At 46.0% G+C, this 141,068-nt stretch overlaps 5 protein-coding genes, 1 long non-coding RNA gene and 1 pseudogene across 10 annotated transcripts in view; 5 read left to right on the top strand and 2 right to left on the bottom strand.

The window, feature by feature from the left end:
* Positions 1–42,116: 42,116 nt before the first annotated feature.
* On the top strand, positions 42,117–47,759 carry LOC144391160 (uncharacterized). Its single transcript, XM_078097746.1, has one exon. The coding sequence runs from the start codon at positions 42,117–42,119 to the stop codon at positions 44,448–44,450; it is 2,334 nt and encodes a 777-aa protein (XP_077953872.1). The 3' UTR covers positions 44,451–47,759.
* Positions 47,760–47,819: 60 nt separating this feature from the next.
* Positions 47,820–59,165, top strand: LOC144391161 (uncharacterized). The gene has a single exon (XM_078097747.1). The coding sequence runs from the start codon at positions 47,820–47,822 to the stop codon at positions 50,151–50,153; it is 2,334 nt and encodes a 777-aa protein (XP_077953873.1). The 3' UTR covers positions 50,154–59,165.
* LOC144391162 (uncharacterized) lies at positions 53,523–59,165 on the top strand. Its single transcript, XM_078097748.1, has one exon. The coding sequence runs from the start codon at positions 53,523–53,525 to the stop codon at positions 55,854–55,856; it is 2,334 nt and encodes a 777-aa protein (XP_077953874.1). The 3' UTR covers positions 55,857–59,165.
* Positions 59,166–82,623: 23,458 nt separating this feature from the next.
* LOC120812496 (general transcription factor II-I repeat domain-containing protein 2 pseudogene) lies at positions 82,624–84,699 on the top strand (annotated as a pseudogene). The gene has a single exon (XR_013455217.1). The product of XR_013455217.1 is annotated as a general transcription factor II-I repeat domain-containing protein 2 pseudogene (transcript).
* Positions 84,700–85,208: 509 nt separating this feature from the next.
* On the top strand, positions 85,209–90,991 carry LOC120812757 (apoptosis inhibitor 5-like). The gene is made up of 14 exons (XM_040168945.2): positions 85,209–85,529; positions 86,301–86,462; positions 86,597–86,690; positions 86,947–87,012; positions 87,201–87,352; positions 87,610–87,816; positions 87,940–88,044; positions 88,556–88,645; positions 88,772–88,953; positions 89,064–89,157; positions 89,265–89,321; positions 89,534–89,613; positions 89,992–90,134; positions 90,418–90,991. The coding sequence occupies exons 1-14, from the start codon at positions 85,458–85,460 to the stop codon at positions 90,495–90,497; spliced, it is 1,584 nt and encodes a 527-aa protein (XP_040024879.2). The 5' UTR covers positions 85,209–85,457; the 3' UTR covers positions 90,498–90,991.
* A 36,355-nt stretch (positions 90,992–127,346) lies between these two features.
* Positions 127,347–132,341, bottom strand: LOC120812402 (uncharacterized). 4 transcript variants are annotated; one of them, XR_013455214.1, is made up of 8 exons: positions 132,125–132,341; positions 130,290–130,341; positions 130,182–130,215; positions 130,038–130,093; positions 129,871–129,950; positions 129,459–129,696; positions 129,306–129,368; positions 127,347–128,642 (listed from the first exon to the last, which is right to left on the bottom strand). It is a non-coding gene; the product is annotated as an uncharacterized LOC120812402 (long non-coding RNA). The 4 variants fall into 4 exon arrangements; XR_013455216.1 differs by lacking the exon at positions 132,125–132,341 and adding an exon at positions 131,783–131,921; XR_013455215.1 differs by lacking the exon at positions 127,347–128,642 and having other exon boundaries at positions 128,644–129,368; positions 132,210–132,337.
* A 1,236-nt stretch (positions 132,342–133,577) lies between these two features.
* LOC120812687 (zinc finger protein 592-like) overlaps positions 133,578–141,068 on the bottom strand; it is an 8,086-nt gene continuing 595 nt past the window's right edge. Inside the window, exons 2-9 of the mRNA XM_040168851.2 lie at positions 138,517–140,720; positions 138,075–138,253; positions 137,886–137,975; positions 137,640–137,799; positions 136,992–137,252; positions 136,096–136,208; positions 135,872–136,013; positions 133,578–135,752 (exon numbers count right to left, since the gene is read on the bottom strand). Of these exons, the coding sequence (XP_040024785.2) occupies positions 135,357–135,752; positions 135,872–136,013; positions 136,096–136,208; positions 136,992–137,252; positions 137,640–137,799; positions 137,886–137,975; positions 138,075–138,253; positions 138,517–140,700 (3,525 nt within the window). The 5' untranslated portion in view covers positions 140,701–140,720 and the 3' untranslated portion in view covers positions 133,578–135,356. The remainder of the gene's footprint in view (positions 135,753–135,871; positions 136,014–136,095; positions 136,209–136,991; positions 137,253–137,639; positions 137,800–137,885; positions 137,976–138,074; positions 138,254–138,516; positions 140,721–141,068) is intronic.

Genomic DNA, 141,068 nt, shown 5'->3' with positions numbered 1-141,068 from the left:
GGATTTGCACCCTCCCTGCCCATGTGGAGGAGGCAACCGTCACCCTTTTTAAAGCATTGAGGTCCAGGGGCTACTCGAGGCGCTTCCTTAGAACGATCAAGGCGGAGGTTGCCGAATCCTTCAGGAGCGGCGACAGCAACCAACAACCACCAACCCAGTCCCTCGTCCCTCTGGTTCTAACTTATAATAGCTGCACGCACAAGTTCTTGAAGACCGTGAAGCAGAACTTCCAGGGGACGAGGGAACGCTGTGCCGCACTGGAGGACACTCGTGTGATCTCCGCCTTTCGCCGGAACAAGAACCTTAGGGATTTCCTGGTTCACACTAATTTAAATAAAAAAGAAAATAAAAAGGAAGCGTCTCGAGAATCGGAGATCTGTTTTATTCGTCTTCCCCACATTTTTAACCCCCAGTCTAGAATTGGCTACAACATCGGGCAGGTCCTACGACCTATTGACTGTAACGTCATCTATGCCATCAGGTGCGGGACCTGCCACAAGCTGTATGTGGGGGAGACCAAGAATGAACTGCACCTCCGCATAAAGCAGCATTTTAACTTGATCAAGAGTGGCAAAGGCACCAGCGTCCTTTATAATCATTTTAAACTCCATGGCTCGCTTGGCCTCCACAGTTTGGGCCTCGAGGGCAGCAGGCAGTGGAGCACAACACAACGGCAAGCGGCAGAGAGGAGATGGATCCACAGACTGGGAACTATAGACCCCTTTGGCCTCAATGAGAAGTACTAACCCAGTCTGTCTTTTAACTTCCCACCCCCCTACACTCCTAATTAACTTGCCCCCCTCCTTTTTCCAAACCACTCACCTTTTAACCTTCCTTCTGGAGTCTCCCTTGCAGGACGAATTGAAAGCCGACCTATACATTTGGAAGGAACCCTTGGATAAACTTTAACACCCTTACGGCACTTATCCTCCCCCAGTGTTCCCGTTTTTTGCATGTTTTCTTACCTTCCCCATCCCTTGAGCACTTTTGTCTCAATATGAATTCTTTCTACTTCCATTTTTTTATATATATTTTATATTTATTTATTCTTTTTATATATTCATTTATTTATATATTTATCCTTATCTATATTTATTTATCTTTTATAAATCTTTTTTTCCTAGATGTGGTGTATTTAACTTATTTTCCTGACATGTGAATATTTAGCTATTTATTTATTTATTTATTTTTTTAAATCTAGATGTGGTGTATTTGTACTATGCATATGAATTTTAAATGGCCTTCTTTTCTCAGGGAACACCGGTGTTTCAGTTTATCTTTCTTTTTCCCATTCCACTCATATTCCTTCCCCCACCAAAACAGCCCCCCTCCCCTTTCTTTTTTCTTTCCCCCCCCCCCCCCCTCCCTTTTAGCTCACATTCTTATCTCTTTTTATCCCTTATTTTTGACGATTTATTTCCCTCCCTCTCCTCCTGCCCAGCCACCACTGCCTCTGCCAGCCTATTATACAGCCTTGTTTTATTCCTCATTTTTTCCCCCCTTCTTTTTAAACCTCTCCCCCTGCTTTTTATCTGTTTTATTCCAGTTTTAATTTTTCTAAAAAAAACCCTTTTTAACCATGGTCCCCCTTGTGCCAGTACCCCCGTGGCCCCCTTCGGAGGACCGCGTTCACCACACAACCTAACCCTGTCAGTGCCTAGGGGGACCTTACTTATGAATTTAAAGAGTCGCATGTATATCATACCTCTTTATCTTATCCGTTATTCTTTTGGTCTTATTCCCTCTCCCCTCCCCCCCCCCCCTTTTTTTTAAATGTCTTTTATTCCTTTATTTTTATCATCTTAAATTCCTTTTACCTTCCCTGAAACCCCCGCCTTTTTTTATTTCTTTTACCTTCGACGCTGGTGACCGACCCTTCTCCGACCCTGGACCCAATTGCCATTTTTCCAGTCCCTTGTGGTTTTTATCCTTCCCGGACTCAACAGCCATCTCTGTAGTCCCTTGTAGTTTTTATCAGGGGCCCCACCCGCCATCTTTGTAGTCCCTTGTAGTTTCTTACCATTAACCTGGGTTTATCCTTCAAGTAACCCACTCCCTTATTTCTTATCCTAAACTTAACCACTCGGACCCTTGGCCCTAACCCTAACCACCCAACACTTCCATTTTAGATCATTGGGAAGTCGGAACCCTAATTTCTTTACTTTATCGCTTTTTGTTTGTGGATATTTAATTTCTTTTCAATAAAATGTTGTTTTACTTTTATTTATTTTTTTTCATATTATTCTTCATCTTATATTCCTTTCTTTTGATCATTTCTCTTATTTTACAATACACAATTAACCCTTTTGAAGGTTTTACACAAACAAGTACAATCTCATCCCTATTTGTGTTCCTCGCCCCCTTGGGCCCCCTTCATCCCATGCCACCTGATGGAAGAATGAGCTGGACCAATCCTACTCACGCTGAGGGATGTCCAGCCCCCAAACTTTTCTTTTTAAACCACTGCTGATCAGGTGGCCCCCTCACATTCTCCTGAAGAAGCCTACACGGCGAAACGTCGGGATTTTATCCTCTTAGTGTTTTATCTTTTTACCTTTCCTTTACCAAAAACTGTTACTTGGTTTTTAAACCACTTTTTATTTTTTCCAAGGAATGGATTTTACCTCACTTTTTTAACAATGGAACCTCCTGGGTATTGACGCTGAACGGTGAGTCCCACAAACAATCTTTTTTCAAGGTGTGCACACCAGAGACTCACTTTTTAACCTTACTTTAAAGCCTCTTTTACCCCAACCCTGAACAGTAATACGGTCTTTTTATGAAGTTTTGAACCTGAGGGGGATAAGCCTATTTCTCCTGCACGGCCTCCCCCTCCCACTTTTTAACACCCTGGTTTTTTAAAGGTTTACTTCAAACAGCAACGAAAAAATCATTTTAAGACCTGTAAGTTCCACCTTCCTTTTTTTCACGCCTGATTATTTTTTCTTGCTTCCTTAATTGTGTATGGTATTTTATTCCTTTATTGATTTCTGGTTTTTTATCTCCTCCATTTTTTATTGTTAATAAAAGTATCTTTTTCTGGTTGTCTCCCCTGCTTTTCCTGTGGATCAAACCGGCTTCAACCTTGTCACTTTTCGGCCATCTTTCCCCTCACTCACCCCATTACCCTTTTTTCTTCCCCCTTTCCCCCTTTTCTTTCCTCCCCTTTCCGGCTCTTAACCATGTCCCTTCCCCTCCAAAACCGCTTTTCTCTGCTGGGTTCTCCTCCCGGGTTGAGAGGGGGTGGGGGCCTTTGCCATGGCCCTCGACCCCTTCTCCCCCTTTCAGGGAGAACCCTACATAAGGCACACACACATAATCACCCTACACGTATCACCCATAACCCTGGACCTCTTCTGCCTTTGATGAGTTTAACACCACTTACACATAGTCTTCCTACACACATTTCATCTCCTCTGGGGCCGAGAAGTGAAGAGGGTCCCAACCATGGCCCTCGTCCCCTCCTCCCCAACCTAAGGAGAAATCCGCGAACCACACATAGTTTACCTGCAGACACATTTTTATTAGCCAAACTCTACTTTAAACTATTACAGGCCATTCATCACACAGAAATTCTGGACACTACACTCAACACCCATACATTCCCACAGGGCATGATGAGACAGGTAATTCGCCTTTCCTCCTTCATCAAGCCCTCTTCACCCAATGACATCACCCGCACCAAGATCAAAGAAAACACAGACACCTGGATGACCAACAATATGCACATTCTCCGCCAACATTATCAGTCCGTCATCTCTGGAGGTTTGGAGAACCTCCCTCCCTTTAACCCAATCCCCTTCAATAAAGCGATCCAGTGGGGGAGATCGAGGTATGGGAGGAAGCTCACCTCCTCCTCGATTAACACACTGCGGGAGACCATCACCAACCCGGCTGCGGAGGAGGTGCCTTCCCCTCCCCGACTCTCCCCCCTGGAGTACCCTCCCCTTCCTGAAGCGTCCAACTCTCCTTGTTTACACCATTTAGGTCAACGACCCCCCACCCCTCTCACCCTCTGTAATACCAAACTGCCTTCCCCCATCATCACTCTACCCATCACTTCACTGATCCCTCCACCCCCTTCCACGCCCCCCTCCCTCTCCAACACCCCCTTACCTCGTCTTAACTCTCCAGTCCCTCCTATTTCCTCTTTATTCCCCCCTCTCCCCCTTTCACCTGATGGAGACCTCTGTACTTCCCCTAAAGGCGCGGACAACCCCACCAGGACTCCTCCACCCACTCTCAGGCGGAACCCAGAAAGAACAGTTAAAGTCATGGTGCATCCTCTCTCCCAGAGTAGTCCAACGCCTTACTCGGAGAGCTATTCGTCCTGGTGCCCCCCCCGCGCCTTCACCCACCACTCCCCCCGTACACATAGACACTTCACACCCCCTCACCCTCCCTTACAATAATGTTGCTCTCCCATGTAGTAACACCATCTCTTTTCTCTCTTCAGAAACACTTCAACAGCAGAGGGAGCCGGAGCAGGTTGTCATCGGTCCTGCTGATGACCAGATAACAACTGAGGCGGGCGTTGAAAATAACATGATGATGGCAGGGACAGTCGGTCCAACACTGACCTCAATCCCACCACCTGAAACGCCCGCCACCGATTCCAGCAGTGACCTCTTGACACCATCCGGCCCCCCACCACGTACAGAACCATATAAACACGGCAAAACCTTTCAGAAGGCCAAGTTCTGGTCGTTGGAGGTCTCTAAGAAGGTGGTCGTGATCGGGGACTCGAACCTGGCCCGCATCCCTTCTTTCTCAGACCCCGACATCCAAATAGATAGCTATCCTGGTGCAAGCTTTAAGAATATTTTCGACATCCTCTTCAAACTCACCCCTCACCCAGAGACCACTCAGGTCATCCTTTCTGTAGGAATAATCAACTGCCTCTCCCTCAACACCACCGTCACCATCTCCAAGAACCTGGCTCTATTATGGAGAACTGCTAAAGCCAAATTCCCCAACGCAACCATTCACATTCCCATCATTAATTTTTCACCACACTTACCACCCAATACACGTTCACTCCTCAATCACCTCAACACCATCCTTGCCAACAAGTATAACTTTATCCCGGAAATAAACCCCCTTCTCTTTCAGGTCACCCCGGATCACATACATTGGACACCCCAGACGGCGGAGATGATCTTCCAGTACTGGAAAACACATTTAAACTGCTGAAGGGGGAGGAATGTGACCACACATCTCCCCCTCTTACAAACATCACTAACCTTTGCTCTGCCCTCTCCCTCACACCCACACAGTTGGAGATTTTGGAAAAAGGACTCACCTTCATCCCCACTCCCAAACCTCCAACCCGGCCGGAGCTCAGGGGGGATCTCCACACTTTTCACAGGAGGCTTAAACTGCTAGATCACTTCTGGGGAGCCCCGAGGCGGGAGCCTGTACCCTTTACCGGACCGTCCTCCTGGGAACCGTCCCCAAACACCATCTCACCAGAAATCAACCAACTCATTCAGGACAACTTGCTAGCACTGACAAAATGGAGCCCCCATATGCACACACAGTCCAACATTAGCTTACAACACAAACACATTCTTAAAACATTGGGCAATAGCAAACACATAGTCATCAAACCAGCGGACAAAGGGGGCCAAATAGTTTTACAGGACAGACATAATTACATATTAGAAGCAGACAGACAATTAAAAAACCACACATATTATGCACCACTCACACATTCATTACAAATAGCTACACAACATTTAATTCGAGACATCACACATAGCCTTTTAAACAATCATTATATCAACTCAAAACAGAAACAGTATTTGGACGGTCCGGAGGAACCCAGGCCCCGCCTCTTCTACTTGCTCCCCAAGATTCATAAGCCTCCGGAAACCTGGACGGTCCCCTTTGTTGTTCCGGTCGGCCGCCCCATAGTCAGCGATTGCGGTTCCGAGTCCTACAATATCACAGAATACATTGATCATTATATCAACCCTCTCTCCAAATTACACCCCAGTTATCTTAAAGACACATATCAATTCGTCCAGATAATCAATAATGTTAAAGTACCCGGTCATAGTTTTCTTTTCTCCATAGACATAGACTCCCTCTACACAAATATTGAAACTTCATTAGGCCTCATTGCCATTCAGGACATTTTTAAACAGCACCCCGACCCGGCCAGACCAGATAAAGAACTGTTGCAACTACTACACATCACCCTGACTCGGAACGATTTCTCATTTAATAACAAATATTATCTCCAGTTGTGTGGGTGCGCTATGGGCCGGAAGTATTCCCCGGCCTATGCGGATATATACCTGGCCCATTGGGAGAGAGCAGCCTTCACCAAACTCCAATACAAGCCCCTCATCTACTTCCGGTACTTGGACGACATCTTCGGCGTCTGGGACCACACTGAGGAACAGTTTCACACATTTTTGGACACTTTAAATGCACATCACCCTAAAATCAAACTCAAACACAACCTTCAACATCTGGCAGTTGAGTTCCTTGATACGATTGCCTTCTTTCGGACCTCCGACGACCAGACCAAAACTCTGGCCACTAAGGTATACTTTAAAGACACGGACCGTCACGCCCTTTTACACAAATCGAGTTACCACCCCAAACACACGTACAGAGGTCTCATCAAATCCCAGTTGATCCGGTTCCACAGGATTTGCACCCTCCCTGCCCATGTGGAGGAGGCAACCGTCACCCTTTTTAAAGCATTGAGGTCCAGGGGCTACTCGAGGCGCTTCCTTAGAACGATCAAGGCGGAGGTTGCCGAATCCTTCAGGAGCGGCGACAGCAACCAACAACCACCAACCCAGTCCCTCGTCCCTCTGGTTCTAACTTATAATAGCTGCACGCACAAGTTCTTGAAGACCGTGAAGCAGAACTTCCAGGGGACGAGGGAACGCTGTGCCGCACTGGAGGACACTCGTGTGATCTCCGCCTTTCGCCGGAACAAGAACCTTAGGGATTTCCTGGTTCACACTAATTTAAATAAAAAAGAAAATAAAAAGGAAGCGTCTCGAGAATCGGAGATCTGTTTTATTCGTCTTCCCCACATTTTTAACCCCCAGTCTAGAATTGGCTACAACATCGGGCAGGTCCTACGACCTATTGACTGTAACGTCATCTATGCCATCAGGTGCGGGACCTGCCACAAGCTGTATGTGGGGGAGACCAAGAATGAACTGCACCTCCGCATAAAGCAGCATTTTAACTTGATCAAGAGTGGCAAAGGCACCAGCGTCCTTTATAATCATTTTAAACTCCATGGCTCGCTTGGCCTCCACAGTTTGGGCCTCGAGGGCAGCAGGCAGTGGAGCACAACACAACGGCAAGCGGCAGAGAGGAGATGGATCCACAGACTGGGAACTATAGACCCCTTTGGCCTCAATGAGAAGTACTAACCCAGTCTGTCTTTTAACTTCCCACCCCCCTACACTCCTAATTAACTTGCCCCCCTCCTTTTTCCAAACCACTCACCTTTTAACCTTCCTTCTGGAGTCTCCCTTGCAGGACGAATTGAAAGCCGACCTATACATTTGGAAGGAACCCTTGGATAAACTTTAACACCCTTACGGCACTTATCCTCCCCCAGTGTTCCCGTTTTTTGCATGTTTTCTTACCTTCCCCATCCCTTGAGCACTTTTGTCTCAATATGAATTCTTTCTACTTCCATTTTTTTATATATATTTTATATTTATTTATTCTTTTTATATATTCATTTATTTATATATTTATCCTTATCTATATTTATTTATCTTTTATAAATCTTTTTTTCCTAGATGTGGTGTATTTAACTTATTTTCCTGACATGTGAATATTTAGCTATTTATTTATTTATTTATTTTTTTAAATCTAGATGTGGTGTATTTGTACTATGCATATGAATTTTAAATGGCCTTCTTTTCTCAGGGAACACCGGTGTTTCAGTTTATCTTTCTTTTTCCCATTCCACTCATATTCCTTCCCCCACCAAAACAGCCCCCCTCCCCTTTCTTTTTTCTTTCCCCCCCCCCCCCCCTCCCTTTTAGCTCACATTCTTATCTCTTTTTATCCCTTATTTTTGACGATTTATTTCCCTCCCTCTCCTCCTGCCCAGCCACCACTGCCTCTGCCAGCCTATTATACAGCCTTGTTTTATTCCTCATTTTTTCCCCCCTTCTTTTTAAACCTCTCCCCCTGCTTTTTATCTGTTTTATTCCAGTTTTAATTTTTCTAAAAAAAACCCTTTTTAACCATGGTCCCCCTTGTGCCAGTACCCCCGTGGCCCCCTTCGGAGGACCGCGTTCACCACACAACCTAACCCTGTCAGTGCCTAGGGGGACCTTACTTATGAATTTAAAGAGTCGCATGTATATCATACCTCTTTATCTTATCCGTTATTCTTTTGGTCTTATTCCCTCTCCCCTCCCCCCCCCCCCTTTTTTTTAAATGTCTTTTATTCCTTTATTTTTATCATCTTAAATTCCTTTTACCTTCCCTGAAACCCCCGCCTTTTTTTATTTCTTTTACCTTCGACGCTGGTGACCGACCCTTCTCCGACCCTGGACCCAATTGCCATTTTTCCAGTCCCTTGTGGTTTTTATCCTTCCCGGACTCAACAGCCATCTCTGTAGTCCCTTGTAGTTTTTATCAGGGGCCCCACCCGCCATCTTTGTAGTCCCTTGTAGTTTCTTACCATTAACCTGGGTTTATCCTTCAAGTAACCCACTCCCTTATTTCTTATCCTAAACTTAACCACTCGGACCCTTGGCCCTAACCCTAACCACCCAACACTTCCATTTTAGATCATTGGGAAGTCGGAACCCTAATTTCTTTACTTTATCGCTTTTTGTTTGTGGATATTTAATTTCTTTTCAATAAAATGTTGTTTTACTTTTATTTATTTTTTTTCATATTATTCTTCATCTTATATTCCTTTCTTTTGATCATTTCTCTTATTTTACAATACACAATTAACCCTTTTGAAGGTTTTACACAAACAAGTACAATCTCATCCCTATTTGTGTTCCTCGCCCCCTTGGGCCCCCTTCATCCCATGCCACCTGATGGAAGAATGAGCTGGACCAATCCTACTCACGCTGAGGGATGTCCAGCCCCCAAACTTTTCTTTTTAAACCACTGCTGATCAGGTGGCCCCCTCACATTCTCCTGAAGAAGCCTACACGGCGAAACGTCGGGATTTTATCCTCTTAGTGTTTTATCTTTTTACCTTTCCTTTACCAAAAACTGTTACTTGGTTTTTAAACCACTTTTTATTTTTTCCAAGGAATGGATTTTACCTCACTTTTTTAACAATGGAACCTCCTGGGTATTGACGCTGAACGGTGAGTCCCACAAACAATCTTTTTTCAAGGTGTGCACACCAGAGACTCACTTTTTAACCTTACTTTAAAGCCTCTTTTACCCCAACCCTGAACAGTAATACGGTCTTTTTATGAAGTTTTGAACCTGAGGGGGATAAGCCTATTTCTCCTGCACGGCCTCCCCCTCCCACTTTTTAACACCCTGGTTTTTTAAAGGTTTACTTCAAACAGCAACGAAAAAATCATTTTAAGACCTGTAAGTTCCACCTTCCTTTTTTTCACGCCTGATTATTTTTTCTTGCTTCCTTAATTGTGTATGGTATTTTATTCCTTTATTGATTTCTGGTTTTTTATCTCCTCCATTTTTTATTGTTAATAAAAGTATCTTTTTCTGGTTGTCTCCCCTGCTTTTCCTGTGGATCAAACCGGCTTCAACCTTGTCACTTTTCGGCCATCTTTCCCCTCACTCACCCCATTACCCTTTTTTCTTCCCCCTTTCCCCCTTTTCTTTCCTCCCCTTTCCGGCTCTTAACCATGTCCCTTCCCCTCCAAAACCGCTTTTCTCTGCTGGGTTCTCCTCCCGGGTTGAGAGGGGGTGGGGGCCTTTGCCATGGCCCTCGACCCCTTCTCCCCCTTTCAGGGAGAACCCTACATAAGGCACACACACATAATCACCCTACACGTATCACCCATAACCCTGGACCTCTTCTGCCTTTGATGAGTTTAACACCACTTACACATAGTCTTCCTACACACATTTCATCTCCTCTGGGGCCGAGAAGTGAAGAGGGTCCCAACCATGGCCCTCGTCCCCTCCTCCCCAACCTAAGGAGAAATCCGCGAACCACACATAGTTTACCTGCAGACACATTTTTATTAGCCAAACTCTACTTTAAACTATTACAGGCCATTCATCACACAGAAATTCTGGACACTACACTCAACACCCATACATTCCCACAGGGCATGATGAGACAGGTAATTCGCCTTTCCTCCTTCATCAAGCCCTCTTCACCCAATGACATCACCCGCACCAAGATCAAAGAAAACACAGACACCTGGATGACCAACAATATGCACATTCTCCGCCAACATTATCAGTCCGTCATCTCTGGAGGTTTGGAGAACCTCCCTCCCTTTAACCCAATCCCCTTCAATAAAGCGATCCAGTGGGGGAGATCGAGGTATGGGAGGAAGCTCACCTCCTCCTCGATTAACACACTGCGGGAGACCATCACCAACCCGGCTGCGGAGGAGGTGCCTTCCCCTCCCCGACTCTCCCCCCTGGAGTACCCTCCCCTTCCTGAAGCGTCCAACTCTCCTTGTTTACACCATTTAGGTCAACGACCCCCCACCCCTCTCACCCTCTGTAATACCAAACTGCCTTCCCCCATCATCACTCTACCCATCACTTCACTGATCCCTCCACCCCCTTCCACGCCCCCCTCCCTCTCCAACACCCCCTTACCTCGTCTTAACTCTCCAGTCCCTCCTATTTCCTCTTTATTCCCCCCTCTCCCCCTTTCACCTGATGGAGACCTCTGTACTTCCCCTAAAGGCGCGGACAACCCCACCAGGACTCCTCCACCCACTCTCAGGCGGAACCCAGAAAGAACAGTTAAAGTCATGGTGCATCCTCTCTCCCAGAGAGTAGTCCAACGCCTTACTCGGAGAGCTATTCGTCCTGGTGCCCCCCCCGCGCCTTCACCCACCACTCCCCCCGTACACATAGACACTTCACACCCCCTCACCCTCCCTTACAATAATGTTGCTCTCCCATGTAGTAACACCATCTCTTTTCTCTCTTCAGAAACACTTCAACAGCAGAGGGAGCCGGAGCAGGTTGTCATCGGTCCTGCTGATGACCAGATAACAACTGAGGCGGGCGTTGAAAATAACATGATGATGGCAGGGACAGTCGGTCCAACACTGACCTCAATCCCACCACCTGAAACGCCCGCCACCGATTCCAGCAGTGACCTCTTGACACCATCCGGCCCCCCACCACGTACAGAACCATATAAACACGGCAAAACCTTTCAGAAGGCCAAGTTCTGGTCGTTGGAGGTCTCTAAGAAGGTGGTCGTGATCGGGGACTCGAACCTGGCCCGCATCCCTTCTTTCTCAGACCCCGACATCCAAATAGATAGCTATCCTGGTGCAAGCTTTAAGAATATTTTCGACATCCTCTTCAAACTCACCCCTCACCCAGAGACCACTCAGGTCATCCTTTCTGTAGGAATAATCAACTGCCTCTCCCTCAACACCACCGTCACCATCTCCAAGAACCTGGCTCTATTATGGAGAACTGCTAAAGCCAAATTCCCCAACGCAACCATTCACATTCCCATCATTAATTTTTCACCACACTTACCACCCAATACACGTTCACTCCTCAATCACCTCAACACCATCCTTGCCAACAAGTATAACTTTATCCCGGAAATAAACCCCCTTCTCTTTCAGGTCACCCCGGATCACATACATTGGACACCCCAGACGGCGGAGATGATCTTCCAGTACTGGAAAACACATTTAAACTGCTGAAGGGGGAGGAATGTGACCACACATCTCCCCCTCTTACAAACATCACTAACCTTTGCTCTGCCCTCTCCCTCACACCCACACAGTTGGAGATTTTGGAAAAAGGACTCACCTTCATCCCCACTCCCAAACCTCCAACCCGGCCGGAGCTCAGGGGGGATCTCCACACTTTTCACAGGAGGCTTAAACTGCTAGATCACTTCTGGGGAGCCCCGAGGCGGGAGCCTGTACCCTTTACCGGACCGTCCTCCTGGGAACCGTCCCCAAACACCATCTCACCAGAAATCAACCAACTCATTCAGGACAACTTGCTAGCACTGACAAAATGGAGCCCCCATATGCACACACAGTCCAACATTAGCTTACAACACAAACACATTCTTAAAACATTGGGCAATAGCAAACACATAGTCATCAAACCAGCGGACAAAGGGGGCCAAATAGTTTTACAGGACAGACATAATTACATATTAGAAGCAGACAGACAATTAAAAAACCACACATATTATGCACCACTCACACATTCATTACAAATAGCTACACAACATTTAATTCGAGACATCACACATAGCCTTTTAAACAATCATTATATCAACTCAAAACAGAAACAGTATTTGGACGGTCCGGAGGAACCCAGGCCCCGCCTCTTCTACTTGCTCCCCAAGATTCATAAGCCTCCGGAAACCTGGACGGTCCCCTTTGTTGTTCCGGTCGGCCGCCCCATAGTCAGCGATTGCGGTTCCGAGTCCTACAATATCACAGAATACATTGATCATTATATCAACCCTCTCTCCAAATTACACCCCAGTTATCTTAAAGACACATATCAATTCGTCCAGATAATCAATAATGTTAAAGTACCCGGTCATAGTTTTCTTTTCTCCATAGACATAGACTCCCTCTACACAAATATTGAAACTTCATTAGGCCTCATTGCCATTCAGGACATTTTTAAACAGCACCCCGACCCGGCCAGACCAGATAAAGAACTGTTGCAACTACTACACATCACCCTGACTCGGAACGATTTCTCATTTAATAACAAATATTATCTCCAGTTGTGTGGGTGCGCTATGGGCCGGAAGTATTCCCCGGCCTATGCGGATATATACCTGGCCCATTGGGAGAGAGCAGCCTTCACCAAACTCCAATACAAGTCCCTCATCTACTTCCGGTACTTGGACGACATCTTCGGCGTCTGGGACCACACTGAGGAACAGTTTCACACATTTTTGGACACTTTAAATGCACATCACCCTAAAATCAAACTCAAACACAACCTTCAACATCTGGCAGTTGAGTTCCTTGATACGATTGCCTTCTTTCGGACCTCCGACGACCAGACCAAAACTCTGGCCACTAAGGTATACTTTAAAGACACGGACCGTCACGCCCTTTTACACAAATCGAGTTACCACCCCAAACACACGTACAGAGGTCTCATCAAATCCCAGTTGATCCGGTTCCACAGGATTTGCACCCTCCCTGCCCATGTGGAGGAGGCAACCGTCACCCTTTTTAAAGCATTGAGGTCCAGGGGCTACTCGAGGCGCTTCCTTAGAACGATCAAGGCGGAGGTTGCCGAATCCTTCAGGAGCGGCGACAGCAACCAACAACCACCAACCCAGTCCCTCGTCCCTCTGGTTCTAACTTATAATAGCTGCACGCACAAGTTCTTGAAGACCGTGAAGCAGAACTTCCAGGGGACGAGGGAACGCTGTGCCGCACTGGAGGACACTCGTGTGATCTCCGCCTTTCGCCGGAACAAGAACCTTAGGGATTTCCTGGTTCACACTAATTTAAATAAAAAAGAAAATAAAAAGGAAGCGTCTCGAGAATCGGAGATCTGTTTTATTCGTCTTCCCCACATTTTTAACCCCCAGTCTAGAATTGGCTACAACATCGGGCAGGTCCTACGACCTATTGACTGTAACGTCATCTATGCCATCAGGTGCGGGACCTGCCACAAGCTGTATGTGGGGGAGACCAAGAATGAACTGCACCTCCGCATAAAGCAGCATTTTAACTTGATCAAGAGTGGCAAAGGCACCAGCGTCCTTTATAATCATTTTAAACTCCATGGCTCGCTTGGCCTCCACAGTTTGGGCCTCGAGGGCAGCAGGCAGTGGAGCACAACACAACGGCAAGCGGCAGAGAGGAGATGGATCCACAGACTGGGAACTATAGACCCCTTTGGCCTCAATGAGAAGTACTAACCCAGTCTGTCTTTTAACTTCCCACCCCCCTACACTCCTAATTAACTTGCCCCCCTCCTTTTTCCAAACCACTCACCTTTTAACCTTCCTTCTGGAGTCTCCCTTGCAGGACGAATTGAAAGCCGACCTATACATTTGGAAGGAACCCTTGGATAAACTTTAACACCCTTACGGCACTTATCCTCCCCCAGTGTTCCCGTTTTTTGCATGTTTTCTTACCTTCCCCATCCCTTGAGCACTTTTGTCTCAATATGAATTCTTTCTACTTCCATTTTTTTATATATATTTTATATTTATTTATTCTTTTTATATATTCATTTATTTATATATTTATCCTTATCTATATTTATTTATCTTTTATAAATCTTTTTTTCCTAGATGTGGTGTATTTAACTTATTTTCCTGACATGTGAATATTTAGCTATTTATTTATTTATTTATTTTTTTAAATCTAGATGTGGTGTATTTGTACTATGCATATGAATTTTAAATGGCCTTCTTTTCTCAGGGAACACCGGTGTTTCAGTTTATCTTTCTTTTTCCCATTCCACTCATATTCCTTCCCCCACCAAAACAGCCCCCCTCCCCTTTCTTTTTTCTTTCCCCCCCCCCCCCCCCTCCCTTTTAGCTCACATTCTTATCTCTTTTTATCCCTTATTTTTGACGATTTATTTCCCTCCCTCTCCTCCTGCCCAGCCACCACTGCCTCTGCCAGCCTATTATACAGCCTTGTTTTATTCCTCATTTTTTCCCCCCTTCTTTTTAAACCTCTCCCCCTGCTTTTTATCTGTTTTATTCCAGTTTTAATTTTTCTAAAAAAAACCCTTTTTAACCATGGTCCCCCTTGTGCCAGTACCCCCGTGGCCCCCTTCGGAGGACCGCGTTCACCACACAACCTAACCCTGTCAGTGCCTAGGGGGACCTTACTTATGAATTTAAAGAGTCGCATGTATATCATACCTCTTTATCTTATCCGTTATTCTTTTGGTCTTATTCCCTCTCCCCTCCCCCCCCCCCCTTTTTTTTAAATGTCTTTTATTCCTTTATTTTTATCATCTTAAATTCCTTTTACCTTCCCTGAAACCCCCGCCTTTTTTTATTTCTTTTACCTTCGACGCTGGTGACCGACCCTTCTCCGACCCTGGACCCAATTGCCATTTTTCCAGTCCCTTGTGGTTTTTATCCTTCCCGGACTCAACAGCCATCTCTGTAGTCCCTTGTAGTTTTTATCAGGGGCCCCACCCGCCATCTTTGTAGTCCCTTGTAGTTTCTTACCATTAACCTGGGTTTATCCTTCAAGTAACCCACTCCCTTATTTCTTATCCTAAACTTAACCACTCGGACCCTTGGCCCTAACCCTAACCACCCAACACTTCCATTTTAGATCATTGGGAAGTCGGAACCCTAATTTCTTTACTTTATCGCTTTTTGTTTGTGGATATTTAATTTCTTTTCAATAAAATGTTGTTTTACTTTTATTTATTTTTTTTCATATTATTCTTCATCTTATATTCCTTTCTTTTGATCATTTCTCTTATTTTACAATACACAATTAACCCTTTTGAAGGTTTTACACAAACAAGTACAATCTCATCCCTATTTGTGTTCCTCGCCCCCTTGGGCCCCCTTCATCCCATGCCACCTGATGGAAGAATGAGCTGGACCAATCCTACTCACGCTGAGGGATGTCCAGCCCCCAAACTTTTCTTTTTAAACCACTGCTGATCAGGTGGCCCCCTCACATTCTCCTGAAGAAGCCTACACGGCGAAACGTCGGGATTTTATCCTCTTAGTGTTTTATCTTTTTACCTTTCCTTTACCAAAAACTGTTACTTGGTTTTTAAACCACTTTTTATTTTTTCCAAGGAATGGATTTTACCTCACTTTTTTAACAATGGAACCTCCTGGGTATTGACGCTGAACGGTGAGTCCCACAAACAATCTTTTTTCAAGGTGTGCACACCAGAGACTCACTTTTTAACCTTACTTTAAAGCCTCTTTTACCCCAACCCTGAACAGTAATACGGTCTTTTTATGAAGTTTTGAACCTGAGGGGGATAAGCCTATTTCTCCTGCACGGCCTCCCCCTCCCACTTTTTAACACCCTGGTTTTTTAAAGGTTTACTTCAAACAGCAACGAAAAAATCATTTTAAGACCTGTAAGTTCCACCTTCCTTTTTTTCACGCCTGATTATTTTTTCTTGCTTCCTTAATTGTGTATGGTATTTTATTCCTTTATTGATTTCTGGTTTTTTATCTCCTCCATTTTTTATTGTTAATAAAAGTATCTTTTTCTGGTTGTCTCCCCTGCTTTTCCTGTGGATCAAACCGGCTTCAACCTTGTCACTTTTCGGCCATCTTTCCCCTCACTCACCCCATTACCCTTTTTTCTTCCCCCTTTCCCCCTTTTCTTTCCTCCCCTTTCCGGCTCTTAACCATGTCCCTTCCCCTCCAAAACCGCTTTTCTCTGCTGGGTTCTCCTCCCGGGTTGAGAGGGGGTGGGGGCCTTTGCCATGGCCCTCGACCCCTTCTCCCCCTTTCAGGGAGAACCCTACATAAGGCACACACACATAATCACCCTACACGTATCACCCATAACCCTGGACCTCTTCTGCCTTTGATGAGTTTAACACCACTTACACATAGTCTTCCTACACACATTTCATCTCCTCTGGGGCCGAGAAGTGAAGAGGGTCCCAACCATGGCCCTCGTCCCCTCCTCCCCAACCTAAGGAGAAATCCGCGAACCACACATAGTTTACCTGCAGACACATTTTTATTAGCCAAACTCTACTTTAAACTATTACAGGCCATTCATCACACAGAAATTCTGGACACTACACTCAACACCCATACATTCCCACAGGGCATGATGAGACAGGTAATTCGCCTTTCCTCCTTCATCAAGCCCTCTTCACCCAATGACATCACCCGCACCAAGATCAAAGAAAACACAGACACCTGGATGACCAACAATATGCACATTCTCCGCCAACATTATCAGTCCGTCATCTCTGGAGGTTTGGAGAACCTCCCTCCCTTTAACCCAATCCCCTTCAATAAAGCGATCCAGTGGGGGAGATCGAGGTATGGGAGGAAGCTCACCTCCTCCTCGATTAACACACTGCGGGAGACCATCACCAACCCGGCTGCGGAGGAGGTGCCTTCCCCTCCCCGACTCTCCCCCCTGGAGTACCCTCCCCTTCCTGAAGCGTCCAACTCTCCTTGTTTACACCATTTAGGTCAACGACCCCCCACCCCTCTCACCCTCTGTAATACCAAACTGCCTTCCCCCATCATCACTCTACCCATCACTTCACTGATCCCTCCACCCCCTTCCACGCCCCCCTCCCTCTCCAACACCCCCTTACCTCGTCTTAACTCTCCAGTCCCTCCTATTTCCTCTTTATTCCCCCCTCTCCCCCTTTCACCTGATGGAGACCTCTGTACTTCCCCTAAAGGCGCGGACAACCCCACCAGGACTCCTCCACCCACTCTCAGGCGGAACCCAGAAAGAACAGTTAAAGTCATGGTGCATCCTCTCTCCCAGAGAGTAGTCCAACGCCTTACTCGGAGAGCTATTCGTCCTGGTGCCCCCCCCGCGCCTTCACCCACCACTCCCCCCGTACACATAGACACTTCACACCCCCTCACCCTCCCTTACAATAATGTTGCTCTCCCATGTAGTAACACCATCTCTTTTCTCTCTTCAGAAACACTTCAACAGCAGAGGGAGCCGGAGCAGGTTGTCATCGGTCCTGCTGATGACCAGATAACAACTGAGGCGGGCGTTGAAAATAACATGATGATGGCAGGGACAGTCGGTCCAACACTGACCTCAATCCCACCACCTGAAACGCCCGCCACCGATTCCAGCAGTGACCTCTTGACACCATCCGGCCCCCCACCACGTACAGAACCATATAAACACGGCAAAACCTTTCAGAAGGCCAAGTTCTGGTCGTTGGAGGTCTCTAAGAAGGTGGTCGTGATCGGGGACTCGAACCTGGCCCGCATCCCTTCTTTCTCAGACCCCGACATCCAAATAGATAGCTATCCTGGTGCAAGCTTTAAGAATATTTTCGACATCCTCTTCAAACTCACCCCTCACCCAGAGACCACTCAGGTCATCCTTTCTGTAGGAATAATCAACTGCCTCTCCCTCAACACCACCGTCACCATCTCCAAGAACCTGGCTCTATTATGGAGAACTGCTAAAGCCAAATTCCCCAACGCAACCATTCACATTCCCATCATTAATTTTTCACCACACTTACCACCCAATACACGTTCACTCCTCAATCACCTCAACACCATCCTTGCCAACAAGTATAACTTTATCCCGGAAATAAACCCCCTTCTCTTTCAGGTCACCCCGGATCACATACATTGGACACCCCAGACGGCGGAGATGATCTTCCAGTACTGGAAAACACATTTAAACTGCTGAAGGGGGAGGAATGTGACCACACATCTCCCCCTCTTACAAACATCACTAACCTTTGCTCTGCCCTCTCCCTCACACCCACACAGTTGGAGATTTTGGAAAAAGGACTCACCTTCATCCCCACTCCCAAACCTCCAACCCGGCCGGAGCTCAGGGGGGATCTCCACACTTTTCACAGGAGGCTTAAACTGCTAGATCACTTCTGGGGAGCCCCGAGGCGGGAGCCTGTACCCTTTACCGGACCGTCCTCCTGGGAACCGTCCCCAAACACCATCTCACCAGAAATCAACCAACTCATTCAGGACAACTTGCTAGCACTGACAAAATGGAGCCCCCATATGCACACACAGTCCAACATTAGCTTACAACACAAACACATTCTTAAAACATTGGGCAATAGCAAACACATAGTCATCAAACCAGCGGACAAAGGGGGCCAAATAGTTTTACAGGACAGACATAATTACATATTAGAAGCAGACAGACAATTAAAAAACCACACATATTATGCACCACTCACACATTCATTACAAATAGCTACACAACATTTAATTCGAGACATCACACATAGCCTTTTAAACAATCATTATATCAACTCAAAACAGAAACAGTATTTGGACGGTCCGGAGGAACCCAGGCCCCGCCTCTTCTACTTGCTCCCCAAGATTCATAAGCCTCCGGAAACCTGGACGGTCCCCTTTGTTGTTCCGGTCGGCCGCCCCATAGTCAGCGATTGCGGTTCCGAGTCCTACAATATCACAGAATACATTGATCATTATATCAACCCTCTCTCCAAATTACACCCCAGTTATCTTAAAGACACATATCAATTCGTCCAGATAATCAATAATGTTAAAGTACCCGGTCATAGTTTTCTTTTCTCCATAGACATAGACTCCCTCTACACAAATATTGAAACTTCATTAGGCCTCATTGCCATTCAGGACATTTTTAAACAGCACCCCGACCCGGCCAGACCAGATAAAGAACTGTTGCAACTACTACACATCACCCTGACTCGGAACGATTTCTCATTTAATAACAAATATTATCTCCAGTTGTGTGGGTGCGCTATGGGCCGGAAGTATTCCCCGGCCTATGCGGATATATACCTGGCCCATTGGGAGAGAGCAGCCTTCACCAAACTCCAATACAAGCCCCTCATCTACTTCCGGTACTTGGACGACATCTTCGGCGTCTGGGACCACACTGAGGAACAGTTTCACACATTTTTGGACACTTTAAATGCACATCACCCTAAAATCAAACTCAAACACAACCTTCAACATCTGGCAGTTGAGTTCCTTGATACGATTGCCTTCTTTCGGACCTCCGACGACCAGACCAAAACTCTGGCCACTAAGGTATACTTTAAAGACACGGACCGTCACGCCCTTTTACACAAATCGAGTTACCACCCCAAACACACGTACAGAGGTCTCATCAAATCCCAGTTGATCCGGTTCCACAGGATTTGCACCCTCCCTGCCCATGTGGAGGAGGCAACCGTCACCCTTTTTAAAGCATTGAGGTCCAGGGGCTACTCGAGGCGCTTCCTTAGAACGATCAAGGCGGAGGTTGCCGAATCCTTCAGGAGCGGCGACAGCAACCAACAACCACCAACCCAGTCCCTCGTCCCTCTGGTTCTAACTTATAATAGCTGCACGCACAAGTTCTTGAAGACCGTGAAGCAGAACTTCCAGGGGACGAGGGAACGCTGTGCCGCACTGGAGGACACTCGTGTGATCTCCGCCTTTCGCCGGAACAAGAACCTTAGGGATTTCCTGGTTCACACTAATTTAAATAAAAAAGAAAATAAAAAGGAAGCGTCTCGAGAATCGGAGATCTGTTTTATTCGTCTTCCCCACATTTTTAACCCCCAGTCTAGAATTGGCTACAACATCGGGCAGGTCCTACGACCTATTGACTGTAACGTCATCTATGCCATCAGGTGCGGGACCTGCCACAAGCTGTATGTGGGGGAGACCAAGAATGAACTGCACCTCCGCATAAAGCAGCATTTTAACTTGATCAAGAGTGGCAAAGGCACCAGCGTCCTTTATAATCATTTTAAACTCCATGGCTCGCTTGGCCTCCACAGTTTGGGCCTCGAGGGCAGCAGGCAGTGGAGCACAACACAACGGCAAGCGGCAGAGAGGAGATGGATCCACAGACTGGGAACTATAGACCCCTTTGGCCTCAATGAGAAGTACTAACCCAGTCTGTCTTTTAACTTCCCACCCCCCTACACTCCTAATTAACTTGCCCCCCTCCTTTTTCCAAACCACTCACCTTTTAACCTTCCTTCTGGAGTCTCCCTTGCAGGACGAATTGAAAGCCGACCTATACATTTGGAAGGAACCCTTGGATAAACTTTAACACCCTTACGGCACTTATCCTCCCCCAGTGTTCCCGTTTTTTGCATGTTTTCTTACCTTCCCCATCCCTTGAGCACTTTTGTCTCAATATGAATTCTTTCTACTTCCATTTTTTTATATATATTTTATATTTATTTATTCTTTTTATATATTCATTTATTTATATATTTATCCTTATCTATATTTATTTATCTTTTATAAATCTTTTTTTCCTAGATGTGGTGTATTTAACTTATTTTCCTGACATGTGAATATTTAGCTATTTATTTATTTATTTATTTTTTTAAATCTAGATGTGGTGTATTTGTACTATGCATATGAATTTTAAATGGCCTTCTTTTCTCAGGGAACACCGGTGTTTCAGTTTATCTTTCTTTTTCCCATTCCACTCATATTCCTTCCCCCACCAAAACAGCCCCCCTCCCCTTTCTTTTTTCTTTCCCCCCCCCCCCCCCTCCCTTTTAGCTCACATTCTTATCTCTTTTTATCCCTTATTTTTGACGATTTATTTCCCTCCCTCTCCTCCTGCCCAGCCACCACTGCCTCTGCCAGCCTATTATACAGCCTTGTTTTATTCCTCATTTTTTCCCCCCTTCTTTTTAAACCTCTCCCCCTGCTTTTTATCTGTTTTATTCCAGTTTTAATTTTTCTAAAAAAAACCCTTTTTAACCATGGTCCCCCTTGTGCCAGTACCCCCGTGGCCCCCTTCGGAGGACCGCGTTCACCACACAACCTAACCCTGTCAGTGCCTAGGGGGACCTTACTTATGAATTTAAAGAGTCGCATGTATATCATACCTCTTTATCTTATCCGTTATTCTTTTGGTCTTATTCCCTCTCCCCTTCCCCCCCCCCCTTTTTTTTAAATGTCTTTTATTCCTTTATTTTTATCATCTTAAATTCCTTTTACCTTCCCTGAAACCCCCGCCTTTTTTTATTTCTTTTACCTTCGACGCTGGTGACCGACCCTTCTCCGACCCTGGACCCAATTGCCATTTTTCCAGTCCCTTGTGGTTTTTATCCTTCCCGGACTCAACAGCCATCTCTGTAGTCCCTTGTAGTTTTTATCAGGGGCCCCACCCGCCATCTTTGTAGTCCCTTGTAGTTTCTTACCATTAACCTGGGTTTATCCTTCAAGTAACCCACTCCCTTATTTCTTATCCTAAACTTAACCACTCGGACCCTTGGCCCTAACCCTAACCACCCAACACTTCCATTTTAGATCATTGGGAAGTCGGAACCCTAATTTCTTTACTTTATCGCTTTTTGTTTGTGGATATTTAATTTCTTTTCAATAAAATGTTGTTTTACTTTTATTTATTTTTTTTCATATTATTCTTCATCTTATATTCCTTTCTTTTGATCATTTCTCTTATTTTACAATACACAATTAACCCTTTTGAAGGTTTTACACAAACAAGTACAATCTCATCCCTATTTGTGTTCCTCGCCCCCTTGGGCCCCCTTCATCCCATGCCACCTGATGGAAGAATGAGCTGGACCAATCCTACTCACGCTGAGGGATGTCCAGCCCCCAAACTTTTCTTTTTAAACCACTGCTGATCAGGTGGCCCCCTCACATTCTCCTGAAGAAGCCTACACGGCGAAACGTCGGGATTTTATCCTCTTAGTGTTTTATCTTTTTACCTTTCCTTTACCAAAAACTGTTACTTGGTTTTTAAACCACTTTTTATTTTTTCCAAGGAATGGATTTTACCTCACTTTTTTAACAATGGAACCTCCTGGGTATTGACGCTGAACGGTGAGTCCCACAAACAATCTTTTTTCAAGGTGTGCACACCAGAGACTCACTTTTTAACCTTACTTTAAAGCCTCTTTTACCCCAACCCTGAACAGTAATACGGTCTTTTTATGAAGTTTTGAACCTGAGGGGGATAAGCCTATTTCTCCTGCACGGCCTCCCCCTCCCACTTTTTAACACCCTGGTTTTTTAAAGGTTTACTTCAAACAGCAACGAAAAAATCATTTTAAGACCTGTAAGTTCCACCTTCCTTTTTTTCACGCCTGATTATTTTTTCTTGCTTCCTTAATTGTGTATGGTATTTTATTCCTTTATTGATTTCTGGTTTTTTATCTCCTCCATTTTTTATTGTTAATAAAAGTATCTTTTTCTGGTTGTCTCCCCTGCTTTTCCTGTGGATCAAACCGGTTTCAACCTTGTCACTTTTCGGCCATCTTTCCCCTCACTCACCCCATTACCCTTTTTTCTTCCCCCTTTCCCCCTTTTCTTTCCTCCCCTTTCCGGCTCTTAACCATGTCCCTTCCCCTCCAAAACCGCTTTTCTCTGCTGGGTTCTCCTCCCGGGTTGAGAGGGGGTGGGGGCCTTTGCCATGGCCCTCGACCCCTTCTCCCCCTTTCAGGGAGAACCCTACATAAGGCACACACACATAATCGCCCTACACGTATCACCCATAACCCTGGACCTCTTCTGCCTTTGATGAGTTTAACACCACTTACACATAGTCTTCCTACACACATTTCATCTCCTCTGGGGCCGAGAAGTGAAGAGGGTCCCAACCATGGCCCTCGTCCCCTCCTCCCCAACCTAAGGAGAAATCCGCGAACCACACATAGTTTACCTGCAGACACATTTTTATTAGCCAAACTCTACTTTAAACTATTACAGGCCATTCATCACACAGAAATTCTGGACACTACACTCAACACCCATACATTCCCACAGGGCATGATGAGACAGGTAATTCGCCTTTCCTCCTTCATCAAGCCCTCTTCACCCAATGACATCACCCGCACCAAGATCAAAGAAAACACAGACACCTGGATGACCAACAATATGCACATTCTCCGCCAACATTATCAGTCCGTCATCTCTGGAGGTTTGGAGAACCTCCCTCCCTTTAACCCAATCCCCTTCAATAAAGCGATCCAGTGGGGGAGATCGAGGTATGGGAGGAAGCTCACCTCCTCCTCGATTAACACACTGCGGGAGACCATCACCAACCCGGCTGCGGAGGAGGTGCCTTCCCCTCCCCGACTCTCCCCCCTGGAGTACCCTCCCCTTCCTGAAGCGTCCAACTCTCCTTGTTTACACCATTTAGGTCAACGACCCCCCACCCCTCTCACCCTCTGTAATACCAAACTGCCTTCCCCCATCATCACTCTACCCATCACTTCACTGATCCCTCCACCCCCTTCCACGCCCCCCTCCCTCTCCAACACCCCCTTACCTCGTCTTAACTCTCCAGTCCCTCCTATTTCCTCTTTATTCCCCCCTCTCCCCCTTTCACCTGATGGAGACCTCTGTACTTCCCCTAAAGGCGCGGACAACCCCACCAGGACTCCTCCACCCACTCTCAGGCGGAACCCAGAAAGAACAGTTAAAGTCATGGTGCATCCTCTCTCCCAGAGAGTAGTCCAACGCCTTACTCGGAGAGCTATTCGTCCTGGTGCCCCCCCCGCGCCTTCACCCACCACTCCCCCCGTACACATAGACACTTCACACCCCCTCACCCTCCCTTACAATAATGTTGCTCTCCCATGTAGTAACACCATCTCTTTTCTCTCTTCAGAAACACTTCAACAGCAGAGGGAGCCGGAGCAGGTTGTCATCGGTCCTGCTGATGACCAGATAACAACTGAGGCGGGCGTTGAAAATAACATGATGATGGCAGGGACAGTCGGTCCAACACTGACCTCAATCCCACCACCTGAAACGCCCGCCACCGATTCCAGCAGTGACCTCTTGACACCATCCGGCCCCCCACCACGTACAGAACCATATAAACACGGCAAAACCTTTCAGAAGGCCAAGTTCTGGTCGTTGGAGGTCTCTAAGAAGGTGGTCGTGATCGGGGACTCGAACCTGGCCCGCATCCCTTCTTTCTCAGACCCCGACATCCAAATAGATAGCTATCCTGGTGCAAGCTTTAAGAATATTTTCGACATCCTCTTCAAACTCACCCCTCACCCAGAGACCACTCAGGTCATCCTTTCTGTAGGAATAATCAACTGCCTCTCCCTCAACACCACCGTCACCATCTCCAAGAACCTGGCTCTATTATGGAGAACTGCTAAAGCCAAATTCCCCAACGCAACCATTCACATTCCCATCATTAATTTTTCACCACACTTACCACCCAATACACGTTCACTCCTCAATCACCTCAACACCATCCTTGCCAACAAGTATAACTTTATCCCGGAAATAAACCCCCTTCTCTTTCAGGTCACCCCGGATCACATACATTGGACACCCCAGACGGCGGAGATGATCTTCCAGTACTGGAAAACACATTTAAACTGCTGAAGGGGGAGGAATGTGACCACACATCTCCCCCTCTTACAAACATCACTAACCTTTGCTCTGCCCTCTCCCTCACACCCACACAGTTGGAGATTTTGGAAAAAGGACTCACCTTCATCCCCACTCCCAAACCTCCAACCCGGCCGGAGCTCAGGGGGGATCTCCACACTTTTCACAGGAGGCTTAAACTGCTAGATCACTTCTGGGGAGCCCCGAGGCGGGAGCCTGTACCCTTTACCGGACCGTCCTCCTGGGAACCGTCCCCAAACACCATCTCACCAGAAATCAACCAACTCATTCAGGACAACTTGCTAGCACTGACAAAATGGAGCCCCCATATGCACACACAGTCCAACATTAGCTTACAACACAAACACATTCTTAAAACATTGGGCAATAGCAAACACATAGTCATCAAACCAGCGGACAAAGGGGGCCAAATAGTTTTACAGGACAGACATAATTACATATTAGAAGCAGACAGACAATTAAAAAACCACACATATTATGCACCACTCACACATTCATTACAAATAGCTACACAACATTTAATTCGAGACATCACACATAGCCTTTTAAACAATCATTATATCAACTCAAAACAGAAACAGTATTTGGACGGTCCGGAGGAACCCAGGCCCCGCCTCTTCTACTTGCTCCCCAAGATTCATAAGCCTCCGGAAACCTGGACGGTCCCCTTTGTTGTTCCGGTCGGCCGCCCCATAGTCAGCGATTGCGGTTCCGAGTCCTACAATATCACAGAATACATTGATCATTATATCAACCCTCTCTCCAAATTACACCCCAGTTATCTTAAAGACACATATCAATTCGTCCAGATAATCAATAATGTTAAAGTACCCGGTCATAGTTTTCTTTTCTCCATAGACATAGACTCCCTCTACACAAATATTGAAACTTCATTAGGCCTCATTGCCATTCAGGACATTTTTAAACAGCACCCCGACCCGGCCAGACCAGATAAAGAACTGTTGCAACTACTACACATCACCCTGACTCGGAACGATTTCTCATTTAATAACAAATATTATCTCCAGTTGTGTGGGTGCGCTATGGGCCGGAAGTATTCCCCGGCCTATGCGGATATATACCTGGCCCATTGGGAGAGAGCAGCCTTCACCAAACTCCAATACAAGCCCCTCATCTACTTCCGGTACTTGGACGACATCTTCGGCGTCTGGGACCACACTGAGGAACAGTTTCACACATTTTTGGACACTTTAAATGCACATCACCCTAAAATCAAACTCAAACACAACCTTCAACATCTGGCAGTTGAGTTCCTTGATACGATTGCCTTCTTTCGGACCTCCGACGACCAGACCAAAACTCTGGCCACTAAGGTATACTTTAAAGACACGGACCGTCACGCCCTTTTACACAAATCGAGTTACCACCCCAAACACACGTACAGAGGTCTCATCAAATCCCAGTTGATCCGGTTCCACAGGATTTGCACCCTCCCTGCCCATGTGGAGGAGGCAACCGTCACCCTTTTTAAAGCATTGAGGTCCAGGGGCTACTCGAGGCGCTTCCTTAGAACGATCAAGGCGGAGGTTGCCGAATCCTTCAGGAGCGGCGACAGCAACCAACAACCACCAACCCAGTCCCTCGTCCCTCTGGTTCTAACTTATAATAGCTGCACGCACAAGTTCTTGAAGACCGTGAAGCAGAACTTCCAGGGGACGAGGGAACGCTGTGCCGCACTGGAGGACACTCGTGTGATCTCCGCCTTTCGCCGGAACAAGAACCTTAAGGATTTCCTGGTTCACACTAATTTAAATAAAAAAGAAAATAAAAAGGAAGCGTCTCGAGAATCGGAGATCTGTTTTATTCGTCTTCCCCACATTTTTAACCCCCAGTCTAGAATTGGCTACAACATCGGGCAGGTCCTACGACCTATTGACTGTAACGTCATCTATGCCATCAGGTGCGGGACCTGCCACAAGCTGTATGTGGGGGAGACCAAGAATGAACTGCACCTCCGCATAAAGCAGCATTTTAACTTGATCAAGAGTGGCAAAGGCACCAGCGTCCTTTATAATCATTTTAAACTCCATGGCTCGCTTGGCCTCCACAGTTTGGGCCTCGAGGGCAGCAGGCAGTGGAGCACAACACAACGGCAAGCGGCAGAGAGGAGATGGATCCACAGACTGGGAACTATAGACCCCTTTGGCCTCAATGAGAAGTACTAACCCAGTCTGTCTTTTAACTTCCCACCCCCCTACACTCCTAATTAACTTGCCCCCCTCCTTTTTCCAAACCACTCACCTTTTAACCTTCCTTCTGGAGTCTCCCTTGCAGGACGAATTGAAAGCCGACCTATACATTTGGAAGGAACCCTTGGATAAACTTTAACACCCTTACGGCACTTATCCTCCCCCAGTGTTCCCGTTTTTTGCATGTTTTCTTACCTTCCCCATCCCTTGAGCACTTTTGTCTCAATATGAATTCTTTCTACTTCCATTTTTTTATATATATTTTATATTTATTTATTCTTTTTATATATTCATTTATTTATATATTTATCCTTATCTATATTTATTTATCTTTTATAAATCTTTTTTTCCTAGATGTGGTGTATTTAACTTATTTTCCTGACATGTGAATATTTAGCTATTTATTTATTTATATATATTTTTTTAAATCTAGATGTGGTGTATTTGTACTATGCATATGAATTTTAAATGGCCTTCTTTTCTCAGGGAACACCGGTGTTTCAGTTTATCTTTCTTTTTCCCATTCCACTCATATTCCTTCCCCCACCAAAACAGCCCCCCTCCCCTTTCTTTTTTCTTTCCCCCCCCCCCCCCTCCCTTTTAGCTCACATTCTTATCTCTTTTTATCCCTTATTTTTGACGATTTATTTCCCTCCCTCTCCTCCTGCCCAGCCACCACTGCCTCTGCCAGCCTATTATACAGCCTTGTTTTATTCCTCATTTTTTCCCCCCTTCTTTTTAAACCTCTCCCCCTGCTTTTTATCTGTTTTATTCCAGTTTTAATTTTTCTAAAAAAAAACCTTTTTAACCATGGTCCCCCTTGTGCCAGTACCCCCGTGGCCCCCTTCGGAGGACCGCGTTCACCACACAACCTAACCCTGTCAGTGCCTAGGGGGACCTTACTTATGAATTTAAAGAGTCGCATGTATATCATACCTCTTTATCTTATCCGTTATTCTTTTGGTCTTATTCCCTCTCCCCTTCCCCCCCCCCCTTTTTTTTAAATGTCTTTTATTCCTTTATTTTTATCATCTTAAATTCCTTTTACCTTCCCTGAAACCCCCGCCTTTTTTTATTTCTTTTACCTTCGACGCTGGTGACCGACCCTTCTCCGACCCTGGACCCAATTGCCATTTTTCCAGTCCCTTGTGGTTTTTATCCTTCCCGGACTCAACAGCCATCTCTGTAGTCCCTTGTAGTTTTTATCAGGGGCCCCACCCGCCATCTTTGTAGTCCCTTGTAGTTTCTTACCATTAACCTGGGTTTATCCTTCAAGTAACCCACTCCCTTATTTCTTATCCTAAACTTAACCACTCGGACCCTTGGCCCTAACCCTAACCACCCAACACTTCCATTTTAGATCATTGGGAAGTCGGAACCCTAATTTCTTTACTTTATCGCTTTTTGTTTGTGGATATTTAATTTCTTTTCAATAAAATGTTGTTTTACTTTTATTTATTTTTTTTCATATTATTCTTCATCTTATATTCCTTTCTTTTGATCATTTCTCTTATTTTACAATACACAATTAACCCTTTTGAAGGTTTTACACAAACAAGTACAATCTCATCCCTATTTGTGTTCCTCGCCCCCTTGGGCCCCCTTCATCCCATGCCACCTGATGGAAGAATGAGCTGGACCAATCCTACTCACGCTGAGGGATGTCCAGCCCCCAAACTTTTCTTTTTAAACCACTGCTGATCAGGTGGCCCCCTCACATTCTCCTGAAGAAGCCTACACGGCGAAACGTCGGGATTTTATCCTCTTAGTGTTTTATCTTTTTACCTTTCCTTTACCAAAAACTGTTACTTGGTTTTTAAACCACTTTTTATTTTTTCCAAGGAATGGATTTTACCTCACTTTTTTAACAATGGAACCTCCTGGGTATTGACGCTGAACGGTGAGTCCCACAAACAATCTTTTTTCAAGGTGTGCACACCAGAGACTCACTTTTTAACCTTACTTTAAAGCCTCTTTTACCCCAACCCTGAACAGTAATACGGTCTTTTTATGAAGTTTTGAACCTGAGGGGGATAAGCCTATTTCTCCTGCACGGCCTCCCCCTCCCACTTTTTAACACCCTGGTTTTTTAAAGGTTTACTTCAAACAGCAACGAAAAAATCATTTTAAGACCTGTAAGTTCCACCTTCCTTTTTTTCACGCCTGATTATTTTTTCTTGCTTCCTTAATTGTGTATGGTATTTTATTCCTTTATTGATTTCTGGTTTTTTATCTCCTCCATTTTTTATTGTTAATAAAAGTATCTTTTTCTGGTTGTCTCCCCTGCTTTTCCTGTGGATCAAACCGGTTTCAACCTTGTCACTTTTCGGCCATCTTTCCCCTCACTCACCCCATTACCCTTTTTTCTTCCCCCTTTCCCCCTTTTCTTTCCTCCCCTTTCCGGCTCTTAACCATGTCCCTTCCCCTCCAAAACCGCTTTTCTCTGCTGGGTTCTCCTCCCGGGTTGAGAGGGGGTGGGGGCCTTTGCCATGGCCCTCGACCCCTTCTCCCCCTTTCAGGGAGAACCCTACATAAGGCACACACACATAATCGCCCTACACGTATCACCCATAACCCTGGACCTCTTCTGCCTTTGATGAGTTTAACACCACTTACACATAGTCTTCCTACACACATTTCATCTCCTCTGGGGCCGAGAAGTGAAGAGGGTCCCAACCATGGCCCTCGTCCCCTCCTCCCCAACCTAAGGAGAAATCCGCGAACCACACATAGTTTACCTGCAGACACATTTTTATTAGCCAAACTCTACTTTAAACTATTACAGGCCATTCATCACACAGAAATTCTGGACACTACACTCAACACCCATACATTCCCACAGGGCATGATGAGACAGGTAATTCGCCTTTCCTCCTTCATCAAGCCCTCTTCACCCAATGACATCACCCGCACCAAGATCAAAGAAAACACAGACACCTGGATGACCAACAATATGCACATTCTCCGCCAACATTATCAGTCCGTCATCTCTGGAGGTTTGGAGAACCTCCCTCCCTTTAACCCAATCCCCTTCAATAAAGCGATCCAGTGGGGGAGATCGAGGTATGGGAGGAAGCTCACCTCCTCCTCGATTAACACACTGCGGGAGACCATCACCAACCCGGCTGCGGAGGAGGTGCCTTCCCCTCCCCGACTCTCCCCCCTGGAGTACCCTCCCCTTCCTGAAGCGTCCAACTCTCCTTGTTTACACCATTTAGGTCAACGACCCCCCACCCCTCTCACCCTCTGTAATACCAAACTGCCTTCCCCCATCATCACTCTACCCATCACTTCACTGATCCCTCCACCCCCTTCCACGCCCCCCTCCCTCTCCAACACCCCCTTACCTCGTCTTAACTCTCCAGTCCCTCCTATTTCCTCTTTATTCCCCCCTCTCCCCCTTTCACCTGATGGAGACCTCTGTACTTCCCCTAAAGGCGCGGACAACCCCACCAGGACTCCTCCACCCACTCTCAGGCGGAACCCAGAAAGAACAGTTAAAGTCATGGTGCATCCTCTCTCCCAGAGAGTAGTCCAACGCCTTACTCGGAGAGCTATTCGTCCTGGTGCCCCCCCCGCGCCTTCACCCACCACTCCCCCCGTACACATAGACACTTCACACCCCCTCACCCTCCCTTACAATAATGTTGCTCTCCCATGTAGTAACACCATCTCTTTTCTCTCTTCAGAAACACTTCAACAGCAGAGGGAGCCGGAGCAGGTTGTCATCGGTCCTGCTGATGACCAGATAACAACTGAGGCGGGCGTTGAAAATAACATGATGATGGCAGGGACAGTCGGTCCAACACTGACCTCAATCCCACCACCTGAAACGCCCGCCACCGATTCCAGCAGTGACCTCTTGACACCATCCGGCCCCCCACCACGTACAGAACCATATAAACACGGCAAAACCTTTCAGAAGGCCAAGTTCTGGTCGTTGGAGGTCTCTAAGAAGGTGGTCGTGATCGGGGACTCGAACCTGGCCCGCATCCCTTCTTTCTCAGACCCCGACATCCAAATAGATAGCTATCCTGGTGCAAGCTTTAAGAATATTTTCGACATCCTCTTCAAACTCACCCCTCACCCAGAGACCACTCAGGTCATCCTTTCTGTAGGAATAATCAACTGCCTCTCCCTCAACACCACCGTCACCATCTCCAAGAACCTGGCTCTATTATGGAGAACTGCTAAAGCCAAATTCCCCAACGCAACCATTCACATTCCCATCATTAATTTTTCACCACACTTACCACCCAATACACGTTCACTCCTCAATCACCTCAACACCATCCTTGCCAACAAGTATAACTTTATCCCGGAAATAAACCCCCTTCTCTTTCAGGTCACCCCGGATCACATACATTGGACACCCCAGACGGCGGAGATGATCTTCCAGTACTGGAAAACACATTTAAACTGCTGAAGGGGGAGGAATGTGACCACACATCTCCCCCTCTTACAAACATCACTAACCTTTGCTCTGCCCTCTCCCTCACACCCACACAGTTGGAGATTTTGGAAAAAGGACTCACCTTCATCCCCACTCCCAAACCTCCAACCCGGCCGGAGCTCAGGGGGGATCTCCACACTTTTCACAGGAGGCTTAAACTGCTAGATCACTTCTGGGGAGCCCCGAGGCGGGAGCCTGTACCCTTTACCGGACCGTCCTCCTGGGAACCGTCCCCAAACACCATCTCACCAGAAATCAACCAACTCATTCAGGACAACTTGCTAGCACTGACAAAATGGAGCCCCCATATGCACACACAGTCCAACATTAGCTTACAACACAAACACATTCTTAAAACATTGGGCAATAGCAAACACATAGTCATCAAACCAGCGGACAAAGGGGGCCAAATAGTTTTACAGGACAGACATAATTACATATTAGAAGCAGACAGACAATTAAAAAACCACACATATTATGCACCACTCACACATTCATTACAAATAGCTACACAACATTTAATTCGAGACATCACACATAGCCTTTTAAACAATCATTATATCAACTCAAAACAGAAACAGTATTTGGACGGTCCGGAGGAACCCAGGCCCCGCCTCTTCTACTTGCTCCCCAAGATTCATAAGCCTCCGGAAACCTGGACGGTCCCCTTTGTTGTTCCGGTCGGCCGCCCCATAGTCAGCGATTGCGGTTCCGAGCCCTACAATATCACAGAATACATTGATCATTATATCAACCCTCTCTCCAAATTACACCCCAGTTATCTTAAAGACACATATCAATTCGTCCAGATAATCAATAATGTTAAAGTACCCGGTCATAGTTTTCTTTTCTCCATAGACATAGACTCCCTCTACACAAATATTGAAACTTCATTAGGCCTCATTGCCATTCAGGACATTTTTAAACAGCACCCCGACCCGGCCAGACCAGATAAAGAACTGTTGCAACTACTACACATCACCCTGACTCGGAACGATTTCTCATTTAATAACAAATATTATCTCCAGTTGTGTGGGTGCGCTATGGGCCGGAAGTATTCCCCGGCCTATGCGGATATATACCTGGCCCATTGGGAGAGAGCAGCCTTCACCAAACTCCAATACAAGCCCCTCATCTACTTCCGGTACTTGGACGACATCTTCGGCGTCTGGGACCACACTGAGGAACAGTTTCACACATTTTTGGACACTTTAAATGCACATCACCCTAAAATCAAACTCAAACACAACCTTCAACATCTGGCAGTTGAGTTCCTTGATACGATTGCCTTCTTTCGGACCTCCGACGACCAGACCAAAACTCTGGCCACTAAGGTATACTTTAAAGACACGGACCGTCACGCCCTTTTACACAAATCGAGTTACCACCCCAAACACACGTACAGAGGTCTCATCAAATCCCAGTTGATCCGGTTCCACAGGATTTGCACCCTCCCTGCCCATGTGGAGGAGGCAACCGTCACCCTTTTTAAAGCATTGAGGTCCAGGGGCTACTCGAGGCGCTTCCTTAGAACGATCAAGGCGGAGGTTGCCGAATCCTTCAGGAGCGGCGACAGCAACCAACAACCACCAACCCAGTCCCTCGTCCCTCTGGTTCTAACTTATAATAGCTGCACGCACAAGTTCTTGAAGACCGTGAAGCAGAACTTCCAGGGGACGAGGGAACGCTGTGCCGCACTGGAGGACACTCGTGTGATCTCCGCCTTTCGCCGGAACAAGAACCTTAAGGATTTCCTGGTTCACACTAATTTAAATAAAAAAGAAAATAAAAAGGAAGCGTCTCGAGAATCGGAGATCTGTTTTATTCGTCTTCCCCACATTTTTAACCCCCAGTCTAGAATTGGCTACAACATCGGGCAGGTCCTACGACCTATTGACTGTAACGTCATCTATGCCATCAGGTGCGGGACCTGCCACAAGCTGTATGTGGGGGAGACCAAGAATGAACTGCACCTCCGCATAAAGCAGCATTTTAACTTGATCAAGAGTGGCAAAGGCACCAGCGTCCTTTATAATCATTTTAAACTCCATGGCTCGCTTGGCCTCCACAGTTTGGGCCTCGAGGGCAGCAGGCAGTGGAGCACAACACAACGGCAAGCGGCAGAGAGGAGATGGATCCACAGACTGGGAACTATAGACCCCTTTGGCCTCAATGAGAAGTACTAACCCAGTCTGTCTTTTAACTTCCCACCCCCCTACACTCCTAATTAACTTGCCCCCCTCCTTTTTCCAAACCACTCACCTTTTAACCTTCCTTCTGGAGTCTCCCTTGCAGGACGAATTGAAAGCCGACCTATACATTTGGAAGGAACCCTTGGATAAACTTTAACACCCTTACGGCACTTATCCTCCCCCAGTGTTCCCGTTTTTTGCATGTTTTCTTACCTTCCCCATCCCTTGAGCACTTTTGTCTCAATATGAATTCTTTCTACTTCCATTTTTTTATATATATTTTATATTTATTTATTCTTTTTATATATTCATTTATTTATATATTTATCCTTATCTATATTTATTTATCTTTTATAAATCTTTTTTTCCTAGATGTGGTGTATTTAACTTATTTTCCTGACATGTGAATATTTAGCTATTTATTTATTTATATATATTTTTTTAAATCTAGATGTGGTGTATTTGTACTATGCATATGAATTTTAAATGGCCTTCTTTTCTCAGGGAACACCGGTGTTTCAGTTTATCTTTCTTTTTCCCATTCCACTCATATTCCTTCCCCCACCAAAACAGCCCCCCTCCCCTTTCTTTTTTCTTTCCCCCCCCCCCCCTCCCTTTTAGCTCACATTCTTATCTCTTTTTATCCCTTATTTTTGACGATTTATTTCCCTCCCTCTCCTCCTGCCCAGCCACCACTGCCTCTGCCAGCCTATTATACAGCCTTATTTTATTCCTCATTTTTTCCCCCCTTCTTTTTAAACCTCTCCCCCTGCTTTTTATCTGTTTTATTCCAGTTTTAATTTTTCTAAAAAAAACCCTTTTTAACCATGGTCCCCCTTGTGCCAGTACCCCCGTGGCCCCCTTCGGAGGACCGCGTTCACCACACAACCTAACCCTAACCCTAACCCTAACCCTAACCCTAACCCTAACCCTAACCCTAACCCTAACCCTGACCCTAACCCTAACCCTAACCCTAACCCTGACCCTAACCCTAACCCTCTGCTGTATGGTCCTTCGCACCGCGCAATCCGTGTGTGGCCCCGAACACGGACGAGGTGGAGTTCTCCCAGAGGAACCTGGAGGAGCTGGTGCAGCAGGAGGCGAGAGAGCCGTGGTCCCAGATGCAGAGGGACGTGAGGCACGTTCCCTTAACGCCCATCAGCACCACCAGGTTGAGGACAGCGGTGCAGACCCAGCTGATCCGGCCGGTGGCCACTCCCACTTCCGGCCTGCAGACACCGCAGGGAGCTCAGCGACCATGCAGACACCAGTCCACCGCGCGGAAGGCACAGGATTGGAGTCTCCATGTGACCAGGAAGTGGCTCATCATTGGAGACTCCAATGTGTACAAACTGCCAGCCCACAACATCGAGGATCTGCAGGTGGATGCTTTTCCAGGGGGCACCTTCAGGAACGCAGATCTCCTGATGAACAAGACGACCTCTGAGGTCACGGTGCAGAAGGTCATTTTGGCCTTCGGCATCAACAACCGTGTCCAAAAAACGCAGGAGACGGCCATCAAACAGCTGCAGAGGGCCCTCCGAAGCGTTAGACTGACTTTTCCATCTGCTGACGTTTTTGTGCCACAGGTCAACTTCTCCGGAGATCTTCCCCCGAAGGAGAAACTGCGCCTCACACATCTGAACACTGCTATTGCGAGAATGTGTGAGTACATCCCAGCGCTGCCAGCAGGTCTCTTTCACACAGGTCCGGATCACATCCACTGGACCCGAGCCACAGCTGCCCGCATATTTGACAATTGGGTTCACTACTTAAACTAATTGTCCCCATAAACCTGCCTACTCAGGAGGGGGATAAGTTAGTCATCAACCTCACTAAGCACTTTAAACTCACTGAAGCACAGCGCACTCTCCTTGGCAGGGGGTTAAATTTCATTCCCACTAAGGGAACTAATAAACAGATTGTAGAGCAGAGCCGCTTTGATCTACAGCAGTATCACAGGAGGTTAAAGCTGGCGGCTTATTTTGAAAACTCGAGAGAGTGTGAACGACTCCCGTTCATTTATAAATCGTCCTGGGCTCCTGTACAGGCACAAATACCACACACCATAACTGCTCTAATACAATCAGACATTCGGTATTTTAACACACGCTTCAAAATTCACCACGTGCCGCCTAACCTCAGTAGGGAGGAAGTGCGGGCACTTGATGAACTAGTTAATAACAAACACATAGTTATTAAACCAGCAGATAAGGGCAGCTCTATAGTGATCTTGGACAGGGAGCAATATTTATGGGAAGGCTACAGACAGCTTAATGATCCCAAATACTACACCAAATTGACCCACCCCATTTATCCAAACACTGTCCCGATTGTAAATAAAATCATCCTAACTCTACATGAGAAGAAGTTTATTAATCTGAAACAAAAGCATTATTTAATGGGTGACGCTGTACCTAGAGCCAGATTATTCTATATGCTGCCCAAAATACACAAGGACCCTGCCAAGTGGAGTAAACCACATGAAATCCCTCCCGGCAGGCCCATCGTGTCTGACTGCAGCAGCGAGACTTATCACACTGCAGAGTACCTCGACCACTTTTTGAATCCTCTGTCGACCACACACCCGAGTTACATAAAGGACACGTACCACTTTGTAGAGATAATTAAAAGACTCCGCATTCCGGACAACTCAATTTTATTCACCATAGATATTGATAGTCTCTATACAAACATTGACATAAAAGAAGGCATGCAGGCCGTTAAGAATTCATTTCGGAAACACCCCGACAAAAAGCGACCAGAAAAAGAATTATTACAGTTACTGGAGATCAATCTGACCCAAAATGATTTTGAATTTAATGGGGAATTTTTCCTTCAAATCAAGGGTACAGCGATGGGGAAGAAGTTTGCTCCTGCATACGCTAACATTTTTATGGCTGAGTGGGAGGAATCAGTCCTGAAAATATGTCCTAAAAAGCCACTGCATTATTATAGATATTTGGACGACATCTGGGGTGTGTGGCCCCACTCGAGGGAGGATTTTGAAGTGTTTCTGTGCACCCTCAACAATCACAATCAGTCTATTAAAATTAAATCCACCGACAATTTGACTTCTGTTGACTTTCTGGACACCACAACGTTTAAAAGTAACACATTTAAGGAAACCCACACATTGGACATTAAGGTATTTTTTAAGGAGACAGACACACATGCTCTGCTCTTCAAGACCAGCTTCCACCCAAAGCACACATATGCTGGCTTAATCAAATCCCAACTGTTGAGGTTTCACAGAATATGCAGCAGAGAGGAGGATTTCCGTGTTGCAGTCGGGGTGCTCTTTCACGCTTTGTCCACCAGGGGGTACTCTAGGACCTTTCTTAGAAAATGCCAGAGGTCATTTCTAGAGAAGAAGCCTATTACTGTGGGCTCCAGTCTCCCCTTTGTCACCACATATTCACCTTCTACTATGGCATTGGTCAGAGGATGCAGAAGGAGATTCCTCTCCCACACCACAGGGTCTTCTGTCCTGCAGGACCACAGGATCATCCCGGCCTACAGGAGAAACAAGAATCTACTGGATTATCTGGTAAAGGCCAAATTAAAACCTCTGCACAGCACTAAGGGGAGAGGTCAGAGTGATGTCTTTTTTAAACACAGAAAATGGCTGCAAAGCCACAGCACGGGAGATGTTTTTCTGAACTCAGCCAGGGGAAACACCAAGTCTAAGAACTGTGTTTACCTCATCACGTGTGTACAATGTGGATTACAATATGTGGGGGAGACGGGGAACACCATCGCGACCCGCTTCACACAACACAAACACAACATCATTAAAAAGAAAAAAACACTGACGCCACTTGTGGCACATTTTATTTCGCACGGTTGGAAATCTGTGTCTGTGTGTGTGATCCAGATGAACCCCGGATGGAGCGCTCCCCAGAGGAGGAGAGCGGAGAGGGGCTGGATCAATAAATTGAACACCAGGTATCCTAAGGGCTTAAATGAGGACTAAGAGCTGCGGGCTGTGAGGCAGTGCTGGACAGTGCACAGATGGTCCTGCTTGCAGGTCCATCAAAAACTATTTATTCCCTAACCCTAACCCTAACCCTAACCCTAACCCTAACCCTAACCCTGACCCTAACCCTAACCCTAACCCTAACCCTAACCCTGACCCTAACCCTAACCCTCTGCTGTATGGTCCTTCGCACCGCGCAATCCGTGTGTGGCCCCGAACACGGACGAGGTGGAGTTCTCCCAGAGGAACCTGGAGGAGCTGGTGCAGCAGGAGGCGAGAGAGCCGTGGTCCCAGATGCAGAGGGACGTGAGGCACGTTCCCTTAACGCCCATCAGCACCACCAGGTTGAGGACAGCGGTGCAGACCCAGCTGATCCGGCCGGTGGCCACTCCCACTTCCGGCCTGCAGACACCGCAGGGAGCTCAGCGACCATGCAGACACCAGTCCACCGCGCGGAAGGCACAGGATTGGAGTCTCCATGTGACCAGGAAGTGGCTCATCATTGGAGACTCCAATGTGTACAAACTGCCAGCCCACAACATCGAGGATCTGCAGGTGGATGCTTTTCCAGGGGGCACCTTCAGGAACGCAGATCTCCTGATGAACAAGACGACCTCTGAGGTCACGGTGCAGAAGGTCATTTTGGCCTTCGGCATCAACAACCGTGTCCAAAAAACGCAGGAGACGGCCATCAAACAGCTGCAGAGGGCCCTCCGAAGCGTTAGACTGACTTTTCCATCTGCTGACGTTTTTGTGCCACAGGTCAACTTCTCCGGAGATCTTCCCCCGAAGGAGAAACTGCGCCTCACACATCTGAACACTGCTATTGCGAGAATGTGTGAGTACATCCCAGCGCTGCCAGCAGGTCTCTTTCACACAGGTCCGGATCACATCCACTGGACCCGAGCCACAGCTGCCCGCATATTTGACAATTGGGTTCACTACTTAAACTAATTGTCCCCATAAACCTGCCTACTCAGGAGGGGGATAAGTTAGTCATCAACCTCACTAAGCACTTTAAACTCACTGAAGCACAGCGCACTCTCCTTGGCAGGGGGTTAAATTTCATTCCCACTAAGGGAACTAATAAACAGATTGTAGAGCAGAGCCGCTTTGATCTACAGCAGTATCACAGGAGGTTAAAGCTGGCGGCTTATTTTGAAAACTCGAGAGAGTGTGAACGACTCCCGTTCATTTATAAATCGTCCTGGGCTCCTGTACAGGCACAAATACCACACACCATAACTGCTCTAATACAATCAGACATTCGGTATTTTAACACACGCTTCAAAATTCACCACGTGCCGCCTAACCTCAGTAGGGAGGAAGTGCGGGCACTTGATGAACTAGTTAATAACAAACACATAGTTATTAAACCAGCAGATAAGGGCAGCTCTATAGTGATCTTGGACAGGGAGCAATATTTATGGGAAGGCTACAGACAGCTTAATGATCCCAAATACTACACCAAATTGACCCACCCCATTTATCCAAACACTGTCCCGATTGTAAATAAAATCATCCTAACTCTACATGAGAAGAAGTTTATTAATCTGAAACAAAAGCATTATTTAATGGGTGACGCTGTACCTAGAGCCAGATTATTCTATATGCTGCCCAAAATACACAAGGACCCTGCCAAGTGGAGTAAACCACATGAAATCCCTCCCGGCAGGCCCATCGTGTCTGACTGCAGCAGCGAGACTTATCACACTGCAGAGTACCTCGACCACTTTTTGAATCCTCTGTCGACCACACACCCGAGTTACATAAAGGACACGTACCACTTTGTAGAGATAATTAAAAGACTCCGCATTCCGGACAACTCAATTTTATTCACCATAGATATTGATAGTCTCTATACAAACATTGACATAAAAGAAGGCATGCAGGCCGTTAAGAATTCATTTCGGAAACACCCCGACAAAAAGCGACCAGAAAAAGAATTATTACAGTTACTGGAGATCAATCTGACCCAAAATGATTTTGAATTTAATGGGGAATTTTTCCTTCAAATCAAGGGTACAGCGATGGGGAAGAAGTTTGCTCCTGCATACGCTAACATTTTTATGGCTGAGTGGGAGGAATCAGTCCTGAAAATATGTCCTAAAAAGCCACTGCATTATTATAGATATTTGGACGACATCTGGGGTGTGTGGCCCCACTCGAGGGAGGATTTTGAAGTGTTTCTGTGCACCCTCAACAATCACAATCAGTCTATTAAAATTAAATCCACCGACAATTTGACTTCTGTTGACTTTCTGGACACCACAACGTTTAAAAGTAACACATTTAAGGAAACCCACACATTGGACATTAAGGTATTTTTTAAGGAGACAGACACACATGCTCTGCTCTTCAAGACCAGCTTCCACCCAAAGCACACATATGCTGGCTTAATCAAATCCCAACTGTTGAGGTTTCACAGAATATGCAGCAGAGAGGAGGATTTCCGTGTTGCAGTCGGGGTGCTCTTTCACGCTTTGTCCACCAGGGGGTACTCTAGGACCTTTCTTAGAAAATGCCAGAGGTCATTTCTAGAGAAGAAGCCTATTACTGTGGGCTCCAGTCTCCCCTTTGTCACCACATATTCACCTTCTACTATGGCATTGGTCAGAGGATGCAGAAGGAGATTCCTCTCCCACACCACAGGGTCTTCTGTCCTGCAGGACCACAGGATCATCCCGGCCTACAGGAGAAACAAGAATCTACTGGATTATCTGGTAAAGGCCAAATTAAAACCTCTGCACAGCACTAAGGGGAGAGGTCAGAGTGATGTCTTTTTTAAACACAGAAAATGGCTGCAAAGCCACAGCACGGGAGATGTTTTTCTGAACTCAGCCAGGGGAAACACCAAGTCTAAGAACTGTGTTTACCTCATCACGTGTGTACAATGTGGATTACAATATGTGGGGGAGACGGGGAACACCATCGCGACCCGCTTCACACAACACAAACACAACATCATTAAAAAGAAAAAAACACTGACGCCACTTGTGGCACATTTTATTTCGCACGGTTGGAAATCTGTGTCTGTGTGTGTGATCCAGATGAACCCCGGATGGAGCGCTCCCCAGAGGAGGAGAGCGGAGAGGGGCTGGATCAATAAATTAAACACCAGGTATCCTAAGGGTTTAAATGAGGACTAAGAGCTGCGGGCTGTGAGGCAGTGCTGGACAGTGCACAGATGGTCCTGCTCGCAGGTCCATCCAAAACTATTTATTCCCTAACCCCTAACCCTAACCCTAACCCTAACGTCAACAACATGTGTAAATATGCTTTTTGCTCTATAATGGGTTATTATGCACTGTTTATTTGCATAACACATGTTCCTTGTATATTATGTGTTCCTCTCCGAATACATCTTTCATGTCTGTGGGCGTTCTTGATGTGACCACTCATCTTTATATTTACATATATATATGAATAATTATTCAGTTATTTAAGTGTGGTTTTGAGAATTCTTTGTATGTACAGTTTTTATTGAAGGGACTGAGGCCCTATTTTGTTACATACTATTCCATTCGAAATTCTAAGGGATATTTTATTTCTCAATGCTTTTATTCTGTTATGCAATGCCATTTGAGTTTATTCCTTGTTTACCACTGTGTATTTCTTAGTTCTGTTTTATGGGACGGTTCTATATTTTTATATATAATATATTATATTGTATCGGGACGAGTGCTTATTACTGCGTGATAAGCGGAGGGCACCCTGGTATCCCGCCGCCTGTTTTCGCGGAGTGATTGGTCGGTAGGACCATATAAGGCAAAGTTCACGGCCGCCATGTTGGCTAACGCTAAAGGGAGCCGGACTTTGTTTTTAGCGAGAGGTCCTTAGGAGTAACACTTGCTCCCGTCATTGCCTCTCTGAACAAGCACCTTATAACAAGCCTGAAGAAGAATACTTTCGTATTCGAAACGTCGCTATTTCTATAGTTCTATTTAGACTTGTTCCGTTTGTTGTTTTATTTTTGTTACCACTTTGTTCGAGAATAATAAAAGGTAAAAAGACACCTTTTCTCTTGCCGTTTTTTTCGTGCTAAGTTAGCCACCACGAGGCTGCTAGCTTAAACATGTACGAAGACGAGTATGATGACGAGGGGGATTGGACGGTGGTTCGCTACGGGAGACGTCGCGGAGGTAATAACCGCTTCCGTACGCAAGCACAGCGGGGACCTCCACCAGCCCAGCCACGACCGCGGGCTCAACAGCCTCCGCAGTACCGCCAGCCTCCGCATCCACAACATCGGCAGCAGAGGCCCCGTTTCCAGCGCGCTTCGTACGCAGATGCTACTCGGCCAGCGCAACAGTGGAGAGGAGGTCCTCAACGGCGCTACGACTACGGCCATAACACAAGGTACGCGGGTCGCCCCAACAACCCGGGACCCCGCCAGAGACCCCCCCAACCCCGTCTTTTTGCCTCCCGTTTCCAACGGCCCAGAGACAATGGTAACGATTTTAATTACAACGTTAGTAACTACCGTCCCGTTCAGAACCAGAACATTCAGGGCGCTCCGGAGCGACCCATGTCGGATGACCCGCTATTTACACACAAGTGTAGAATTCTGCACAAGATTATTAAAGTGGCCCATCATTTCACAAACACTGCCGGAAAAAACCCTCCGGCTAATATTGCTAAAATGACGCAACAATTAGCCGCTTTCATCAAGCCTGCAATCCCCAACGCAGCCACACAGGCCCTCTTAGGGGGCAACGCCCAAAACTGGGAGCACACCACAATGGTGATCCTCCAAGATCATTATGAGACTATTATGAAAAGTGAGATTCTCAATCTCTATCGGCTTAACAGTCCCGTGTGGGATGCCCCTTTTGAGGTGGCCTCAGCCTGGGCCAGAAAAGACTTTGGTCGCAGACTGAACCCGCAGACGCTGTCGGAGGCTAAGGAGGCTATTGCTGACTGGATGGCCGTGCTGTTGGTGGAGGAACCGCAACCGCCCCCCCCTGTGGTGGCAGCGCCAGCTGCCGTGGTGGTCCAGCCCGATCCGGTAACACACCCCCTGAGGCGCCTGAGACCCGGGGACACAACACGGCCGGCGGGGGCGTCGCCCACATCCGCCGCTGAGGTTCAGCGAGACCCACAACCAGGGCAACCCACCGCTGCAGCACCACAAACACCACGTGCCGCTGTCACCCAGTCCCAGAGGGAGCCGACGCAGCTCCGCGCAGCAGCCGAGGAGCCATTGGGGCCCCCTGCAGCTGCCACGAGACCTCCACAGCCGCGCAGAGCAGCGCCGACGACAACGGCGACCCAGACCGAGGTGGCCCAAATCCACTCGGCACCGGCGGAGGCAGACCTGATTTTGGTGACGCCCTCTTCCTCGTCTGCATCACTGCCTCCGCCCCCCAGCACTCCAGAGAGGGCCTCCAACATCATGGACTCCATCATCGATCCGTGTTTCAGCCTGGGCACCCTCTCCCCTCTCTCTCCGCTTCAAGGTGAGGGCTCACAACGGGGGTCCCCACACGCCCCTGACACACAATTGCCTGCACCACTGCCACAGAGGGATCAGAGACTACGTGGTAGCAGACGTGATCCTGTGTCGAGCTCGGCTTCAGTGGCCTCATCAGAGTCCTCTCCAGCGCTCGCAACGACCCCACACCCCACTGCTTGGTCCCTCAGGCGTCACAACCCAGCTGTGGCCCCTAACGATGATGTTGTGATGGAGCTCTCTCAACAGAACGTGACTCAACTATTGCAGCAGGAGAAGCCGCGATCACTGTCCCGGATGCAGGAGGAGCTGAGCCGTGTCCCCCTGACGCCCGTCCGCAGACTTCGTGCTGCGGTGCAGACCCACCTGCTGCACACGTCGTCCACTCCGGCTCCCGGTCCGGACACACCGACCCGGCGCCGACTACAACGGCCCACCAGGCACCAGACGACCCTGAGAAAGGCCCAGGAGTGGAGTCTCCATGTAACCAGGAAATGGTTAATCATTGGAGACTCCAATGTCTGCAAACTGCCTGCATATACAAACGAGCACCTGCAAATCGACGGCTTTCCTGGTGCTACGTTCCGGAACGTGGAGCTGCTGATGGACAAAACCACCGCTCAGGTAGACGTTGAAAAGGTTATTGTGGCTGTGGGCCTTAATAACCGGGTCCAAAAGACCCGTGAGACTGCTTTAAAACAGCTGCAAAGTGCAATGAACAATGTGAGGCGCACTTTTCCTTCTGCTGAGATTTTTGTGTCGCAGATAAACTTCTCCAGTGGTCTTCCTCAGAAGGAGAAACTGCGGCTCACACACTTGAACTCGGCCATATCCAGCAGGTATGAGTACATTCCGGCCCTGCCTACGAGTCTTTTCAGCACAGGTGGGGACAATATTCATTGGTCTCGGGGCACAGCCAGTCGCATTTTTGATCACTGGGTTCACTACCTAAACTAATAGTCCCCACAAGCCTGCCTACTCAGGAGGGGGATAAGACGGTTCTAAACCTCACCAAAGATTTCAAACTCACTGACACGCAGTTTGCTCTACTCAGCAGGGGTTTAAATTTTATTCCTACAAAAGGAATTAACAAAAATCTTTTACCACAGAGTCGTTTTGATCTACAACAATATCATCGAAAACTTAAGTTGGCGGCTTATTTCGAGCTCTCTAAGGAGTCGGAACCCCTGCCGTTTATCAATAAATCCACCTGGTCTCCTCCACTGACACATATCCCCATAATTATTCGTGACCTCATTCAAGCCGACATCACACATTTCGATAAACATTTCAGGGGTCGCCAGGTGCCTCCTAACCTCAGTAGGGAGGAAGTGAGTGCACTTGAGCACCTGTCTAATAACAAACACATAGTCATCAAGCCAGCAGACAAGGGCAGCGCCATAGTTATTCTGGACAGAGAACAATACTTATGGGAGGGTTATAGACAATTGAACGACACAAAATATTACACCAAATTGGCCGAACCCATCTATTTAAACACTATTCCAAAAGTGATCACGATAATAAACACCCTACATGAGAAAAAATTCGTCACCTTAAAACAAAAACATTATCTCATGGGGGACACGGTACCGAGGCCCAGACTCTTTTATATGTTGCCCAAGATCCACAAAGACCCTGCTAAGTGGAGCAAACCGTATGTGATCCCCCCCGGTCGTCCTATTGTCTCCGACTGTAGCAGCGAGACCTACCGTACGGCTGAGTACATCGACCACTTTCTTAATCCTCTCTCGACCACACATCCTAGTTACATTAAGGACACGTACCACTTCGTGGACATAATCAGAGGACTCCAAATTTCGGATAACTCCATTTTATTTACCATTGATATTGATAGTCTTTACACTAATATTGACATTAAAGAAGGCATACAGGCCGTTAAAAATGCATTTCGGAAACACCCCAACAAAAAGAGACCAGAGAAAGAGCTCCTACAGCTACTGGAAATTAATCTGACCCAAAATGATTTTGAATTTAATGGGGAATTTTTTCTGCAAATTAAGGGTACGGCGATGGGGAAGAAGTTTGCCCCCGCATACGCCAATATTTTTATGGCTGAGTGGGAGGACTCAGTCCTGAAAATGTGTCCCAAAAAACCGTCACAATACTACAGATATTTGGACGACATCTGGGGTGTGTGGCCTCACTCGCGAGAGGATTTTGACATCTTTCTTGGAATCCTCAACAGCTTTAATCCATCCATCACCATTAAATCCACTAGCAGCCCCACATCAGTTGATTTTTTGGACACTACAACATTTAAAGACACTACATTCAAGGAAACCCATAGACTGGACATTAAAGTTTTCTTTAAAGAAACAGACACCCATGCACTTCTTTTTAAAACCAGCTTTCATCCCGGACACACTTACGCTGGTTTAATCAAATCTCAGCTGTTGAGGTTCCATAGAATTTGCAGCAGAGAGGTGGACTTTTATTCTGCTGTCAAAGTGTTGTTTCGCGCTCTGTCCAGCAGAGGGTACTCTCGCTCTTTCCTTAGAAAGTGCCAGAGGAATTTCCTTGTTAAAAAGCCCATCATGGTTGGTTCAAGCCTCACCTTTGTGACCACATACTCACCGTCCACCAGAGACTTGGTTAGAGGCTGCAGGGAAAGATTCCTTCACCACACCAGAGACAAGGACGTCCTGCAGGATTTTAGAATTATTCCGGCTTTCCGGAGAAATAGAAATCTGCAGGATTTTTTGGTTAAAGCTAAAATAAGACCTCTATATATTCCACAAGTCAGGAACCCGGTGGACTATTTTAAGCAGCGGACATGGCTCCAGAGCCATAGCACAAAAGAGGTCTTCCACATTATGGTTCGGGGTCATGTCAAATGTAAAAATTGTGTTTATCTTGTTATGTGCCAGACTTGTGGCCTGCAGTATGTGGGGGAGACGGGCAACAGCATCGCCACCAGGATGGCACAACACAAATATAACATCACAAACAGAAAAAAAGTACAGACGCCATTAGTGGCTCATTTCACAGTACATGGATGGAAATCCTTATCCACTAGCATTCTCCAGTGCAACCCCAGGTGGAGTGCTCCCCTGAGGAGGAGAGCTGAGAGGCTGTGGATCAACAAGCTGGACACCTTGCATCCTAAAGGCCTCAATGAGGGTTGAGAGGTGCAGACAGTGGGGTGGTGCTGGACTGTGCATCGATGGTCCTGTTCGCAGGACTTTCACAATCTTTTAATCCCTAACCAGCCCGTGCCGCCTGCCTCGCAGTCTGTGTTCTCCTTTTCCTTCATGCAGCCTACCCTGTCACTTTACCCTAAACCCAACCACTCATCTCCCACGCCTAACCCTAACCACTTATCTCCCACGCCTAACCCTAACCAGGGAACCCATCCCCTATTGAAAGCTCTTCATTACGGGCGATCAGAGATTTTTCTTGTGGTTTCTTTGGTAATGGCGTGAGTTTGATTTACAGCTAGTTATAACAGGTCACATTATTCCTTTTTGATTTATGACTGCCAACGTCAACAACATGTGTAAATATGCTTTTTGCTCTATAATGGGTTATTATGCACTGTTTATTTGCATAACACATTTTCCTTGTATATTATGTGTTCCTCTCCGAATGCATCTTTCATGTCTGTGGGCGTTCTTGATGTGACCACTCATCTTTATATTTACATATATATGTGAATAATTATTCAGTTATTTAAGTGTGGTTTTGAGAATTCTTTGTATGTACAGTTTTTATTGAAGGGACTGAGGCCCTATTTTGTTACATACTATTCCATTCGAAATTCTAAGGGATATTTTATTTCTCAATGCTTTTATTCTGTTATGCAATGCCATTTGAGTTTATTCCTTGTTTACCACTGTGTATTTCTTAGTTCTGTTTTATGGGACGGTTCTATATTTTTATATATAATATATTATATTATATCGGGACGAGTGCTTATTACTGCGTGATAAGCGGAGGGCACCCTGGTATCCCGCCGCCTGTTTTCGCGGAGTGATTGGTCGGTAGGACCATATAAGGCAAAGTTCACGGCCGCCATGTTGGCTAACGCTAAAGGGAGCCGGACTTTGTTTTTAGCGAGAGGTCCTTAGGAGTAACACTTGCTCCCGTCATTGCCTCTCTGAACAAGCACCTTATAACAAGCCTGAAGAAGAATACTTTCGTATTCGAAACGTCGCTATTTCTATAGTTCTATTTAGACTTGTTCCGTTTGTTGTTTTATTTTTGTTACCACTTTGTTCGAGAATAATAAAAGGTAAAAAGACACCTTTTCTCTTGCCGTTTTTTTCGTGCTAAGTTAGCCACCACGAGGCTGCTAGCTTAAACATGTACGAAGACGAGTATGATGACGAGGGGGATTGGACGGTGGTTCGCTACGGGAGACGTCGCGGAGGTAATAACCGCTTCCGTACGCAAGCACAGCGGGGACCTCCACCAGCCCAGCCACGACCGCGGGCTCAACAGCCTCCGCAGTACCGCCAGCCTCCGCATCCACAACATCGGCAGCAGAGGCCCCGTTTCCAGCGCGCTTCGTACGCAGATGCTACTCGGCCAGCGCAACAGTGGAGAGGAGGTCCTCAACGGCGCTACGACTACGGCCATAACACAAGGTACGCGGGTCGCCCCAACAACCCGGGACCCCGCCAGAGACCCCCCCAACCCCGTCTTTTTGCCTCCCGTTTCCAACGGCCCAGAGACAATGGTAACGATTTTAATTACAACGTTAGTAACTACCGTCCCGTTCAGAACCAGAACATTCAGGGCGCTCCGGAGCGACCCATGTCGGATGACCCGCTATTTACACACAAGTGTAGAATTCTGCACAAGATTATTAAAGTGGCCCATCATTTCACAAACACTGCCGGAAAAAACCCTCCGGCTAATATTGCTAAAATGACGCAACAATTAGCCGCTTTCATCAAGCCTGCAATCCCCAACGCAGCCACACAGGCCCTCTTAGGGGGCAACGCCCAAAACTGGGAGCACACCACAATGGTGATCCTCCAAGATCATTATGAGACTATTATGAAAAGTGAGATTCTCAATCTCTATCGGCTTAACAGTCCCGTGTGGGATGCCCCTTTTGAGGTGGCCTCAGCCTGGGCCAGAAAAGACTTTGGTCGCAGACTGAACCCGCAGACGCTGTCGGAGGCTAAGGAGGCTATTGCTGACTGGATGGCCGTGCTGTTGGTGGAGGAACCGCAACCGCCCCCCCCTGTGGTGGCAGCGCCAGCTGCCGTGGTGGTCCAGCCCGATCCGGTAACACACCCCCTGAGGCGCCTGAGACCCGGGGACACAACACGGCCGGCGGGGGCGTCGCCCACATCCGCCGCTGAGGTTCAGCGAGACCCACAACCAGGGCAACCCACCGCTGCAGCACCACAAACACCACGTGCCGCTGTCACCCAGTCCCAGAGGGAGCCGACGCAGCTCCGCGCAGCAGCCGAGGAGCCATTGGGGCCCCCTGCAGCTGCCACGAGACCTCCACAGCCGCGCAGAGCAGCGCCGACGACAACGGCGACCCAGACCGAGGTGGCCCAAATCCACTCGGCACCGGCGGAGGCAGACCTGATTTTGGTGACGCCCTCTTCCTCGTCTGCATCACTGCCTCCGCCCCCCAGCACTCCAGAGAGGGCCTCCAACATCATGGACTCCATCATCGATCCGTGTTTCAGCCTGGGCACCCTCTCCCCTCTCTCTCCGCTTCAAGGTGAGGGCTCACAACGGGGGTCCCCACACGCCCCTGACACACAATTGCCTGCACCACTGCCACAGAGGGATCAGAGACTACGTGGTAGCAGACGTGATCCTGTGTCGAGCTCGGCTTCAGTGGCCTCATCAGAGTCCTCTCCAGCGCTCGCAACGACCCCACACCCCACTGCTTGGTCCCTCAGGCGTCACAACCCAGCTGTGGCCCCTAACGATGATGTTGTGATGGAGCTCTCTCAACAGAACGTGACTCAACTATTGCAGCAGGAGAAGCCGCGATCACTGTCCCGGATGCAGGAGGAGCTGAGCCGTGTCCCCCTGACGCCCGTCCGCAGACTTCGTGCTGCGGTGCAGACCCACCTGCTGCACACGTCGTCCACTCCGGCTCCCGGTCCGGACACACCGACCCGGCGCCGACTACAACGGCCCACCAGGCACCAGACGACCCTGAGAAAGGCCCAGGAGTGGAGTCTCCATGTAACCAGGAAATGGTTAATCATTGGAGACTCCAATGTCTGCAAACTGCCTGCATATACAAACGAGCACCTGCAAATCGACGGCTTTCCTGGTGCTACGTTCCGGAACGTGGAGCTGCTGATGGACAAAACCACCGCTCAGGTAGACGTTGAAAAGGTTATTGTGGCTGTGGGCCTTAATAACCGGGTCCAAAAGACCCGTGAGACTGCTTTAAAACAGCTGCAAAGTGCAATGAACAATGTGAGGCGCACTTTTCCTTCTGCTGAGATTTTTGTGTCGCAGATAAACTTCTCCAGTGGTCTTCCTCAGAAGGAGAAACTGCGGCTCACACACTTGAACTCGGCCATATCCAGCAGGTATGAGTACATTCCGGCCCTGCCTACGAGTCTTTTCAGCACAGGTGGGGACAATATTCATTGGTCTCGGGGCACAGCCAGTCGCATTTTTGATCACTGGGTTCACTACCTAAACTAATAGTCCCCACAAGCCTGCCTACTCAGGAGGGGGATAAGACGGTTCTAAACCTCACCAAAGATTTCAAACTCACTGACACGCAGTTTGCTCTACTCAGCAGGGGTTTAAATTTTATTCCTACAAAAGGAATTAACAAAAATCTTTTACCACAGAGTCGTTTTGATCTACAACAATATCATCGAAAACTTAAGTTGGCGGCTTATTTCGAGCTCTCTAAGGAGTCGGAACCCCTGCCGTTTATCAATAAATCCACCTGGTCTCCTCCACTGACACATATCCCCATAATTATTCGTGACCTCATTCAAGCCGACATCACACATTTCGATAAACATTTCAGGGGTCGCCAGGTGCCTCCTAACCTCAGTAGGGAGGAAGTGAGTGCACTTGAGCACCTGTCTAATAACAAACACATAGTCATCAAGCCAGCAGACAAGGGCAGCGCCATAGTTATTCTGGACAGAGAACAATACTTATGGGATGGTTATAGACAATTGAACGACACAAAATATTACACCAAATTGGCCGAACCCATCTATTTAAACACTATTCCAAAAGTGATCACGATAATAAACACCCTACATGAGAAAAAATTCGTCACCTTAAAACAAAAACATTATCTCATGGGGGACACGGTACCGAGGCCCAGACTCTTTTATATGTTGCCCAAGATCCACAAAGACCCTGCTAAGTGGAGCAAACCGTATGTGATCCCCCCCGGTCGTCCTATTGTCTCCGACTGTAGCAGCGAGACCTACCGTACGGCTGAGTACATCGACCACTTTCTTAATCCTCTCTCGACCACACATCCTAGTTACATTAAGGACACGTACCACTTCGTGGACATAATCAGAGGACTCCAAATTTCGGATAACTCCATTTTATTTACCATTGATATTGATAGTCTTTACACTAATATTGACATTAAAGAAGGCATACAGGCCGTTAAAAATGCATTTCGGAAACACCCCAACAAAAAGAGACCAGAGAAAGAGCTCCTACAGCTACTGGAAATTAATCTGACCCAAAATGATTTTGAATTTAATGGGGAATTTTTTCTGCAAATTAAGGGTACGGCGATGGGGAAGAAGTTTGCCCCCGCATACGCCAATATTTTTATGGCTGAGTGGGAGGACTCAGTCCTGAAAATGTGTCCCAAAAAACCGTCACAATACTACAGATATTTGGACGACATCTGGGGTGTGTGGCCTCACTCGCGAGAGGATTTTGACATCTTTCTTGGAATCCTCAACAGCTTTAATCCATCCATCACCATTAAATCCACTAGCAGCCCCACATCAGTTGATTTTTTGGACACTACAACATTTAAAGACACTACATTCAAGGAAACCCATAGACTGGACATTAAAGTTTTCTTTAAAGAAACAGACACCCATGCACTTCTTTTTAAAACCAGCTTTCATCCCGGACACACTTACGCTGGTTTAATCAAATCTCAGCTGTTGAGGTTCCATAGAATTTGCAGCAGAGAGGTGGACTTTTATTCTGCTGTCAAAGTGTTGTTTCGCGCTCTGTCCAGCAGAGGGTACTCTCGCTCTTTCCTTAGAAAGTGCCAGAGGAATTTCCTTGTTAAAAAGCCCATCATGGTTGGTTCAAGCCTCACCTTTGTGACCACATACTCACCGTCCACCAGAGACTTGGTTAGAGGCTGCAGGGAAAGATTCCTTCACCACACCAGAGACAAGGACGTCCTGCAGGATTTTAGAATTATTCCGGCTTTCCGGAGAAATAGAAATCTGCAGGATTTTTTGGTTAAAGCTAAAATAAGACCTCTATATATTCCACAAGTCAGGAACCCGGTGGACTATTTTAAGCAGCGGACATGGCTCCAGAGCCATAGCACAAAAGAGGTCTTCCACATTATGGTTCGGGGTCATGTCAAATGTAAAAATTGTGTTTATCTTGTTATGTGCCAGACTTGTGGCCTGCAGTATGTGGGGGAGACGGGCAACAGCATCGCCACCAGGATGGCACAACACAAATATAACATCACAAACAGAAAAAAAGTACAGACGCCATTAGTGGCTCATTTCACAGTACATGGATGGAAATCCTTATCCACTAGCATTCTCCAGTGCAACCCCAGGTGGAGTGCTCCCCTGAGGAGGAGAGCTGAGAGGCTGTGGATCAACAAGCTGGACACCTTGCATCCTAAAGGCCTCAATGAGGGTTGAGAGGTGCAGACAGTGGGGTGGTGCTGGACTGTGCATCGATGGTCCTGTTCGCAGGACTTTCACAATCTTTTAATCCCTAACCAGCCCGTGCCGCCTGCCTCGCAGTCTGTGTTCTCCTTTTCCTTCATGCAGCCTACCCTGTCACTTTACCCTAAACCCAACCACTCATCTCCCACGCCTAACCCTAACCACTTATCTCCCACGCCTAACCCTAACCAGGGAACCCATCCCCTATTGAAAGCTCTTCATTACGGGCGATCAGAGATTTTTCTTGTGGTTTCTTTGGTAATGGCGTGAGTTTGATTTACAGCTAGTTATAACAGGTCACATTATTCCTTTTTGATTTATGACTGCCAACGTCAACAACATGTGTAAATATGCTTTTTGCTCTATAATGGGTTATTATGCACTGTTTATTTGCATAACACATTTTCCTTGTATATTATGTGTTCCTCTCCGAATGCATCTTTCATGTCTGTGGGCGTTCTTGATGTGACCACTCATCTTTATATTTACATATATATGTGAATAATTATTCAGTTATTTAAGTGTGGTTTTGAGAATTCTTTGTATGTACAGTTTTTATTGAAGGGACTGAGGCCCTATTTTGTTACATACTATTCCATTCGAAATTCTAAGGGATATTTTATTTCTCAATGCTTTTATTCTGTTATGCAATGCCATTTGAGTTTATTCCTTGTTTACCACTGTGTATTTCTTAGTTCTGTTTTATGGGACGGTTCTATATTTTTATATATAATATATTATATTACATCGGGACGAGTGCTTATTACTGCGTGATAAGCGGAGGGCACCCTGGTATCCCGCCGCCTGTTTTCGCGGAGTGATTGGTCGGTAGGACCATATAAGGCAAAGTTCACGGCCGCCATGTTGGCTAACGCTAAAGGGAGCCGGACTTTGTTTTTAGCGAGAGGTCCTTAGGAGTAACACTTGCTCCCGTCATTGCCTCTCTGAACAAGCACCTTATAACAAGCCTGAAGAAGAATACTTTCGTATTCGAAACGTCGCTATTTCTATAGTTCTATTTAGACTTGTTCCGTTTGTTGTTTTATTTTTGTTACCACTTTGTTCGAGAATAATAAAAGGTAAAAAGACACCTTTTCTCTTGCCGTTTTTTTCGTGCTAAGTTAGCCACCACGAGGCTGCTAGCTTAAACATGTACGAAGACGAGTATGATGACGAGGGGGATTGGACGGTGGTTCGCTACGGGAGACGTCGCGGAGGTAATAACCGCTTCCGTACGCAAGCACAGCGGGGACCTCCACCAGCCCAGCCACGACCGCGGGCTCAACAGCCTCCGCAGTACCGCCAGCCTCCGCATCCACAACATCGGCAGCAGAGGCCCCGTTTCCAGCGCGCTTCGTACGCAGATGCTACTCGGCCAGCGCAACAGTGGAGAGGAGGTCCTCAACGGCGCTACGACTACGGCCATAACACAAGGTACGCGGGTCGCCCCAACAACCCGGGACCCCGCCAGAGACCCCCCCAACCCCGTCTTTTTGCCTCCCGTTTCCAACGGCCCAGAGACAATGGTAACGATTTTAATTACAACGTTAGTAACTACCGTCCCGTTCAGAACCAGAACATTCAGGGCGCTCCGGAGCGACCCATGTCGGATGACCCGCTATTTACACACAAGTGTAGAATTCTGCACAAGATTATTAAAGTGGCCCATCATTTCACAAACACTGCCGGAAAAAACCCTCCGGCTAATATTGCTAAAATGACGCAACAATTAGCCGCTTTCATCAAGCCTGCAATCCCCAACGCAGCCACACAGGCCCTCTTAGGGGGCAACGCCCAAAACTGGGAGCACACCACAATGGTGATCCTCCAAGATCATTATGAGACTATTATGAAAAGTGAGATTCTCAATCTCTATCGGCTTAACAGTCCCGTGTGGGATGCCCCTTTTGAGGTGGCCTCAGCCTGGGCCAGAAAAGACTTTGGTCGCAGACTGAACCCGCAGACGCTGTCGGAGGCTAAGGAGGCTATTGCTGACTGGATGGCCGTGCTGTTGGTGGAGGAACCGCAACCGCCCCCCCCTGTGGTGGCAGCGCCAGCTGCCGTGGTGGTCCAGCCCGATCCGGTAACACACCCCCTGAGGCGCCTGAGACCCGGGGACACAACACGGCCGGCGGGGGCGTCGCCCACATCCGCCGCTGAGGTTCAGCGAGACCCACAACCAGGGCAACCCACCGCTGCAGCACCACAAACACCACGTGCCGCTGTCACCCAGTCCCAGAGGGAGCCGACGCAGCTCCGCGCAGCAGCCGAGGAGCCATTGGGGCCCCCTGCAGCTGCCACGAGACCTCCACAGCCGCGCAGAGCAGCGCCGACGACAACGGCGACCCAGACCGAGGTGGCCCAAATCCACTCGGCACCGGCGGAGGCAGACCTGATTTTGGTGACGCCCTCTTCCTCGTCTGCATCACTGCCTCCGCCCCCCAGCACTCCAGAGAGGGCCTCCAACATCATGGACTCCATCATCGATCCGTGTTTCAGCCTGGGCACCCTCTCCCCTCTCTCTCCGCTTCAAGGTGAGGGCTCACAACGGGGGTCCCCACACGCCCCTGACACACAATTGCCTGCACCACTGCCACAGAGGGATCAGAGACTACGTGGTAGCAGACGTGATCCTGTGTCGAGCTCGGCTTCAGTGGCCTCATCAGAGTCCTCTCCAGCGCTCGCAACGACCCCACACCCCACTGCTTGGTCCCTCAGGCGTCACAACCCAGCTGTGGCCCCTAACGATGATGTTGTGATGGAGCTCTCTCAACAGAACGTGACTCAACTATTGCAGCAGGAGAAGCCGCGATCACTGTCCCGGATGCAGGAGGAGCTGAGCCGTGTCCCCCTGACGCCCGTCCGCAGACTTCGTGCTGCGGTGCAGACCCACCTGCTGCACACGTCGTCCACTCCGGCTCCCGGTCCGGACACACCGACCCGGCGCCGACTACAACGGCCCACCAGGCACCAGACGACCCTGAGAAAGGCCCAGGAGTGGAGTCTCCATGTAACCAGGAAATGGTTAATCATTGGAGACTCCAATGTCTGCAAACTGCCTGCATATACAAACGAGCACCTGCAAATCGACGGCTTTCCTGGTGCTACGTTCCGGAACGTGGAGCTGCTGATGGACAAAACCACCGCTCAGGTAGACGTTGAAAAGGTTATTGTGGCTGTGGGCCTTAATAACCGGGTCCAAAAGACCCGTGAGACTGCTTTAAAACAGCTGCAAAGTGCAATGAACAATGTGAGGCGCACTTTTCCTTCTGCTGAGATTTTTGTGTCGCAGATAAACTTCTCCAGTGGTCTTCCTCAGAAGGAGAAACTGCGGCTCACACACTTGAACTCGGCCATATCCAGCAGGTATGAGTACATTCCGGCCCTGCCTACGAGTCTTTTCAGCACAGGTGGGGACAATATTCATTGGTCTCGGGGCACAGCCAGTCGCATTTTTGATCACTGGGTTCACTACCTAAACTAATAGTCCCCACAAGCCTGCCTACTCAGGAGGGGGATAAGACGGTTCTAAACCTCACCAAAGATTTCAAACTCACTGACACGCAGTTTGCTCTACTCAGCAGGGGTTTAAATTTTATTCCTACAAAAGGAATTAACAAAAATCTTTTACCACAGAGTCGTTTTGATCTACAACAATATCATCGAAAACTTAAGTTGGCGGCTTATTTCGAGCTCTCTAAGGAGTCGGAACCCCTGCCGTTTATCAATAAATCCACCTGGTCTCCTCCACTGACACATATCCCCATAATTATTCGTGACCTCATTCAAGCCGACATCACACATTTCGATAAACATTTCAGGGGTCGCCAGGTGCCTCCTAACCTCAGTAGGGAGGAAGTGAGTGCACTTGAGCACCTGTCTAATAACAAACACATAGTCATCAAGCCAGCAGACAAGGGCAGCGCCATAGTTATTCTGGACAGAGAACAATACTTATGGGAGGGTTATAGACAATTGAACGACACAAAATATTACACCAAATTGGCCGAACCCATCTATTTAAACACTATTCCAAAAGTGATCACGATAATAAACACCCTACATGAGAAAAAATTCGTCACCTTAAAACAAAAACATTATCTCATGGGGGACACGGTACCGAGGCCCAGACTCTTTTATATGTTGCCCAAGATCCACAAAGACCCTGCTAAGTGGAGCAAACCGTATGTGATCCCCCCCGGTCGTCCTATTGTCTCCGACTGTAGCAGCGAGACCTACCGTACGGCTGAGTACATCGACCACTTTCTTAATCCTCTCTCGACCACACATCCTAGTTACATTAAGGACACGTACCACTTCGTGGACATAATCAGAGGACTCCAAATTTCGGATAACTCCATTTTATTTACCATTGATATTGATAGTCTTTACACTAATATTGACATTAAAGAAGGCATACAGGCCGTTAAAAATGCATTTCGGAAACACCCCAACAAAAAGAGACCAGAGAAAGAGCTCCTACAGCTACTGGAAATTAATCTGACCCAAAATGATTTTGAATTTAATGGGGAATTTTTTCTGCAAATTAAGGGTACGGCGATGGGGAAGAAGTTTGCCCCCGCATACGCCAATATTTTTATGGCTGAGTGGGAGGACTCAGTCCTGAAAATGTGTCCCAAAAAACCGTCACAATACTACAGATATTTGGACGACATCTGGGGTGTGTGGCCTCACTCGCGAGAGGATTTTGACATCTTTCTTGGAATCCTCAACAGCTTTAATCCATCCATCACCATTAAATCCACTAGCAGCCCCACATCAGTTGATTTTTTGGACACTACAACATTTAAAGACACTACATTCAAGGAAACCCATAGACTGGACATTAAAGTTTTCTTTAAAGAAACAGACACCCATGCACTTCTTTTTAAAACCAGCTTTCATCCCGGACACACTTACGCTGGTTTAATCAAATCTCAGCTGTTGAGGTTCCATAGAATTTGCAGCAGAGAGGTGGACTTTTATTCTGCTGTCAAAGTGTTGTTTCGCGCTCTGTCCAGCAGAGGGTACTCTCGCTCTTTCCTTAGAAAGTGCCAGAGGAATTTCCTTGTTAAAAAGCCCATCATGGTTGGTTCAAGCCTCACCTTTGTGACCACATACTCACCGTCCACCAGAGACTTGGTTAGAGGCTGCAGGGAAAGATTCCTTCACCACACCAGAGACAAGGACGTCCTGCAGGATTTTAGAATTATTCCGGCTTTCCGGAGAAATAGAAATCTGCAGGATTTTTTGGTTAAAGCTAAAATAAGACCTCTATATATTCCACAAGTCAGGAACCCGGTGGACTATTTTAAGCAGCGGACATGGCTCCAGAGCCATAGCACAAAAGAGGTCTTCCACATTATGGTTCGGGGTCATGTCAAATGTAAAAATTGTGTTTATCTTGTTATGTGCCAGACTTGTGGCCTGCAGTATGTGGGGGAGACGGGCAACAGCATCGCCACCAGGATGGCACAACACAAATATAACATCACAAACAGAAAAAAAGTACAGACGCCATTAGTGGCTCATTTCACAGTACATGGATGGAAATCCTTATCCACTAGCATTCTCCAGTGCAACCCCAGGTGGAGTGCTCCCCTGAGGAGGAGAGCTGAGAGGCTGTGGATCAACAAGCTGGACACCTTGCATCCTAAAGGCCTCAATGAGGGTTGAGAGGTGCAGACAGTGGGGTGGTGCTGGACTGTGCATCGATGGTCCTGTTCGCAGGACTTTCACAATCTTTTAATCCCTAACCAGCCCGTGCCGCCTGCCTCGCAGTCTGTGTTCTCCTTTTCCTTCATGCAGCCTACCCTGTCACTTTACCCTAAACCCAACCACTCATCTCCCACGCCTAACCCTAACCACTTATCTCCCACGCCTAACCCTAACCAGGGAACCCATCCCCTATTGAAAGCTCTTCATTACGGGCGATCAGAGATTTTTCTTGTGGTTTCTTTGGTAATGGCGTGAGTTTGATTTACAGCTAGTTATAACAGGTCACATTATTCCTTTTTGATTTATGACTGCCAACGTCAACAACATGTGTAAATATGCTTTTTGCTCTATAATGGGTTATTATGCACTGTTTATTTGCATAACACATTTTCCTTGTATATTATGTGTTCCTCTCCGAATGCATCTTTCATGTCTGTGGGCGTTCTTGATGTGACCACTCATCTTTATATTTACATATATATGTGAATAATTATTCAGTTATTTAAGTGTGGTTTTGAGAATTCTTTGTATGTACAGTTTTTATTGAAGGGACTGAGGCCCTATTTTGTTACATACTATTCCATTCGAAATTCTAAGGGATATTTTATTTCTCAATGCTTTTATTCTGTTATGCAATGCCATTTGAGTTTATTCCTTGTTTACCACTGTGTATTTCTTAGTTCTGTTTTATGGGACGGTTCTATATTTTTATATATAATATATTATATTATATCGGGACGAGTGCTTATTACTGCGTGATAAGCGGAGGGCACCCTGGTATCCCGCCGCCTGTTTTCGCGGAGTGATTGGTCGGTAGGACCATATAAGGCAAAGTTCACGGCCGCCATGTTGGCTAACGCTAAAGGGAGCCGGACTTTGTTTTTAGCGAGAGGTCCTTAGGAGTAACACTTGCTCCCGTCATTGCCTCTCTGAACAAGCACCTTATAACAAGCCTGAAGAAGAATACTTTCGTATTCGAAACGTCGCTATTTCTATAGTTCTATTTAGACTTGTTCCGTTTGTTGTTTTATTTTTGTTACCACTTTGTTCGAGAATAATAAAAGGTAAAAAGACACCTTTTCTCTTGCCGTTTTTTTCGTGCTAAGTTAGCCACCACGAGGCTGCTAGCTTAAACATGTACGAAGACGAGTATGATGACGAGGGGGATTGGACGGTGGTTCGCTACGGGAGACGTCGCGGAGGTAATAACCGCTTCCGTACGCAAGCACAGCGGGGACCTCCACCAGCCCAGCCACGACCGCGGGCTCAACAGCCTCCGCAGTACCGCCAGCCTCCGCATCCACAACATCGGCAGCAGAGGCCCCGTTTCCAGCGCGCTTCGTACGCAGATGCTACTCGGCCAGCGCAACAGTGGAGAGGAGGTCCTCAACGGCGCTACGACTACGGCCATAACACAAGGTACGCGGGTCGCCCCAACAACCCGGGACCCCGCCAGAGACCCCCCCAACCCCGTCTTTTTGCCTCCCGTTTCCAACGGCCCAGAGACAATGGTAACGATTTTAATTACAACGTTAGTAACTACCGTCCCGTTCAGAACCAGAACATTCAGGGCGCTCCGGAGCGACCCATGTCGGATGACCCGCTATTTACACACAAGTGTAGAATTCTGCACAAGATTATTAAAGTGGCCCATCATTTCACAAACACTGCCGGAAAAAACCCTCCGGCTAATATTGCTAAAATGACGCAACAATTAGCCGCTTTCATCAAGCCTGCAATCCCCAACGCAGCCACACAGGCCCTCTTAGGGGGCAACGCCCAAAACTGGGAGCACACCACAATGGTGATCCTCCAAGATCATTATGAGACTATTATGAAAAGTGAGATTCTCAATCTCTATCGGCTTAACAGTCCCGTGTGGGATGCCCCTTTTGAGGTGGCCTCAGCCTGGGCCAGAAAAGACTTTGGTCGCAGACTGAACCCGCAGACGCTGTCGGAGGCTAAGGAGGCTATTGCTGACTGGATGGCCGTGCTGTTGGTGGAGGAACCGCAACCGCCCCCCCCTGTGGTGGCAGCGCCAGCTGCCGTGGTGGTCCAGCCCGATCCGGTAACACACCCCCTGAGGCGCCTGAGACCCGGGGACACAACACGGCCGGCGGGGGCGTCGCCCACATCCGCCGCTGAGGTTCAGCGAGACCCACAACCAGGGCAACCCACCGCTGCAGCACCACAAACACCACGTGCCGCTGTCACCCAGTCCCAGAGGGAGCCGACGCAGCTCCGCGCAGCAGCCGAGGAGCCATTGGGGCCCCCTGCAGCTGCCACGAGACCTCCACAGCCGCGCAGAGCAGCGCCGACGACAACGGCGACCCAGACCGAGGTGGCCCAAATCCACTCGGCACCGGCGGAGGCAGACCTGATTTTGGTGACGCCCTCTTCCTCGTCTGCATCACTGCCTCCGCCCCCCAGCACTCCAGAGAGGGCCTCCAACATCATGGACTCCATCATCGATCCGTGTTTCAGCCTGGGCACCCTCTCCCCTCTCTCTCCGCTTCAAGGTGAGGGCTCACAACGGGGGTCCCCACACGCCCCTGACACACAATTGCCTGCACCACTGCCACAGAGGGATCAGAGACTACGTGGTAGCAGACGTGATCCTGTGTCGAGCTCGGCTTCAGTGGCCTCATCAGAGTCCTCTCCAGCGCTCGCAACGACCCCACACCCCACTGCTTGGTCCCTCAGGCGTCACAACCCAGCTGTGGCCCCTAACGATGATGTTGTGATGGAGCTCTCTCAACAGAACGTGACTCAACTATTGCAGCAGGAGAAGCCGCGATCACTGTCCCGGATGCAGGAGGAGCTGAGCCGTGTCCCCCTGACGCCCGTCCGCAGACTTCGTGCTGCGGTGCAGACCCACCTGCTGCACACGTCGTCCACTCCGGCTCCCGGTCCGGACGCACCGACCCGGCGCCGACTACAACGGCCCACCAGGCACCAGACGACCCTGAGAAAGGCCCAGGAGTGGAGTCTCCATGTAACCAGGAAATGGTTAATCATTGGAGACTCCAATGTCTGCAAACTGCCTGCATATACAAACGAGCACCTGCAAATCGACGGCTTTCCTGGTGCTACGTTCCGGAACGTGGAGCTGCTGATGGACAAAACCACCGCTCAGGTAGACGTTGAAAAGGTTATTGTGGCTGTGGGCCTTAATAACCGGGTCCAAAAGACCCGTGAGACTGCTTTAAAACAGCTGCAAAGTGCAATGAACAATGTGAGGCGCACTTTTCCTTCTGCTGAGATTTTTGTGTCGCAGATAAACTTCTCCAGTGGTCTTCCTCAGAAGGAGAAACTGCGGCTCACACACTTGAACTCGGCCATATCCAGCAGGTATGAGTACATTCCGGCCCTGCCTACGAGTCTTTTCAGCACAGGTGGGGACAATATTCATTGGTCTCGGGGCACAGCCAGTCGCATTTTTGATCACTGGGTTCACTACCTAAACTAATAGTCCCCACAAGCCTGCCTACTCAGGAGGGGGATAAGACGGTTCTAAACCTCACCAAAGATTTCAAACTCACTGACACGCAGTTTGCTCTACTCAGCAGGGGTTTAAATTTTATTCCTACAAAAGGAATTAACAAAAATCTTTTACCACAGAGTCGTTTTGATCTACAACAATATCATCGAAAACTTAAGTTGGCGGCTTATTTCGAGCTCTCTAAGGAGTCGGAACCCCTGCCGTTTATCAATAAATCCACCTGGTCTCCTCCACTGACACATATCCCCATAATTATTCGTGACCTCATTCAAGCCGACATCACACATTTCGATAAACATTTCAGGGGTCGCCAGGTGCCTCCTAACCTCAGTAGGGAGGAAGTGAGTGCACTTGAGCACCTGTCTAATAACAAACACATAGTCATTAAGCCAGCAGACAAGGGCAGCGCCATAGTTATTCTGGACAGAGAACAATACTTATGGGAGGGTTATAGACAATTGAACGACACAAAATATTACACCAAATTGGCCGAACCCATCTATTTAAACACTATTCCAAAAGTGATCACGATAATAAACACCCTACATGAGAAAAAATTCGTCACCTTAAAACAAAAACATTTTCTCATGGGGGATACGGTACCGAGGCCCAGACTCTTTTATATGTTGCCCAAGATCCACAAAGACCCTGCTAAGTGGAGCAAACCGTATGTGATCCCCCCCGGTCGTCCTATTGTCTCCGACTGTAGCAGCGAGACCTACCGTACGGCTGAGTACATCGACCACTTTCTTAATCCTCTCTCGACCACACATCCTAGTTACATTAAGGACACGTACCACTTCGTGGACATAATCAGAGGACTCCAAATTTCGGATAACTCCATTTTATTTACCATTGATATTGATAGTCTTTACACTAATATTGACATTAAAGAAGGCATACAGGCCGTTAAAAATGCATTTCGGAAACACCCCAACAAAAAGAGACCAGAGAAAGAGCTCCTACAGCTACTGGAAATTAATCTGACCCAAAATGATTTTGAATTTAATGGGGAATTTTTTCTGCAAATTAAGGGTACGGCGATGGGGAAGAAGTTTGCCCCCGCATACGCCAATATTTTTATGGCTGAGTGGGAGGACTCTGTCCTGAAAATGTGTCCCAAAAAACCGTCACAATACTACAGATATTTGGACGACATCTGGGGTGTGTGGCCTCACTCGCGAGAGGATTTTGACATCTTTCTTGGAATCCTCAACAGCTTTAATCCATCCATCACCATTAAATCCACTAGCAGCCCCACATCAGTTGATTTTTTGGACACTACAACATTTAAAGACACTACATTCAAGGAAACCCATAGACTGGACATTAAAGTTTTCTTTAAAGAAACAGACACCCATGCACTTCTTTTTAAAACCAGCTTTCATCCCGGACACACTTACGCTGGTTTAATCAAATCTCAGCTGTTGAGGTTCCATAGAATTTGCAGCAGAGAGGTGGACTTTTATTCTGCTGTCAAAGTGTTGTTTCGCGCTCTGTCCAGCAGAGGGTACTCTCGCTCTTTCCTTAGAAAGTGCCAGAGGAATTTCCTTGTTAAAAAGCCCATCATGGTTGGTTCAAGCCTCACCTTTGTGACCACATACTCACCGTCCACCAGAGACTTGGTTAGAGGCTGCAGGGAAAGATTCCTTCACCACACCAGAGACAAGGACGTCCTGCAGGATTTTAGAATTATTCCGGCTTTCCGGAGAAATAGAAATCTGCAGGATTTTTTGGTTAAAGCTAAAATAAGACCTCTATATATTCCACAAGTCAGGAACCCGGTGGACTATTTTAAGCAGCGGACATGGCTCCAGAGCCATAGCACAAAAGAGGTCTTCCACATTATGGTTCGGGGTCATGTCAAATGTAAAAATTGTGTTTATCTTATTATGTGCCAGACTTGTGGCCTGCAGTATGTGGGGGAGACGGGCAACAGCATCGCCACCAGGATGGCACAACACAAATATAACATCACAAACAGAAAAAAAGTACAGACGCCATTAGTGGCTCATTTCACAGTACATGGATGGAAATCCTTATCCACTAGCATTCTCCAGTGCAACCCCAGGTGGAGTGCTCCCCTGAGGAGGAGAGCTGAGAGGCTGTGGATCAACAAGCTGGACACCTTGCATCCTAAAGGCCTCAATGAGGGTTGAGAGGTGCAGACAGTGGGGTGGTGCTGGACTGTGCATCGATGGTCCTGTTCGCAGGACTTTCACAATCTTTTAATCCCTAACCCTAACCCTAACCCTACCCTAACCCTAACCCTGACCCTAACCCTAACCCTAACCCTAACCCTAAACCCTAACCCTAACCCTAACCCTTTCAGAAGGCCAAGTTCTGGTCGTTGGAGGTCTCTAAGAAGGTGGTCGTTATCGGGGACTCGAACCTGGCCCGCATCCCTTCTTTCTCAGACCCCGACATCCAAATAGATAGCTATCCTGGTGCAAGCTTTAAGAATATTTTCGACATCCTCTTCAAACTCACCCCTCACCCAGAGACCACTCAGGTCATCCTTTCTGTAGGAATAATCAACTGCCTCTCCCTCAACACCACCGTCACCATCTCCAAGAACCTGGCTCTATTATGGAGAACTGCTAAAGCCAAATTCCCCAACGCAACCATTCACATTCCCATCATTAATTTTTCACCACACTTACCACCCAATACACGTTCACTCCTCAATCACCTCAACACCATCCTTGCCAACAAGTATAACTTTATCCCGGAAATAAACCCCCTTCTCTTTCAGGTCACCCCGGATCACATACATTGGACACCCCAGACGGCGGAGATGATCTTCCAGTACTGGAAAACACATTTAAACTGCTGAAGGGGGAGGAATGTGACCACACATCTCCCCCTCTTACAAACATCACTAACCTTTGCTCTGCCCTCTCCCTCACACCCACACAGTTGGAGATTTTGGAAAAAGGACTCACCTTCATCCCCACTCCCAAACCTCCAACCCGGCCGGAGCTCAGGGGGGATCTCCACACTTTTCACAGGAGGCTTAAACTGCTAGATCACTTCTGGGGAGCCCCGAGGCGGGAGCCTGTACCCCTTACCGGACCGTCCTCCTGGGAACCGTCCCCAAACACCATCTCACCAGAAATCAACCAACTCATTCAGGACAACTTGCTAGCACTGACAAAATGGAGCCCCCATATGCACACACAGTCCAACATTAGCTTACAACACAAACACATTCTTAAAACATTGGGCAATAGCAAACACATAGTCATCAAACCAGCGGACAAAGGGGGCCAAATAGTTTTACAGGACAGACATAATTACATATTAGAAGCAGACAGACAATTAAAAAACCACACATATTATGCACCACTCACACATTCATTACAAATAGCTACACAACATTTAATTCGAGACATCACACATAGCCTTTTAAACAATCATTATATCAACTCAAAACAGAAACAGTATTTGGACGGTCCGGAGGAACCCAGGCCCCGCCTCTTCTACTTGCTCCCCAAGATTCATAAGCCTCCGGAAACCTGGACGGTCCCCTTTGTTGTTCCGGTCGGCCGCCCCATAGTCAGCGATTGCGGTTCCGAGTCCTACAATATCACAGAATACATTGATCATTATATCAACCCTCTCTCCAAATTACACCCCAGTTATCTTAAAGACACATATCAATTCGTCCAGATAATCAATAATGTTAAAGTACCCGGTCATAGTTTTCTTTTCTCCATAGACATAGACTCCCTCTACACAAATATTGAAACTTCATTAGGCCTCATTGCCATTCAGGACATTTTTAAACAGCACCCCGACCCGGCCAGACCAGATAAAGAACTGTTGCAACTACTACACATCACCCTGACTCGGAACGATTTCTCATTTAATAACAAATATTATCTCCAGTTGTGTGGGTGCGCTATGGGCCGGAAGTATTCCCCGGCCTATGCGGATATATACCTGGCCCATTGGGAGAGAGCAGCCTTCACCAAACTCCAATACAAGCCCCTCATCTACTTCCGGTACTTGGACGACATCTTCGGCGTCTGGGACCACACTGAGGAACAATTTCACACATTTTTGGACACTTTAAATGCACATCACCCTAAAATCAAACTCAAACACAACCTTCAACATCTGGCAGTTGAGTTCCTTGATACGATTGCCTTCTTTCGGACCTCCGACGACCAGACCAAAACTCTGGCCACTAAGGTATACTTTAAAGACACGGACCGTCACGCCCTTTTACACAAATCGAGTTACCACCCCAAACACACGTACAGAGGTCTCATCAAATCCCAGTTGATCCGGTTCCACAGGATTTGCACCCTCCCTGCCCATGTGGAGGAGGCAACCGTCACCCTTTTTAAAGCATTGAGGTCCAGGGGCTACTCGAGGCGCTTCCTTAGAACGATCAAGGCGGAGGTTGCCGAATCCTTCAGGAGCGGCGACAGCAACCAACAACCACCAACCCAGTCCCTCGTCCCTCTGGTTCTAACTTATAATAGCTGCACGCACAAGTTCTTGAAGACCGTGAAGCAGAACTTCCAGGGGACGAGGGAACGCTGTGCCGCACTGGAGGACACTCGTGTGATCTCCGCCTTTCGCCGGAACAAGAACCTTAGGGATTTCCTGGTTCACACTAATTTAAATAAAAAAGAAAATAAAAAGGAAGCGTCTCGAGAATCGGAGATCTGTTTTATTCGTCTTCCCCACATTTTTAACCCCCAGTCTAGAATTGGCTACAACATCGGGCAGGTCCTACGACCTATTGACTGTAACGTCATCTATGCCATCAGGTGCGGGACCTGCCACAAGCTGTATGTGGGGGAGACCAAGAATGAACTGCACCTCCGCATAAAGCAGCATTTTAACTTGATCAAGAGTGGCAAAGGCACCAGCGTCCTTTATAATCATTTTAAACTCCATGGCTCGCTTGGCCTCCACAGTTTGGGCCTCGAGGGCAGCAGGCAGTGGAGCACAACACAACGGCAAGCGGCAGAGAGGAGATGGATCCACAGACTGGGAACTATAGACCCCTTTGGCCTCAATGAGAAGTACTAACCCAGTCTGTCTTTTAACTTCCCACCCCCCTACACTCCTAATTAACTTGCCCCCCTCCTTTTTCCAAACCACTCACCTTTTAACCTTCCTTCTGGAGTCTCCCTTGCAGGACGAATTGAAAGCCGACCTATACTTTTGGAAGGAACCCTTGGATAAACTTTAACACCCTTACGGCACTTATCCTCCCCCAGTGTTCCCGTTTTTTACATGTTTTCTTACCTTCCCCATCCCTTGAGCACTTTTGTCTCAATATGAATTCTTTCTACTTCCATTTTTTTATATATATTTTATATTTATTTATTCTTCTTATATATTCATTTATTTATATATTTATCCTTATCTATATTTATTTATCTTTTATAAATCTTTTTTTCCTAGATGTGGTGTATTTAACTTATTTTCCTGACATGTGAATATTTAGCTATTTATTTATTTATTTATTTTTTTAAATCTAGATGTGGTGTATTTGTACTATGCATATGAATTTTAAATGCCCTTCTTTTCTCAGGGAACACCGGTGTTTCAGTTTATCTTTCTTTTTCCCATTCCACTCATATTCCTTCCCCCACCAAAACAGCCCCCCTCCCCTTTCTTTTTTCTTTCCCCCCCCCCCCTCCCTTTTTAGCTCACATTCTTATCTCTTTTTATCCCTTATTTTTGACGATTTATTTCCCTCCCTCTCCTCCTGCCCAGCCACCACTGCCTCTGCCAGCCTATTATACAGCCTTGTTTTATTCCTCATTTTTTTCCCCCCTTCTTTTTAAACCTCTCCCCCTGCTTTTTATCTGTTTTATTCCAGTTTTAATTTTTCTAAAAAAAACCCTTTTTAACCATGGTCCCCCTTGTGCCAGTACCCCCGTGGCCCCCTTCGGAGGACCGCGTTCACCACACACCCTAACCCTAACCCTAACCCTAACCCTAACCCTTTTTTCCTAAACACAACCACTCCATAACCTATGCCTAAACCCAACCCTTCATCATCCATGATCCTGCCACTGTACCACTTACAGGTTGAAGTTTAAATAAAAGGCCAATTGGCCCTTTAACTGTTGTGTTATTTCACAGTTGGATGTATGAAAAAGGGTTTTATTCACTTGTTTGGGAATGTGGTTACGTTGTAAATATTTCTAATATTTCTGCTTTTTGACAAAAATGTGTGTTTTATTCCATGTTCCATCACTATTTCTATTTTTAATAATTATACGTGTGATGTTTACTGGTGTTATTATCATGTTTATGCCTTATTACTATGTGATTCATGTTTCTGGTTTTGACGATGCTGGTATTTCGGATTTTGAGACGGGTGCATTGAACGTCTCACTGTATGCGATGCACCTAGAGATTCGTAGTTCAGCGCAGCTATTGGTCAGCTACACCGGGGAGGGGAAAGGTCACGGCCGCCATATTGGCGACGCCCTAGCCGGACCGTCATTTCACCGAGCTGACCAGAGCGACAACAACAGCGCGCATCTTTAGCTCACACTTTTTTACAAGTTTTATAGCCTGAGGAAGGATATTCTTTATATCCGAAACGTTGCTAAACTGTTTAAACTTGTTCCGTTTATTGTTTTATTTTTGTTGTTATTGTTCCAGTTAATAAAAGGTAAAAAGAACAACTTTTCCTTCGCCCTTTTTTTCGTGGCTAGTGAACACGAGGCTTCACTAGCTAGCGACATGTACGGGCGTGGCCGGGAGGATGAAGGCGAGTGGACGCTGGTGCAGTACGGCAGACGCGGTAGGCGCCGCAATCAGCACGCTCCGCCACAGGACCAGCGCCGAGCCCCGCAACAGTTCCAGCCGCAACAGCCCCGCTTTCAGCAGAACGCACCGCCACGTTTCCAGCGACAGCAGCCCCGCTATCCACGCGACACCTACGCGAACGCTGTCCGGAGACCCGCGGATCGGGGAGGCGCCCCGCGGTGGCGCTATGATGGCGGCCAGGATGACAGGTACACGGGACGTCCCGCTAACCGCGGTCCCCGTCCAAGACCCGCACAGCCCCGGTCCTTTGACTCCCGCTTTCAACGCGCCCCCTATAATAATAGCAATAACAATAGCAACGTAAATAGCAATAACACACGGTACCAGCGAAACCAGAACCAGAACAATGAGGGCGCTCAGAATAGGCCCAGATCTGACGACCCACTTTTCACTGTTAAATGCCGGATCCTCCATAAGATCATTAAAGCGGCACATCACTTTTCTAACATTGTTATAACACACCCACCGGTCACGATCTCTAGAATGACCCAGCAGTTAGCCGCATTCATTAAGCCGGCTATTCCCAACATGGCCACGCAGATGCTTATTGAAGGCAACGCTAAGAACTGGGAGCACACTGCGTTGGTCATTTTACAGGACCACTATGAGTCTGTGATAAAGGAGGAAATCCGGAACCTTCACAGACTCAATAGTCCAGAGTGGAGTGACCCGTTCGAGGTGGCGGCGGCCTGGGCCAAAAGGCAGTTTGGCCGCAGACTCGGCCCGGACACATTAAAAGAGGCCAGAGAGACAATTGTGGACTGGATGGCCGGTCTGGCGGTAGATGAGCCAATACAGGCCCCTGCAGCGGCGGCACCGGCGACAACAGCAGCACCAGCGGCCCAGACTGACCCGGTGAGTCATCCCCTGAGGCGAGTGAGACCTGTGGCCAGAGCGGAACCGGTAAACGCACCGCCCACACACACTATCGAGGCCCAGAGACGCCCAGACTCACCTCAGCCCGCCGCCGTAGCAGCAGCACCTGTGGCACCTGTCATCACCACGACGGCGGCCCAGGTCCACGCGCTGCACAGCATTTTAAAAGGGTCACATATCATTTTCCCATTACAGTCTTCCCAGCTGCCCCGGCCACAGAGACTGAACTTTCGTAGACCACAGTTCACGATAGAACTTTCACCCAGCTCGTCGTCAGTGGCTTCAGCAGAGGCAGCAGCAGCAGCAGCAGAGACGGAGGCGGAGGAGGCAACAGCAACAGCGCCATCATCAGCAGCGACATCACCGCCGACACCTCCACCGGCGGCAGCGACGCCCTCAATATCTGCTGTATGGTCCTTCGCACCGCGTAATCCGTGTGTGGCCCCGAACACGGACGAGGTGGAGTTCTCCCAGAGGAACCTGGAGGAGCTGGTGCAGCAGGAGGCGAGAGAGCCGTGGTCCCGGATGCAGAGGGACGTGAGGCACGTTCCCTTAACGCCCATCAGCACCACCAGGTTGAGGACAGCGGTGCAGACCCAGCTGATCCGGCCGGTGGCCACTCCCACTTCCGGCCTGCAGACACCGCAGGGAGCTCAGCGACCATGCAGACACCAGTCCACCGCGCGGAAGGCACAGGATTGGAGTCTCCATGTGACCAGGAAGTGGCTCATCATTGGAGACTCCAATGTGTACAAACTGCCAGCCCACAACATCGAGGATCTGCAGGTGGATGCTTTTCCAGGGGGCACCTTCAGGAACGCAGATCTCCTGATGAACAAGACGACCTCTGAGGTCACGGTGCAGAAGGTCATTTTGGCCTTCGGCATCAACAACCGTGTCCAAAAAACGCAGGAGACGGCCATCAAACAGCTGCAGAGGGCCCTCCGAAGCGTTAGACTGACTTTTCCATCTGCTGACGTTTTTGTGCCACAGGTCAACTTCTCCGGAGATCTTCCCCCGAAGGAGAAACTGCGCCTCACACATCTGAACACTGCTATTGCGAGAATGTGTGAGTACATCCCAGCGTTGCCAGCAGGTCTCTTTCACACAGGTCCGGATCACATCCACTGGACCCGAGCCACAGCTGCCCGCATATTTGACAATTGGGTTCACTACTTAAACTAATTGTCCCCATAAACCTGCCTACTCAGGAGGGGGATAAGTTAGTCATCAACCTCACTAAGCACTTTAAACTCACTGAAGCACAGCGCACTCTCCTTGGCAGGGGGTTAAATTTCATTCCCACTAAGGGAACTAATAAACAGATTGTGGAGCAGAGCCGCTTTGATCTACAGCAGTATCACAGGAGGTTAAAGCTGGCGGCTTATTTTGAAAACTCGAGAGAGTGTGAACGACTCCCGTTCATTTATAAATCGTCCTGGGCTCCTGTACAGGCACAAATACCACACACCATAACTGCTCTAATACAATCAGACATTCGGTATTTTAACACACGCTTCAAAATTCACCACGTGCCGCCTAACCTCAGTAGGGAGGAAGTGCGGGCACTTGATGAACTAGTTAATAACAAACACATAGTTATTAAACCAGCAGATAAGGGCAGCTCTATAGTGATCTTGGACAGGGAGCAATATTTATGGGAAGGCTACAGACAGCTTAATGATCCCAAATACTACACCAAATTGACCCACCCCATTTATCCAAACACTGTCCCGATTGTAAATAAAATCATCCTAACTCTACATGAGAAGAAGTTCATTAATCTGAAACAAAAGCATTATTTAATGGGTGACGCTGTACCTAGAGCCAGATTATTCTATATGCTGCCCAAAATACACAAGGACCCTGCCAAGTGGAGTAAACCACATGAAATCCCTCCCGGCAGGCCCATCGTGTCTGACTGCAGCAGTGAGACTTATCACACTGCAGAGTACCTCGACCACTTTTTGAATCCTCTGTCGACCACACACCCGAGTTACATAAAGGACACGTACCACTTTGTAGAGATAATTAAAAGACTCCGCATTCCGGACAACTCAATTTTATTCACCATAGATATTGATAGTCTCTATACAAACATTGACATAAAAGAAGGCATGCAGGCCGTTAAGAATTCATTTCGGAAACACCCCGACAAAAAGCGACCAGAAAAAGAATTATTACAGTTACTGGAGATCAATCTGACCCAAAATGATTTTGAATTTAATGGGGAATTTTTCCTTCAAATCAAGGGTACAGCGATGGGGAAGAAGTTTGCTCCTGCATACGCTAACATTTTTATGGCTGAGTGGGAGGAATCAGTCCTGAAAATATGTCCTAAAAAGCCACTGCATTATTATAGATATTTGGACGACATCTGGGGTGTGTGGCCCCACTCGAGGGAGGATTTTGAAGTGTTTCTGTGCACCCTCAACAATCACAATCAGTCTATTAAAATTAAATCCACCGACAATTTGACTTCTGTTGACTTTCTGGACACCACAACGTTTAAAAGTAACACATTTAAGGAAACCAACACATTGGACATTAAGGTATTTTTTAAGGAGACAGACACACATGCTCTGCTCTTCAAGACCAGCTTCCACCCAAAGCACACATATGCTGGCTTAATCAAATCCCAACTGTTGAGGTTTCACAGAATATGCAGCAGAGAAGAGGATTTCCGTGTTGCAGTCGGGGTGCTCTTTCACGCTTTGTCCACCAGGGGGTACTCTAGGACCTTTCTTAGAAAATGCCAGAGGTCATTTCTAGAGAAGAAGCCTATTACTGTGGGCTCCAGTCTCCCCTTTGTCACCACATATTCACCTTCTACTATGGCATTGGTCAGAGGATGCAGAAGGAGATTCCTCTCCCACACCACAGGGTCTTCTGTCCTGCAGGACCACAGGATCATCCCGGCCTACAGGAGAAACAAGAATCTACTGGATTATCTGGTAAAGGCCAAATTAAAACCTCTGCACAGCACTAAGGGGAGAGGTCAGAGTGATGTCTTTTTTAAACACAGAAAATGGCTGCAAAGCCACAGCACGGGAGATGTTTTTCTGAACTCAGCCAGGGGAAACACCAAGTCCAAGAACTGTGTTTACCTCATCACGTGTGTACAATGTGGATTACAATATGTGGGGGGGACGGGGAACACCATCGCGACCCGCTTCACACAACACAAACACAACATCATTAAAAAGAAAAAAACACTGACGCCACTTGTGGCACATTTTATTTCGCACGGTTGGAAATCTGTGTCTGTGTGTGTGATCCAGATGAACCCCGGATGGAGCGCTCCCCAGAGGAGGAGAGCGGAGAGGGGCTGGATCAATAAATTAAACACCAGGTATCCCAAGGGCTTAAATGAGGACTAAGAGCTGCGGGCTGTGAGGCAGTGCTGGACAGTGCGCAGATGGTCCTGCTTGCAGGTCCATCAAAAACTATTTATTCCCTAACCCTAACCCTAACCCTAACCCCTAACCCTAACCCTAAACCCTTACGCAGGAGGGGAATAAATCAATTATTAATTAAAAGTACAAGCAGCCCAAATTCGGTAGGTTTTTTGAACACAACAACGTTTAAGGAAAAGGGTTTTATAAAATCAGTTTTCATCCGTGACATAATATTCACAAAGTGGTGTAAACTCACAATTATTCAGATTCCACCGACAATACTTCAAACTATGGGATTTTGCCAAAACAGTTAAAACGTCATGTTACGCATTAGCCACTAGAGGGAGCTCCAGGTCTTTCTATGGGGGGATCCTCAAATCCCTTGTGTTTATTTAATATCTTGTGAGTGGTGGGACATGCAGTATGTTGGGGAGACTGGGAATGCACTCTCCATCAGATTTACACAACACAAACACAACATCCTCAACCACAAGAAAACATACACACCATTAATAAAGCAGTTTATTGAACACAAATAGAGGTTATGGTTAATAATTATTGTTGAATCTTGAGCCAGGTGGACCATAATCCAGAGACGAACTGCAGAGAGGAAATGGATCGCGAAGCTTGACACCAAGCAGCCACATGGGCTGAACGAACATTGAGGGTCCTGGAGTTGGGCCTAGCGATGGACAGTACACTGGGAGCGGTGTTGCCCTGGCAACACGGCTGCCCCAAACCCCTTTTCACCCTAACCCTAACCCTAACCCTAACCTCAGTAGGGAGGAAGTGCGGGCACTTGATGAACTAGTTAATAACAAACACATAGTTATTAAACCAGCAGATAAGGGCAGCTCTATAGTGATCTTGGACAGGGAACAATATTTATGGGAAGGCTACAGACAGCTTAATGATCCCAAATACTACACCAAATTGACCCACCCCATTTATCCAAACACTGTCCCGATTGTAAATAAAATCATCCTAACTCTACATGAGAAGAAGTTCATTAATCTGAAACAAAAGCATTATTTAATGGGTGACGCTGTACCTAGAGCCAGATTATTCTATATGCTGCCCAAAATACACAAGGACCCTGCCAAGTGGAGTAAACCACATGAAATCCCTCCCGGCAGGCCCATCGTGTCTGACTGCAGCAGTGAGACTTATCACACTGCAGAGTACCTCGACCACTTTTTGAATCCTCTGTCGACCACACACCCGAGTTACATAAAGGACACGTACCACTTTGTAGAGATAATTAAAAGACTCCGCATTCCGGACAACTCAATTTTATTCACCATTGATATTGATAGTCTCTATACAAACATTGACATAAAAGAAGGCATGCAGGCCGTTAAGAATTCATTTCGGAAACACCCCGACAAAAAGCGACCAGAAAAAGAATTATTACAGTTACTGGAGATCAATCTGACCCAAAATGATTTTGAATTTAATGGGGAATTTTTCCTTCAAATCAAGGGTACAGCGATGGGGAAGAAGTTTGCTCCTGCATACGCTAACATTTTTATGGCTGAGTGGGAGGAATCAGTCCTGAAAATATGTCCTAAAAAGCCACTGCATTATTATAGATATTTGGACGACATCTGGGGTGTGTGGCCCCACTCGAGGGAGGATTTTGAAGTGTTTCTGTGCACCCTCAACAATCACAATCAGTCTATTAAAATTAAATCCACCGACAATTTGACTTCTGTTGACTTTCTGGACACCACAACGTTTAAAAGTAACACATTTAAGGAAACCCACACATTGGACATTAAGGTATTTTTTAAGGAGACAGACACACATGCTCTGCTCTTCAAGACCAGCTTCCACCCAAAGCACACATATGCTGGCTTAATCAAATCCCAACTGTTGAGGTTTCACAGAATATGCAGCAGAGAAGAGGATTTCCGTGTTGCAGTCGGGGTGCTCTTTCACGCTTTGTCCACCAGGGGGTACTCTAGGACCTTTCTCAGAAAATGCCAGAGGTCATTTCTAGAGAAGAAGCCTATTACTGTGGGCTCCAGTCTCCCCTTTGTCACCACGTATTCACCTTCCACCATGGCATTGGTCAGAGGATGCAGAAGGAGATTCCTCTCCCACACCACAGGGTCTTCTGTCCTGCAGGACCACAGGATCATCCCGGCCTACAGGAGAAACAAGAATCTACTGGATTATCTGGTAAAGGCCAAATTAAAACCTCTGCACAGCACTAAGGGGAGGGGTCAGAGTGATGCCTTTTATAAACACAGAAAATGGCTGCAAAGCCACAGCACGGGGGATGTTTTTCTGAACTCAGCCAGGGGAAACACCAAGTCCAAGAACTGTGTTTACCTCATCACGTGTGTACAATGTGGATTACAATATGTGGGGGAGACGGGGAACACCATCGCGACCCACTTCACACAACACAAACACAATATCATTAAAAAGAAAAAAACACTGACGCCACTTGTGGCACATTTTATTTCGCACGGTTGGAAATCTGTGTCTGTGTGTGTGATCCAGATGAACCCCGGATGGAGCGCTCCCCAGAGGAGGAGAGCGGAGAGGGGCTGGATCAATAAATTAAACACCAGGTATCCCAAGGGCTTAAATGAGGACTAAGAGCTGCGGGCTGTGAGGCAGTGCTGGACAGTGCACAGATGGTCCTGCTTGCAGGTCCATCAAAAACTATTTATTCCCTAACCCTAACCCTAAACCCTAACCCTAGCACAAAAGAGGTCTTCCACATTATGGTTCGGGGTCATGTCAAATGTAAAAATTGTGTTTATCTTATTATGTGCCAGACTTGTGGCCTGCAGTATGTGGGTGAGACGGGCAACAGCATCGCCACCAGGATGGCACAACACAAATATAATATTACAAACAGAAAAAAGGTACAGACGCCATTAGTGGCTCATTTCACAGTACATGGATGGAAATCCTTATCCACTAGCATTCTCCAGTGCAACCCCAGGTGGAGTGCTCCCCTGAGGAGGAGAGCTGAGAGGCTGTGGATCAACAAGCTGGACACCTTGCATCCTAAAGGCCTCAATGAGGGTTGAGAGGTGCAGACAGTGGGGTGGTGCTGGACTGTGCATCGATGGTCCTGTTCGCAGGACCTTCACAATCTTTTAATCCCTAACCCTAACCCTAACCCTAACCCTAACCCTCCTGGAGTTGGGCCTAGCGATGGACAGTACACTGGGAGCGGTGTTGCCCCGGCAACACGGCTGCCCCAAACCCCAACCCACCCTAACCCTAACCCTAACCCTAACCCTGACCCTAACCCTAACCCTAACCCAAAATGATTTTGAATTTAATGGGGAATTTTTCCTTCAAATCAAGGGTACAGCGATGGGGAAGAAGTTTGCTCCCGCATACGCTAACATTTTCATGGCTGAGTAGGAGGAATCAGTCCTGAAAATATGTCCTAAAAAGCCATTGCATTATTATAGATATTTGGACGACATCTGGGGTGTGTGGCCCCACTCGAGGGAGGATTTCGAAGTGTTTCTGTGCACCCTCAACAATCACAATCAGTCTATTAAAATTAAATCCACCGACAATTTGACTTCTGTTGACTTTCTGGACACCACAACGTTTAAAAGTAACACATTTAAGGAAACCCACACATTGGACATTAAGGTATTTTTTAAGGAGACAGACACACATGCTCTGCTCTTCAAGACCAGCTTCCACCCAAAGCACACATATGCTGGCTTAATCAAATCCCAACTGTTGAGGTTTCACAGAATATGCAGCAGAGAAGAGGATTTCCGTGCTGCAGTCGGGGTGCTCTTTCACGCTTTGTCCACCAGGGGGTACTCTAGGACCTTTCTTAGAAAATGCCAGAGGTCATTCCTAGAGAAGAAGCCTATTACTGTGGGCTCCAGTCTCCCCTTTGTCACCACGTATTCACCTTCCACCATGGCATTGGTCAGAGGATGCAGAAGGAGATTCCTCTCCCACACCACAGGGTCTTCTGTCCTGCAGGACCACAGGATCATCCCGGCCTACAGGAGAAACAAGAATTTACTGGACTATTTGGTAAAGGCCAAATTAAAACCTCTGCACAGCACTAAGGGGAGGGGTCAGAGTGATGCCTTTTATAAACACAGAAAATGGCTGCAAAGCCACAGCACGGGAGACGTTTTTCTGAACTCAGCCAGGGGAAACACCAAGTCTAAGAACTGTGTTTACCTCATCACGTGTGTACAATGTGGATTACAATATGTGGGGGAGACGGGGAACACCATCGCGACCCGCTTCACACAACATAAACATAACATCTTTAAAAAGAAAAAAACACAGACGCCACTTGTGGCACATTTTATTTCACACGGTTGGAAATCTGTGTCTGTGTGTGTGATCCAGATGAACCCCGGATGGAGCGCTCCCCAGAGGAGGAGAGCGGAGAGGGGCTGGATCAATAAATTAAAAACCAGGTATCCTAAGGGCTTAAATGAGGACTAAGAGCTGCGGGCTGTGAGGCAGTGCTGGACAGTGCACAGATGGTCCTGCTCGCAGGTCCATCCAAAACTATTTATTCCCTAACCGGCCCGTGCCGCCTGCTGAGCAGCCTGCGGTCTCTACGGTTCTCGCATACAGCCCACCCTGTTGTTATTTTTTCCTAAACACAACCACTCCATAACCCATGCCTAAACCTAATCCTATACAGCCCACCCGGTCATTTTATCCTAAACACAACCACTCCATAACCTATGCCTAATCTTAACCCTTCATCATGTGAGGTTGCATTGTAAATATTTCTGCTTATTAAAAATGTGTGTATTATTCCATATTCCATTACTGTTTCTAATTTAAATAATTTAATGTATGATGTTTGCTGGTGTTATTATCATGTTTATGCTTTATTACTAAGTGATTCATGTTTCTGGTTTTGATGATGCTGGTATTTCGGATTGTGAGACGGGTGCATTGAACGTCTCACTGTATGCGATGCACCTAGAGATTCGTAGTTCAGCGCAGCTATTGGTCAGCTACACCGGAGAGGGGAAAGGTCACGGCCGCCATATTGGCGACGCCCTAGCCGGACCGTCATTTCACCGAGCTGACCAGAGCGACAACAACAGCGCGCATCTTTAGCTCACACTTTTTTACAAGTTTTATAGCCTGAGGAAGGATATTCTTTATATCCGAAACGTTGCTAATCTGTTTAAACTTGTTCCATTTATTGTTTTATTTTTGTTGTTATTGTTCCGGTTAATAAAAGGTAAAAAGAACCACTTTTCCTTCGCCTTTTTTTTCGTGGCTAGTGAACACGAGGCTTCACTAGCTAGCGACATGTACGGGCGTGGCCGGGAGGATGAAGGCGAGTGGACGCTGGTGCAGTACGGCAGACGCGGTAGGCGCCGCAATCAGCACGCTCCGCCACAGGACCAGCGCCGAGCCCCGCAACAGTTCCAGCCGCAACAGCCCCGCTTTCAGCAGAACGCACCGCCACGTTTCCAGCGACAGCAGCCCCGCTATCCACGCGACACCTACGCGAACGCTGTCCGGAGACCCGCGGATCGGGGAGGCGCCCCGCGGTGGCGCTATGATGGCGGCCAGGATGACAGGTACACGGGACGTCCCGCTAACCGCGGTCCCCGTCCAAGACCCGCACAGCCCCGGTCCTTTGACTCCCGCTTTCAACGCGCCCCCTATAATAATAGCAATAACAATAGCAACGTAAATAACAATAACACACGGTACCAGCGAAACCAGAACCAGAACAATGAGGGCGCTCAGAATAGGCCCAGATCTGACGACCCACTTTTCACTGTTAAATGCCGGATCCTCCATAAGATCATTAAAGCGGCACATCACTTTTCTAACATTGTTATAACACACCCACCGGTCACGATCTCTAGAATGACCCAGCAGTTAGCCGCATTCATTAAGCCGGCGATTCCCAACACGGCCACGCAGATGCTGATTGACGGCAACGCTAAGAACTGGGAGCACACTGCGTTGGTCATTTTACAGGACCACTATGAGTCTGCGATAAAGGAGGAAATCCGGAACCTTCACAGACTCAATAGTCCAGAGTGGAGTGACCCGTTCGAGGTGGCGGCAGCCTGGGCCAAAAGACAGTTTGGCCGCAGACTCGGCCCGGACACATTAAAAGAGGCCAAAGAGACAGTTGTGGACTGGATGGCCGGCCTGGCGGTAGACGAGCCAATACAGGCCCCTGCAGCGCCGGCGACAACAGCAGCACCAGCGGCCCAGACCGACCCGGCGAGTCATCCCCTGAGGCGAGTTAGACCGGTGGCCAGAGCGGAACCGGTAAACACACCGCCCACACACACTATCGAGGTGCGGAGACGCCCAGACTCACCTCAGCCCGCCGCAGCAGCAGCAGCAACAGCAGCACCTGTGGCACCTGTCATCACCACGACGGCGGTCCAGGTCCACGCGGGGGTGCTCCAGCGGCGGCGCTGATGACGCCCCCCTCACCAGTGACGACAGAGCGGCGGCCCAGCACTCCTCCTCTGATCCAGAACCTCTTAGACTTCCCGATCGAGGTTAGTTTCAACTCTGACACCCTCTCCCCCGACACGCCACAGTCGGCAGGGGGCTCACAGCAGGTGGTTTCACCCACTCCGTCTTCCCAGCTGCCCCGGCCACAGAGACTGAACTTTCGCAGACCACAGTTCACAATAGAACTTTCACCCAGCTCGCTGTCAGTGGCTTCAGCAGAGGCAGCAGCAGCAGCAGAGACGGAGGCGGAGGAGGCAGCAGCAATAGCGCCATCATCAGCAGCGCCATCACCGCAGACACCTCCACCGGCGGCAGCGACGCCCTCAATATCTGCCGTATGGTCCGTCGCACCGCGCAATCCGTGTGTGGCCCCGAACACGGACGAGGTGGAGTTCTCCCAGAGGAACCTGGAGGAGCTGGTGCAGCAGGAGGCGAGAGAGCCGTGGTCCCGGATGCAGAGGGACGTGAGGCACGTTCCCTTAACGCCCATCAGCACCACCAGGTTGAGGACAGCGGTGCAGACCCAGCTGATCCGGCCGGTGGCCACTCCCACTTCCGGCCTGCAGACACCGCAGGGAGCTCAGCGACCATGCAGACACCAGTCCACCGCGCGGAAGGCACAGGATTGGAGTCTCCATGTGACCAGGAAGTGGCTCATCATTGGAGACTCCAATGTGTACAAACTTCCAGCCCACGACATCGAGGATCTGCAGGTGGATGCTTTTCCAGGGGGCACCTTCAGAAACGCAGATCTCCTGATGAACAAGACGACCTCTGAGGTCACGGTGCAGAAGGTCATTTTGGCCTTCGGCATTAATAACCGGGTCCAAAAAACGCAGGAGACGGCCATCAAACAGCTGCAGAGGGCCCTCCGAAGCGTTAGACTGACTTTTCCATCTGCTGACGTTTTTGTGCCACAGGTCAACTTCTCCGGAGATCTTCCCCCGAAGGAGAAACTGCGCCTCACACATCTGAACACTGCTATTGCGAGAATGTGTGAGTACATCCCAGCGCTGCCAGCAGGTCTCTTTCACACAGGTCCGGATCACATCCACTGGACCCGAGCCACAGCTGCCCGCATATTTGACAATTGGGTTCACTACTTAAACTAATTGTCCCCATAAACCTGCCTACTCAGGAGGGGGATAAGTTAGTCATCAACCTCACTAAGAACTTTAAACTCACTGAAGCACAGCGCACTCTCCTTGGCAGGGGGTTAAATTTCATTCCCACTAAGGGAACTAATAAACAGATTGTAGAGCAGAGCCGCTTTGATCTACAGCAGTATCACAGGAGGTTAAAGCTGGCGGCTTATTTTGAAAACTCGAGAGAGTGTGAACGACTCCCGTTCATTTATAAATCGTCCTGGGCTCCTGTACAGGCACAAATACCACACACCATAACTGCTCTAATACAATCAGACATTCGGTATTTTAACACACACTTCAAAATTCACCACGTGCCGCCTAACCTCAGTAGGGAGGAAGTGCGGGCACTTGATGAACTAGTTAATAACAAACACATAGTTATTAAACCAGCAGATAAGGGCAGCTCTATAGTGATCTTGGACAGGGAGCAATATTTATGGGAAGGCTACAGACAGCTTAATGATCCCAAATACTACACCAAATTGACCCACCCCATTTATCCAAACACTGTCCCGATTGTAAATAAAATCATCCTAACTCTACATGAGAAGAAGTTTATTAATCTGAAACAAAAGCATTATTTAATGGGTGACGCTGTACCTAGAGCCAGATTATTCTATATGCTGCCCAAAATACACAAGGACCCTGCCAAGTGGAGTAAACCACATGAAATCCCTCCCGGCAGGCCCATCGTGTCTGACTGCAGCAGTGAGACTTATCACACTGCAGAGTACCTCGACCACTTTTTGAATCCTCTGTCGACCACGCACCCGAGTTACATAAAGGACACGTACCACTTTGTAGAGATAATTAAGAGACTCCGCATTCCGGACAACTCAATTTTATTCACCATTGATATTGATAGTCTCTATACAAACATTGACATAAAAGAAGGCATGCAGGCCGTTAAGAATTCATTTCGGAAACACCCCGACAAAAAGCGACCAGAAAAAGAATTATTACAGTTACTGGAGATCAATCTGACCCAAAATGATTTTGAATTTAATGGGAAATTTTTCCTTCAAATCAAGGGTACAGCACTGGGGAAGAAGTTTGCTCCCGCATACGCTAACATTTTTATGGCTGAGTGGGAGGACTCAGTCCTGAAAATGTGTCCCAAAAAAACGTCACATTACTACAGTATGTGGACGACATCTGGGGTGTCTGGCCTCACTCGCGAGAGGATTTTGACATCTTTCTGGGAATCCTCAACAGTTATAATGCATCTATTACGATTAAGTCCACCAGCAATCCCCCTTCTGTGGATTTTTTAGACACAACAACATTCAAAGGTGACACATTTCATGAAACACACAAACTGGAGATCAAAGTGTTCTTTAAAGAAACAGACATGCATGCTCTTCTTTTTAAGACCAGCTTCCATCCAAACCATACCTACGCTGGCTTAATTAAATCCCAACTGTTGAGGTTTCACAGAATTTTGCAGCAGGGAGATTGATTTTTACTCTGCTGTCCAAGTGCTGTTCAATGCTCTAGCCTCTAGAGGGTACTCTAGGTCTTTCCTCAGAAAGTGCCGGAGGAGCTTTCTTGAGAAAAAGCCCTTTATGGTGGTTTCTAGTCTCACTTTCGTCACAACCTATTCACCTTCCACCAGGGACCTTGTTAGAGGTTGTCGAGAAAGATTCATTTCTTACATTAGAGGCACCAACATCTTGCAGGATTTCAGGATCATCCCCGCTTTTAGGAAAAATAAAAACTTGCAGGACTTCTTGGTTAAGGCTAAAATCAAACCTCTTCATACTCCACCAGTTAAAAATCATGGCGATTATTTCAAACAGCGAATGTGGTTTCGGAGCCATAACACACAAGAAGTGTTCCATAACCGTGTTCGGGGGCATTTAAAATCGCATAACTGTGTATACCTGATTACATGTCAGGCTTGTGGCCTTCAATATGTCAGGGAGACGGGCAATAGTATTGCCACGAGGATGGCACAACATAAATATAATATTATTAAAAGAAAAAAGGTACAGACGCCATTATTGGCACATTTTATTCATCATGGGTGGAAATCAGTGTCCACCAGTATTATTGAAAGCAATCCTAGATGGAGCGCTCCCCTGAGGAGGAGAGCAGAGAGACTCTGGATCACCAAATTAGACACCGTACATCCCAGGGGCCTTAATGAGGGGTGAGAGGTGCAGACGATGGGGCAGTGCTGGACAGTGCACGGGACCATCACAATCTTCTAATCCCTAACCCTAACTATAACCACAGGCTCTGACCTGCCTCAGGCCAGAACAGCCCCCCACTAAAGCAACTTGGAGGCGAGGTTTGATCTCCTTCAAGTGTCCAAGAGGGGTGTGTGGGAAGGAGGGTTGTAAAGCTTACATCACATATGTCAGAGTCAAGGCCCGCGGGCCACATCCGGCCCGCGAGAAGGTTTTTTACGGCCCCTGGGATGATCTTGATTTATTATTAGAACCGGCCCGCAGACCGCAGCAAGCCGGCAGCCCGCAGATCTTTTACACGCACCAATACTACATTTCCCACAATGCAACGGTGACGCACCGAGCAGTAGGCTGCTTCATTTCAATATTTATTGGCACAGCAGTTGTCAGCATCACAGTAAAATTAACTTTCAGATACCCATCAAAAATGGCAAAACGGAAGGTGGACACTGAGAACCGGGGGTTTCAAACAAGGTGGGAGTCGGAGTATTTGTTCACGGAGGTAGCTGGAAAACCTGTGTGTCTTCTGTGTGGAGAAAGTGTGGCGGTACTGAAAGAGTATAATCTGAGACGACATTATGAAACGAAACACGCGGACAAAAACAAGAATATGGACATGGAACAAAGGCTACAAAAGGCAGAGGAATTAAAACGAGGCCTCAAATCTCGACAGGCTCTGTTCAAAAAAGCCAAATCACAAGGCCAGGCTGCTGTCAAGGCCAGTTTTATTTTGGCAGAAGAGATCGCTAAATCAGCCCGGCCATTTACGGAGGGGGATTTCATCAAAAACTGCATGATTAAAGTTTGTGACGAAGTTTGCCCAGAAAAAAGGCAACTCTTTTTAAATGTGAGTCTGAGCAGAAACACCATTGCCGAGAGAGTAGACCAGTTGTCCATTAATCTAAAAGAGCAGCTTGTGAAAAAGGGAAAAGATTTCATTGCATATTCCTTGGCTGTGGATGAGAGCACCGACATTTCTGACATTGCCCAGTTGTCAATTTTCATCCGCGGAGTGGACTCCAGCCTAAGCGTGACAGAGGAGTTTTTGGCTTTACGTCCTATGCATGGCACAACTACGGGGCATGATTTGTATGAAGAGGTGTCAAGATGTGTAAATGAGATGGAGCTGCCTTGGGAAAAACTCGTGGGTTTGACAACCGACGGAGCACCTGCGATGTGTGGACACAGGAGCGGACTGGTGGCGAAGATACGGGAAAAGATGCAAGAGGAAAACGCGACAGGTGAGCTGACAGCTTATCATTGTATCATACACCAGGAAGCGTTGTGCGGTAAAGCCTTGAAAATGGAGCATGTAATGAGCATCATCACGCGCACAGTTAACTTTATCAGAGCCAAAGGTTTGAATCACCGCCAGTTCAAGGCATTTCTGACGGAGTTAGAAACGGAGCATGGTGATTTGCCTTATCACACAGAGGTGCGATGGCTATGCCAGGGAAAGGTGCTTCAAAGATGTTTCGAGCTTCGTGAGGAGATTTGTCTGTTCTTGGACAGCAAAGGGAAAGACACAACACAACTCCGAGACGAAATGTTTCTGTGTGAAATGGCTTTTCTGTGTGACATTACGAGTCATCTGAATGCAATGAACTTGCAGCTGCAGGGTCGGGATCGTGTCATCTCTGATATGTACAGTACAGTGAAGGCATTTAAAACCAAACTGACTCTGTGGGAGACGCAGATGCGGAAAGAAAATTTGAGCCACTTTCCCAGCTGCCAGACCATGAAAGAGAAGCTCTCTACCAGTGCGTTCCCGAGCGCACAGTTGGCTGATAAAATAGGTATGCTTGCCGCTGACTTTCGACGCCGATTTGCTGACTTTGAAGCACAAAAAAGCAGGTTGGAACTGCTCGGTAACCCATTTGCTGTTGACGTGGAAAGCTCACCACCAAACCTCCAAATGGAGTTGATTGACCTCCAATGCAATGATGCACTGAGGGCAAAATATGCGGCAGTGGGTGCTGCGGAGTTCGCCCGTTTCCTCCCCGACACAATGCCCCAGCTGTGCATCCAGGCTGCTCAAACGTTGTCTATGTTTGGCAGCACATACCTGTGTGAACAACTGTTTTCTTTGATGAACTTGAACAAAACATCACACAGAAGTCGACTTACTGCTGAACACCTCCACTCAATTCTGAGGATTTCCTCAGCTCAGAGCCAGCTCAGAGAACATTACGGGTGACTGAACGTGAGTTTCCCCCAAGATTAAATAGCTGTCTGTTTTATACTTGTAACAGGTGAACACTATTGCTAGATAAGCATTGGTCTGAATTTAGGAATTAGGGTCAATGATTTACTTAGTTTATTTAGTTTCCTCAGCTTTCATCACAATATCAATACCTGTAAATTTGCCACACCGGCTTAATCTGAATAAGAAACAGTTTATTGGAAAGTAGGTTTGCAAATACAAGACATGTGTGTTGATGTTTTGCTGCATAACAACAAATACAATGCAAAAGTCAAGAATCATATTTTAAATTGAAACATCAAGCATAAACATATCGTAGCGCTGTAGGATGACGAAATAATACAAATAATGTCAATTTAGTACAATAAATACAATAATTTTGTCGGTATAAACATTTTGACCAGAGCGTTCTGATTTGAATATTTGGTAAACCTTTTTAATGCGTATTAGTTCTGCGCACACTGGTGGTCACGTGTGCCGTGAGTCTCCAGGTGATTGGCTAGGCCCGCGCATGACCCGGATTCATTGTTTCGTAGCATTTAGCCTGCAAGCCACACTGCGGAAAGACCGACCGTGGAGGGCTTTTCATTCACAGGATTTTAGAAGTTTCTCCCCGCCCCCTTTCCGAAAGCCATACATCCCGATAATACGGCGTGGTTTACGCTACAACCTTCTTTAACGGAGCAAAAACAACTGGAAAAGATATCTCTTCTCTAGGTTTTATCGGCGGTTTTATCTGCGAGCGGCGGGCGCCCGGACACACGCTGATGGCGGTCACTATTGAGGATCTCTATCGGAGCTACGGGGTCCTCGCTGATGCTAAGGACAACCTCAGTCAGGTACATTAGGCGAATCTTGTTAATGTTGCGCCATTGATAAAGCTCCGTTGCATCGCTACGGCACCTTATTCCACGTCCATCACCGTCAACTTTTTTTATGAGCTAATAATGTTGCTGCGTGCCTGCTATGCTAACTGTAGCGAGCTAGCGAGGGACCGTGCTAATGTCAAAGGCCTACCCCGCTGGATGTTTATGGGCATTGTGATCTTTACGCATTTGGGTGAATAGTTTACTTTTAACTTGACTCAAAATGAGTTTCAATTCATGCCACACGTTTGAAGTTGAGAAAACAGGCTCTAGTTCTGCAAGTTGGGTTACTTTCTGTGTTAGACCAGGTTTAATTGTTTGTTTTTCTGGTCCTGAGACAAATCCAAACCAACTACAACTCAGTCCACATGTTAAACACGTCCTCTAGTATTCCTTTTGAGAGTTTTAGCAAATGAATGCATCTTTCCATAATGGGGGGCCAACGGTATACTTATTTTGAAAGCCAAATTTAATGCCGCTGGCCCGCTCATATCCTGACATCCTGACACCAGAACAGAATATCTCCTATTCCAACTCTCTTCATTCCCACCTGACTGTAGTAAACATACGTACAGCCGTTTCTACATGACACTTAACTGTAACCACGATGTCCTATGAAAATGACTTCTAAACCGTTTAGCTGTATGCGCTATTGTTCCAGTGAGTCACGTTATAATGTGAGGTTTAGTATGTTTCGTAAGGAGTCTAATGTGAACGTCTTAATGTCTTTTAATTCCCCTGCAGCACAAAGATGCCTACCAAGTAATCTTGGATGGAGTGAAGAGTGGCCCGAAGGAGAAGCGCCTGGCGGCCCAGTTTATCCCAAAGTTCTTCAGCAGCTTTCCGGAACTGGCCGACTCGGCCATCAATGCTCAGCTTGATCTCTGTGAAGACGAGGACGTGTCGGTGAGTATTCAGACTTCAGGTTCGACGGGTTCCTCGGTTGATTAAGAGTTCATCACTACATTTCCAAACATGACTACATAAAGATTCTAAAGGATGCTTTTGGATTCAATGTATGTGTGCTTGTCTTTGTCCAGATCCGACGGCAGGCCATCAAGGAGCTTCCGCGGTTTGCAACTGGCGAGAACATCCTCAGAGTTGCCGATATTCTCACCCAGCTCCTTCAGACAGGTATTGGAAGCTAAACATTGTAAAGATTTTGATAATCTTTTTGTTCATACAAACAACTTTGCTGGCCATACAGCCATGTTGTTTACTTGCACTGCTGTTGTGATCCTTTGTTAATATCGTGATCTATTTTTAAATCTGTATAATATGTTGGATACCAGTTTTTCTCATCAGTCTAACTTGTATATTGTATATTGTCTTTCAAAATGTTTTTTAAAGTCCTACTTTTTTAATTATGTATTTTTTTTTGTGCCTTCAGATGATTCAGCAGAGTTCAACCAAGTGAATGGAGCTCTTGTTTCGATCTTCAAGATGGATGCTAAGGGTAAGCGTTTCCTCCCCCCACTGACCCAAAATAACTCTTCTATACTTGTCAGTTATCCGACCAAGTTTAGAACTTATTTATTTTCTGTTAAGGTCTGTTTTTAAAGGGCTGATTTAAGTTTTAGTTTTTAGTAACTGTCCATGCTTCTTTTTGTAAAACACGTAACCAATGAGCCTTTAATTGCTCAGGTACCCTCGGAGGCCTCTTCTCTCAGATCCTGCAAGGAGAGGACATCGTGCGGGAAAGAGCCATCAAGTTTCTGTCCACCAAACTGAAGACCCTGCCAGAGGACGTCATGACAAAGGAGATGGAGGATTATGTCTTTGCTGAGACAAAGAAGGTTAGCGTACAGTGAATATTGATTATTGATATTTGATGGTAGTTTGCATTTAACTACATCAATCACACCATATGACTGACTCAAATCTGGGAGGGCTGTGCTCATTAATCAACTTTTTGATCATCTGTTTGTGAGGACTCGCACTACTTGGCTTCCTATCTGTACTTTCTTTTATTAAATAAGAAAACATTGTACATTTGTGATACTGGTATGAAGCCGCACACGTTGATGACGGGTTTACGGTCTCCCCTGTGCAGGTTCTGGAGGACGTGACCGGAGAGGAATTTGTGCTGTTGATGCGTGTGGTGTCTGGCCTGCGGGTGCTGCAGACGGTGAACGGGCGGCAGCAGCTGGTGGAGCTGGTGGTGGAGCAGGCCTTCCTGGAGCAGGCCCTCAACCCAGCCGACCCAGACACTGTTGACCGCCTGCTGCAGTGCACACGCCAAGCCCTGCCCCTCTTCTCTGTGAGTACAGCTGATGCGCCTCCAGCGATAAGCACACACATCTCATTGGTAAACTTGTATAGTATTCATGATTTTGTTGTAATGAAATTGGGGAATCAATCATGCTCTTCTTTGTCCTGCTAGAAAAATGTCCATTCCACGCGCTTTGTAACCTACTTCTGTGAACACGTCCTGCCCAACCTCAGTGCCCTGACAAGTCCGGTGGCTGAGCTGGATATCCAGTTAGAGGTAAGTTCTTTATATATTTATTGATCACGCATACACCACATTCTTGCATCTAACAGTTCTTTATTGATCTATCATTAACAGGTATGGCGCAGAGTTTCATTCTAAACTATGAAGTGTTTAAAATCCTCCACCGATCTGATTATCGCCTCTCGACCGCCTCTTTGTCCGTGGCAATAAATACATTTAAATCAAATATCACTGGTCGTTTTAAATGCCAGTGTGGCTTTCAGACCAAACGACTACTTTCCCTGTTCTGGATTTATTCAGCCTGATTCAGCACTTCCATCCCGACAGGCCTGATGAATATGTGCAAGGTCGATATTCCTAATGTCTGACATTATGTGATCGGTTGTAGTAGTAAACAAAGTCAGCGTGGCAGCCACCTGTCAAAGATGTCAGCCAACTGCATGTTGTTAATGGGTCATTAAGCTGCACCACGCAATGCAGTTCTCATTAGCAATGCACATTACACTGTGAGGGGATCTGCTCAGCTGTGTGTGTCTGTGTGTAGGTGCTGAAGCTGCTGGCTGAGATGAGTCCTTATTGTGGAGACATGGATAAGCTGGAGCCCAACCTCAACATGCTGTTTACCAAGCTGCTGGTGAGAAGTGATGGCCCTGTTGTTTAGAGTAAAGTGGAAAGTCACTTAAAGTACACATCTGCAGTTTTTTGACTGCAAATTAAAGCTAACCGAATGATTGTACGTGTTTATTCCCTGTTTCTATAGGAGTTCATGCCTGTACCACCAGAAGAAGCAGAGAACGGAGAGAACACGGCCAGCGAGGAGCCCAAGCTGCAGTTCAGCTATGTGGAGTGTCTGCTCTTCGGCTTCCACCAGCTGGGCAAGAAGCTGCCAGACTTCCTCATTGAGAAAGTGGATGCTGAGCGCCTCAAAGACTTCAAGATCAGGTGAGTCTCACACTGAGAAGTTTGTTAAATAAAAGCCCATTCTGGGGGGGGGGTGTGGTAACTTATCGGTCATTTTCTAACGGAAGTGAATGTGCTTTGTATTCCAACAGGTTACAGTATTTTGCCAGAGGTCTGCAGGTTTATATCAGACAGCTGCGAGTAGCACTGCAGGGCAGGTCAGGTGACGCTCTGAAGACCGACGAGGTAACGGCCGCTCGGCAGCCTGTCAACAGACATGACGCAAACTGTCTGTTGCCTCTGGTCCCGCTGTAGAATGTATATGAGAGACTAACTCTTCTCTGTGTTGCCAGAATAAGATCAAAGTGGTGGCACTGAAGATCACCAACAACATCAACGTCCTCATCAAGGTAAGTCGTTCTCAGCCTGCACTTTGTCGTGGTGCTTGTGCTCACGGTAAAAATGAGATCCACTGTAATAATTCCAAGTAAAAGGATTTTTTGTAGGATTGCTTTACAATGTACATGGTTTCATTTTTTCTGATCGCTTGAAGGCATCAGACAAATACGTACTATATAAACTCTGCTTTGTATCTAATAACCCTTTTCCTATTTCTTCCCAGGATCTCTTCCACAACCCTCCGTCATTCAAGAGCACAGTCAGTCTGTCCTGGAAACTCATCCAGAAGTCAGAGGCCGTAGCGTAAGTCCGCTCCCGCTGATTTAGCAGTAGGGCTGTGCGGTATGGCCAAAAATCCATATCACGGTATTTAGATTCCGACGGTATCCCGTTATATAAGTAAACGCTAAACGCCTTAATTCATTGACCTCGAAAAGGACCGCGGCTACCCCAATTAGCTGTTTGCGGCTGGCAGGTCAACTGGCCGGCAAGTTAGCGTGTTAGCTTGTTGTTGTGGCGTAACACCGGTATGAACGGTACGTGAGAAATTCATACCGTACGGAAATCTTATACCGTCTACCGCTCAGCCCTATTTAGCAGTCGTACACCAACCGCACAGCATCGGTGTGTTCTTGCTGCCCTATCGGGTCCTCACCGGCTTTCTCCTGTGCATCTGTGCAGGCCCAAGCGCCCTTCCACTGAGGAGATGGGTGCTGCCGACAGCACAAAGAAGCAGGTGTCTCTTCAGCCGAGGAGGGACGCGCGGCAGATCTACAACCCCCCGAGTGGCAAGTTCAGCGCGACCATTGGCAATTTCACCTACGGTGAGAAGCGCTGTGGTTCTTTCATACTTTAGATACTGTGCCGCCATTGCATCCTTTTAATACACTCTTTACACTCTCAATACATTCTTTCAAAAGGAATATGCGTGATGAAGTGATCTTGTGATGTGAACATGGTATTTTTCAGCAGTATGTCCCATCAGTCAAACCTTTTATAATAAAATACGGTGTAGAAACGTATCTGCCTCTAAAATTCAATATAGGTTGGTATATTGTATTTCCATGCTGATCGGTTGTTTTTTCTGTTTATTTTTTTGTACTCCAGAGCAGCGTGGCGGCTTCAGGGGCGGACGAGGACGAGGGTTCGGAGGTCGAGGCAACAGGAGCAGAGGACGAATCTACTGAGAAGCACAAACAGGCGTACAGTACTCACTGCTCATTGAACTGCATCACATCAGGATCTTTTCCGCACCGAGACGGACTATTTGACACCCACTTTTGTCTTTGACTGGTCTCCATGTCTTTTTTTTTTTTTAAATTTGGAGGGAGGGGCGAGCTTTGGTTTCCTGTCGTCAAAATATCAGGCATCGGGCTCAGTCATTTCAACAATTACTCCCCGTAATCTTCTGCGCAAAGGCCATAGTTAGCGTAACTCTAGATGTTGTTTTTCCCCCCATCATTTTTAAAATATTCTGTGTATTTTTGTGGAACAAAAGACTACCAAGAGATAAAGATTGTCTTGTTTGGAATGTGAATTGCATTTCTTTCTACCTTTTTTATTTAATCGTGGTTTCTTTTTTTATTAGAACAGAAGATGATTTGGAAACTAGTCCGTAACAAATTACACTCTACACAATTCTTAACTTGCATATTAAACCCTTTCCCAGTCTGTCCTCCTTGATGGTCTCCTTTCCTGTCTCTCCTTCGTCTATTTTTACCCAGATCGAAGTGCTCGAATGTCTGCTGCACATGTGTCCGTGGTGGATGCACACAGTGGCACTATAAATAACGACCTGCCCCTCCCTCTGCTGCTGGTCATTATGTGCATATAGATACAGTGACATTGAAAAATAAAATGGAAATAAGACATCAGTTCAAGATTTTGGATGACAGGAATACAAATATCCCAACATACGGAGGAGACATGGGCATGTGGAATAATCTCTCCTCTCCTCCGCCTCTTGAAAGACGTACATGACCAGAACCACCTTTTTAAAAAGCCCAGTGGCTTTATAGGGGGCATATTGTGAAACCACAAACGGCGATGACCCTCGGACCCCTCCGACTCTGATCTACCCTGATCTAGCGATTCTGTTGATGAAGGACAGGTTTGAAAATCATCTTTTTCGAAATTAACAGCGGGGGTGGGGGTGGATGATGGATTTGGGGTAGGAGAAAAAAGAAGGGGGTGGGGGGTAGTTTATTTTAGAAATAGTAGGCAGTCTAAAACAAACAGACCTCAATCGAACACGCTTGTGCATCAAACCGTGATTTATTTGTGATGGAAGGAGACTTCACTCCCCCCCTCACCACCACCTGGTCCTCCGGCTTTTCAGCCCTCCGCAAACGATGTTACGTAATCTCACACGTGAATGTTAAGAGACGGGGAGGGGTGGGGGAGTTTCATAAATAGCACTATAGCGCTGCTTCCATTGACATCATTTAGAGATGGAAAAATAAATAGGGGGAGGGAGGCACAGGGTTCCTTAATTAGGGTCCTCGCTACGACTAGTCACATACATAGAAATCGTTTTGATATCTTCTTGTTTTGAGAAGATATGGGCTAATGAACTTTGCAACACCTTGATTATGCTTCACTGTCAATATGATAAGAATCTGATAATCAGTGGCGAGAGGGTGCATCGGCAAAGCACAAAAAACTCGGATTTCGAGTATACTCACTTTGGACCCCCGATTCGAGGGATTGCGGATACAGTGCGTTTTTCTGCACGATAGGGCTATCCGGAGACGGGGTTCACCGGGTTCAGACAAACTAGAGTGTGGCAGACGGGGTCTAAACCGTTGTAACTCTACTCCACATCATCGGATTCTTTCTAATTTACACATGTTTGATGAGACTCTGGGCCTGAAGAGATGTAAAGCTGAATCAAGTCACAGCCCCACCTACTGGTATCAGGAAGTCACCTTTTCTAGTATCCAGTAAAAAATGAAGGTGGTATTTAGAGAGGCTTTAATTTTGAAATAGTAAATCATAATGTCCTGGTTATCACCAAGTGACACCTTGGGGATGAGTACTATCAACCTGAATCACAATCACAATTATTATGTAACTATTGATAGATAACATTCTCCTCGCAAATCAATAAGACCACTCTTAAATCTTAACCTTAACAATGTTAGAGATGAAGTTTGCAAAGCCACATTCCTGGTGTTGCTTCTTATTGTTAACAACGACTGACTTTGTCCGGCGGCCACAGGAGTTTCTAGCCGTCCGGGCGGTACCCCCGACGTGCGGAGTAGCGACGACCCGTCCAACGCTGCTCGCAGCTTTAATTGTTATTATTGTTGGAATGCTTTGAAGCATTCCAAGTATTGTTGTTCAAATCTTTATTCAACTTCTCCTCTTGTATTCCATTTCTTCCCTTTCAACTTCAAACTTTCAGCTATGAAACCTGTTCAAATATTAAAATGTTCAACACCTTTCTGGCTTTCCATCTATGACTTTTTAGCTTTTTAGCTCTTACAATTGAATTCATATACATTGAAATCATAATCTTTTTTAACATGGTTTTCCAATGGAGTTAATTTTCCAATCCTCTTAAACTTCAGATTTTTCAGCTTTGCCATTCTTTCAGCTGCAGACACCATTTAACAATCGTCCCCCTCCACCTTGACTCCTCCTCATTCTTAATCACACGCTCACTCTTCGCTGGCCAACCACAATAATAGCGGCTTTGATCCAACACGACACTCATGACTAGAAATCGTCACGGCCACAATGAGCAGCTTGTCGCTGCAAAAGAAATGGGTGTTTGGGTGTTTGCCCAAGAAGGTTATTAATTTATTAAAATAAAAAATTTTCACACTAGTCCATTTCCAAGAGATGCTGATTGTATAATTAAACTGAAAAACAATTATCAACGGTAATTTGTCTTTTTTTGTCCAGGTCTAGTTTTTTTTACTGGGCAAAAGCCCAGTGAGATGCCTTTTGTCTCTTCAATATACACACAGAATGAATTAGACAAAAAAAACAATTCAGCTTTTTTTCATCTTTTAAATTCTCAATCTTAAACGACATTGTCCACGAACTTGTCATTATAAAACCACTGAAATTGTCTGTCAGTTGCTTATAAGAACCCTTGGTTTTGAATGCAGTCCACACAGTAGCAACGTTCATGTTGGAATTAGAAGCTATAATCTTTGTTAATTTTTCCTGTCTACGGTTGGTGGGCCCCACTTGGAACAATAACAGCACTTTATATCTGGTAAATCAGCCATTTAATAACAGCTTTATCTAGTTGTATGAATGGTGTGACGACCCCTGCTGTGGAGGCAGCAGCCTTCCAATGAGATTTGGTGATTGAAGGCACCTGGGCCAGGTGCCCTGAGATTAGAAAGCCCTGTGTTCATTCATTGATTCTGTCGCTCTCTCCTCTCTCCAGCAGACGTCCGGTGTGGTAGGGCAGCCGCCTGTTGAATCCGGTTTTCCTTTGGGTTAAATGCCCTGGACAACACCCACCATTTACACTTTACCCTCATGCACATCCTACACTACTGATAATACTGACATTCGCATCCCATCTGGAATGGTTATGGTTTTTCGTTGTTTTGTGTGTTAAATAAAGAATGTTACACCTCGGAAACCAGTGTAACTCCAATCTTGTCATGGCCCAAAGAGCCAGGTCGTGACAAATGGGGGCTCGTCCAATTCTGGTCAGTGATTTGTTTGATGATCAAGTGTGTAGATTTCGTGTGACGCGTGTTTTTGTGTGGATCAGCTGTGAGCGGTTGGTGCGCGTTTGGTTTGGTGGTGATCGCCAGGTTTCTCTGCGGAAAGTTTGGGAGTCATGCTGGATTTTGAAGGTTTTGCTCTGGTTCGTTGGTATTGTAGTTCTTTGGTCCGTTGTAGTTCTTTGGTATGTTGTAGTTCTTTTGTCCGTTGTAGTTGTAGCTCTGGTTCGTTGTAGTTCTTTGGTCCGTTGTAGTTGTAGCTCTGGTTCGTTGTAGCTCTGGTCCGTTGTAGTTTCTTGGTCCGTTGTAGTTCTTTGGTCCGTTGTAGTTCTTTGGTCCGTTGTAGTTCTGGTTGTGGAAGCGTTTAGATTAGAGTTTTGTTTTTTTCTCTTTCTCGCGAAGTCGATTGCGCGTGGTCCAAAGAGAAAGTACGTGTTGCCGCCCTGATGCGCTGTGTTTGGAGTTTCCCTGTCAGGTTATAGTGGCGTCTCCCCTTTGGGTTGAGTCAGTTTTTTTTTTGTAGTGTTGTGGCAACGTGGTTAGTGTCAGCTGTCTATGGACGGTTGTCTCGGGAGCACGTCCGTGGGATCTTGCGTTGTGGCCTACTTGTGGGTGGCTTCTCAGACCTGCTGGTTTCCAGTGCGTAATTACCCACCGCAAGCTGCATGAAGACTAGGTGAGTTTAGTAAGAGTTTGGACTAGGCAGTTAGGGGGAATACTCCGCGGGGCAAGTTGCCTTCGTTTGTGTGCGTTTGGGGGGTAATACGGTGCGTTCTGTTTGGTCTGTCTTCCTTGTCGGGTTTTTTTTGAGCAGCAGAAGGAGCTGCTGATGTGAGGAAGGACTACCTTGGCTGATGTTGTCAGCCCGAGAAGGTGTTCAGGAGAGCACTGGGTTTAGTCCCAATGACCTTGTTTTTGGCCATACAGTGCGTGGTCCCTTGGCAGTTCTGCGGGATGGCTTGGGTGACACTGTCAATGGTCTGAATTGTAGTGGTCAGGGTTAATATTGTGATCATGAAATGTAACTCCTGTCATTCTTCACTTTGTTCTCGTCTCTCTCTTAAAATGCTTCTTTTAGGTACCTGGTTGCAAAGCTGGGGCGTAGTTTCAATGTGGAGGGTGCTAAGGTAGTATGTTTTTTTTTGTTGTTGTTTTTGGAGTTTGCGGTGATCCCTGTCGGGACCCCGTCTTAAGGGGGGAGGTGTGACGACCCCTGCTGTGGAGGCAGCAGCCTTCCAATGAGATTTGGTGATTGAAGGCACCTGGGCCAGGTGCCCTGAGATTAGAAAGTCCTGTGTTCATTCATTGATTCTGTCGCTCTCTCCTCTCTCCAGCAGACGTCCAGTGTGGTAGGGCAGCCGCCTGTTGAATCCGGTTTTCCTTTGGGTTAAATGCCCTGGGCAACACCCACCATTTACACTTTACCCTCATGCACATCCTACACTACTGATAATACTGACATTCGCATCCCATCTGGAATGGTTATGGTTTTTCGTTGTTTTGTGTGTTAAATAAAGAATGTTACACCTCGGAAACCAGTGTAACTCCAATCTTGTCATGGCCCAAAGAGCCAGGTCGTGACAATGGTATGTGATTATTATTCCATTGGATTTGAGGTATTTAAAGTTTCTTTTATTTTGAGTTATCCATGTGAAAAAAGGGCCCATTCTTATTGAGAGTTATGGCTGCTTTAAAACTACAGCTTACGTACCTGGACGTTGTGACATTTCATCAGCAGCCTCCATGGAGTCTAGAACGAGATATTTATTTAACCCTGCAAAAAAATTAAAATGAGCACCATTGCTACGCTGACACCCAAATCTATGTAGCGCTATCACCAAACGACTATCGCCCCATAGATCTTCTGTGCCAGTGCATTGAGCAAATCAAAGACTGGATGTGTCAAAATTTCCTACAACTAAATGAAGACAAAACTGAGATCATTGTATTTGGTGCTAAAAAAGAAAGGTTTAAAGTAACCCAACACCTTCACTCTCTGTCCCTGAAAACATCAAATAAAGCCAGAAATCTGGGGGTTATTATGGATTCAGATTTACACTTGGAGAGTCACATCAAATCAGTAACACAATTGGCCTACTACCACCTCAAAAATGTAGCACGACTTAGAGGGCTCATGTGTGCTCAAGACTTAGAAACACTTGTACATGTCTTTATAACTAGTAGGCTGGACTATTGTAATGGTCTCCTTGCAGGTCTTCCAAAAAAACCTGTCAGGCAGCTCCAGCTTGTTCAGAACGCTGCTGCTAGAGTTCTAACAAAGACCAAAAAATGTGAGCACATTACACCAATTCTTAAATCCTTACATTGGCTCCCAGTATGTCAGAGAATTAATTTCAAAATCCTACTGCTCACATATAAATCACTGGTTTAGGGCCAAAGTATATGACTGATATGCTTCCACTACATAAGCCTTCAAGATCAGTGTAATCGCAATCTCGGAGACCTGGATTAGTCTGGAGAAAGGGGTGGAATTTGAGTTGGATGGTTAAAATCTGAATTATGTAAACAGAGGCAACAAAAGGGGAGGGGGAGTTGCACTTTATGTTGATAGAAGACTTAAGTACAAGATTGTTGAAAGTATGACGGCTGCAATTGATGATATATGTGAATGTATTACTATTGAAATAGATATGGGGAAAAGGAAGAACATCATTGTCAGCTGTGCATACCGGGCTCCCAACAATAGCATAGAGAAGTTCAAGGAGGTGATGGAGAGTATGGCTACAAACACCGAGCAAAAGGTAACTTTTCTCTGTGGCGATTACAACATCGATCTTCTGAATCCTAACAAACTAACACCGATAGAGAAATTCATGGATGCAATGTACAGCAGAAGCTTGTATCCTACTATTACTAAACCTAGTCGAATTACAGTCCACTCTGCAACACTTATAGATAATATTTTTACTAATAACCTAATAGATAATATAGAAAGTGGATTATTATTAAATGATATTAGTGACCATCTGGAATGAAGGAATGAAATGATAGAAAGGAGATTAAGAACGGTTGACAATCTAAACAAGTTCAGAAATTAATTAAGTGCACAAAACTGGAGAAAGGTTTATGAGGCAGAGGAGGTTGATTATGCTTATGATTCCTTCCTGCAAACTTTTCTGATGTTATATGACAGATGCTGTCCAATTCAGCAAAGCAGAAAACGAGCAAATCGCTCAGATAAACCTTGGCTTACAAAGGGTCTGTTGAACGCCTGTAAAAAGAAGAACTTCTTATATAAAGAGTTTATCAAGAATAGAAATAAGGAGAAAGAAATGAAGTATAAAAGATATAAAAATAAATTAACTGATATTATGCGAAATTATAAAAAGGATTATTATTGTAAACTACTAGATAAAAATAAAAATAATATAAAGGAAACATGGAAGATCTTAAATTCAATTATAAGAAATCAATCGACCAGCTCTGGATTGCCAGAAGAAATTCTAGATAATGATAAGATTATTAATGACAAAAAGGAGATGGTAGAAGGCTTCAATAAATTCTTTGTAAATGTGGGCCCTAAACTAGAAGAGCAGATAAAACTTCCTCAAGGGGGATGCGTAGCACATTATTTGGGCAAGAGGAACCCAGATACTATCTTTCTGAAAGACACCGATAAAAATGAAATTATTGCCATAGTTAATAACTTCAAAAAAAAAACATCAAGAGACTGGAATGGTATTGATATGACAATAGTAAAAGAAGTCATTATTAATATAGCAGATCCCCTAGCACATATCTGCAATGTTTCATTTCAAACGGGCTTCTTTCCAACCAAAATGAAAACTGCTAAGGTAATTCCGATTTTTAAAGAAGGTGAAAAAAACCTTTACAATAACTACAGACCAGTCTCCCTGCTTTCCCAATTTTCCAAAATTTTGGAAAAAATATTTGCTACAAGGATGGACAGTTTCATAGATAAACATGGATTACTCATAGATAGTCAATATGGTTTTAGGCCAAACCGATCAACATCATTGGCACTCATGGACTTAGTAGAAGAACTGACAAGCACAATAGATAACAAAAAGATGGCAATAGGGGTCTTTATAGATCTGAAGAAGGCATTTGACACAATAAACCATGATACACTGCTACACAAACTGGAAAGCTATGGGATCAGAGGGGTTGGACTAAATTGGGTACAAAGTTACATAGGACAAAGAAAACAGTTTGTACAGATAGGGGATAAGAAGTCCACCTTAAGAAATATTACCTGTGGTGTGCCGCAAGGATCAATACTGGGTCCAAAACTATTTATTATTTATATAAATGACATAAGTAATGCTTCCAGGATCCTGAAAAATGTTATTTTTGCAGATGACACAAATGTATTCTGTGAAGGAGGGAACCTCGAACAGTTGTTGGAGGCGGTCTCGACTGAGTTAACCAAGCTGAAATTGTGGTTTGATATAAATAGATTATCACTTAATGTAAAGAAAACCAAATTTATGGTCTTTGGTAAAAGTAACACACAAGCAAACACACACATTGAACTAATGATCGATAATGTTAAGGTTTCGGAAGCTCTCGAGGGAGGACTCAATCCTCTGTTCTCGTCCCGGCCGGAAACGAGGACACGAATGAGTCAATTCGTTTAAATTCAAAAATCAAAAGTTATTTAATAACTGAACAACGTAATAGGGATTACAATTACAAAGTGAAATACTAAGCGAACAGTGGAATATTTCGCGAAATAGAGAATCCTCTGAGCAAGTCTGAAGTGACTTATCAACGCGGCTGCAGGAGAAGTTCTAACAGTCTTTTCCCCGCTTTGGTCCTTTGAAAACTCTTGAGGTGTGTCTTCTTTGGTGCATTTGAATGTCATTGGCCTCTTCTCCAAAGGGTCACCTCCTCCATTGTCCCCTTCACGTCGAGGTGTGAAGCTGCAGCTGTAACCCGAAACCTCTCTGTCCTAGCTGTCCCTCAAATTCCAATGCACTCAATGTAGATACAGTGGCTTTATGCCTCAATGAGTGAACCCAACAAAGCATACATCGTTTAAGTCTTCATCTTATAACTAGTATACTTTCATTACAACAACCCATCATTAATGATCACCGTTCATCACACTTCATCATAAGATCTAAGACAGTTCATGTGGTTCCATTCTCAAGACATTTGCCTCAGTTGGCTGCCTCGCAATAAGTTGTTCATTTTATTACCTGACAGGAGAAAAAACTCCCAAAAAACCCTTTTTGGGGATAAAATTGGGAGAAATCCATAAAGAACGGCAATTGGCATCCGTCCCCAGGTTTTAACATCACATTGTGACAGAATGTTAATGTGTACAGTGTTTATATGATTTAAATGACTATGAATTGTGTTTGATTGTAATTGCATTCACTTCATCTAACATGTTAATGTAATAACTAATATCTAACATCACACAAACTATAATTCTAACACTAAACATTATTACACGTACTATAATTCCCTGACTAGGGGTGCACTTCTGGCTTAAATCCCTAACAATAATATAAAAATCGAAAGGGTGTTTGAATACTCCTTTCTAGGTGTAATGATAGACCACAAGCTCAGCTGGAGGCCACAGGTCACTTGTGTACAATCAAAATTGGCACGATGTGTAGGGATACTAGTCAGAGTCAGACATATATTGAATATACAATCACTGCATACACTGTACTGTACACTGTTTGCCCCCTATTTGAGTTACTGTGTGGAAGTGTGGGGTAATACCTACAAAAGCACCCTACAGGCAATATGCACAATTAAAAAAAAAGCAATACCGATAGTTAATAAGGTGGGGTACTATGAACACACAAACACATTATTTCTGAAATTAAATATATTAAAATTTATGGACTTGAAAGATTTTAAAATGTTACAGATTGTATTTAAAGCAAGAAACAGCCTACTCTCAGGAAACATTCAAAGTTGGTTTAGCGACAGACTAGGAGACTATAATTTAAGAGGGAGACTGAAACTGAGGCAACCAAAGGTGCACTCTACACTCAAAAGCAGGTGCATATCGGTCTGTGGGGTGAAGTTGTGGAACAACTTACCAGATAAGATCAAAGATTGTAAACATATTGCACAGTTCAAAAAACATCTTAAATTATACACATTAGCCAAATATGAGATCTGTGAAAATATTAAGTGAAGGAAATTTAAATTGTATTTATTTGTGCGTGTGAGTATGCGTGCGTGTGTGTGGGTGAGAGTGTGTGTGAGTGTGTGTATGTATGTATGATATTAATCTTCGAAGTAATATATACTAATTGAGAATATGGATAAGAAAGGGGTGGGTATCTATAAGCTTTTGCTTCCCCCTACTCCTTTTCTTGAACAAAAGGTGTATTTTCTCATTTTGTGGTCTACGTCTATGTTGATTTTTAAATTTTTTATTATTTGGTGTCTACATGTTCAAGAAATAAAATTCTTCAAATCAAATCAAAGATCACTAAGATCTTCTGACACCAATCTGTCAGTGATTCCCAGAGTAAATACAAATCATGGGAAAGCATCATTTAGTAAGACTTGCCCCAACTCGGACCACGTTTAAAACAAGACTGAAAACTTTTATGTTCAGCTTTGCCTTCTGCTAAATTTTATCTACATTGCACTTTTAACCTCTGCCTTTAATTAAACAATTCAAATAAGATTTTAATTTATAATTTTATTTGCTGTTTTTAATTGTCTTTTAATTCCTGCATTTTATTTCACTTTATTGTATGAAATGTTATGATGTGAAGCACTTTGAGTCTGCCTTGTGTATGAAAAGCGCTATACAAATAAAATTGCCTTGCCTTGCCTTGCCTTGCCTACCTACATAGCCACAAACTCAAGATCGGTCACATTATGTACGTACTGTTTCTCACGCACCTGAATGTGGCTTTTCACATAAACAGCAACTCCACCACCACCTCTGTTGGCTATTTGTGGAACATTTGTGTAGGACAGGTGTCTGTTGCGTTTGAACATGTTGTAGCCCTCTAAATGGAGACTCTCTGCAACAAAGGAGCCTTGAAGGTGAGTTTCTGTGAGACACAAAACATCTGCAAGACACAGTTCATGATGGCTCCTGATGTCATTGATGTGAGATGGCAAACCTTCCGTGTTATGGTGAACAATGGTCAGAGTGTCACGTCTGCTTGATGTCTGTGTGATTCGAAGAAGAGGCATCATGTCGTCCAAGTTGACTTGTCTTATGGTCTCGAGGGCTCTAGTGATTTCTGGGTTGGCATAGATTTTACGCTCATCCAGATCCAGCATGTGCAGTCCACTGAGAGAGGTCACTCTACTGATAGCTACGTAAGCCATGCCAGGTTCAAAAATGTGTTTCAGTGACACTACAGCTGATGTCCTTGTCATACCCTGAACCTTGTGTATCGTACAGGCAAAGGCAAGTCTAACAAGAAACTGTCTGCGTACAACTCCTTTCTGTTTCAGATTGTCCTCTGCTCTCTCTATGTACACCACATCATCAGGGCCGCCTGGTGCTCTATTACGGTAATTCCTTCCTGCAGTTTGATCATCCATCTTGAGCCCGAGAATGGTGACATGTGCAACACCACTCTGTTCTGAGGTTATGGTTATCTGCTATGGTTATGGTCCATTCACCAATCCCTGAGACACGTCTATGTTTCTGGTGAGCATGACTCGAGCACCTTCAGCTACGTTTAGTGTGTCTGGTAACTCATTTCTGTTTCCTTTGTATGGTTGGGCTTGTCGAGCCATTCTTCCAGTTCGTGGGTCCTTCTTGTAGTCATCTGCATCGATCTTGGTGATATTAGAATGCAGCAGAGCTAATGTTACTGAGTTGTGTGAATCAACCTGTTTATTAGTTGCAAAGATGTGCAGGACATCAGGTGGACAAAGTGATGGTTACGTGATGGTCTGTGACAACAAGGCTCTATCTGCTTGAGACAACTCATTTGATTTTCCTTTCACACGGATGCGGTTCAACATCTCTGCAAAGGCAACATCATCCTTCTGCCGCATAATCTCAGTCAGGGTGATTGTCTGAAAGTGTTCCTGCCATAGGTCAATCTCACATGGCTCGTACACACAGAGGGTCTTGGACTGTCGCACTGGTGGTAGTTGATAAAAGTCTCCAACAGCTATTACTGATATTCCACCAAAGGGTTTGGGACTACCTTTGATCTGTTTCAGTCTTGCATCCACATAGGCAAACAGGGGTTTTGACACCATGGACACTTCATCAATGATGAGGATTTCAGCATTGAAAAGTTCTGATCAGACTTCATCCAGTTGGTTACCGAGTCCTTCAAATGGAGGTTTCAGACTTCGTGGAAGCTTGAGCAGAGAGTGCAGTGTTGATCCTGATATATTAAAGGCTGCAGTTCCAGTGAAAGCTGTAAACAGGACCGTGGGGTTTAATATGTCCACCTCCTCAGAATGGCTGGGCAGTTTGCACAGTATCTTAGATGCTTCTGAGTAGATGCATTTAATGAGATGTGACTTTCCTGTTCCAGCACCACCATTGATGTAAAAGAAAAACTGCTCAGGATTTAGGCCACAGACACACTTTACGCACCAGTCTCTGACTGCATAGAAGACACATGCTTGTTTCTGGTTCAGGTTCTGATACATCTGTCGTAGTAGTGTGGGGTCAAAGGCCGGAGGCTCTCTGATGGCTCTGGCTTCTGTTGCAGCATTAGCTTGATTAGTGTATTTTGGAACATTTTCTTGAACATTTTCATGATCTGGCTCTCTTGCCTCCAGTTCTTCGATACATTCCAACCTTTCCACTTCAGATTCTGGAGCCAGATTGCACCATTCATCAATCACTCCTCTGTTCTGTTCAAATTCTTCGACTGCATTCTCAATGTCCTCGCTGTTTTTCTCATATTTGTCTTTGTTTTGTTTCACAATGTGATGGACATACTCAGGATGGTCAGAAGCTGGTAGTTGGACACAACCACTCTTGTAGAAGGACTCGTACGTGGGGAAATGCCGTCTTTTCAGTTCCAGGTCTGATCAGAGACCTCTGTAACACAATCGTCTCTTCAGCTTTACTCTCATTACTTGAGACTCACTTCTCAGTCTGGGTAACGCTTCCACTGTTTCCTGCACCTCAGACGGGACACAAACCACGTTGCCATGTATTGCTCTCTGGCGTCCTTTGGGAAGAGGAATGATCTTTGCAAACGCTATGCACTTGGCTATGAGATGCCTCTCCAATATGTTGAGGTCACACAGTTCAGGTGGAATGTCAGCGAGCTCCAAGTTGTTGGCTACAGCGAGTGTCGGCATGACTCCATCTTTAAGATGATTGTGGCAGGTGTGACAGATCCACTCTTCCTTTCTCTCATCAGGCACATTGCACTGCTGTTCATCTCTGCACTCGCCATCACACACATGGACGTACTTTCCTGTCAGGCATGCTGCAACCACGTCTGGATTTCGTACATAGTTTTAACCTTTTACAGGGTTTCACTTGGTGTGGAAATGATGCTTTATGACAAACAGTAACAACATAAGTGGGACAGGACTTTACTTTTGACCTGAAAACAGATATGGCCTCTTTGATCAAACTGTTGTCACTTTGTTCTGTTGGTTTATTCATTCCTCTGTATTTCCTTTTTATTTTCATGGCACATCTCATGTTCTGCATACTTCGATATGTAGGATTGTTTTTATATTTGTCTTTCATTCGTTGTTTCATTAGTTGTTTGTGTCTTATCCTGAATGCCTGGTCATGAGCGTAACGCTAAATAATGTGAGATCTCTTCTTTTGTCTAAAATCAATGCTGTCTTTATAAAAAGCAGTCAAGTAAAGTTTGAAGTACAGTTTTCTTTCCTTTCTAAACTCAGCATTGTCTTGGAAGCGGTCAGTAAAGTGCTGTTTTTTGTTCTCTCTAAATTCAGGATCATTTCTGTAATGTGAGACTAGGATTTGTTTTTGTTTCTCTCTAAATTCAGGATTATTTCTGTAACGTGAGACTAGGATTTGTTTTTGTTTCTCTCTAAATTCAGGATTGTTTCTGTAACAAGATACCAAGGTTTCTTTTTTTTCTAAAATCAGCATCTTTTCTGTATCGGGAGGAAATGTACTTTTTCCGTTTTTGCTGAAGGTCAACATTGTCTCTTGTATAATTTATTTTCTTTTGTCTAAATACAGGGTTGTTCTGATATTTCTTTTCTGCGTTATATGCTTTATTTAAACCATACTTTTCCTTTTCTTTGCTTTTCTTAATCTCTTGTCTTTGTCGAGTTTTTTCTGAGACCATCAGTCTGCTATTCATTTTTCTCCTTTTGTTTTTACTACACTTTGTCAGTGTACATGAGATTCCCTGTAATGGAATATCAGATAAATCACTGGCAAAAGTATTTGCTACTGAAGAAGAAATATATGGTTCATTGAGTAAAGCATCATGTGATGGGAGGAAAGTGGATTGACTTGAAAGTTCTGGTTCATTGGAGTTTATGACCTCTTGTCTCACCGATGATGATGATGTCACTGGACTCTGCTGTCAATGTGTTGTCAGATGGATCACTGAGAACAGGGTTTATCACTTGAGCTGTTGATCCTGATTCAGTGTGAGGAGCATCATGTGATGATGTTGTGATGAAGACCTCTGGTTGTTTTACAGCTGGAGTGTGAGGAGTCGTTTCAGGTGAACTGGTCTGATCAGTGGCTGTAGGTGAGTTTGATTCAACCACAGGGACAGCTGTAGGTCTGCAGTCTGTGTTTGGGAGACCATCGTTCAGGTTGACTGTGTTCACATTGTAGAACTCCACAGGCTTTAACTCATAGTTACAGGAGGACTGCGTGGCCATCATTCTGTGGGACTTCTTGAGCCTGTCAATCATGTCACTGAGACGTGAGAATGTCACCATGACAGCAGTAACTGCTGTGCGTGAACCGGCTGGTAGGGGCAAACCTCTGGCTGTTCTGGATTGTGGGTCAAAGAAACCGTATCTGCCTGACTTGGTTCTGAACACTGCGATGCACAAGAGTCTCATAAGCAGCAGAGCGTACTTCACATCTGACAACAAGCAGCTGAGTCCTGACTCCAGGTCCAGAAAGCTATCCATAGCTCCAGGTAAAGGTTCTCCTAATGTGCCGTACCTTGAAAGCTGAGTCATGTCTGCACAGTGTGTAGCGCTGCGTGCAGAAACTTCATCAGTGAGCTCGTCGGTGGTCAGATAGATGTGATTAGTGACTTGTTTCCTGGTCTCTCTATACATCGTGTTACCTTTATCCAAAACATGGTCCAGGTCTGCTCTGGTGATGCTTTCATTCTCATGGAGGAATGCAAGAAACATCAGTGAGTTACAGGTGCACTGCCAATTTCTGGATCTGCCGAATCTGATAGAAGCCTGGCTGTGGGATGCACGGACATGTTGTTCAGAAGGCTGATCTCTAGGGTCTGCATTAGAAGGTCCTGCTGCACATGGTTCTTTACTGGGTTGTCCTCGCTCTATAGTTTCTGCATTAGATACCTGTGGTACACATGACACATCACCTTGACCTCTTAGGTTTACCTGCTTTACATTAGAAGGTCCTGCTACACATGGATCATCACTGTGCTGTCCTCTTTTTACAACATCTGCATAAGATGGTGGTGATCCACATGAAGCATCAGGCTGACCTTCCTGTTCCACACGTTTACACTCTGCAGATATCTTTACCTCTTCACTGCTCTCAGGACCAACACATTCTGCTCTTTCAGTCGTTGTTGCACAGGGATTCTCATTGGGCCGCTGCCAGCGCAGGCTCTGAGCTTGTGACCTCTTACTCTTCCTTGGCATTGTTGTTTCAAAACCACAAATGTTGTTGTACAAAACCAAGATATTAAATACTATAGTATACTAGTTTCTATTCAAAACCAGGAACAGTGGTTGTGAGAGTGTGATGGCAGATAATGCTCCAAAAGAACGTTGGGTCTGCAGACAGGAAACCGCAACTTCGAATACCTTGTCAGGTTGTTGTAACAAAGGGTACCAACATTATGTGGTTCAGCAGAGTTTTGTCATCAAAAGACAGATCAGGTACTTGTAAATGGTAAATGGTAAATGGCCTGTACTTGTATAGCGCTTTTCTAGTCTTCTGACCACTCAAAGCGCTTTAACACTACATGACATCATTCACCCATTCACACCCATTCATACACTGATGACAGGAGAACCATACACAGTGACACCTGCCATCAGTAACTACCATTCACACACTGTAGTCGCAGCTACAGGAGCAATGTTGGGTTAAGTGTCTTGCCCAAGGACACAACGACATGCAGGTTAGCCGGGCCTGGGATCGAACCGACAACCCTCTGATTGGAGGACGACCGTGCTCCCCACTCACCCACAGTCGCTTGTAACCTGAGGTTCTTGAAAGGAAGGGTAACCAACGTTATGTGGTTCAGCAGAGTTTGTTCATCAAAAGATGGATCAGGTACTTGTGAGGTTGTTGTAATAAAGGGTAACCAACGTTATGTGGTTAGATCAGATATTAGTAACCTGAATTGTATATTTTAGACAGAGCGGTAGATATGTTGGATAGATAGAGGTTCCAATATTGAGACAGAGTGGATAGAGGTATAGGATAGACAGAGAGCGTTTATGATAGAGGAGAGGAGAGATGCTGGCCAGCAGGACACCTGTAAGACACAATAAAACATGCATTAGACAGCAGGTCAAACAACAAACTGAGTAAACTCTACTGTAAGCTTAATGCTCATTGAAGGTTTCTACTTAAATGACATCATCATAGACCAGATGACCAGATCATAAACCCATGTAATATTATTTAAAAGTTGTTCTTAAATGCATTTATTAATTAGGCTGGATAAGACGCCTCAAGGCCGGACCACACTGCCTGTGTTTCTCACAAGTAGTTTTCACACAGTGTTGTTGCTGCTGCCAGCACTTCTTTCTAATGGTTTTCTTATAATTACTATAATTAAACTGTATAATATATTATACATTCGTATTAACATTAAACTAACGGGTTAAGAAGCTCCTCAATAAATAGAAAAAATAATCTAAAATTAAAGGCCGGTACTTTTTTCAGGAATCAGGACCTCAGCCTCCTGCCAGATGGAAGGGGCACAGTTTATGTCCGGGGTGAGAGGGGTCGGTCACGATCTTTTTAGCTCGCTTCAGGGTCCTGGAAGCGAACAAGTCCTGCAGGGACGGATGCTTGCAGCCAATCACCCTCTCTGCAGAGCGGATGACACGCTGCAGCCTGCCCTTGTCCTTGGCTGTGGCTGCAGCGTACCAGACGGTGATGGAGGAGCAGAGGATGGACTCGATGATGGCCGTGTAGAAGTGGATCATCATCGTCTTTGGCAGGTTGAATTTCTTCAGCTGCCTCAGGAAGAACAACCTCGGCTGAGCCTTCTTTTTGATGGAGCTGATGTTCAGCTCTCACTTGAGGTCCTGGGTGATGATGGAGCCCAGGAAACGGAAGGAATCCACAATAGTGACGGGGGAGTCACACAGGGTGATGGGGGAGGGTGGGGCTCTGATCTGCCGGAAATCCACAACCATCTCCACTGTCTTTAGAGCGTTGAGCTCCAGGTTGTTCTGGCTGCACCACGACACCAGATGGTCAGACTCCCACCTGTAGGCAGACTCATCCCCACCAGAGATCAGTCCAATGAGGGTGGTGTCATCCGCAAATTTCAGGAGCTTGACGGACTGTAGTGTTGACGAACTGACTGAAGAGCCGGTTAAATAACCCGATTCGTGTACCTGAAGCGGGAGAATCGGGTGCCAAACGTCAAAGAACCGACTCACTCCGGTTTTCAACCACTCATTCGTGCCGGCGCTTCAGTGTGCTTGAGCGCGCGATCGGTGGTCTTCTTCTGTGTGTAGTAGGCTAATCTAGCTCACTAGCGCCTCCACTGGAGTGGTGGTAGAATCAATCAGGAAATGGGCTACCTAGATCGCGCACGACTGAACCTTAAGAGACTCCTGTACAGTTGGTGGCAGTGTACTACAGAGATAGTATCTACCAAGAAACAAAAGAAGAAGAAAAGAACCGTGACAACCGAGTTGTTGAAGTGTTGTTGAAGCACGGTTGCGGTGTGACCGTGAGAGCGACTTAATTACTGAATGCTGTACTACTAACGTGGAGAGCCAATCCCATGAGCCATTGTATGTATAAGTGCATCGAATAAAACGTTGTGATATAATCTTGCTATTTAATGTTTGTGTTTACAAAACACCACTTTGCAGTAGGCTATTTTGTGCATGACAACTGTTTATAATGCAGTGCACCGTATTTAAGTCATGAGGTGACCGGTCCTGCACTTTAACTGAGAAGTTAACGAACTCTTGCCGAATGAAAATTAACGGCAGGTTAGGTAGGCTAGGTTAGGTCTACCAATTCACAACTCCCATTAGGTTAGGCAGGGAATATTTCTATCATGGGTTGGAAATCATGTGTAGCCTACTCGTTAACAAATGCGGTGCACGCTATGTAAATGACCGAAAGAGACCGTGGAGACCGAGACCGTGTCAACCGAGGAGACCGCACACCGAGCTGCTGAACGAGACCGAATGTAGCCGCGCACCGTCGAATCTGTAATCGAGCGGTGTCTCGGCAAGTTTGCGCTGTCAACCGATCATTGAGCCTTTATTTCTCATGCATCTTAGATGTATGTGTAAAGAAATTCATAGGCTACATCAGCGACATCACATACAAATACGCTACTGCATGACTCCGTAATCACACGGTCTCTGCCTGTTTGTGATCAACCGATCCACCGATTCAGGCGTATTGGAGCGACTATGGCGGGAGAAGTAAACCCGCGATAGGCGCGCCCAGCCCCCCCCCGTCACGAACCGGTGACCGAATCTATTAACTCGGTAGGCCAACCAACGACCGTCCGGTCGGTTGTCCCATCACTCACGGACTGGTGACTGGAGGTGCAGCTGTTGGTGTACAGGGAGAAGAGCAGAGGGAAGGAAGGGGAAAGAACGCAGCCTTGGGGGAAACCGGTGCTGATGGTCTGAGAGGCTGAGACGTGTTTCCCCAGCTTCACGTGCTGTTTCCTGTCAGACAGGAAGTCTGTGATCCACTTGCAGGTGGAGTCGGGCACCTGCAGCTGGGAGAGTTTGTCCTGCAGCAGAGACGGGATGATGGTGTTGAAGGCAGAGCTGAAGTCCACAAACAGGATCCTGGCGTAGGTTCCTGGAGAGTCCAGATGCTGGAGGATGTAGTGGAGGGCCATGTTGACAGCATCATCCACAGACCTGTTGGCTCTGTAGGCGAACTGCAGGGGGTCCGGGAGGGGGTCGGTGAGGGACTTCAGGTGGGTCAGGACTAGCTGTTCAAAAGACTTCATGACTACAGAGGTCAGGGCGACAGGCCTGTAGTCATTGAGTCCTGTGATCCTGGGCTTCTTGGGGACAGGGATGATGGTGGAGGCCTTGAAACAGGCTGGTACGTGGCATGTCTCCAGGGAGGTGTTGAAGATGTCAGTGAACACCGGAGACAGCTGGTCAGCACAATGCTTCAGGGTGTGAGGGGAGACGGAGTCCGGACCGGCTGGCTTACAGGGATTTTGTCTTTTAAAGAGCCGGTTAACGTCTCTCTCCAGAATAGAGAGGGTCGTTGCTGGTGGGGGAGGGGAAGGTGATATAGATGGGGCGTGAGGGAGGGAGGGGTGGGGGACTGCAGCAGGTTGGTGGAGCTGTGGGGGATGGAATCAGGACATTGTCTTTCGAATCTGCAGCAGAACTCATTCAGCTCGTCTGCCAGGCGGAGGTCATTCATGTAGTTAGTGAGGTGTGTGAGGCCTCTCCAAACCGAAGCAGAGTCACTTGCTGAGAACTGTTGTTGGAGTTTCTCAGAGTAGTCATTTAGCATCTCTCATCGCTGTGAACCAGGGTTTGTCGTTGTTGTAACTCACCCTGGTGCATGATGGTACACAGCTGTCCTCACAGAAGCCGATGTAGGAAGTTACAGCCTCTGTGAACTCATCCAGACTGTCAGTAGCAGTTCTGAAACCATCCCAGTCTGTGCAGTCAAAGCACGCCCGAAGATCCTCCAGCGCCTCACTGGTCCAGGTCTTGAATTCCCTCACCACAGGTTTGCAGAGCTTTAGTTTCTGCCTGTATGCAGGAATCAGATGGACCATGACGTGGTCAGAGTGTCCCAGTGCAGCACGAGGGACGGCGTGATGAGCCCTGCTTACTGTGGTATAACAGTGGTCCAGCGTGTCCTCCTCTCTGGTGGGGCATTTAATAAACTCTGTAAAGTCCCCGAGGACAATAACTAAAGAGTCCGGGTTGGTCCGCTCCACACGCCGTATCTGGTCGGCGAGTTTCCGCTGTGCCTCGTGCACGTTGCCCGCCGGTGGCATGTAGACACCGACCAGGATGAATGAAGCGAACTCACGGGGGGAATAAAAGGGTTTGCAGTTGATGAAGCAAGTTTCCAGATCAGGAGAACAGTGTTTTAGGGTCACCGTTACGTCGTTGCACCAGCTGTTGTTGAAGTAGAAGCAGATTCCTCCACCCTTTGTCTTGCCGGAGAGCTCCGTGTCGCGGTCCGCTCGGAGCAGCTGGAAGCCCGCCAGCTGGAGCGCGGAATCCGGTATCGATCCGCAGAGCCACGTCTCCATGAAGACGGAGTATGTAGAGAAGTCTCTGTCTCTCCTCACCAGCAGCTGAATTTCGTCCAGTTTGTTGCACAGTGAGCGCACGTTGGAGAGAAAGATGCCTGGCAGCGGAGTGCGAGAACCACGCTTGCGGAGTCTCACCAGCGAACCGGCCCGTTTTCCTCTCCCACGGCGTCTCACCGCGTGACGAAAGGTGAGCGCACCTTTGACTAGAATGTCCAGTAATTCAGGAATCAGGAATCAGGAAACATTTATTAGCCAAAATATGTCAAACATACAAGGAATTTGTCTTGGCGGTTAGTGCGCGACAGCAGACAGACAAGACAACAGTGCACAAGTAATAAAATAAAGTGGGATGAAATGCTAATGCAATGGGTTAGTAGAATAAGGCTCCACGGAAGAAAGCAGGAAAGTTGGAAGCAACTCCGTTCCACGGATGTTCAAGAGCTCATCTCTGGTGAAAGAGCTCCGGGAATCGCAGCAGCAAACGTAATTAACAACAAAAACAACAAAAAACAAAGCGCACCGTGGCGGCCATCAACGGCGCCATCTTGGATCTTTTCAAAGTTATTGCACTTTCCTACACTATACTGCAAATATTTCAGAATAAAATATGTGTTTTAACAAATGATGGGATGCTTTTGACAAAAAAATGTTAGCAGGCTTTTATTATTATGTTAAGAATTGAGTTAAATACTTGTTTGCTGCTGTGAAATATCTCCAGATATAGACATTTACCAGTAAGAGGCTAGTATTACATCAATATACTGTCACAGGATTGTTTTGACAGTCCATGTCACTTCCACAGTCACGGTCGGTCTTGGGCATCAGTGTTTCGCTTCAACTTTACTATGTGTTTTGACTCATGTGGGACCTTAGTGTCAGATCACCAAGGAGTCACCAAGATGTCCAAAGTGGAGTAGACAGAGAACACTAGGCCACTTCTGAGTCGGAAGAGAGAAATAAATTATGTTTAATTTCTTCTCTGAAACCCATGCGTCACATTTAATTTTACTGCAGAACACATTGCTGTCGTGATTGGGTCATTTATTGTTGAGGATGCAAGTCAAAGATGTAATTCTTGTAGAGACAAAATATTGTGGTGGAAGGTGGTCTAAACTGTAAACCAATGTAACGTCAGTTGAGCTATAGCAAAATCATAATGAATCAACTCACAGCTCAGAGTCAGCAATAATTCACCAGCAGTGAGGGTCTCCAGTTAAACACAGAAAGGAGGAGTCCAGGAAGAGTCCAAGGAGGGTGAGGGATGAAGAGAAGGAAAAAAAAGAGACATTCTCAGTTACATTTTAAAAAGCAACCTCATTGCTTATTTGAATTAAAAGTTATTTCAAGTGGACTTTGTATGGCCTTATTTATAATCACTGTCTCGTTTAAAAGTCATTATTTTATTCATTATAAATGTCTCAAGTTATTACTTCATGTATTATCCATCTCATTCCAAAGTGATGCTTTTCTAGGAAGATAATTGTATGGTGCACAGCATTCAAGATGTTGCTATTCATTGATGAATGAAGTTACATTTTCTGATTCTGGCTGGAATATGCAATATTTTCTGATTGCTTTGCTTCTCTATGAGAGTAAACTGAATCTCTCTGATTTATAGGCAAAACACAAGGACATACTCCTGGGAGACTTTTTCATGACATTTTCACAATTGTCTAATATTTTAAAACAAATAAATAAGATCAAATAAGATAAACAACGAAATAAATCAACAATTGAAAAAAGCATCCAGATGCTAAACAGTTATGTGGCCTATTATCAATTTCTGTTACAATATTACTATACTTACCAACCACAGAGGAGATGATCGATGTTCTGTTGTCTAGGAGAGGAAACAATAAGACAAACTTGTACAAAGTTGCAGTAACATTGCAGCCTTTAAAAAAAAGTATTTACAGAAGTAGATTACTGCGGTTAAATATTGCTGATATTTCATGACAACCCAGATTAAAGTCAATCTCAGTCATACATAAAATAATTATGTATACAATAAATAAATAAAAACACATCAAAAACACAGACATGCCTTAGACAAGCACCCATAGTATTAAACTAGCGCCTAGCAGGCTACTAGAGCTAATTATGCTGTTGTTGGTTTATTTATTTGCATTTTAACATTTCTCAGCTTGATTTAAGTTAGTTGAGTTAATGAAAACAATGATTTGGTTTTAGAGGTTTCATAAATGCATTGAAATTGGTTGGTCGCTCATTTAAAATTCTGACATGAATGGAAGTGTGGAATATTCTGGACGAAATATACGACTAGTTACGAATGGCTAACTAGTAACTTAGCTATCTAAGTAGTGAGCTAAAATACAAAGTAATTTGGACGTCATAATTAATTTGTTAATTGGCATTACTAAACCCAGCATTAACAGCGTTTCAAAAATGCATTGAAATTGGCTAACGTTAGCTAACCGTACAGACGGGTAACGTTGGCTAACCGTACAGACGGGTAACGTTGGCTAACCGTACAGAAATCTAACAGGGTCTGAGTTCCTCATAACGGCAATAGCATTATGCTAACGGGATTAAGCTAACGCGAAAGTTTGACTGACACTGAGACTAAGACATGGTAACTGACAAATGTGTTAGCTAGCCAGCAACCTAATTAGCTGCTTCATCCATTTATAACCGTTACAACACACCTTTACAGAGAAAAGGGGAAGTCCGTGTTAGCTGCTATGCTAGTGTTAGTCACGGGTTCGTGCTTATGCCATACAGGGGGGATTTTTAACTTTTCTCTTTATGTTTATGTTTGGCATGAGTTACAGAAACATGATGCCGTTTTAAAATGCTAAAACTTAATCTAAACCATTCAAATAATGAGCCATGAGCAGAGGTGCTCAATGCTACTTACCAGAGAAGACTTCAGGACAAATTAGCGAGCTGTGATGTTGCGTTCAGGGGCACTCAGAAATGATGCTTTTGAACGCCAGATAAAAACATGAACCCCGTTCTATGCGTTGATAATCAAAAGTTATTTTCATGGGCTTAGTTGGGGGTTTGCTGTCTTGTCTTGATTTAAGAATTAGGTAAAGGGGGGGAAGCAGGATGTGCCAAGCAGGCAGACACGAGTCTGACAGGATGGGGAGTCAGTTTATGTCCTGGCTGAGGAATGCAAGGTCTGCGGGTCAACTAGCAGATTTACCAGCCAAAGGGGGGTTAGAGACACACCAACACTATTCAACATACACACTCTGTTTACGATGTTTACGTTAAGTCAGGAGTCTGGACATTGGATGTGACCGGATCTTAGATGCGGGAGGTGGAAGGTCCTCCTCTACGCCAGTTTAGGGCCAATAGAAATCTTTCCTTCTCTGTCTTTCAAGGGTTATAAAACATGATGTTCTTGCTGATGTTAGTGAGTTGTTCTTCCGGCCTGTGTGCTGCCTGAACTGCTCCTGCCTTTGCAAACGCAGCGCTGATACTTGACATGTGATCTGACAAATAAATTTCCCAGAACGAGAGAAGTCGTTCGGCTGAATTTTTGATAACCCCGACCAGGCTCCAATTCTTGAACACGTATTCTTACAGCGTACAGTACCACGCCAAACATAAAACTTAAAGAGCATTCCTATCATCATCTAGATACTTTAATAAAAACTAAAAAACTGAAAACTAACTAATGAGGCATTAACACTAAAGCTCCATTGAAACATACCGGTACCCAAACGGACCAAAAGACTGAAAGGATTGCTGGAAGACTCTCCTAGAAAGGCGCAGGTAAATAAGGAGTCAATTATTGCCATATTTTTCGATATTGAGAAGGCCTATGAGATGGTGTGGAGGGAGGACCTTCTTATAAAGCTCCATCTGATGGGAGTTAAAGGTAGAATGCTTCAATGGATAAAGAATTTTCTTTCTGGTGGGAAAATAGTGGTAAGAATTAATGACGCTTTTAGTAATGAGTATACAGTAGAAAATGGTACGCCGCAGGGCAGTATTATTAGTCCAGTGTTATTTTTGGTCATGATTAATAATGTTTTTAAAAATATGGAAGGATCAATATAGGTAGCGCTGTTTGCAGATGATGGCGCTATGTGGAAGTTATCCAAGATGGCGCCGTTGATGGCTTCGGTGCGCTTCGTTTTTTGTTGTTTTTGTTGTTAATTACGTTTGCTGCTGCGATTCCCGGAGCTCTTTCACCAGAGATGAGCTCTTGAACATCCGTGGAACTACTCCAGCGGAGTTACTTCCAACTTTCCTGCTTTCTTCCGTGGAATTACTGGACATTTTAGTCAAAGGTGCGGTCACCTTTCGTCACGCGGTGAGACGCCGTCGGAGAGGAAAACGGGCCGGCTCGCTGGTGAGACTCCGCAGGCGTGGTGCTCGCACTCCGCTGCCAGGCATCTTTCTCTCCAACGTGCGCTCACTGTGCAACAAACTGGACGAAATTCAGCTGCTGATGAGGAGAGACAGAGACTTCTCTACATCCTCCGTCTTGTGCTTCACGGAGACGTGGCTCTGCGGATCGATACCGGACTCCGCGCTCCAGCTGGCGGGCTTCCAGCTGCTCCGAGCGGACCGCGACACGGAGCTCTCCGGCAAGACGAAGGGTGGAGGAATCTGCTTCTACTTCAACAACAGCTGGTGCAACGACGTAACGGTGATCCTACAACACTGTTCTCCTGATCTGGAAACTTTTTTCATCCACTGCAAACCCTTTTATTCCCCCCGTGAGTTCGCTTCATTCATCCTGGTCGGTGTTTACATGCCGCCGGCGGGCAACGTGCACGAGGCACAGCGGACACTCGCCGACCAGATACGGCGTGTGGAGCGGACCAACCCGGACTCTTTAGTTATTGTCCTCGGGGACTTTAACAAAGGAAATCTCACCAATGAACTCCCTAAATACAGACAGTTTATTAAATGCCCCACCAGAGAGGAGAACACGCTGGATCACTGCTACACCACAGTCAGCAGGGCTTATCACGCCGTCCCTCGTGCTGCACTGGGACACTCTGACCACGTCATGGTCCATCTGATTCCTGCATACAGGCAGAAACTAAAGCTCTGCAAACCTGTGGTGAGGGAATTCAAGAAGTGGACCAGTGAGGCGCTGGAGGATCTTCGGGCGTGCTTTGACTGCACAGACTGGGATGTTTTCAGCTACTGACAGTCTGGATGAGTTCACAGAGGCTGTAACTTCCTACATCGGCTTCTGTGAGGACAGCTGTGTACCATCATGCACCAGGGTGAGTTACAACAACAACAAACCCTGGTTCACAGCGGAACTCAGAACACTACGCCTGCAGAAGGATCAGGCATTTAGGAGTGGGGACAAAGTCTTGTACACAGAGGCAAAATACAAGTTTAGCAAGGCGGTGAGAGATGCTAAACGACTGTACTCTGAGAAACTCCAACAACAGTTCTCAGCAAGTGACTCTGCTTCGGTTTGGAGAGGCCTCAAACACCTCACCAACTACAAGCCAAAAACCCCCCACTCCATGAATGACCTCCGCCTGGCAGACGAGCTGAATGAGTTCTACTGCAGATTTGAAAGACACTGTCCTGATCCCATCCCCCACAGCTCCACCAACCTGCTGCAGTCCCCCTCCCCTCCCTCCCCCAGCCCATCAGGTGCTCACGCCTCTTCATCTATAACACCTTCCCCTCCCCCACCAGCAACGACCCTCTCTATTCTGGAGAGAGACGTTAACCGGCTCTTTAGAAGACTAAATCCCCGTAAGGCAGCCGGTCCGGACTCCGTTTCCCCTCACTCCCTGAAGCATTGTGCTGACCAGCTGTCTCCGGTGTTCACTGACATCTTCAACACCTCCCTGGAGACATGCCACGTACCAGCCTGCTTCAAGGCCTCCACCATCATCCCTGTCCCCAAGAAGCCCAGGATCACAGGACTCAATGACTACAGGCCCGTCGCCCTGACCTCTGTAGTCATGAAGTCTTTTGAACGGCTAGTCCTGACCCACCTGAAGTCCCTCACCGACCCCCTCCTGGACCCCCTGCAGTTCGCCTACAGAGCCAACAGGTCTGTGGACGACGCTGTCAACATGGCCCTCCACTACATCCTCCAGCATCTGGACTCCCCAGGAACCTACGCCAGGATCCTGTTTGTGGACTTCAGCTCTGCTTCAACACTATCATCCCGTCTCTGCTGCAGGACAAACTCTCCCAGCTGCACGTGCCCGACTCCACCTGCAAGTGGATCACAGACTTCCTGTCAGACAGGAAGCAGCACGTGAAGCTGGGGAAACATGTCTCAGCCTCTCGGACCATCAGCACCGGTTCCCCCCAAGGCTGCGTTCTTTCCCCTCTGCTCTTCTCCCTGTACACCAACAGCTGCACCTCCAGTCATCAGTCCGTCAAGCTCCTGAAGTTTGCGGATGACACCACCCTCATTGGACTAATCTCTGGTGGGGACGAGTCCGCCTACAGGTGGGAGTCTGACCATCTGGTGTCGTGGTGCAGCCAGAAGAAACTCAACCTGCCAAAGACAATGATGGTCCACTTCTACACGGCCATCATGGAGTCCATCCTCTGCTCCTCCATCACCGTCTAGTACGCTGCAGCCACAGCCAAGGACAAGGGCAGGCTGCAGCGTGTCCTCCGCTCTGCAGAGAGGGTGATTGGCTGCAATCTGCCGTCCCTGCAGGACTTGTTCGCTTCCAGGTCTCTGAAGCGAGCTAAAAAGATCGCGGCCGACCCCTCCCACCCCGGACAAAAACTGTTTGTGCCCCTTCCATCTGGCAGGAGGCTGAGGTCCATCAGGACTACGACCTCCCGCCACACGAACAGTTTCTTCCCGTCGGCAGTCGGGCTCATCAACAGAGCCCGGTCCCCCACTGCCTGACTATAACATTCCACCGGTCACTCCCCCTCATACTGCACATGCCACTTTAACTGCAATTCATCACTTTGTCATTTGTCACTTTGTCTCTTGTCTGTTACTTGTTTGTTAGTGCACTTTATGCTTAATACTTTTCTTTAACTTTTTAATATTTAACATTTTTTAACTTTATTCCCTTGTTTTATACTAACCCATAGCCTTATTCTACTAACCCATTGCACTAGCATTTCATTCCACTTTATTTTATTACTTGTGCACTGTTGTCTTGTCTGTCTACTGTCGCGCACTAACCGCCAAGACAAATTCCTTGTATGTTTGACATATTTTGGCTAATAAATGTTTCCTGATTCCTGATTCCTGAAAAGGGGGGAGGAACTGTAACTATATTGTGTGCTAAATGCAGCAGGCAGTGAGCGAAGTCAAAAGATGGTCTCCATCTTTTGACTTCGCTCACTGCCTGGGGGTGGGGTGGGGTTTTAGAATGTCAATTGAAAAGACAAAAACTGTATTTTTGTCAAAGAGAAGTATTCCTCAAGATTTAAATATTTTAATTTCTGATATAGAGTTGGAAAGAGTTGATCAGTTTAAATATCTGGGCATGTGGTTTGATAAAAGACTAACTTGGTCAGTCCATATAAATAAAATGATGGACAAATGCAAGAAAATGATGAATGTGATGAGGTGTTTGAGAGGGCTGGATTGGGGAGCAAATAGATCTGCGATGAGAACAATCTATACTAACCTAATTAGATCAATACCAGACTATGGTTGTATAATGCATAGGTCTGCAGCAATAACCCATGTAAAGAAGTTGGATGTAATCCAGAGTAAAGCATTGGGGTTATGTTGTGGAGCAATAAAAAGTGGAGATGGGAGAAATGCCTTTGCATATTAGAAGAGATCAGTTGGCACTTGGTCTATTGGGCTAACCTTAGAGGTCATGCGTACCTTGGACATACTGGATTGAACAACACATTAGTGCTAATGAACAAACATCTTAATGGTCAATGTGAATGTGGCAGTACTCTAGAAACTCTAGAGCAGGGGTGCCCAACCTTTTTTGAACCAAGATCTACTTTTAAAGTTGATAGTGTATCGAGATCTACCAAGCCATATCGAAAGCCGTAGCGTAGCCACAATTTATTGCGCCACTATATAGGACACTGTTTTGCTGAGTGCCAGCCGTAAGCAGACTGCAAGGTGGTCATCAGTCATGGTGGATCTGTATTTTGACTTGATGATTTTCATATGTGAAAAGGCAGACTCACACAAATATGTTGATCCAAAAAGTGTAGACAAACTGCAGTCAAATTCTCTGCAGTTTGTCTGAGGTTGGGGTACTTCTCTTTCTGCATTAGATTCCAGAATTGGACATTCATGTCAGGTGTTGCTCTGGATTTGAGCTCAATGTCATTCTTAATTCAGTGTGAGGATCTCATTCTCAACAGCACAGCTATCCAGGTTGCAGAGTAATGCCACTTTGGACGTTATACAAATCCACATCTACATTTTCCCCAAATGGAAAACAGAGATAGCTGACAACAGGCTCAATGGATGCAAGTCAGTGAAGCGCCTGTCAAATTCTGACAAGATGCTCTGCACTTGGTCATCATAACGTGCACCCTCAAGCTCCGCCCAGTCTTTGCCCATAGCCTGGGCTGCCAACTCTCACTCTCTCAGATAGCTCTAAAGATATCTGATATTTTACAAAGAAACTCTGGAGAAGTTTGTTTAAAATGTGTTTTTTGTTTTTTTTAAATGACAGGATTATTTTATAGAATGTAGAATTGTCCAGATCCACACACATATTCAGTAGGTGGCGGAAATGCACCCTAAAGTTGTTTGCTGTTGTTGTTTTACCGCCATAAAACAAATAAGAAGAAGAAGAAGAAGGAGGATTGTGGGTAATCCAATGCGCATTTGAGGATTTGCCACGAGGTAACGTGTTTATGAGTGTCTGTGGTCAATGTTTAATTTACTTTAAATATACATGCCTGGTGTGGCTAGCTTTATTATTTTGGACGTTAGTGGTCTTTGTCTAAACTTGCCATGCTTTTATTAAGTTAGTGATATGTTTGATTATGTTTTATTATCTGTATTGATGTCCGTTTTAGCTAACGTTAGCTGGCACCAATACTATGTCGTCCTAGCCACGTGGTACGCAATCCAGTTCAGTGTGATTAATCTGTATATATATATTCGGTTCTATATTCTTTTGTATTTATTTTACAGCTAAGAGACAGTTCTGTTGTTTCCGCTTTAGTTAAATCAATGTAAATTCACTAAAAGATCATCAGAGCTGCCAATTTTTCAAAAAACCTTGGAGTGAGATTTTTTCTTGGTGTTTTTTTAGCCACTGCAGGCTAAGATTCAAATCCAAAATAACTACATAAATAACAAAATAACTCATTGTGTATGAAGTTTTGTGGGGCTATTTATTGTAGTATATTTATAATAGTTAGGATATGGTAGTTATATTCTGCATATTGTTTTGTATATATATGTGTGCGTATATTAATATACTGAATTGTTGGAATAAGATGTCGTTATTATGTTAAATATTTAACTGCAGAGTAATTATACGTGTTTGAAATGCTTTTTTGCATTGAATCATACTGGGATGTTTACTGAAACTGATTGGCTAACCCCACCAAAAAAATAATCACGCCACCGTCATCTGCCTCAAACACAAAGTACTGCCATACCCGACTCTTTGTGGCTTTCTGGTCAACAAGTCGAGGTGGGACGAGCGCTGCAGCCGCAGTTGCCATCTTTGTTTTCTGAATGTAAACCTCGACTGGAAGACTGAGTTCCAGAAGAGGTGCAGCACCAATGCGTGGGAACTAAAAAAAATAGGCTTCGTCGGTGTTTTGATATTTTAGTATGGAAAGGTACTGTAAGTATCGGTTCTTGTGACATCCCTAGTACACAGGCAGACACCTGCACTCACACAGGTGAACACGCGCCCACCAGCGGGTGGAGCGGGCGTCTCCCCCGCCCCCCATCCGGCCTCTCCCGTCCCGTCGGACAATCCGCGCCCCCCACCGAAGTATTAATCCCAGCGTGTGGCGTTGTTCTTTCGGTGATGTTGCGCATTGAGCTGCAGACACGTGACTTCACTTCCTCACACGAATGACAGGAGATCGCCTGGTTATTTTCGTCTTTTTAAGCAGCAAAGTGTTTACTAAATAAATAAATAATAAAAATTCTATCACACAGTAGAAAAACTATATGCTCTTGTGCTTAATGCATATATATATATATATATATATATATATATATATATATATATATATATATATATATATATATATATATATATACACATATAGGTGTATATATATATATATATATATATATATATATATATATACACCTTTTGGCTCTTAAAGATGGTAAACACTAATTAAACTTTAAACAGTTCATATAATGTTCATAGTTTGACGTTAAGTTTGAACCAAAGTGTTTTTTATTTCATTTATATTTACAGTATTGTTTAAACGGTTAATATATTTTTCAATTGGAAGAAAACAAACCCCTTTTCCAATTTCATCATTCATAATGTACTTTTACTTTCTCGAAAGAAGTATCGGTTCAGGCACCATTTAGGCACCAGTATCATTTTAAAAGCATCGGGTTAGGACTGGTATTGGAAAAAAAAAAAACGATACCCGATGCACTAAACTTTATGCAAATGAGAGCGACAATTTGCAACCAATGGGCCAGAGCCATATAAAAAGTGTCGCAACTCTTTTTCTATGGCTCTGCAATGGGTAAGCACTGAAATAGTGTGGCAATGAGCAGGAACTGCTTAAAAAAAACTGCTAAATTCTTTTCATTTAGGAGCACATGTACTCCTTGAGGAAAACATTAGTGTAGAGCCCTGATCTCATACCACTGACACGTTTAACAAGATGGATTTGTGAGTTAATAACAATTTATGCCAATATGCAACAAATATTAAACCCGTTGCCCTGTTTTACACCACGACAGGAAATGATTGAACTCGCCTTGAGGACCTCCCCCTGCACGGTGAACAGCCCGGCCATACCTGTACAGCTGCTCAGGGTGGTCAGAGAAGGTGGGGGGCAGAGAACGTAAGCGGAGAGGCTGATCTCATACCACTGACACTTTTAACAAGATGGATTGTGAGTTAATAACAATTTATGCCAATATGCAACAAATATTAAACCCGTTGCCCTGTTTTACACCACGACAGGCCAAGATTGAACTCACCTCGAGGACCTCCCCCTGCACGGTGAACAGCCCGGCCACACCTGTACAGCAGCTCAGGGGGGTCAGAGGGGATGGGGGGCAGGGGAGGCTCTCCACTTGGAAAGAATAACTCCCACCCTCCTGAAATCTGGAGTTCCAGGTCACCACCCTGGCCTGCTCTTTTTTAAGAACCACACATAGGTGTATTGGTGGTGGTTTAAAATAACCCGGGGGCGGTTTGGTCCCAAAAGGCTGTTTTAGGGCCATTCTGAAATATAAAAATGGAAACTTAAGTTAGTGAGTAAGCTAGAACACATTTCATCTTAGAAATTAGCAATGTTTAAAAAAATGTTATATAATAGTATTGTTTCGTAATGGTTTGTCAATAAAAGGAGATATATAGTATATGTCAGGTATTTTTCATATCATTTTGATTATCATCACATTTATGAGGACAAAAACACTACTCTCTGTTTTTGACCTCAGGATGTAAATGATGATGAGAGATGTAACTGAGAATGATGAGTCAGATGTCAAGGATTCTCTTATTTCCAGCTCACCCATTGAATGAAAGATTTCTGTTGGACAAGATTAGAGAGTATGTAATTGGCTGAGAAACCCACCCCACGTGAGCCTGCCTGTCTGTGTCAGACTGCGTAGGGGAGAGAGAGAGAGAGCGTGAAGCTTAGTTTATGCTTCGGCATTTTCAGAGCGGGAGCAGGGAGATCTCCGCAAACGCCGGTTTGCCGGTCGAGAGGAACAATGTTGTGGAGGAAAATACGGGACAAATGTGTCCGCGATGAAAAGCAGCAGTGTGGATGCACGGGGCAATAAAGTCTATGGTAAATAAATAAACAAACCAACGACTTCCACACACAAAGACGTGACTCTCTAGGTCGTCTTCAACAAACACGTTACTCCACCTGTTGTTCTGGAGGTGAATTGCTCTGCAACACACGCAAGACTTTTAGAACCATGAATTGAAACGAGTGCGTCGGCGCAACAACGCAGATGCAGAAGCACGCGCCAGCCTTGAGTGAGGCACGAGGCTATGTGGTCATCATGGAGATGGCGCCGCTGCTGGTTTCCCGGGCTGATCACAGACCGGGGAGAGTAAACGGATTTTACCAAGAAATATCCAAGAGGAAATATAAAAATGCCATCTCAGAGATTAAAACTACCCAAAATAGTATTAGTAGCTGCAGTATTATCAGCTGTAAAACTAATACTATTAGTCATAGTAGTATTTGTAGTAACATTAGTAGTAATTGTAGTATTACCATCATCCCGTCTCTGCTGCAGGACAAACTCTCCCAGCTGCACGTGCCCGACTCCACCTGCAAGTGGATCACAGACTTCCTGTCTGACAGGAAGCAGCACGTGAAGCTGGGGAAACATGTCTCAGCCTCTCGGACCATCAGCACCGGTTCCCCCCAAGGCTGCGTTCTTTCCCCTCTGCTCTTCTCCCTGTACACCAACAGCTGCACCTCCAGCCACCAGTCCGTCAAGCTCCTGAAGTTTGCGGATGACACCACCCTCATTGGACTGATCTCTGGTGGGGATGAGTCCGCCTACAGGTGGGAGTCTGACCATCTGGTGTCGTGGTGCAGTCAGAACAACCTGGAGCTCAACGCTTTAAAGACAGTGGAGATGGTTGTGGATTTCCGGCGGAACAGAGCCCCACCCTCCCCCATCACCCTGTGTGACTCCCCCGTCACTATTGTGGATTCCTTCCGTTTCCTGGGCTCCATCATCACCCAGGACCTCAAGTGGGAGCTGAACATCAGCTCCATCACCAAGAAGGCTCAGCAGAGGTTGTTCTTCCTGAGGCAGCTGAAGAAATTCAACCTGCCAAAGACGATGATGGTCCACTTCTACACGGCCATCATGGAGTCCATCCTCTGCTCCTCCATCACCGTCTGGTATGCTGCAGCCACAGCCAAGGACAAGGGCAGGCTGCAGCGTGTCCTCCGCTCTGCAGAGAGGGTGATTGGCTGCAATCTGCCGTCCCTGCAGGACTTGTTCGCTTCCAGGTCTCTGAAGCGAGCTAAAAAGATGGTAGCCGACCCCTCTCACCCCGGACAAAAACTGTTTGTGCCCCTTCCATCTGGCAGGAGGCTGAGGTCCATCAGGACTAAGACCTCCCGCCACACCAACAGTTTCTTCCCGTCGGCAGTCGGGCTCATCAACAGAGCCGGTCCCCCACTGACTGACTATAACATTCCACCGGTCACTCCCCCTCACACTGCACATGCCACTTTAACTGCAATTCATCACTTTGTCGTCACTCGTCACTTTGTTACTTGTTCGCACTTTATGCTAAATATTTCTTTTTTAATATTTAAAATGTTTAACTTTATTCCCTTGTTTTATACTAACCTGTTACGACCCCCGGTCTTGTCTGTGTTCTGTGTGTGTGATAACCCTCCTCAGGTGGAGCTAATTGTCTTCATTACTCATCCGCCCTCCCGTGATCTCCTACAGCTGGTTCCTGTTTTCCCATCCTCCAATCGCATCGTCCCATCAGCTGTATTTATGTGTTTCTGGTTGTTCAGTCCAGATCTCTCAGGCAGAGGGTAAGGTTGTGTTTGGGGTGCTCTTGTGAAATTGGTTGTACATGGTGGAGTGTTTTGGAGTATTGAAAGTGTTAATCATTTGTATTTCGTGTGTCCTTCCCAGGGAGAACGGAAAGCACTTGGGAGTGTTAGGAAAGTTGGTGTGACTACTTGCGCCCACACCCGGTCTCTGGCCGTCTGGGGTTCTTGGCAGCGCGGTGTATGTTCCCCTCCCCTCACGGGGTGCTGTACGGGCGTAACAAAAATGGGGGCTCGTCCGGGATCTGTGCACCCCGCTGCTTGGACCCTGACTAACCATTGACTGGTGTGGGTGATGAGGAGCCATTTGGTACCTCATCCACACGGTCGGTGGACGGTGTGGGGGTTGTGAATGGGATGACCTTTAGTTTGTTGTGTGTTCGGTTATAGTGTACATGATGGCTACTTCAGCCATCTCCAGTTTTGTTGATGTCCCCTCAGTCGCCGCAGAGATCTCTCCCCTTCCCGCTGGGCCGCAGCGATCTCCCCTTCCCGCTGGGCCGCAGCGATCTCCCCTTCCCGCTGGGCCGCAGCGATCTCTCCTTCGCGCTGGGCCGCAGCGATCTCCCCTTCCCGCTGGGCCGCAGCGATCTCCCCTTCGCGCTGGGCCGCAGCGATCTCCCCTTCGCGCTGGGCCGCAGCGATCTCCCCTTCCCGCTGGGCCGCAGCGATCTCTCCTTCGCGCTGGGCCGCAGCGATCTCCCCTTCCCGCTGGGCCGCAGCGATCTCCCCTTCCCGCTGGGCCGCAGCGATCTCTCCTTCGCGCTGGGCCGCAGCGATCTCCCCTTTCCGCTGGGCCGCAGCGATCTCCCCTTCGCGCTGGGCCGCAGCGATCTCCCCTTCGCGCTGGGCCGCAGCGATCTCCCCTTCGCGCTGGGCCGCAGCGATCTCCCCTTCCCGCTGGGCCGCCGCCGCAGCGATCTCCCGTTCCGAGGCTCTCAGTCCCAGCCCCGACTCGGCCAGTCCCCGCTCCGAGACTCTCAGTCCCTGCCCCGAAGCCCCCAGCTATCGCGTGTTTAAGTACTGGGTTACGTTTGGTTGTTTTGTCGCAAACTGGAGGTTTGCTGTTTTTGTGGTGGGCGTGTTACGACCCCCGGTCTTGTCTGTGTTCTGTGTGTGTGATAACCCTCCTCAGGTGGAGCTAATTGTCTTCATTACTCATCCGCCCTCCCGTGATCTCCTACAGCTGGTTCCTGTTTTCCCATCCTCCAATCGCATCGTCCCATCAGCTGTATTTATGTGTTTCTGGTTGTTCAGTCCAGATCTCTCAGGCAGAGGGTAAGGTTGTGTTTGGGGTGCTCTTGTGAAATTGGTTGTACATGGTGGAGTGTTTTGGAGTATTGAAAGTGTTAATCATTTGTATTTCGTGTGTCCTTCCCAGGGAGAACGGAAAGCACTTGGGAGTGTTAGGAAAGACGCCCTGGGCATACATCACCCGTAGGGATATCTCCTGTTATACACACCAGGTTAGATCTGAGCGATCCACCCCCTGTATTTTTGGTTAGGGCGCCTTGCTCGAGCGCCAGAGTAAATAAGTGTTTTGTGTAGGACGTTGGGACAGGTAAGGGGTGGGGTTTTTGCTAATTTCTTTGTTTTGGATCAGCTCAGCCGTCCTCCCATTTCCCTCTATTGTTTATTATTATTATTATTATTATTATTAATAAACTGGCACGTGCTAGCCTGTTTAAACCAAACTCGTCGGTGTTGGTGTGACTACTTGCGCCCACACCCGGTCTCTGGCCATCTGGGGTTCTTGGCAGCGCGGTGTATGTTCCCCTCCCCTCACGGGGTGCTGTACGGGCGTAACAAACCCATAGCCTTATTCTACGAACCCATTGCATTAGCATTTCATTTTACTTTATTTTATTACTTGTGCACTGCTGTCTTGTCTATTGTCACATTGTCTACTGTCGCGCACCACCGAAAAGACAAATTCCTTGTATGTTTGGCATATTTTGGTAATAAATGTTTCCTGATTCCTGATTAATACCAGTAGAAATACTAGTAGTACCTTTTCCTAGTAGTGGGAGAAGCTGAAAAGAATTTCAATAGATTTGTTGAAAAAGCAGAAATGAATGTGAAATATTGCAAAAGAAACACAGAATGTTGCTGTTAATACAGGCATAAAAAATACCAGTAGTATTATGTCTGCATGAGTCAGTGCCACAAAGGCAATCAAAGACAGCTTAGCTAGCTATCTAAAGACATGAGAGATTTTCACTGGCTGTTGGAGCCACTTGTCAACCGTTTGGTACTGTTATTGCATGTGCAATGTTAGCTAGCGCCATGTTCCCTCCCACGTAGGCCTGTGTGTTTGTCAAGACTACGTAGGGGGGGGAGAGTGAGTGCTGGCACGCTGTTTTAGCCACTTGTCCGCCGTTTGGTCATGTTATTGCTGGTGAAATGCTAGCTAGCGCCGTGTTAGCTAGCGCCGTGTTCTCTCCACGTAGGTGAGGGAGAGTGGGTGCTGGCACGAGGCTGTGTAGTTGTCATGGCGACGGCGCAGCTGCTGTTTCCGCGGGCTGCTGAATAAGGCAGAGACAGGACAGCGAGTTACGCAGAATCCACACCTCAAACAAGTGTCCTCTAGCGCAAAACTATAACAGCTATCTAAAAAATAAGACGTTTTTGCGAGACCCAAGACTCTACTGAACGCAAATGTCGTTTTCATGTCTGTCCGGTAATAAATAAAAGTGTATACTTTGGCTGGAAGGAAATTCCATATTTTTTTAACCAGATTCTGACGCTACTCCACACTCTAGCCCTCGAGGTCTCCCTTTAAGAAACGCAATACACACTAATGTAAAACTCTCACTAACACTAATGAAACGGAGCGAAGAACTAGTGAAACATAATCAGTGATTATGAAAAAAGTAGAATAGATATTTTTTTTTATATAATAGTTGAGACTTGTGTCAACATTTGACAGTTTAAATGATGTCTAGCTGAAAGATTTGCGAAGCTGAAAAATCTGAAAGTTGAAGTTTAGGAGGATTTGAAAGCAAACTCCATTTGAAAACCATGTTAAAATATGAATGATTATTGATTTATATAAATTCAAGAATAAGAAGTAGAAAGCTGAAAAGTCATAGCCCCCCTCCCATGAAAGAGTGGAACCTTTTAATATTTGAAGGGTTTTAATAGCTGAAAGTGTGAAGGAGTTGAAATTGCAAATTTTAGAAATTGCAAAAAAATACAGAAATGAATATTAAAACATTGCTGTTAATACAGGCATAAGAAAAGCTGAAATTATTTCAGCTTTTCAGAAATGTGAAGCTAAATTTCAATAGAATTTCTAAAAAATACAACTTATAATAATAAGTTGCAGGAGCTTAAATGAATTTTAAAAAGTACAGAAATAACAAAGCCTAAGATGAATAAAAAGGTACATTGAACTCACCAGAAGACCACTCCTAGAGGTGTGGACACTAACTTTCACACCTTTAAGCATTGTTATAAATACCTGTAGGAACCATTGTTCTGGAGTTCACTGGTGGAGGAACAGACGGGCACTAGGGATGGTCAAAGGACTGACCTGGGGCCTGTTGGTTGCTGAGACCAGCGGCTCCTCAGCTGAGATGTTCTTTTTACCAAAACGCCATCTCTTTTATTAAATACATTTGATTTTAACCTTTTGATCAGCGATGACCTCTGTCCGTCTGGCGTTTCTTCATTTTTGAACACAACAGGTGCGTCTTGGTGTAGCTGATGAACTGTCGGCGTAATTTCCTCAGCTCTGCCATGTTGATGGTCCTGGTGAGCTCGATGTTAAAACCTCAGGTTAAGGACATTTGGTACAAGAAGAACTTTGCTGCAGGTGAGAAGCAACGACCTTTGCCTCAAACAGCCTTTGAGGAGAACACAAAGCAGTCGATGTACCGACGCCACGTCAGTGGATGCACCTGCCATTAAAGGGTTGACAGGAGCAGAACCAGAACCTAACGTACTTTTGATTTCGTCCCTGCTTGGAACAGCAACATTCAGGAGAAAAAATAAAAGTGTTGGGTTGTGATGATGTGCAGATGCCAATAAAAAGCCACTTATCTATGTAATTTGGTTTCTACGTATCCCACAGTATGTTATTACAGGCAAGACCTTTAAAAGTGATCAGCTGCTGTGCCTTTCATATGAAAAAAATAAAAAGAATCGCCGGACACGCATTCATCCACCTCCTCCTTCAAACGCGTCATTTGAGGTAGACGACTAGTAGTATTTTCATGAGAAAGGTCACTGCTCTCTGGACTTGTGACATCCCACATTGAAATAAACGCACCTCTGAAATAGTCCTTCAAAGGGGTGTTTTTTTAAATGAAAATAATGACATATAAGTATGCAAGAAGGATATATTTTCGATGGCTCCGGGTACTGTGATGACATCGCCTGGAACGCTCGTTTTCAGTGAGTTAAAAATTGCCTGAAAATGTTATAGACATTTATTGAACATAATCAACATACATAATGTAGCATATTGATGACAAATACAGCTCCGTAGATGCTTTGGTATGCGAGGAGTTTAAAATCTTTACACTAATTATTTAAATTGGACTGATAATAATTGTTTTGAAATAAGGAAATTATTGTTCTTCTAATAATTTAATTCATCAAGAAATCTTTGCAAAACCAGTTGAAAGGTTTACTCAACAGCAAAAAGGTTGAGGTTCTATTTGGCGGTAAATAGCAGAGACACACAAATAAGTAAAATAATTACAGCTGCAAAGGTATTTGCAAAAACTGCATATAAATAATAAAGGAAACTTAACGTTGTAAGAAGAATAACACTGTGGTTTGAATACCTGCTGCGATGCAGCAGTCAGCTCTCAGATCTTTAACTCCCTCGGTGCTTTGACTGTTTTCAACATGCTTAATAAAGGTTTTGCATCTTCGGCTTCATCAGGGGGGTTGTGAGCTCAGGGACATGACGCTGTCTAAGAAGTGATTTTTTTATGATTTGTCATTTTGAATTTTCACCATTGTGATCAAAAGATAAACCGGATCCAGCTAAATTTATATCCCAGCGTGTAACGGTGAAACACCCAGCAAGAAATTAAAAAATACCCACAAATTCTTAAAAACATACCAATAACACATCTTGTGTGATCTTGTCCAACTCGTGCAAGAAGTTCACAGATGACAGTGGTTGCTGCAGAGAAAAATAATATTACCATCAGATAATGAAAAGGCAGCACGAAAGCACTACATCTATAGAACATTGTATTCTATTATTTCTTACACTCTGTGTAGACTGGTTAGGGGGCGGGGCCTTCCTTTTGAAAAGTGCCTCAGAAATGTCCTCATATGGAAACGCGTCATCTTTCAGGATGGTGAAGAGGGGACTGTCCCATCGGTTTCTGGACTCTGGAGCTTCAAATCTCAGCACCAACGCGTCATCTTTCAGGATGGTGAAGAGGGGACTGTCCCATCGGTTTCTGGACTCTGGAGCTTCAAATCTCAGCACCAATGCGTCAAAGCTAAAAAAAATAAGAACCAGACACAAAAAACTAAAATTGTATTACAGGCATCCATACAAATCCTGACATGCACTTGCTCTGCATTTGCAGCAGGGGGATATATTCCATCTCAATAAAGGTAATTTCATTATTGTAAAAGCTTGCCGGTTAAGTGTGCAGAAGCTTCTCACTCACATGTCCTGGTTGTACCGTTCAGCCGCATCTCTGCTTGCGTTTCACGTTGAGCTAATTTCATCCGACGTTAAACAGTATACCTTCATCAAAATAGAGTGTGTTTTATGTTTAAGTGTTTTTATAGTTTTTTAGATATTCAATATTAATTATTTCTATAGCATACTTACCAGGCAGTGTGGTGTCTGCGTATGTTTGATGAGACAGAAAAGTTCGTAGCGGTAGCCTGAAAAGTGTATGGATTTTAAAAAGGTCAACGCAGGAACAAATCATAATGCTTTCATTGACATCATAGCACAAATAAAGAAAACTACCTTAGCAATAACAATGTCATCCTTGTTGACTTTCCTAAAGAAGAAATTAATGGTTAAAAGGAGCAGCGACAGCAGGAGGGAACTGATGAATGGGATCCAAAAACCAACCTTTCCACTTCAGCTTTCAGAGATGCTCGGACGTTTATTTCCTTTTGTGAATCTGCAACATTTCCAACCAGGTTTAAGTTACAGTTCTATACATTATATATATAGTCTTCTTTGGGATTTTGAGACTGTATTCAATATCTCTGTTCTTCCATTTGAGCTGTTGTTAATTCTCAACAATCTCTTTGACAACAGATACAAATAAAATGCCTCGCTATGACTTAATTGAGAAAAGAATTTTCCAAACCAAACATAATACCCAGATATTTAACTAACGTTGACTGTTGTAGTATTAGTATTATTCCTGGGTGTCCACATCTCTGAGGACCTCTCTTGGACCCTCAACACCTCATCCCTGGTAAAGAAAGCACACCAGCGTCTCTTCTTCCTGAGGAGACTGAAGAAGGCCCATCTGTCTCCTCAGATTCTAGAGAATTTCTACCGCTGTACCACAGAGAGCATCCTTACAGACTGCATCTCAGTATGGTACGGCAGCTGCTCTGTCACGGACCGTAAATCACAGACTGTTTGCCCTCCTCCCCTCTGGGAGGCGCTACAGGGTGCTCCGTTCCCGGACCAGCAGGTTCAGGAACAGCTTCATCCCTGCGGCTGTCACTCTACTGAACTCTGCCCCCCCCCCCCCCCCCCCCCCCACACACACCTCCCTCAGTGACTGTACTCCCCCCTCCACCCTGGCTTGACTGCCACACACCTTCCTCCAGCCACTGAACATTTGCACTGTTATTGTATATCCATTTCTTACTGTTCATATTGCACAACTATTTCTTACTGTACATATCTATTTATTCACTCATTACACTTTACATATGCACATACTCTGCACTTTTTGCTATTTTGCACTCTGGTTGGATGTTAAACTGCATTTCGTTGCCTCAGTACTTGTACCCTGTGCAATGACAATAAAGTTGAATCTAATCTAATATCTAAGTAAGGTTAAAGATATTCTTATTTTGTCGTTCATAGGAAGAGCCTCTACCATGGGTTAGTAGGGGTATTTTCACACCAAGCTTCACTTCAACTACTCTTGAATTAATGCTGCTTGACGATACATTTTCCGAAGCTAATGTGACGTTAAGTTACGTTTTATTTCATTTACAGCCACTTTAGCGGCTTCTTTCAGTTTTCTCAACGGTAGGTGCGTGACGTATAGTGGTTGAATTAACGTTCAGTTTAATGCAAACCTGTTGGTGCTAACCTGTAAAAAGCACTTCCCAAAATAACTCAAAACTATTGTAGCCTGATTAAGATGACAGGACACTAATATAAATGTATTTCTCTTTAATGTGGGTTCTTTATTTCCCCCGACTGCACTCCTGGAGCACAGCCTTAATGTGTCAAATTAGGGAGGCACTTGGAACAGTGTACAAATAACAAATAACCAATTGCTTCGCTTTACTAACTAGAACAGGATGTCATGAAATAGAGCTAACACAATTTACATGGTGAGTCAGGTTTATTAATGTTAGAACACTTACGCTGACCCGCTGAACAGGTATTTCCCTAACGCTGTTCCGATGCTAACCGCTAACACTGTGTCGTGTTAGTAGCCACTAGGTCCCGCTCTGCAGCTCCAAATCCCACGTGAACTCATGCCCATGTACTTAAAGGGGCAGTACGCCCTCACCCTCTGTGCGGACCATCTAGCAGTCCAAAAACCTCCCTGCCCCCTCTTCACCCGGCTACACTATTTACTTGGAATCTGGAAAGAAAGGTTAACTAACTTAATAAGCATCTGAGGCTAACAGCGTTAGCTTAACGTGCCCGCTGGGGCTAACGGGAGACTTCACGTTAGCTTAGCAGACATTAGCTCGACTTGCCTGCGTAAACAGTGTTTTTCTCAACGCCCAGCGCTGCGTCTCCTACAATGTGAACCTTTCGGTCGGTGCGGCGTTCAAAACACACCTTCAGTTCTTCGGCCCTTTGTGTTTTGCCGCTGCAGGGGTAACCACACAAAACTATAAGAGGCATTAACTGCTACCAAACAACGCAGTCTAAGATTTGATGAAAAGCATGGTGGCACTTTCAACCGGATCTGGTTTGTTATTAGTTTACCATTAACCACCAACAGGAGGCGCCAATAAGCTAAAGGACGTAACGTTAGTCATTGAGGACGAGGGTAAATAAAACATCATTTATAAAACAATCGCGGTTAAATACTTTTGGTTAACAGAAAAACGTATTTTCATTCCAGTCGTTGCTTTTTTAAATGCAAGATACATTTTGACATAAAGAAGATCATAGCTGATAAATAGTCTTTCTATACCTTTTTATTGGTGATTATACATTGGGTTTAAATAACTGCACCCAAGAACAGAACATCAGCATTATATTAACCTATATAATGTTACATATCACATTGAAAACGTCACCATATTCATATATCATAGCTTTAAAAAAAAAAAAAAAGATTTAAAAACCCTTGTCTTCTTCAAGGGGTCTTCATATTGTTAGTGTTGGTTCTAATTTTCGTCAAGCAGGACGCCCTCTTCCTCTACATGTATGAAAAAGAATGAGCTGTGAAGTCAAGGATTGGCTATAATAGTAATAATAATGATAGATTAACAGCCTCATCATCTCACACGTTCAATGCATGTTTCTGTTGTGTTTGTTGGGCAGTTTTCCACATCTGGAAGAGCAGTGCTTTCAGGTCCTCCACTCGGTGCAGACTAACCGCCCTGCCGGTGGGGATCTTTACATCTTCAAAGGCAGACTTCATTAAGGGACTGTCCATAACACTTTTCTTGCCCATGAAATGCCCTTAAAACAAACACATCAACATAAACTGTTTTTTACAGGGTAAAAAAAAATATGAAGAAATGAGCCGGGATAGTTCTATTTGTCTTACCTGTCGCCCAGAGATTCCCCTTTGGAGTCATCCTGATCTTTGAAACTTTATTTCTCAGTTCAGTTAAATCAGGAGTCATTGAAGATGTCATTGCAATGTAGTAGACGAGAATGAAAGAAGACAGGAATCCTGCTCTGCAGATCTTTGTCAAATTGCCTTTCATTCCTCAAACTTGTTCGGTGTGCAGCCGGTTAACTAAGATCTCTTTGCTCCCGTTACTTTGTGGCCAGGCACTTATAGTGAGAGAGGATGGACTTTATATTCTAACGTGATGAGTTCATCGGTCGTTGGTTTTGTTATTGAATCTGGGATGGATGACTGGTGTCAATCAGACTTGCTATGATGACGATAAATTAGATGACCTCAGTTCAAACGCACAAATGATCATGACCAAATACCATTTCAACACAAGACAAAAGAGCAGATAGATAATTAAATGCACCAATTTATTTCTAGGTACTTTGACGTAAACATTACAGCAAGGCACATGTGCCACCGCATGCTGAACAGACGTAATGGCTTAAGAAATGCTGAGAGTCGTGGGGTTCATTGGCTACTTATGTACACATGTTACTTTCCTACTTGAGACTTTGCTTTACACAATATCAAAAGTACAAATACCTTTCAACAAGCATTAAAAAGGAACAAATAGTGAGATTCTTTTCAGTTTCTGCAGTTCAACAGCTGCAGCTGGGTAAATGAAGGATGTAAGATTACAGAGGAACAAAGTGCTTACACAGCACTTAAATAGAAAAGTTCACTTGCGGGTTAAGTCAATATGACCATATAACCTTGACGTCATTCCCCAAATAATTTATAAAATTCAATAATGTGGGATAGTACATTTCACAAACTATTTTTTCTTTACATTGCACTGAGGTTACCTGCAACTCCTCAACTCTTTTTTTTTAACAATCACTGCCATTAAACATGGAGGTAGGAACTGTCACATATTCAAAACAAATCAGGGAGGTGCTGCTTTTACAAATCAGGACGTGCAAACCGAAGTACCCTCCGCTCGCTGCGTCATTCCAAAATCATTAGAGAATTAACAAACTCTACTGATCACGCTAGTAATGTTATCGTCATTATGTCAACAGGTCCCGATTTAAAAAAACACCATCTCCAATATGCCGCCAAACTTCACTTTCACACACCTGCTCTGGATCCTCCAGAACAATGTACCCTGATTTGACATCAACGTTCACTTGCCTGAAAAATACACTTGTGGCAATTTGAGGTATTTTCAATACTGCTGCACCACACACACCTCACACATACCTCTCCAAGCTTCACCTTAACACTCGTTCACAAAATACACGTAAAAGCACAGATTTGGGACAACACATGCACCCATGACTCAAACACGTTCACCTAAAGACTCAAAAGCATTTGCCAGCAAAGCAAAATGCGTAAATACGCAAAAGAAAGTCTTAGTAGGCTTTGCTTAGCAAGACAACTCTTCTGTATTTAAATCAGGATTGTTTTACAATTAACGGTTTACCAAGAATGCAGAGATTTTACTTTAAATGAACACCGAACTATAGCATGTTTTCTAATAAGTGGCAACTACAAATCTAGCTTTGTACTGCAAATTATTCGCAACAGTCATAACATAGAAACTGCAACCTGGATACCATTCAGGTAATAATGTGCGGTATTAAATACAAAAAAGCCTTTGAAATAAAAGTTGATGACAAAAAGGCCAAAATCCACCTCTTCCCTTTGACATCGATCAATACTAAAACTAAAAAATGACGACCATGCGGTGTCTCGCGTCAAGGTGGATGGAACATTCCGGGAAAGAACAAATAATATCTATAAGAAAAGCTTCAGGTGTAATAAGTCTGCGTGGCAAGATGAATACATTACCAACATGCAAAGTTAAGTAAAAGCAATCGAAAACTTAATTTTAATTTGTCCTCTCATTCATGAAAATAGCGTCCTTTATTAATTGTCAAGGATGTGCTTGAATAGACTGCACAGCCTCTGAATAACTGAAATAAAATTGAATTGAATTGGCCGAACATACAGAACATCAACCCCTCGTTACGTTCACATGAACACTGAAGATACTAAAGCAGAAGGAGTCTCCCTACGGGAGAGATGCCGCCTGTATCGGAGAGTGTGCGCCTTGTTTCACATTACCGTCCGGGGTCTCGTCACAGGGACCCGGACTCACTCGCTCTGCTACTCGCGGGGGCTCAGGTTCGTTTCGGCCCCGGCAACAAGTCATCGACCTCGTCCCTGTCCGCTGATCTAACTGGCTCATCAACCTGCACCTTCTGCCTCGACCCGACCTCCTCTCCTCTTTTCCCCACCCCCTCTGTTTCTTTGACTTTGTGCACGATGAAACGATGTCTGTTGAGGGACGACGGAGACGTGAAACACAGGCCGCAGTGACGGCACTGCGGGGTGCTTTTGTCCGTTTTATGCTGCGGTATGTGCCGCTGGAACTGTGCACCGTCATCTGTGACGAAGCCACATTTTGAACAGCGGAACTGAGTCTTCAGACGTTTCGCTGGAGGAGCGCCAAGACCGCGAGCGCCCTCCTGCGCCTCCACCTGTGTGTCTACGGCGGGTCGCTCTGATAAGAGCCCCTGCAAAGCACAGAAGCCGCACACTTAAAACAATGGGGATTAGTGAGATTCCTAACATTTGATTTGTGCTTGCAGTCATTATTGGTCGTTCTGTTAAACAATCAAATGTAAATAAATACCTTGCCAAAAGCCTTTTTTGAATCCTGGACGGTTGTTTTCGGCATTTGGCTAAGATCCGGATTTTTGATTCCGTGCATTAAACTGATGTGGTTCTTCAACATGACGCTGGTGGTGAATGTGGTCTTGGTGTCCGTGCAATACCTGAAGTGTAGACAAGATGGATGTGAATTTCAATCATTTGATAAGTTGTGACAGCTGGGATTTTCAAACATCAAACTCTTACCAGCAAGTGTAAATTTTCTTTTTTCCATCATGGTCACTGCGAATGTGTCTTCTCAGACTGGTTGTAGAGTTGAAAGACTGCTCGCAATGTCGACATGGATACTTCTTAACTGACTGTTGAATAAAATGATAAAAGAAAAGGTGTGTTAAAATAAGCTTCAGAGATAGTAATGCAATGTTCCTTCCGTGGTAATTATTATCTTCTAATGAGTTCATAATCTACGGACAGATAAACATTAAGAGATTTTCATCTTTAATCGTAACTAATAAACTGAATTTGTCACATTAAAATTACATCCATCTGAAATGCGCCACGCTTCGCTAAGGAGGGTAGTTTGAAAAACAGCAGCAGTCGGCCAGCAGCTGCTGGCTGGCTGCTGGCCGAAGTACAAATTAGAATCTCGACGACCAAATTCAAGCAATTAATAAACATGGTGTCATGAAGATGAGAATTACCAACAGAGTCAAGACAGCATGATGCTTCAATCCATTAAATCTACACACACTGACCTCAGGAAACAAGACACACTGTCCCCAGAACATTACCTCATTTCTGAAAGGAGTATTTTGTAGAAAATTCTAATGAGATTCTTTATTAGTAATCAGTATGTGGATATAAAGGAAAATAACAAAACTGTAATGCAATCTTTTTAAAACAAACAAACACAGAAGACACCACTGGAGCCATATTGAAATATCCAGCATCTAATACGTAATCTAGTCTCATAATGAAAACTTAATACAGCTCATTTCTGAATGGTCAACCTTTGACCGTTTGACAAAACAGATAAACTTCTATTTGAATCCATCCAACCACACCTTTCACAACGCTGTGATATCTTATTACAAGGGGGCGCAGTAGACGTTCACGTAATCGAGTCATTTATGACCTCTCACCTTCTTGTGGTTGGTCTTCACGTGAGCAACATAAGAGTCCCGTTCAGGGAACCACTGGAGACATTCGCCACATGTCCAGCCAGTGGGCTTCCCACGAGGGCTTCTGTCCCGCTCAGCCTCTTTTCTGGGGCCCTCTGTGTGTTTAACCGGGCACTGCGTCTTCTGTTGCTGAACAGAATTAGCATCCTGGTTGCAGTCGGGATTGTCCGTCTGTTCACTTGTCCGTTCCGTCTCTGCTGTCGTGTTTCCTACGTGAACTCCCTGCAGGAGAGGAAATACATGGAAACCCCCCCGACATGAAACAAAGTATTCACCTTTTGCACGGCTGCAATATACAATTTCATCACAATAACCATGGCCCAAGTATCCAACTTTTTTCACATTATGAAAGTGTGAAAATGTACTTATCGGTTTATATTGTTAATTCGGGATTGTATATTTTCATCTTATTTTTCTTCTCTTATATTGCACATATTGCAAGTCAAATTCCTCCATGTGTAACATATGTGGCGATAAATGGCTTCTGATTCTGATTCTAAAAAATGTAACCAAGTTCTTAAATAATTGCACGATGAAATCCAACCCACAAATGAATGCAAGATAAATCCACATATCCCTTACGTGAGAAAAATGAAAGAAATAGAAAACCTTGAAGTGATGCATTAACAACTGCTTTTGTGGAAAGACCGAGTTGCATTCGGGACACTTGAATACACACGTAACACGCTTGCTGGCGTTTTGATGGAAATGCTGCAGCAGCGACTGCTTTTTCTTGAAAACCATCTCACATGAACACTTAAAGATTGTCCTGCAAAAGAAAAAGAAAACAGCTCAAATTAACCATAAACATAAATGTGCGACCTTTAAGCGTCAGATTGTGCGGTGCGGACTCACAGAGGGGACACTTTGCTTCCGCTGTGTTTATTTTTTAAATACACTTCGCAGGGTTGAAGGGTTTTGAACACCATATCGCAGTGAAGACATCTGGATGAGGGGGAAACATAATAACACTTTTTGTAACACTCTACCAAACGCTTTCAAGGGCTTCTGTTTTTTGTTTTTTTTCCCTGCTTGCTTACTTACTTGTACCAAGCTTTGCGAGCATAGTGCAGACAGTTTTCCCTGACATGTTTCTGTATGTCTGCAGAACGACGCTGGGCGCCACACTCGGGACAGCAGTAAGGGGACTTGTGTGCGTGGATGCGCTGGTGAGCCCTAAAGCTGCACTTGTTGGGCAATAACATCGAGCACACCTTGCACATCTGAGGAACGAGAGCAGGGTCAAAAAGGACTAACGCAAAATATAGAAAATATAAACGCTGGTCACCAAAGCCTTTAAAAGGATAACTAGTGATTTTATATAATTTTCTTGCCGTCAACAAATCCCATTAAAATATATAAATACTACCATTTTCAAACATGTGTCTTCAGTAGGAACTTGGAGGTGAGCGCCGCAGGCTTTCACCGGACATTTGTTGACAGACACAAAAACATCCTTCAACAATTCAATAAAACATCCACTCACAAGTCCTTCCCCTTCTTCTGCCGGCCTCTGGTAGTGGCACGCCAGTGCTTTGTGGTCAGGAAACTGCTTGCTACACTCCAGGCAACGGCGCTGGCGCTGCATGGCGCTGTCTGGATACAGGGGCAGGACAGGCTGACCTTTACGCGACGGCGAGTCGTGAGAGTCCACATTCACGGCACTCTGAGGCACAAACATCAGCTCCTCTGCGATGGGTTTCATTTGGAGCTGCGTGCACTGCATCATCACGCCGCTGTTCTTGTGCTCCCTCGCATGCGCCAGCAAGGCACACTTGTTGAAGAACACCATTGTCTTTCCACAGTGTGTGCATCCGACTTCAATGTGAACACTCCTCCTGCTGTAGTGATACGCGAGGCTACTCTCCAGCCCGAAGGAGTCCCCGCACTCGAGGCAGCAGTACCCGCGCGCCGGTAGGTTGATGTTGCTGTCTGGCGGGGGGTTCAGGTCGGGCACGTACGTAGGCACAGGATTGGCACGGTTCAACCGTCTGTTTAAGGTTACCGCCTCTGTGTTGGTAACGGACGCGCGAGCACACGGGCTGGGCAATTTGACTTGGTGCACAAGCGGGACGGTGCTGTCGACCGCGGAGGTCGGCGCGCGTTGGCTTTGAGGATGAGGCGTGGATCGCGCCGCCGCAGAAGCAGCCACGCTGTGAGGGACCAGGTTCAGGCTAGCTAAGTGCATTGCTTTGGGAAGGAAACTGGTGGTACTTGGGCCTCTTGTAGCCGAGCCTCTCTTTAGTTTCTGCCCCTGCTGTGCAGCAGAATGCTTGACCAGACCACCAGTCTTATGGAATAATGTGGCACAATGTGTTGTGCCTGACCTCCGGGAGTTGACCCCTGATTGTTTGACTAAAGCTCTTGGTGAAGACGTACTTTCCGGCGTACGTTTGGTTTGCGCGCCAACAATCCTATCAACGGACGCACTTTGAGACTGACGAGGAGACACGTTGCAGGAAGAATCTTCACTAATCAGACTCTGAGAGGGAGAAGCTTCATACGCGGAGTTATTTTCATCGGTTTCCGAATCAGGCAGAACGCTGGTGACTGTATGCTTGATCTGCCCAGTTGTGGTTTTGATGGTTTTAATTCTTACCCTCGGTATGGCAGGGGGCGACCCAGTTGCCACCGCCGGGGATGCTTTGCCACTACTGTCACTGCATATGCTTACGGGACTGTCGGAGGGTTTCCAGAACCGTTTCACAGCTTCAAGTGGACTCTGCGGGGATATAGGCACGCTGGAGGGCGCTTTTGTAGAGTCATTCCGTACAGCGGAGGACTCGCTGGGAGTTTTCTGCTCGCTGGGATCTTCTCTAGCATTTAGAGCGACCAGAGCCCCAAAGCAAGAAGATAATTTAGATGTCTGAGATTTGACATGTGGATAAGTTGGGGCATCCGATGTGGTTTCCGAGTTACCGCTGGGCTCATTACAGCTCTGGTTAACCCCTGGTGGGGGAAGTGCACTGTGTAATCCAAGTGTTTTATCTGTCACACGGTTGTCAGAAGACTCTTCGCTTGTACTTCTTTCCTCTCTACTCCTCTCAGTGTTCATGGGAATATAGTCCTTTTGGCAGTCATCGAACACGCTGAAGTCCATTTTGGGGGGATTTTCCAGGATGGAAGAGTGTACAAATTCTGAAGCTTCAGGGAAACCGGGTCTGTCTTGTTTTGGATGCATTTCATTTCTACTGCACAGAGTGTCTTCAGGCTCAGGGCTGGAGATGGGACTAAAATCAGAAAGTGTCTGGGAAAATATTGCTGTTCCATCAGGTTTGGGATGAATAGACGCATTTCCAAAAAGCTCTCTTGAATGATCCCCATTCAAACCAGAGACAAACGATTTAGAAAATAAAGTGTTGGTTGCCTCAACAGAGCATGTGGAGGTCTCGTGTCCACTGAATCCATTTTGCGAAGCCGGTTCGAAATCTTCCAACGACTCCTGGCGACTTGTGTTTTTCACGATTACACTTACAGCGGGAATATCTTCTGCGATGACAGCTTGGTTACTCAGTAAGCTGTCATCGAGACACATCCCCGTGTGTTTCAGCGGACTGACCGTCTCTTCGTGGCTTCCCTGGATGGGCTCCTTGGCATCCAACCCAGTGGCATCTGGGATGTCAAATGCTGCCAGCAGATCATCGAAGTCGGGGGTTTTCATGTCACCCATGGCTGCACAGTCGCATTAACCTACGGGGAACATACAGAGTTAGTTAAATGACTTGTCTTTCAATTTACACCGTAAGCATTACAGGCAAGGCGTGAGTAAATGTTGTGTGTGCTAACGTTAGCTTTAGCTGCCAAGTCAAACGTTACCAGCTTCGCGGCTAACGATAGCGTATCGAATAGATCATGCATTAACACATTCACACACACATATAACGTTACATATGAACACATATACACTTAACGCAAGTAACACAACGTTACCGAGTATTCACGTTAAGTATTTAACAGGCCGAACTAGCTACATTCATGTTGTTTAGTTGTTGACGTAACGCTAGCTAGCAAGATAGTCAGCTAGCCGAGCACCTTCAT

Source organism: Gasterosteus aculeatus, chromosome Y (genome assembly GCF_964276395.1).
Source record: "Gasterosteus aculeatus chromosome Y, fGasAcu3.hap1.1, whole genome shotgun sequence".
NCBI lineage: Eukaryota > Metazoa > Chordata > Actinopteri > Perciformes > Gasterosteidae > Gasterosteus > Gasterosteus aculeatus.
Note: the sequence above shows the minus strand (reverse complement) of the source record. Positions and strands in the feature narration are given on the sequence as shown.

Excerpts from the sequence above, each read along its gene's own strand:
- LOC144391160 (XM_078097746.1), top strand. The coding sequence starts at position 42,117 with ATGTACGAAGACGAGTATGATGACGAGGGGGATTGGACGGTGGTTCGC.
- LOC144391161 (XM_078097747.1), top strand. The coding sequence starts at position 47,820 with ATGTACGAAGACGAGTATGATGACGAGGGGGATTGGACGGTGGTTCGC.
- LOC144391162 (XM_078097748.1), top strand. The coding sequence starts at position 53,523 with ATGTACGAAGACGAGTATGATGACGAGGGGGATTGGACGGTGGTTCGC.
- LOC120812757 (XM_040168945.2), top strand. The coding sequence starts at position 85,458 with ATGGCGGTCACTATTGAGGATCTCTATCGGAGCTACGGGGTCCTCGCT. Across the intron at positions 87,817-87,939 it reads AAGCCCTGCCCCTCTTCTCT|AAAAATGTCCATTCCACGCG; the intron begins GTGAGTACAGCT and ends TTGTCCTGCTAG. Across the intron at positions 88,954-89,063 it reads CTCAAAGACTTCAAGATCAG|GTTACAGTATTTTGCCAGAG; the intron begins GTGAGTCTCACA and ends GTATTCCAACAG.